The sequence below is a fragment of the Cucumis melo genome, chromosome 10, assembly GCF_025177605.1.
Source record: "Cucumis melo cultivar AY chromosome 10, USDA_Cmelo_AY_1.0, whole genome shotgun sequence".
In the NCBI taxonomy this organism is placed as follows: Eukaryota; Viridiplantae; Streptophyta; class Magnoliopsida; order Cucurbitales; family Cucurbitaceae; genus Cucumis; species Cucumis melo.
This window is the reverse complement of record NC_066866.1, coordinates 25,464,551-25,605,091: the sequence shown is the minus strand read 5'-3', so window position 1 is coordinate 25,605,091 and position 140,541 is coordinate 25,464,551. Positions and strand designations below refer to the sequence as shown.

The window sequence follows — 140,541 nt, the reverse complement described above, 5'->3', positions numbered from 1 at the left end:
CCATATGGCCTTCACGCATCCTTCCTGCCTCTCGTCGGTCTGCCCCTCGCTGTACCCCTACCTGAAAAGTTAAAGAAGAGAAAGGGTGAGTATAAACATACCCAGTAAGGGACCCACTACTGGGCCCGTTAGGGGACAACAGTTAACTTCCTATTCGGGGGTACCCTACATAACAGTCTAGTGGTTCCGTAGAACGCACATATCAGTCTAGTGCTCCCGAAGGATGCACATATCAGTCTAGTGCTCCCGAAGGATGCACATATCAGTCTAGTGCTCCCGAAGGATGCACATATCAGTCTAGTGCTCCCGAAGGATGCACATATCAGTCTAGTGCTCCCGAAGGATGCACATATCAGTCTAGTGCTCCCGAAGGATACACATATCAGTCTAGTGCTCCCGAAGGACGCACATATCCGTAAGGCACACTACCCCATAGATGAAGCTAACCGTTACCCCTCAGTCCAAACTAAACTGTCTACATCCGTCACATCCCAACGGCATTCATATCACAGTCCCGCCATAGGCTTTGTCAGTCAGATAGTATAGGTTTAAACATCTACACCCTCAGTTGCTATATGCATTACCAACTCGCACACCATTAGGGAAAAACCCTAGATCCAATCGACTAACCAACCAAAAACCGGACTCACTGTCCTTCCCCGTCCAAACTCCATGAACCACATCCAGACCAGTGTTTTACTACATACTGAACCGTAACTTTAAGGTCCATCAACATAAAATCTCAATCCACAAATAGCAGTCACAGTATATTTACATCAGACAAAATATAATATCAGTACTTAACAGTCAACACGCATACAGTTATTCAGTACAGTCACTAACGTGTAATCCCCTGTGGATTACTACGTTTTCAGTCTGGATTCGGGGTCCAGTAGTAGGAAAACCCTTACCTGATACTCGGTTATGCCCCTCGATCAAATCCACGCTCAACAGATCAACCTGAACGAAAACACAAGGATTTTAGTTGATGACTCTAGCAGAAGTCGCTTTAAAAGGTCCGAAACGACACCCGTTGGCTTACCCAAGGAAGAGAAGCTATCTCCAACCAAGCCTACCGCGAGACCCGAGAACCCAAGTGTCAACTCTGAACTACCTTCAAGGGAGAAAAGTAGGGCCATAACTTATTCCAATATTCAAACTCTAATCGGATGTAGCAACATTAGGGAATTCATCGAAAACAATCCTTACCGAAGACTCACCGTGACCCGGAGCGGAGGAAGGAAGGCTTAGGTGGCTTGGTGAAACAAGGAGCTCAGCTCGGCTTGAAGGCGCTCGGCTCGGCTCGGCTCGGCTCCACCTCGGCTCGGCTCGGCTCTACCTCGGCTCGGCTCGGCTCCACCTCGGCTCGGCTCGGCTTGGTCTCGGCTCGGCTCGGCTTGTGGCTCGGCTCGGCTCGGCTCGCGGCTCGGCTCACTCGGCTCGCGGCTCGGCTCGCGGCTCGGCTCACTCGGATTTGTGTGGCTCGGACCGGAAACGGGTTCGGGTCAGCTTGGAACCGGGTCGGGTTGGACGAAAAACGGCAGCACGGTTCTGAGGCTTCTTCCTTCCGGCGAACGACGGCGCTTCCCTCTGTGCTCTGTCGGCGTCGGAAACACGAGCTGATGACGGAGAGGAAGCCGGCGGTGGTAGAAACGAAGAGAGAGAGGTGGAGAAGCGTCGGCTGATGGAAGCGAAACGGAAATGGATGGAGGCCGCGGCGAACGTCCGGCGAGGCTACGCACACCAACGGAGATGGAGATAGGGCAGAGGACGGAGACGGAGATGATGGTGATGGTGGCGAGGCAGAGACGAGGAAGGAAGGGATGGAGGAAGAAGAGGAGATGGATGGGGCTCGGGGCGGTGGCGCGGCGTGAGGAAGGAGGAAACGGAAGAGAAGAAGAAAATTTGGATGGGGGGGGCGGCGCGAAATTAGGGTTTTAAAAAAATAATAATAATTTTTATTATATATATATATATATTAATAAAAATAATAATAATAATAAAGTAATAATAATAATATATTAATAATATTAATATTAAACAAATAATAAATTAATATTATGAAATAATAATGTTTATTGTTTTAAAATAATAATATTTCTATAATATTAATTAATAATAATAATTATAATATTAATATTATAACAAATAAAATAAATATTAATAATAATAATATAATTAATATTATATTATTATTATATCAACTTGCACTTTACATAAAACGAGAAAAATTTTACCTTAAATTTTCGGAGCGTTACATTCATTTTTAAACAAATTTTATGAAGAAACCTTGAGCAAATTTTGATGTTCATTGGGTGAATTTTGACAGAGAAAACAGGGCATATTGTTTTCACGTGAAATCACGAGATCTCTAGTTTTTTTTTTTAGTATTTTAGGGTGTACCGATAGAGTTAGGATCTCTATTTGGTATGGTTAGAAAGTCTATTCAATGTAATACAACTTTCATGAATAAATCGTGAACCAAAAATGACTGAAAATAAGTTAAATTGTAGAAACAAGTTAAAAGGATCATGGTGTATGCCATTGTTGGAGTGGTTCTATTTCGAGGGATGTCTGAGATTATACATAGGGAATCCGATTTACATGTCTTTGAGGTAAGTTATAGAGGACCTCAAAAGGAAGATTTTGAGATAAAGGACTCTCATTTTAGTTAAGTATTAGAAGAGTTATGATCATTTGCATTCCGTGTTGCGAATCTGGAAAATTTTGAGAAATGTGTGGAATATGGTTTATTTTTTAAAAAAGATACACTTCTTTAGCACTATCCTTAGTGAACCATGTCAAGCATAACATTTGAAGATCATAATATTTTGGTTTCTAATACTCGATCTGGTTGTTTGACAGACCAAGAGGAAATAGGTCGGATTTATACACGGGGGAAACTAGTTTAAGACTATGAGTGACAAAACCAGTGTTGAAAATATTTCTCCATAATTATTATTTATGATTGACTACTTTACACATTTGGTTACGAAGGTATGGAAATCATTTAAATTCCATAATTATTTTCAAGTATGAGTTTCGAAACTAGATTTCTTAATAAAAATTTATGCTAGCACGTGATTATCGAATGTCTGGAAAGTATTTGAACCACTGTGTTTCAAATAAAGCATGAGTTACCAAGTTTTGTTTTAAGAACTACAACTTTTCAAGAACAATCTAAGTAAGCTTAAGCTTTACGAAAGATAAAGATAGCATGCATGTTTTAATATTTTCGTATGATTTTCTGATGTTTCCATTAACTACATGACTGAGGTGTTTGAGCCTGAGGCTATATGGTACCGTGTGCACACAGGTTACATTTCGTTGTTGACGTTGAGTGTACTCCATAACAATGATGCTGTCGTGAGTGCTGGGTAAACCCCACTACGACAAAGACGATGGGAGTGTTGGACGGACCCCATTACATTGTAAAGCTTGGAAACTTTGGTGGTACTGGGTGTGCCCTACACCACATAAATTTGTCATATTAGTTAAAATATTTTGATATACTTGATATGCCTTACTAGATTTCAATGACGTACATACTGAGTATTTGAGAAAGCTATTCTTACTATTATACGTTAATATTTACTATTTGTATAAACAGATTCATATGTCTAGGCTTTCACGTGCTCTTACCTTTAAATTTATAGTTTTAAACTGAGTCACTCACTGAGCTTTATAGCTTATCCTTCCAAATTTTTTTACCCACTTTCCAAGTAGAGATCGAGTTCCCGATGCCTGATAGACTGCCTTAGTTTGCTGAAGCTCTGATATCGATTGCCAGTACATGGTTAGAGTTGTGCATAGTATCTATTGTGTTATGATGTATATATCTTTGTATGATATAGATACTCTACAGTTTGTGTAAGCTTTAGAAGCTGCAGTTGTGTAAACCTTTGTTGGTTATGTTTTGGTTAAGGTGTCTCCAGGTTCTTGCAAAATTAGTTATTTCCGAGATACACTTCATGTATGTATATGATTAGTCTAGGTTTCGTTGTGTTGTGTTGCATGTATAATAGTTTATATACTAGATTAGCAAGTTTATCACGTTAAAGAATTCAACAAAGTTGTCAATCGGCTTCATGTCGTCTTTCGGTCTAAGCTAGCAGGTAATTCGGAAGGGGGTGTGACAATCGCTAAGAGTGACGATTCGATTTTAGATAAAACAAGGTAATGGTCAAGCTGATGAACAACCCTCCCAGTACTTCGAGGCACTCTCAACTACTTTAGTAGATGAACTAGGTTTATCTATAATGCTTTTGGAAATCCTAATACTAATTTACTATATGGTTTGATAATTCATGATGAGGTTTTCCTCTAAACATGTGGTATTTGTCGAAAAAAATTCCTTATTTTCTTCAGGATTGAAGAGCAAAGCTTATCATAAAACGAACCATGTCCAACAAGGCTTAGTTTCTTCTTTCTGATACACCATTCTGCTTAAGCATATTAGATGCAGAGAGTTGTCATTGGATTCCATGCTCTATTAAATAGTCTTGCTTAAATTTACACACTCTCCACCTCGATCTGATCGAAGTGTCTATATAGTTTTACCTTATTGATTCTCAACTTCAGCCTTATATTCTCTAAACTTTTCAAGAGAATCAGACTTTTGATGCAATAGGTAAACATGACAAATCATAAAAAAAAATTGATGAATTAATCATACTCTCTTTGAATTTTGACATTCATTGGTCCAAAGAGGTCCGAATTTACAAGCTCTAATCATATTTTGGTTCTGAGACTTTTTCCAGTGAAAGATCTTTTGGTCATTATTCCTTTTAAGATAACACTCACATGAAGGTAAAGAGTTATCTTCTAACTAATTTAGAAGTCTACTCTTAATCAATCTCCAAATTGCATTGAGATTTACGTGATCGAATCTTAAGTACGACATATAGGTGTTAGAGGAAACCTTTTCGTCTTTTATGCAAAATATTTCAGTATTAAAGACAAATTCTGCTCCGATTGGTCTTAACTTATATAAGTTGTTTATAGGTATAACAAAACAAATTTGAATACACTTAAAAAAAATTAACACTTCATTTCATAATATATTTTGTACATTTATTTTGAAATACAAAAAATAGGTATTAAATTCCTCAACTTTTGAGAAGCATACAAAAAAAATTTAACTATGAAATATTTATCTAAACAACTTCAAATTTCCCATTTACTTCAGCGATATTGAAGTGCATCATCATGTCTAGGAGATGTTCTCTAACAGAAATCCCTTCCTTCATTTGCTTAGTGTAAATGTGCTTAATAGCTTCATGTCTGAGAGATCATGAAGCCTGACCAAACATTTCCCTCAACGAATCCATAATCTCTTTAGTCATTACTAAGGATTCATGCTTCTTTGCCATAACATCAGACATGCTAGCAAGAATATAAACATAGGCCTTTTCGTTGGCCTTAACCCATCGATCATATACTTCTCGAACATTTCAGTTAGCATTTAAGGTCGGGGCTTAAGGACGTTCCTCAGTTAAGACAAATCTTAAATCATCTACTACTAGTATTGTATTTTAGGTTTGATTTCCATGTCGCATAATTATAGTCGTTAATTTTCTCAGAAGCTAAGTGTTGTACTATTAAGCTATTCATGCTGAAAAATAAAACATATTCTATTTAGTGAAAAAAATACAATCCTTTAAGAACCAATCAATTTAGCAAATATTAATAATGTACCCATCATTATTATGTTCTGAAACGATATTTCAAAGGTTTACAATAACCTCTATGGAAGGGTGGTCAATTACTCCTCCGTTGAACCAAGACAATCTTGGCAAAATGCTAACTCTTGAATATCTCATATTCATTTAGCACTTATTTACGGCTACTTCGGTCAAGAATATACTAACAACTTAGTAATTCTTGTAAGTGTAACCCTTAATTTTCAGATCTTAGAGATAAGAATCATTATGCCCCCGAAAGTGGAAAGACAATATGAAAACTGATCTAAGAGACCTTATCCATGCATGGAATTTGTCGTGTTCTGAATCCTATAATACAACCCTCCGAAGGGAACGTTGCTCTAGAGCAGATGTCACACCCCGTTCTAAGTTTTCTCCTCTAACCTATATTTTGATGTAAATCTACTCTTTAAAACATTCATTTTCAAATGTAAGATTGATAGAATACTTTTCTAAATTTTCAACAAAAATTTTGGCAACACTTCCCCTAAAATATGGATTAGCCAAACCTATAAAGGGGAGAAATTTTGCACTTCTATATATGTATATAAGCAACTTCAAACTCAACATCACATCGAGTGTGTCTCACCACACACTCATCCAGACTACTCTAGAGTTTCTAGCAGAAATCATCATCTAGGCTTCAGACTCAAAATGATTTTAGTCTAATGAAGGATCTCTTCAAACACAAGTCCCTAGCGTCACTCTCGCTACATCTAACCACTCCATGATGCAATACAAAAGTTCACTATATATATACAAAAAGGAGGATGTACAAATGATGACAAGAGTTCAACCAAAGCATAGTCTTTGATCGCTACCTGGGGGGTGGGGGGGAAGAAACATTGAAAACCTAAGTTGAAAACTCGGTGAGTGGCAAGTTTCTTAAAAGAAAAACTCATAAAACATGCTCAATTAGAAAATCTGTAAATGTGCATTAGAAATGAAATATTAGTTAAAACATGATTATCTCGTAGCCACTAATCAACCAGCAAACCTATAGTCAATCCAACCATGGCAAGGCATCTAATATACGGTCAAAGATAGCTCGCACATGACCAAAGAGTCATGCGGCCAAAACTAACTCATGCATATTTAGTACCCGCCATGATAGAAACCTCCATCCAATCCAACCACGATAGCATACTAAATACACGACCTGGAATAGCTCACACGTGATCCATATCTATAAGGAAACATGCGGCTAAACGGAGCTTACACATAATGAGCATCTACCGCAGTAACAACATCCATCCAATCCCACAATGATAGTATACTAAATACACGATCCAAAATAGCTCACATGTGATCCACATCCATAAGGAAACACGGGGTCAAACAGAGCTCACGCATACTTAGCACTTACCATAGTAACAACATCCATACGGATCCTATGTGCACATAGAGCTATCCACCATGGGTTAAGCTAGACTTGAAGCCATATCACAATCCTCTATACATGTCCTCACCTAGACTCGGGTTCTTGGATCTCTGGTCACGATTACTTTCAGCGCCCCAGAACCCCTTGACAACTATAGGTGGCGCTACGGAAACACATTCATGTAGCCTTAGGAAAATCACCTTCTCGTTTACCATAAACATCAGTTAAACATATCTCAAAACCAAGTATAATAAAAAACTTTAAACACAATTTTATAGAGTTCAAGTCATACACATTCTTAAAATCATGATGAATAAACACATCTTTTAAGTATAAATGGAAGCAAGAACTTGAAACCTACTTTTATAAAATCCAAGTCATAAATATTCTTAAAATCATGATGCATAAACAAATTGTTTAAACATAAACAAAAACGTGGTCATAAAAAGTTTAAATCATGGTAGTTTCGAAGCAATATCATGAGATAACATGTATAAATATAAAGAAAGCTTGAAAATAGACCACTCACAGTTAATAACTCGATCCCCCAGAGTTATACACTTTCCACACTTCAAGTTGGCCTGAAACAAAGATCAATGTCCCTTAGTTATCTTCACTTATCAAGATATCATAACTATCTCTCAAACACTTCATCATGACAACTCAAGCTATTTATGGTTTAATGGGTCAAATTCCTACTTTTCTTATTAACTTTGTATCATTCACCACATCCTTTAATTTAGACTAAAATTTCACTTTTGGACCCTAAAACTTCAACTTAAACTCTTAACGCCACAAGCACCCAAACTTAAGTCATCTTTTAAAATCGTAAGCTCTTATATCAAATATTCATACCTTAGAGGTTTAGATCCACTAACAAACTCAATATCAATCTAATGAGTCAAAACTTAGGAACTTACCTAAACTTGTCTAGAACGACCTTAAACGTGTTGATCAATGTTTCTACGTCCTCCAAATCTTCAGTCACTTATACAAAACAATATGGGTAATATCAATTTCATGCTAAAACTAAGTGGGTATTCGCAAAACTCCAAGAAAACCTACTAAAATTTCCCAAAATCTTTCCAAAGGCTTACAATAACCTCAACTTCAATAGACAATACTGTAATGGCTTTCTAAACTCGATTCTAGCATCCAAAATTATAGGTAAATTGATTTTGTTCCAAACACTTAATAGTTATCACCATGTGAAGCAAAAAAAATCAACGTATGTTCAAGAATTCGATGGAAAATCAACTATCAATGAAATTTTACAAAACACTTATCAAAGTAGACTTTTTTCTAAAGTAGCCTTATTTCTAAACACTTATCTAGTTATCAACACCATGGGTTATTCAATATTATCACTAAATTAAGATGGGTACTCGAGATCGACTCCATAAAGCTTAGAATCTTACTAAAGTTGTGTGAAAACGCCAAAATTTGAGCTTCCTAAAGGTTGGACAGTAGCTAAATCCTTCCAAGAACTCAAATCTAGCATCAAAACGTAATGGGTATTGTGAAAATTGAGTTAAAACTTAATGGGTATTCAAAAATCTCCCACAAACCCAACTAAGCTACACTAAAATAAGAAAAACCTTACCCAACTCCAAGATTCAACTATCGGCGGGAACGAGAATCGTTATCGATATGATAAGGAAAAGGTGTGACTCAAATTAATTGCAAGAATCAGACAACGCACGTTTATGGTCTGCAACGTTGCGACAAAGCCTGTTTTTCAACAATTGGCTAGAGTGACAGTGAAGATGGGTCGACGATGCCACATTCATAGGGTGGATCTTCAGAGGAGGGTACAACATCGGTTAGTTATGTCATTGTCGACATGCCTTGTGGTCGACGTACGAAGAGGGAGATGGCTAGCGTTGAGAGATATCGAGAGAGAGAGAGGGAGAGAAGGAGTCACCCAACATTCACGAGAAGAAGAAGAAATTTATTTTCTCTCTTTCTTTGTTAAAAGAAAAGACCCACTAAAAGGAAAGAAGAAGATAATATTGATAATAATAATGAGAATGGCCATAATGCCCCCAACTTAACATTAAACTTCCACTTTAGTCATTTTGTTAGATTTTCCATCATTTCAACACTTAATTTCCAAGTCTTGTTCTGAACTAAAATTGTTTCAATTCCTTATCCCAATGATTCATCCTTAAAGAATTGGAAATTTCATTTAAACTCGTTTTTCAAACTTAGAAAATATTAAGTAAATAAAAGGAGAATGGAATGAGAACTTACATTAGACAAGCTGGCATATTATAGGAATCTCAGGTGCGACCCAATGGAAGAGACTGTGGGATGTGTTGTCACAAATCCCTCACCCACTTACTGTGAACTACTTCCCCTATTCACGTTGATATTGATCCAAGCAAACACTCTTCGAAGAAAGTTCGCTCCTATGCACGACCCAAAGCCCTCCATCCTCACGGTGTGAACTTCAAGGACGTTGGAGCTAAAAGTACGTTACTTTTCCAGATAGCAGGTGTTCCGTAAATCGTCAACTTAAGAACCTCCAACCTTAGTCATCTTATCTAATTTGTTGGCAAGATCGAATCAACCTCTTGTAACCAGTTTTACAAGATATCGATATAATTCTATGAAAATTTTGGTTGATATATTTTTAACCTAGGTGAGCATGCAACTTATCTTGGTTATAGACTTTAAATGTCTAATTTATTTTATAACACTTATAAAAACTTTAAACAATAACATTCATCTAACAATATATAACCATTATATAAACCAATTAATTAATATGGATTTTATTTATTTATTTAACATTTAATTAAATCAATCAATAATTAATTATTAATGGAAAACTTTCATAAATATAAAAAATTACTAAAATATTTACGGCCCGTGTAACAAATCCCATGATGTTAGCCATTTTTTAAATATTCCAAGTTTGCCCTTCCATATTTTTCTCCTCTCTGTGAATTTTTTTATTGTCTTCCTCCTTTACTCTTCTTTTTTAGTTGCGATTTCTTCCATCTTTCTTTTTTTTTTTTTTACGTCGTTTAGATTTGGGTAACCAAATTTAATTTCTTTCTATCGTCTTTCTTGTTTTTTCTCTTTTTTTTTTTTCGCTGTGTACATGCCTTTCTTCTTTTTTCCTTTTTTTTTCGTTCACTGTGTGCATCGTCTTTCTTCTTTTCTTTTTTTACGTTTTTTACATTAGGGTAACCAAAGCTAAAAGGTTGTGTATAAGGAATCGTAAAAAATTCGTTTAGCCAAATCTAAACGATCGTGTACCAAAATTTGAAAAAAAATCGTTTAGATTTGAGGTAGCCAAATCTAAACGATCGTGAAGTCAAATCTAAACGATCGTGTAGTCGAATCTAAATGATTGTGTAGCCAAATATAAACGATTGTATACCAAATTTTGAAAAAAAAAGCGTTTACATTTGGGGGTAGCCAAATCTAAACGATCGTGTAACCAAATTAAATGATAGAATTGAAAAAATAAATCTCAAGATCGTGTATCAAACAATAGCCAAATCTAAATGATCATGTACCAAATATATTACGCGCATTAGCAAATATATTAAGCGCATTGTTGACGAGGCATTTTTGGTATTTTCCATGGCAGGCCTGTGGGTTTTTTCCGTTTTTAGAATTGTTCTATACAGTGTAAATATTTTACCGCTTTGTTATATTTTTGAAAAGACCCCTTAATTAATTAATTAATTTCATTAAATTATATTTAACTAAATTAACTTAATTAATTAAACAATTAATTCATCGTATTAATTAATTAATGTAACGACCCAACTTTTCCGGACTAAGCTGAGGTCACTACCAAATACCAAAACTCGACCATTCAAAATAAAATTTAAAACAGACCAGATACGATTCAGTAAAACATTATAAACCTTACAAAAGACAGTTTCGGGCCCTATTTTTAATAACTCAAAAAGTCACAAAATAAAATGTCAAGTCACCAGTCCAAAAATCACAATCAAAATATTCTGACAAAATACATAGCGGAAGCGAAAGAAAAACGGACGCGTCCATATGGCCTTCACGCATCCTTCCTGCCTCTCGTCGGTCTGCCCCTCGCTGTACCCCTACCTGAAAAGTTAAAGAAAGGAAAGGGTGAGTATAAACATACCCAGTAAGGGACCCACTACTGGGCCCGTTAGGGAACATCAGTTAACTTCCTATTCGGGGGTACCCTACATAACAGTCTAGTGGTTCCGTAGAACGCACATATCAGTCTAGTGCTCCCGAAGGATGCACATATCAGTCTAGTGCTCCCGAAGGATGCACATATCAGTCTAGTGCTCCCGAAGGATGCACATATCAATCTAGTGCTCCCGAAGGATGCACACATCAGTCTAGTGCTCCCGAAGGATGCACATATCAGTCTAGTGCTCCCGAAGGATGCACATATCAGTCTAGTGCTCCCGAAGGATGCACATATCAGTCTAGTGCTCCCGAAGGATGCACACATCAGTAAGGTACACTACCCCATAGATGAAGCTAACCGTTACCCCTCAGCCCTTACCAAACTATCTACATCAGTCACATCACAACGGCATTCATATTACAGTCCCGCCATAGGCTTTGTCAGTCAGATAGTATAGGCTTAAACATTTACACCCTCAGTTGCTATATGCATTACCGATTCGTACCCCAATAGGGAAACCCTAGGCCCAAACGACTAACCAACCAAAACAGGACTCACTGTCTTCCCCATCCAAACTCCATGAACCACATCCAGACCAGAGTTTAATACATACTAACCGTAACTTTAAGGTCCATCAACATATAATTTCAATCCACAACAGCAGTCACAGTATAATTTCATCAGACCGAAAATAATATCAGCACTTAACAGTCAACACGCATACAGATATTCAGTACAGTCACTAACGTGTAATCCCCTGTGGATTACTACGGTTTTAGCCTGGACTCGGGGTCCAGTAGTAGGAAAACCCTTACCTGAAACTCGGTGATGCCCCTCGATTGAAAACTACGCTCAACAGATCCACCTAAACGAAACACGAAGGTTTTAGTGGGTGGCCCTAGTAGCAGTTGATTTAAAAGGTCATCCGTTGACTTACCCAAGGAAAGGAAGCTATCTCCAACCAGGTCTGTCGCGGAACCCGAGAACTTAAGCGTCAACTTTGCACTACCTTCAAGGGAGAAAAGTAGGGCCAAAACTTAATTCAACATTCAGACTCAAATCGGACGAGGAACATTAGGGAATTCATCAGAACAAACCTTACCGAAAACTCACCGTGAACCGAAAAGAAGGAAGGAAGGCTTAGGTGGCTCGGCTCGGCTTGGACTCGGCTCGGCTCGGCTCGGCTCGGCTCGGCTCGGCTCGGCGGCTCGCGGCTCGGCTCGCGGCTCGCTCGGCTTGGGGCTCGGCTCGCGGCTCGGCTCGCGGCTCGCTCGGCTTGGGGGCTCGGCTCGGCGGCTCGCGGCTCGGCTCGGCGGCTCGCGGCTCGGCTCGCGGCTCGCTCGGCTTGGGGCTCGGCTCGCGGCTCGGCTCGCGGCTCGCTCGGCTTGGGGCTCGGCTCGCGGCTTGGATGGCGGCTCGGGTACGGCTCGCGGCTCGGCTTGTCCAACACGGCTCACCCGGATCTGTGTGGCTCGGATCGGAAACGGCTCGGGTCAGCTGGAACCGGGTCGGGTCTGGACGAAAGAGAATGGGCAGCACGGTGATCGGTTTTTTCCCGGCGAGCGACGGCGGCGACGATTCGCGGACAACACACGAGGGATGCGGGTGGCTGCTTCGTGGAGCAGCGACGAGCGGCGGTGGCGTGATTCGCGGACAACACACGAGGGATGCGGCTTGCGGATGGTGGCTGCGGCGAACGTCCGGCAAGGCTACGGCCGACGACGAAGATGGAGATAGGGCAGAGGACGGAGACGGAGATGAAAGACAGACGGAGACGGAAGAGAAGGAGAAGAACGGAGGTGGACGAGAAGCGTGGGGCGCGGCGTCGGGGAGGAAGAAGAAATGGATGCGGCGGCTGCGGGAGAGAAAAGAATTTTCGAGGGGGGGGGGGGGGCGTGCGGCGCGTATTAGGGTTTTTGTTTTTAAAAAATTTTATTATATATATATATATATATATAAATCTTAAATAATATATAATATTAATAAATTAAATTAAATAATAATATATATATATATATTAAATAATAATAATAATAATAATAATAATGAAGTAATAAATATAATATATTAATAATATTAATATTAAAGAAATAATAATTTATTTTGTTATTTTAGAAATAACAATATTTCTATAATATTAATTTATAATAATATTTATAATATTAATATTATAACCAATAAAATAAACATTAATAATAATAATATAATTAATATTATATTATTATTATATCGATTTGCATTTTAAATAAAACGAGAACAAAATTTTACCTTAAAAAATTTCGGAGCGTTACATTCTTCCCTCCTTAGGGAACTTTCGTCCTCGAAAGTTTTTATTCCTCGAACAGTTCGGGATAACGGGATCTCGTGTCGTCTTCACGCTCCCATGTAGCCTCTTCTACCCGGTGATTCCGCCACAAGACTTTAACCAGGGGAATTTCTTTATTTCTCAACGTCCTCACCTCTCTAGCAAGCACCTCAACAGGTTGTTCAACATAGCTCAAGTTTTCATCAATCTCTAGTGGCTCGTAATCCACTACGTGGGATGGGTCTGGCACGTACTTCCTCAACATAGAAACGTGAAACACATCATGGACTGCCGAGAGTGATGGAGGCAACGCCAAGCGATAAGCTACAGGGCCAATCCGTTCCAGAATCTCAAATGGCCCAACAAAACGGGGACTCAACTTTCCTCTCCTTTCAAAACGCAAGACACCTTTCATAGGTGCTACCTTTAAGAACACCTTATCCCCTATCTCGAACTCAAGGTCCTTCCGCCTCACATCTGCATAACTCTTCTGTCTACTCTGAGCGGTATGCATGCGTGATCTAATCTTCTGTATAGCTTCGTTAGTAGACTGGACTAACTCAGGACCCATCAATCTCTGCTCACCCACCTCACCCCAGCAAACCGGGGATCTACAACATCTGCCGTACAGGGCCTCAAACGGTGCCATGCCAATAGTAGCCTGATAACTGTTATTATAAGCAAATTCCATCAAATGTAAGTGGGAGTCCCAGCTACCTGGAAATTCCAATGCACACGCCCGCAACATATCCTCTAAAACCTGGTTCAGACGCTCAGTCTGACCGTCAGTCTGTGGATGGAAAGCCGTACTAAAGTCCAACCTCGTGCCCATAGCAGTCTGCAAACCCTTCCAAAATTTGGAAGTGAAACGGGCATCTCTATCAGAAACAATCGACACTGGCACTCCATGTAATCTCACTATCTCAGACATGTACAACTGTGCCCACTTACTAGCAGTATAGGTGGATTTACCCGGAACGAAGTGCGCTGATTTAGTAAGTCTGTCCACCACAACCCAAATCACTGTAAAACCCCTCAGAGTTCTCGGTAGCCCTGTAATGAAATCCATGGATACGTTCTCCCACTTCCATTCCGGTATGCTCAAGGGTTGTAATAAACCAGCTGGTTTCTGCCTTGGTGCCTTAACCTGCTGGCACACCAAGCATTTACTAACAAATTCTGCTACTTCCCTCTTCATGTTACGCCACCAATAAACTCGCTTCAGGTCCTGATACACCTTCGTACTACCTGGGTGCATGGAAAATGGGGAACTGTGCGCCTCAGATAATAATTCTGTCTTAACCGCACAATCTGACGGAACACAGAGGCGTCTCTCAAACAACAGTCCACCATCAGAGGATAACGAGAACTCAGCCGTTTGCCCTGCCTCTGCTAGGCCACGTTTCTCAACCAAATAAGGATCGTTACTCTGAGCATCAATGATCCTCTGCCTCAAAGTCGGCTGTACCGTCAACTGGGCTAACTGCATAGTAACTGCCCCCACTGACACTGCAATCTCAGCCCGCTCGAGATCCCGATGCAATGGGGCCTGCCGGGTAATAAGTGCTGCCGAATGTGACACTTTCCTACTAAGAGCATCAGCTACCACATTTGCCTTGCCTGGATGATACAGTATCTCACAATCGTAGTCCTTCACTAACTCAAGCCACCTTCGCTGTCTCATATTCAATTCTTTCTGAGTAAAGAAGTATTTCAAGCTCTTATGATCTGTGAATATCTGTATCTTTTCACCATATAAATAATGCCTCCAAATCTTCAAAGCAAAAACCACTGCTGCCAACTCTAGATCATGTGTAGGGTAGTTCTGCTCATGACTCTTCAACTGACGAGACGCATAAGCGACCACCTTACCCTGCTGCATCAAAACACAACCCAGACCCTTCTTGGAAGCATCACTATAAATCACGAAACTGCCAGATCCATCGGGTACAGTAAGAACCGGTGCGGTAACTAGCTTCTGTTTAAGGGTCTGAAAACTGTCCTCACATGCCTTGCTCCAAACAAAAGGAGCTCCCTTTCTGGTCAACTGAGTAAGAGGAGTAGCTATACGAGAAAAGTTCTCCACAAATCGTCGGTAGTAGCCCGCTAAACCCAGAAAACTGCGAACCTCACTGACTGTGGAAGGTCGGGTCCAACCAGTGACTGCCTCTATCTTAGCTGGATCTACAGAGACTCCAGCCTTAGAAACCACGTGGCCCAGAAAGGACACCTGCTTCAGCCAAAACTCGCACTTCGAGAACTTTGCGTATAATTTATTATCCCGAAGTGTTTGCAAAACCATACGTAAATGCTCCTCGTGTTCGGCCTCCGTCTTAGAGTATATCAAGATATCGTCGATAAACACAATCACGAAAGTATCTAGGAACTCCCTAAACACTCTGTTCATCAAGTCCATAAACACTGCCGGAGCATTCGTCAAACCAAAAGACATCACAATAAACTCGTAGTGTCCATATCTGGATCGAAATGCTGTCTTCGGTATATCTTCATCCTTAATCCTCAGCTGATGGTATCCCGACCGAAGATCAATCTTAGAGAACACTGTGGCTCCCTGTAACTGGTCAAATAGATCGTCAATCCTGGGCAAGGGATATCTGTTCTTTACCGTTACTTTGTTCAACTCCCTATAGTCAATGCATAGACGCATCGACCCATCCTTCTTCTTAACGAATAAGACTGGCGCACCCCAAGGTGACACGCTCGGTCGAATGAATCCCTTATCAAGCAATTCCTGTAACTGTACCTTCAGTTCTTTCAATTCTGCGGGGGCCATTCTGTAAGGGGCTCTGGATATAGGAACCGTGCCTGGCTCCAACTCTATGGCAAACTCAACCTCCCTGTGCGGAGGTAACCCTGGAAGTTCCTCAGGAAAAACGTCCGGATAGTCCCTCACTACTGGTTCTGACGACAGGGATACATCCGCCTCTCTAGTATCCACTACACTCGCTAAGATACCCCAAGTACCCTGACTGAGCAGTTTACTGGCCCTGATGGCTGAGATTACCTGAGGCAACGACTTTGACCCTCCTCCCTTAAATTTAAAACTGGCCATCGAGGGAGGGTTAAACGTTACCTCCTTACGTGAACAATCTATGCTGGCGTGGTTAGCGGCCAACCAATCCATACCCAGGATTACATCAAAGTCCAGCATATCCAGAACTATCAGCGTTACCTCAATCACATGGCCTGCTAACTCAATCTGACATGCCTTCACCTTTTCCTTCGACAACATACATTCCCCGGAAGGAGTAGATACTGACAGAACATGGTGTAAGGGCTCAACCTCTAAGCGGGCATGCGACACAAATGCGGAAGAGATAAAAGAATGTGACGAACCCGAATCAAACAAAACTAAGGCGTAATGCCCCAACACTGGGAGCGTACCTGTCACTACTGTGCCTGCCTTCTCAGCCTCAGTCCTGTTGGTAGCAAAGACTCTACCCTGTTGTGGAGCACCAGCCCCCTGATTCTGCGCAATCCCCGTGACTCTCAACGGGCATCTATCAGCTGTATGACCCTCTTGCCTGCACTTAAAGCAGGTCCTGGTCCCGAATAAGCAACGGCCCAGATGGTGCTTCCCACAAGTGGTACACAACGGCTTCCCTCTGGCAGGCTCCCCTGCCTCAAAAGGTTTCTGCTGGAAGCTGCGAAACTCACCACCTGGTCTGAAATTCCGCTGTGGCACTGGAACAGGCTGCTGCTCAGCCTTCCTCTTCTGTCCCGACGTCGAACCTCTACCTGCGGTCTTAGACGAGTTGGCCCTCTCCTGTAAACTGAGATCCACTGCCAGGCGCAGTGCATCGGCATGAGTAGCGGGTCTGAAAGCTCGGACCAAACCCTGAATGTCCAGTCTGAGGCCTCTAACAAACTTGTCAGCTCTGGCTGCCTCAGTCGCTATCATCTCGGGAGCGAAGCGGGATAACATGTCAAATTCCGCATCATACTGCTCCACTGTCATGTCACCCTGCTCTAGGTTCAGAAACTCCTGCCGCTTGGCATCTCTCAAACTGGCAGAGAAGAATTTCGCATAGAAACTCTCCTTGAACTGCTGCCACGTGATCTGACTCACATCACCACCTAGCATCCTCTCTGTAGTCTCCCACCATGCAGTACCTCTGTCAGTCAACATAAAAACAGCACACTGAACCTTCTGATCCTCAGGGCATTTCATGTAACGGAATATGGTCTCCAAGGACGATAGCCACATCTGAGCTCTGGTGGGGTCCTCCAAAGACCCATCAAACGTCGTGGGATTATACTTCCTGAAATCCCTCAGGTGCTTAGCCTCTGCCGACAACTGATCCGGCACAAACTGGGGTGCAACTGGTACCGGAGCCGGAGCTGGAGCAGGAATTGGTGCTGGAGCTGGCGCTGGAGCTGGCGCCGGCGTTGGCGAGGCAGGCTTCTGCTGCTCCCGCATCTGCATAATCATATCCCTAAACCTCTGCTCCATGGCGGCTAGGTCCGCATGAGTAACTGGCGCAGCCGGGTCAGGGGCTTGGCCTACAGGCTGCACCTCAGGCTGAACGCGTCCTGCTCCCCTTCCTCGGCCTCCTCGGCCACCCCTACGTGCACCTCTCCGTGGTGGCATTTCCCTAACAACCACCAACGATTCCTTTAGTCACAAATGGTAATTGAATTTGCAGTTTAACTTAGGTAAGGTAATGCATGTAGAGTTATACATATACTTTCATGAGAGCGTACCTGACGAGCGGCAAGGATCGTTTCAGCCATAAGGACACAAAACACAGACTCACATTATAAGTCAGTCTACAGAACCTAAAACTTAGGCTCTGATACCAACTGTAACGACCCAACTTTTCCGGACTAAGCTGAGGTCACTACCAAATACCAAAACTCGACCATTCAAAATAAAATTTAAAACAGACCAGATACGATTCAGTAAAACATTATAAACCTTACAAAAGACAGTTTCGGGCCCTATTTTTAATAACTCAAAAAGTCACAAAATAAAATGTCAAGTCACCAGTCCAAAAATCACAATCAAAATATTCTGACAAAATACATAGCGGAAGCGAAAGAAAAACGGACGCGTCCATATGGCCTTCACGCATCCTTCCTGCCTCTCGTCGGTCTGCCCCTCGCTGTACCCCTACCTGAAAAGTTAAAGAAAGGAAAGGGTGAGTATAAACATACCCAGTAAGGGACCCACTACTGGGCCCGTTAGGGAACATCAGTTAACTTCCTATTCGGGGGTACCCTACATAACAGTCTAGTGGTTCCGTAGAACGCACATATCAGTCTAGTGCTCCCGAAGGATGCACATATCAGTCTAGTGCTCCCGAAGGATGCACATATCAGTCTAGTGCTCCCGAAGGATGCACATATCAATCTAGTGCTCCCGAAGGATGCACACATCAGTCTAGTGCTCCCGAAGGATGCACATATCAGTCTAGTGCTCCCGAAGGATGCACATATCAGTCTAGTGCTCCCGAAGGATGCACATATCAGTCTAGTGCTCCCGAAGGATGCACACATCAGTAAGGTACACTACCCCATAGATGAAGCTAACCGTTACCCCTCAGCCCTTACCAAACTATCTACATCAGTCACATCACAACGGCATTCATATTACAGTCCCGCCATAGGCTTTGTCAGTCAGATAGTATAGGCTTAAACATTTACACCCTCAGTTGCTATATGCATTACCGATTCGTACCCCAATAGGGAAACCCTAGGCCCAAACGACTAACCAACCAAAACAGGACTCACTGTCTTCCCCATCCAAACTCCATGAACCACATCCAGACCAGAGTTTAATACATACTAACCGTAACTTTAAGGTCCATCAACATATAATTTCAATCCACAACAGCAGTCACAGTATAATTTCATCAGACCGAAAATAATATCAGCACTTAACAGTCAACACGCATACAGATATTCAGTACAGTCACTAACGTGTAATCCCCTGTGGATTACTACGGTTTTAGCCTGGACTCGGGGTCCAGTAGTAGGAAAACCCTTACCTGAAACTCGGTGATGCCCCTCGATTGAAAACTACGCTCAACAGATCCACCTAAACGAAACACGAAGGTTTTAGTGGGTGGCCCTAGTAGCAGTTGATTTAAAAGGTCATCCGTTGACTTACCCAAGGAAAGGAAGCTATCTCCAACCAGGTCTGTCGCGGAACCCGAGAACTTAAGCGTCAACTTTGCACTACCTTCAAGGGAGAAAAGTAGGGCCAAAACTTAATTCAACATTCAGACTCAAATCGGACGAGGAACATTAGGGAATTCATCAGAACAAACCTTACCGAAAACTCACCGTGAACCGAAAAGAAGGAAGGAAGGCTTAGGTGGCTCGGCTCGGCTTGGACTCGGCTCGGCTCGGCTCGGCTCGGCTCGGCTCGGCTCGGCGGCTCGCGGCTCGGCTCGCGGCTCGCTCGGCTTGGGGCTCGGCTCGCGGCTCGGCTCGCGGCTCGCTCGGCTTGGGGGCTCGGCTCGCGGCTCGCTCGGCTTGGGGCTCGGCTCGCGGCTCGGCTCGCGGCTCGCTCGGCTTGGGGCTCGGCTCGCGGCTTGGATGGCGGCTCGGGTACGGCTCGCGGCTCGGCTTGTCCAACACGGCTCACCCGGATCTGTGTGGCTCGGATCGGAAACGGCTCGGGTCAGCTGGAACCGGGTCGGGTCTGGACGAAAGAGAATGGGCAGCACGGTGATCGGTTTTTTCCCGGCGAGCGACGGCGGCGACGATTCGCGGACAACACACGAGGGATGCGGGTGGCTGCTTCGTGGAGCAGCGACGAGCGGCGGTGGCGTGATTCGCGGACAACACACGAGGGATGCGGCTTGCGGATGGTGGCTGCGGCGAACGTCCGGCAAGGCTACGGCCGACGACGAAGATGGAGATAGGGCAGAGGACGGAGACGGAGATGAAAGACAGACGGAGACGGAAGAGAAGGAGAAGAACGGAGGTGGACGAGAAGCGTGGGGCGCGGCGTCGGGGAGGAAGAAGAAATGGATGCGGCGGCTGCGGGAGAGAAAAGAATTTTCGAGGGGGGGGGGGGGCGTGCGGCGCGTATTAGGGTTTTTGTTTTTAAAAAATTTTATTATATATATATATATATATATAAATCTTAAATAATATATAATATTAATAAATTAAATTAAATAATAATATATATATATATATTAAATAATAATAATAATAATAATAATAATGAAGTAATAAATATAATATATTAATAATATTAATATTAAAGAAATAATAATTTATTTTGTTATTTTAGAAATAACAATATTTCTATAATATTAATTTATAATAATATTTATAATATTAATATTATAACCAATAAAATAAACATTAATAATAATAATATAATTAATATTATATTATTATTATATCGATTTGCATTTTAAATAAAACGAGAACAAAATTTTACCTTAAAAAATTTCGGAGCGTTACAATTAACATGCATACTATACATTATAACCATTATAACATACTTTAAATGCATGAACATGTTAACTGATGGTGAGATTTTAAATCTATATGACATACTATATGCACATACAATTTAAAATTTAATTAAAACATACATAACATACATAATTAATTAAAACACCCTAAAATGGACTGGTTTTGACTCCTAAATTAAGCTAAAATCTAAAAAATTTATATTAATAATTTGGTGGAGTACATAAACTGCTCCTAAAAAACTTAAACCGATTGAAAACAACTGAAACAACATTGAATAGGCCTATAAACCCTTGAATCGGCCCAAGACCCAACATTTGGGATTGAACCAATACAAACCATCAGGTCAGACCATTTGACGCACGGGTTAGGTGAACCGGGTCAAACCCAGGTCAGGGCGAGCTGGCAGACGCGTGTAACTCTATGCAAAAAATGGGTCAGACGCAAGATGGGCCTCCAATCGAGATAGGCCACGAGCGTTTGGATGAGGGAAGGAAGATGCAGGTAAGAGTTTGGTCGGAGTAGGCCTTGTTGCACCAATACTATACATGAGAAGAAGGTTGACGAGAGAAGACACGTGGCGTGCGAATAGGAACCAGGTTTCGATCGGTTTCGAGTTAGGTCGTCGGATCTGGAAGTGTCTTCTCGAGTCTGTCTTTTTCTTTCTTTAAATTTTTAGTTTTTCTCTCTTCTGATTGATGCAAGTATAATATAAATTTCAACTCTAATGACTCTAAGAAAATTACAGACCCTTTGCAATAATAAACTAAGGCACAAATTTAGTTTCCCAAAACCATAATATATCCATTTTAGTTTATCACACAATTAATCTAAATGGATCAAAATTTTACTCTAAATGCAACTAAACTATTTAGTGATTAACATGCTTATTACCCTAATTTAAACAAATTAAGGTTAAAGGAGTACTTACCTTTGAAGCCTCCCGATCTTCGATATCTCCTCACAAACATGAATCGAGACCACCACTAGTGTTGACCCGTTATTCTCTAGACTTAGAATCAGGTTGTGGAACCAGATTAGGTGAAGAAAATAAGAGAGAGATGAAAATTAGAGGTGAAAATTTTGGGTTGAGACTAGAAAGAGAAAAACAGTTTTAGGTTTACTTTTGTAATTCAAAAAATTACAAAAATAGAAAAAAAATAACTTTCTTCAAATTGAAAAATACCTTTTAAATAGACTAATAACTTTCTTCAAATTGAAAAATACCTTTTAAATAGACTAACTACATGCAAATTGCATGTAATTTAGTTTCTTAAATCTCAACATCTAATAATCCACTAACCATTAGTGGAACATAGTGGGCTAGATGTTTACATCTCATGTAGCCACTTATCCCACTAAATGTTAATGGAATTATCCAACAAAATGTTAGATTTTCCCACTAACTTTAGTCCAAGGGTAATATGATCATTTAACCATTCAAGTCAAAGTAAAACTTTAACTTTTTCAAGTCAAACGTCAACATTTTGACCTTTTACTATTTAATCCTTCTTGACTAATTCCAACCTCCCGAGCATGAATCTACGCTCTCTTTATCAAAATTCAAATCACATTTGAATATAAAGCTGGTCAAAGTTTGACTTTTCAAAGTCAAAAGTCAACATTTTGACTTTTTAGAACTTTGACCATTTCCATCAATTCCGAGCTTTTGAATATGGATATGTATTCATATTTATAATTCTAAATCACATTTAAACATAAAGCTTCGTCTATTTCTCTCTGTTTACCTAATTCGAACAATTAGAATTATTCCAACAAATTGTTATAAGTTTATTCTATATGATCATGGGCTCCAACGATACGAGATTAATGGCTAAACCCTTTTTGACCAACCTAATCAACATTCATTAACTAATGGGTCATTCCACTAAACTGTCGTAGTTGCACTTCCTTCACTATAGATATATTTCTATCCATCTGATATAACCATGATCAGTAAGTTAATCCTTCATGGTTGTTCGTAACTTAGGCTAGGTCAAAAAATCGATTTACCCCAAGATTACATCTTACTCCTTAAGTCCCACTGATCCACCATTGAACAATTGGTTTAAGGTCCAACCTATAAACTGACTCCCTCTCAAGCCAATGAGTGGGTGAGGTGTCACACCCCCTCCCGGACTACCTGCTACCTTAGACCGAAAGATGGCGTGAAGCCGACGAACAACGCTTTTCTGTACCTGTATCCGTCGACTCTGCTTAAAACTTTCATGTGATGAACTTGCCAATCTAGTATATAAACTATTGTACATGCCACAAAACACAGCGGATCCTAGGCTAGTCAAACACAGCTAGTCAAACACATACATGAAGTGTACCTCAAAATTTACCGATTTCACGAGTAAACCTAAAGACACCTTAATCAAAATATAACCAACAAAATTTACACAACTACAGCTCCTAAAGCTTATACAAACTGTGTAACGCCCCAAAAATTAAGATAATTTATTGGGCGTTATTTTGAATTCATTTAATGAGAATTATTTGATTTATGTGGAAATTAAAATTAATTAAATATTTGTTGGATGAATATTTAATTAATTGGAGGTTTTGGCATGTGGTGTTTGTTGAGTTTTTGATTAAATAGTAAGTTAAGAGAATTAAGTAAAGTTGTGGATTTTTAGTGTTGTTGAAGTTGAATTTAATTAAATAATTATGGATGTTATTTAATTAAATTGTGGGGTGGAAAGTTTGTTGGAGATTTAATAATTATATGTATATGTGGAAATATATATATAATTATTATGTTAAAGGAAAAGATAATTATATTTGTTGAAATATAATTATTTAAGGAAAAGATAATTGTATTTTGGAGAAAGATAAATAATAATTGATTATTGTAGAAGATAATTAATTATCGAAAGTTAAATCTTGATTATGAAGTGGAGTTGCTATGGTTGGGTTAAGATAATTCATGTTGGAAATTATAAGTGATTTATTGGAAAAGATTTGATTGATTAAATTAATTGAGAATTTAAGTTAATTTGAGATTTTGGAGGGAAAAGTTAGTTTTGGTGGACTTGGATTTAATTGAGTATATATATATGGATATATATATTTAATTAATAATTTGGAAAAGTGAAGTTAATTATATTATGGAATATAATTATATTTGTTTGGAAAAGAAGATAATCCATGAGGAAAGAGATGGTTGATTTGATTGGACGAAAAAGATATATATTTGTTTACAAGAGAGAATGATGGTTTAAATAAATATATATGTTTATTGTAGATTTTGGTGAGAGAAAAATAATAATAATAAAGAAGTATTATTATTATTATTAATGGTTATAAATGCCTAAGATTTTGTGCATTTAAGGCATTTATTTAGGAAAGATAATAGGAATAAAGATATATGTATATTTTTGGTATTATATATATATCCTAAAAGGAAAAGGAAAAGAAAATAATAATAATAAATATTATTGTTATTATAATATATATATATCCTAAAAGGAAAAGGAAAAGGAAATAATAATAATAATTATTATTGTTATTATTTGGGTCTATAAATAGATTGGAATGCTTAAGTTGGAAAGTAAAGGAAAAAGAAAAAGGTTCTTCATCTTCTTCTCTAAGATAACCCTCTGCTGTCGCTGCCTCATCAGTTGGAGTTAAGATTGGTCTCTTTGGAAGCTTGAGGATTTAAAGTGATGTATTTTTTTTTCCATCAAGGATAAGAGGATTTTTCAACCTCCATTTGAGTAACCTTGGTAAGCCAATGAAATTAAATTAATATTTTATTAATTTAATTTTAGATCTATTTGGGGGTTTCTTTAAAGGTTCAATTGGCTAATTTTTAAGATTTAAATCTTGGATTTTCCCAATAAAGGTTGAATTGGTTTCAACCTTTTTTTTTTTTTAAAAAGTTAATTAATTTGGGAAAATTTTGGATGTTAGCCAGTTGCTAATTTCATTAATTGAGATACTGAATTTTCCTTTTATGATTAGAATCAAGTTGATTGGAGAATTTTTACTGTCAGATAGGGAGTACTTTGTTTGGCTAAAATCTCCAGGTAAGAGATTCTCCTACTAGACCTTCGAACTGAATTTAAGAGACCGCATGTAATTATGATTATGCATTGATGGTAGCTAAGATGCATAATGTGATGCTATAGATGATGATTGATATTGTGTTTATGATGATTGATATTGAAATTGATGATGATGACTGATACTATGATTGACGATGATGACTGGTATGTTTATGATGTTTATGATACATGATATATTAATCACATGAATAAGGACGTTATGATTAATATTCATGTCATGTTATGATGTTTATAATGATGTTACATGCTTTGGGTTATGGTGTGTCTGTTAACTTTGTATGTTAAGCTTTTTACCCCACCTGTATTGTGGTCCTATCTATGGGGTCACTCGCACGACTAGGAGTGTTCCAACGGGATCACTCGCACGATTTAGGGGTGTACCTACGGATCACATGCACGGTTAGGGGACAATTATATTGTGTATACGAGGTCACTCGCACGACTAGGGGTGTTCCGACGGGATCACTCGCACGATTAGGGGTGTACATACGTATTACATATATGTTTATGGAGTGTGTACCTGCGATCATTCGCACGACTAGGGGTGTTCCTTCGGGATCACTCGCACGATTTAGGGGTGTTCGTAAGGTCTCACTCACTCAGGTGTGCTCCATTGGACACACAACGTTATGATTATGTTTCTAACGGAAAGTTAACAGATCACCTAGCGGGACTAGTAGTGGGTCCCTTACTGAGTATATTTATATACTCACTCTTTCCTATGTTTAATATTTCAGATTAAGGTAAAGAACTTAAGAAGCTGGCGAGCGATAGCGAGGGATCCGTGGCATGCTATATGGGGACACAGTTCAGCTTCCGCACTCATATATATGTCTTTCAGTATTTTTAAATTTTAACCATTTTACTTAAAGATTTTATTCTATTTATTTCTTTTTAGTTCTTTAAAATTGTTAGAACCCGCGGGTCACGTTTTCAAATTATTTTTGTTAATTTTGAAAATCTTATGTTTTTCGTGAACGTTTTGATATTAATTTTATAAAGATTTTACTTATCCTCTTTTAAAAAAGTGTCTTTTGATGTTTACCTTTTTAGTAATGACCTTAACTTAGTTTAAAAAGTTCGGGTCGTTACAAACTGTGGAGTATCTATAACATACAAGGGTGTGAATACATCACAACACAACAGACTTTATGCCCAACTCAAAACACGTACTGGCAATCGATAATGAAGCTTCCGCAGACTAAGGCAGTCTATCAGGCACCGGGAAGTCGATCTCTACCTGGAAAATGGGTAAAACATTTTGGAAAGGGTGAGCTATGAAGCTCAGTGAGTGACTCAGTTTAAAACTATGAATTTAAAGATAAGAGCACGTGAAAACTTTACACATATAAATCTGTTTATACAAGTCGTAAATGTAAATGTGTAATAGTAAGAATAGCTTCCTTAAATACTCAGCATGTTCATCATTGAAATCTAGCAAGGCATATCAAGTATATCGAAGCATTTTAACTAACATGACGAATCTACGTTGTGTAGGGTACACCTAGTACAACAACGTTTACAAGCACTACGATGTAGTGGGGCCCGCCCAGCACTCCCATCGTCTTTGTCGTAGTGGGGCCCGCCCAGCACTCACGACAGCATCGTTGTTACGGAGTACACTCAACGTCAACAACGAAATCTAACCAGTGTGCACACGGTAATCTCTAGCCTCAGGCTCAAGATCTCAGTCATGTAGTTAATGAAAATTTCATAAATCATCATAAAATATTAAAACATGCCTGCTTATAAATTTTACACAAAGCTCGAACTTTACTCAGCTCTTTCGTGGAAAATTGTAGTTCTTAAAACAAAACTTCATACTAATTCATGCTTTGCTTAAAATATTGTGGTTTAAATACTTTCCAAACATTTAATATCTACGTGCTAGCATAAATTTCTTTAAGAAATCTAGTCTCCAAATGTATACTTGAAAATAGTCATGAAATTCAAATACCTTTCATGGCTTCGTAAATAAACATTTATCGCATTCAATCATAATAACAGTTATGGAAAATATTTCAAAGTTGGTTTTGTCACTCACAGTCTTGGGCTAGATCCTTGGTTTATAAGCTCGGTTTAATTCTTCTCGGCCTGCCAACAACCCAACCGAGTATTAAAACCCTAAACATTCTGGTTTCCTAAAGATATACATAACATGTCGCACCAAAGATGACGCTCACGAAAACAAAGCTTAAGAAATAAAATCCTATTTCAACAATTCTCTAAAATTTCCAGATTTCTAACATAAACTTAAAAGGACTATAACTTTCTCAATACTTAACCAAAATGAGTGTTCTTTATATCAAACTCTTCATTTTGAGATCCTCTAAAACTTACCTGAAGACATATAAATCTGATTCCCCGTGCATAAACACATATAACCCTCAAAACAGAACCACTTCCAGAATCGCGCGCACACGATCTCTTTAACTTGTTCCTACAATTTAACCAATTTTTAGTCGTTTTTGGTTTACAATTTCTGCATGAAAGTTGTAGTAAATTGAATAAGCTTTCCAACCATACCAAATAGAGATTCTAACTTCACCAATACACTCTGAAATACAAGAAAAACCAGAGACCTCCTGATTTCGAGTGAAAACCAACTGCCCTGTTTTCTTCATCAAAAAAGCACCAAATGAATATCCGAATTTGCTCCAACGTTCTTCATAAAGTTTGTTTAAAAATGAGTTAACTTTCAGTAAATGTAAATCTCACCTCTTAATTCCTTTTGAAGAGTTCAAACCGAATTAAAAACCAGTGATGTGCAGAATGAACTAAAATTCAGCCATTGATACACTTTGCTTGAGTTCTCCTCCTCTTCTTCAACCTAAAAATTCTAGTAAAATTTCTCTTCTTCTTCCAAACTCTCTCTTAGAAGTTCTCTGCAAATTGAAGAAGGAAAAAGAAAAAAAAAATAAAGGGAACTTGGATGTCTTCAAGATCTTGGCGGTGAAGGGAAGAGAAGAAGAAGAAGAAAAGAGAAAATGAAATTTTCTTCTCCATTTCTTCTTTTTGTCCTTTCTTTTCTTTCTTTTCTTTAATTAATTTAATAAAACTATTTAATATATAAATATATATATTTATATTTACACTTAATTTCCATTTTCTTTTTCTTTTTTTTTTCCACATTTAAAGAAATTAAACCAAGAAAATATTGGGTTTACATGAGGTCACTTGTTAAGGACTTGAATTCAGTCTTTAAGGAATAAATTATCTAATAACCCTAAAATGGGTAAGAGTTAATTTCATCTTGCACCCTATGTCCTTAGCCATCCACCCGGTCTTAACTCTGAAATGGGAGGCTTACTGGGCCAGCATCGTTGAGCTGCGCTCACCTATGCGATCTAAGGATAATATCGTTTAAGCAGAAGTTCTTAGTTAGCTTAGAATCACTACAAGAAATCGGGGCTCTACCGACGCCGAGGAAGACGTTGGCAAAACAATCGTTGGGAATAGCTCGTTCTTTCGATGCCTCGCGTTAGACGTTAGGCGAAAGGACCTTTTCCGATGCCTCGAAGAGTGCATCAGGAAAGGCATCAGAAATAAGGACCATTTTCGACGCCGTCATGGTACGTCAGGAAAGGCTAGTCGTAATTTACAACGAATTAATTATGGCGCACATGAATCCCCGATGAGTTGCCTGATGCATCAGGGATGGCGTCAGACATAAGAACTTTTTTCTGACACCATCATAGTGCATCAGGAAAGGCTAGTTGTAATTTACAATGAATTAATTACGGCGGGCATGTATCTTCGATGATTTTCCTAATGCATTGGGGACGGCATCGGGCATAAGATCTTTTTTTGATGCCATCATGGTGCATTGGGAAAGGCTCGTCGTATTTACAATGAATTAATTATGATAGACATGTATCCCCGACGCTTTGCCTTATGCATTAGATACGACGTTGGGAACGGTTCTTAATTCTCGATGCCATAAGTGGGATCTCCCAACGTTTTCGTGATGCGTCGGGAGATCCCCTTTAAATTCATTTCAGTTTTGTAAATCACATAACCGAAAGAACGAAGGAGAAAAGAAGAGAGGGAGAGAGGACTGTCGTGTGCCCTGTCGTCGAGCCCAGTCACCGTTGCTGCCGCCACCGTCCGTCCTTGCCGTCATCTACTGCCATGTATTAAGGTAAGTTTAAAATGTAAAATTTTTAGGTTTTGGGTTGATAGTTTAGGATTTGTTTTTAAAAAATTGTTTTATTTATTTTTCTATTTTTGTATTGAATGTGTGTTGTATTTTTGTATTGAATGTGCGTTGAATTTGTTGAATTGAAATTTCAATTGAATTGAAATTTGTTTTAGAGTTGTTTAGGTTTTTGTTTGAATTGAAATTTAAAGGGGGGTTATGTTTGAATTGAAATTTGAAGGGGAGGGAGGATTATGTTTGAATTTAAATTTGAAAGGGGGGGAGGTTATGTTTGAAATGAAATTTGACGGGGAGGAGGGGTTATGTTTAAATTTAAATTTGAAGGGGGGGTGTTATGTTTGAATTGAAATTTGAAATGGAGGGGGTGTTATGTTTGAATTGAAATTTGAAGGGGAGGGGGTGTTATATGTTTGAATTGAAATTTGAAAGGGATGGGGGTTAGTTTGAATTGAAATTTGAAGGGGATTGGGGGTTATGTTTGAATTCAAAATTGAAAGGGGGGGGTGTTATGTTTGAATTTAAATTTGAAGGGGGGAGGGTGTTATGTTTGAATTCAAATTTGAAGGGGATTGGGGGTTATGTTTGAATTGAAATTTGAAACGGGGGGTTTGAATTGAAAATGTAATATGTGTTAATATTTGTTTTGTCTATTCTGTAGTTATGGTAGCCTGTTTGTGTTGAATAACTTTGTTGTTGATTTGGGATGGCTATCTTGCAGTAATGGTAGCCTTTTTTGTTTTGAATTTGTTTATGTTTGGAATGGTTTCAAGGGGTATGGTAGTAGGATAGCTTGTTAAGGCATAGCGTTGTTGGAAGGGGTGGGTAGGAATTGAACATACAATATTTTATTTATTAATAATTACGTTGTGTTGTCTATTCTACAGTTATGGTAGCCTCTGTAGTTTGAAGTTAGTTTTAGTGAAAATTTTGAGAGATTGTATATTACTGAAAAATAGTGAAAATTCAGGAGAGTAAGTTATGGATGTGATAGACGGAGAGAGATATGTTTCTAATCAAACCTATTTATGTTTTAGGGACTTAAACAATGGACAAGGGTTGGATGAAAATTAGAAATAAGTTCTCCCTTGAGTATAGACAGGGAGTGACCCAATTTTTAGAATTTGCCAAGTTTCACGTTGATGCTTACGGACGATTAAGGTGTCCATGAAAGAGATGTTTGAATTTAAATTGGAGCTCATTAGAGGGTGTGGAACGACATCTATTGACTATTGGAATACTACACATAATGGGTGTATCATGGAGAGTCATTAAGCTTTAGCGGTACACAAAACTTTGAGGAAGGAACTAGTAGTAATAATCTTTTTAATGAAGGAACTAGTAGTAGTAGGCAATTTAATGAAGAAGATGATATGTTTGGTATGCTAAATGATTTACAAGCCCTAATTGAATAAAAAGAGGAGTTAGAGGAATGTCGTTTGGAAGATAAAATTCCTCTAAATGAATTAGAGGAATGATATAAATGAAGATAGAACAAACATATTTCAGGACTTATTGAATGAAGCACGCAATGAGTTGTACCCCGGTTGTTTTGCAAGCTCCTGAAATCAGTTAAGTTTCCCAATGGATTTGCTTCCAATATATCGAGATGTGTGCATGAAAGAAAGAGGAAAATATTAGGACTCAAAACGCACGATTGTCATGTTTTATTACATTGACTGCTATCCATTGGTATTCGAGCATTCTTACCAAAAAAACGTGTACACTGCTATTACCAAATTATGTAAACTTTTTTCCTGACTTGTGCGCCTGAACGATAAGAGTAAGTGATTTGGATAGATTGCAAGCAGATATCATAATCATACTTTGTAAGTTGGAAAGAATATTTTCACCTACCTTCTTTAGCATTATGGTACACTTAGCCGTTCACTTACCATATGAAACAAAGTTTACTGGTCCGGTTTGTTACAGTTGGATGTATCCGATTGAAAGAAGTCTACGCACGTTAAAACAATATGTTAGAAATAAAGCACGTCCTGAGGGGTCAATTGCAGAAGCGTAGGTCATGAATGAATCAAGCACCTTTTATTCACGTTACCTAAGTGGTATAGAAACTTGATTCACAAGAGATGAGCGAAATGATGATACTATTGTAGAGGACGAGGTAATTGGTGACTTTGAAATTTTAAAGCAGAAAGTACGACCCTTAGGTGTGTCAAGTATTCGTGCTATATCACAAGAAGAGAAACGAATCTTCCATTGGTACATACTGAACAATGTAGACGAAATATCGGAGTATCGCAAGTAAGCATGCCTCATCTTTGTAAACATTAAATATTTGTTATACATTGCTCTTACAGAAATTAAATGCACCCTCGTCCCCGTTAGGAAACATTTGAGGGTAATACATCGACATGCTCAAAATGCTATGGATTTATATAAAAGACATGAATGGACATTCCCTGAATGGTTTCGAGCACAAGTATATAGCAAGTTTTAGTGTGACATATAAGCATTAATGTATTTAACCACATGAGATGTCTATAATCGTTGTGACATTCATTTCAGGTGTTAGAATTGCGTGAGTCTTCAAATATATCTGACAATTTCTTCTCACTTGCAATGGGACCATCATTTGACGTTTGTTGTTACAATGGATGCATTATGGGTGGTCTAAGATTTTCCACGTCTGAGCTTGATTCCTGACGTACTACTCAAAACAGTGGAGTAATGGTCATTGATGAAAGCGATGCAAGTGGAAGTGGCGATAATAATCTCTATGGTGTTCTGGACAAAGTGTTACACATACAATATCCTTTGGGAAGAAATATATGGCTATTTAAGTGTCGGTAGTATGACATCGACCTAAACAAAAGTCAAAGAACACATGTTGAACTATGTAATTTTTAACAAAAGTACAAATCTGTCAACACGTCCCGTTTTTGGTATGCGAAGGAACCTGTAATTTTTACGACTCAAGCACATCAAGTTTTTTATGTAGATGACCCAAAAAATGGTAGCAATTAGAAAGTTGTGCAAGTCGTCCAAAATAAGCGTATATAGGACGTGCCAGAAGTAGAGGATGTTGAGAATGACCACATTAATGTAATAGAAATCGTTATAAGCCACCGAGTGGATGACCACATCGAGGATGAAACTCTGTGCAGGACTGACGTTGATCCCATAATCGTTGAAAGGCAGGCTATACGTCATATCACTAACGACTTCATCGACGATGTGGATGAACACTTGTCACATGCAAGTGATGACGACAAATTATAGTGACAACCCACGTACCCACATATTTATATATTTTATATATTTGATTGTAGATATGTGTTCGTATTTGCTTAATGAATGTTTGTTTTCTGTGTTCACAGTCATTATGTCATACGGACGTAATAATTTTCTGGAGACGGATGCTATGTTCCTCTAGTTTGAAGACAATTTAGATAACTAACCTTGCGAGAGGGTCGTCGTTTGCCAGTGACAATGCGGGTGAGTCTAAGAATTTCCCTCATTTTAACTTAGGATTATTTCATATTTTTTGGTCTAACATTATATGTTATTATAATTTATTAAGTAGGGTCATTTTCTCAATCACCTGCAACTTCGACTCCTAGGAGATGTGCGCAATCTCAACTCTTAGAGTTGGAGCGCCATGGTGTGTCAATGGGCGCATTCCGACGACGATCGCCTCCGGAGCAGAGAAGCCTATTTTCCCATCCGCCGTTCATTTTAGCTAGGCGATAGGCGTCTGCATGCGAAAGACATTTCCTATCCATAACCTTAAGTGAATGGACGTTGGTAGAGAATATATTGAGGCCGTCAAGGGCCACCTCCAGGTAATTAAGTCCACTACATATTTATGATTTCAATTGAAATATATCTAAGTTAACCAATTTAATGTGTAGCGGTTTTTTATGCTTAATTTCAATGATCAAGGAATGAATAGGTTTGTTGAACATCAGATGCTCACCACCTTTAAGAAGTTTTGAGGTGACTGTCACAAACACTTCAAAAAGTACAGCGACCCCGAGGAGGCTCGTGCCAACCCGCTAAACGTATTAGTTGGACGTCATAAGAATTGACACTTCTTCTGCGACTACTACATGAGCCTTGCATTCCAGGTATTTAATTTTTCATGCTTAATTATGATTTAAACTTTTAATATGTATAAGAAATAAATAATATTATTGCTTTCATGCAGGAGCAATCACGGACGAACAGGGCTGCTAGACAGAAGCAGCCTTACAATCATAGCAGCTGGTCAAAGTCGTTTCTACAATTACAGCACAAGCTTGCTGGGGGAGGCTCGACCATGTGGAGTTGTTTCGAGAAACAGATGTTTGATCCGGAACGTTCGTATCGCAGGCTGCAGAGGATGCCCATATAAGTTATCGAACGAACTCTTATGCCCTTTTAATTATCCTCTTTCATTATATATTTTTGTGTTACTTAACTTAGTTTTTAAATTTGTTGCAGAATCAAATGCTGAAACTCCAGTTCCAGCCTACCCCAGAGGGTAGTCAGCCACTCTATGGGGATGAGATATGCGATCAGGTGTTGGGTAGACGATCAAGCTACTCAAAAGGTCTTGGTTGGGGACCTAAGCCGAAGGTCTGCAAGATGACGAGTGATAGCAGTTCCACGACGTCATGTTCTCAGTCGACAACAAAAAGAGAGATTCAAATACAAGCTAAACTTGATCAAGCTTTGGAACGAATTGAATTGCAAGATAGAAATTTCTAAGGGTTAGCTTCATAAATGGAACAACTGCGAAAGCTGATACAGGACATGACTCAGGCACAGCAAGGACCACCACATGATCCTTAGCTTTGCGGTAAGTATGTATGTTCTCATTATTCTTAAGTTTTTGCAATGATAGTATGTAAGTTATGATATGGATATATATACTAAACTTAGTCACTTTTGTATCATTGTAGGACATGCGATGTAAAATGACGTGTACTACCCTCGTTAAAAGACGTATGACTGTTTGCGCTTTTTTGTATTATGAATACTACATTTTTTTTTATTATTATGCTATTATGTTTTCTGAATTATGAATATTTCGTAATTTATTAATTTATATTGAATTTGCTTTAATTTAATCCAAAATGAGTGTCTTTATTTCATACAAATAGAGAACTTGTTTAAGCAAAAATATTTTAGAAAAAAATTTAAATTATATATTAAAAAAACATATATAAAAGGTATCTCGACACAACACAACGTCGGGAATATGATGAGACACGTCGGGAAAGTTCTATTGGTATTCTCGATGCCTTCTATTGTCGACGTTGATATTGCGTCGCCTTAACAGTATTCCCGACGTGGTATGTTGCTGTCAATAGAAAGTGAATCTCGACGCGGTATATTGCGTCAGCATGAGCGAAGTTGGGAGAGGTATCCCCGACGCCGTGTTAGTCATGCGTTGGGACTATGTCTCCTAACACGTTTCTTCCGACGTGCATCCCGACACAATGAAGGACGTCGAGAATAGGGATTCCGACGTTGTTTTAGCTTCTTTCGACGTAGTGCTACATCGAGAATCCCACGCTCTCTTGTAGTAAATTAAGATTAAGTTACCTAGGACATTATAATCGAAACAGTCAGGTTACATAGTCAACGGTGTTATAACTTAAAAGTGACTATTTCATGGTTCCAGTCTTATGTAAACTCTTTACATAGGATGCCCTCACTCCCATGTTTCTACATGAACAATTTAGAATCACATCGTTTGTACTAACTACAGAGTGAACCGCATCCATAGTGTTCCGAAAATAAGGTACCCAACTTATTCATACACTATAGACCGTTTGGGCTATATACTCGAACTTGATCCACATTTATGTATGTACACAAAGTTCATGTCTACACTAGATAGCCTTGAGACTTTAGTTTAATTGGATTCAAGATTATATTATTTTATTTTCACTAATAAGTCCTCAATAACCCCTTTATTGAATATAATATAATTTTAACTACAAACTATGAGTATGAGGACATAAATTCCAATAGAAACACGAGACCATGGACACTGCATGTCAGATCATGGATTCCCTCCAAGAGTTGTTAAAGGGATAGAAAGAAGGAGAGGTAAATGTTGCCTATTCTATGAGGTTTCAGAAGGGTTCATCCTCTTGAACCAATTCTGCCCCTTCATCCTCTAGGTATAAGATAATCTAGAGAAAAGGAGGGAAGGTGAAGCATCATGCTGTTAAGGGCGATGGAAAGGCTAAAGTAGCCGCTAAGGAGAAATATTTTCTCTACAATGGGAATGAACATTATAAGAGAAACTACCCTAAGTACCTTGTTGAGAAGAAGAATGAAAAAGAACGTAAATATGATTTACTTGTCTTAGAAACTTGTTTAATGAAAAATGACAAAAACCATGTTTATTCTTCTTTACAAGAAACTAGTTCCTTCCAGCAGCTCAAGGAGTGTGAGATGACATGCAAAGTTGGAATGGGAGACGTCATTTCAGAGAGAGCAGTGTGAGCAACCTAGTTTTTTTCTTTCCGAAAATAGATTCGTTTTTTCCCAAAAGCTTGTACATAGTTCCTCAAATTAAGAGGACTTAATTTCTGTTTCTTGTCTTATTGAACATATGTGTACTCAATTAATTTTTCTATGAATGGAGCGTTCATTTTTAAGAATGGTGTACATATCTGTTCAGCCAAGCTTGATAACAAATTGTATGAATTCAGACGTAATGAAGTGAAATTGATTTTATATCATGAGATGTTTAAAACTGTTAACACTAAAACTAAAAGGCAAAGAATTTCTCCAAATAACAATACTTATCTTTGACATTTAAGATTATGTCACATTTATTTCGACCAGTTCAAGAGATTGGTAAAGAATGGACTTCTAAATGAGTTAGAAGATGATTCATTACCTTAATAAATGATAAAGAATTTTGTCTTGAAGGAAAAATGACTAAAAGACCTTTTACTGGAAAAGGTTAAGAGCCAAAGAGCCCATAGAACTTATATATTTGGACTTCTGTGGTCCGATGAATGTAAAAGCTAACGGAGGTTTTTAATATTTCATCTCTTTTATAGATGATTATTCAAGGTATGGTTATCTATAGTTAATGGTGCATAAGTCTGAAGCTCTTGAAAAGTTAAATGAGTATAAGGCTGAAGTTGAAAATCTATTAAGTAAAAAAACTAAAATACTTCGATTTGATCGAGGTGGAGAGTACATGGATTTGAGATTCTAGGACTATATGATAGAACATGAATTCCAGTCCTAACTCTCAGCACTTGGTACACCTTAACAAAATGGTGTATCAGAAAGGAGAAATAGAACCTTGTTAGACATCACTCGTTCAATGATGAGTTATATGCTCAATTGACTAGCTTGTTTTAGGGGTATGTAGTAGAGACTGCAGTTCATATCTTGAATAATGTTTCTTTGAAGTGTGTTTCTGAAACACCTTTCGAGTTATGGAGAGGATGGAACCTAGTTTAAGTCACTTCAGAATTTGGAGTTGTCCAACACACGTGTTAGTGACAAATCCCAAAAAGTGGAAACCTCGGTTAAGGTTATGCCCCAATTTGTTAGTTACCTTAAAGAAACGAGAGGTGGTCTATTCTTCGATCAACAAGAAAACAGAGTGTTTGTATCAACAAATGATACTTTCTTAGAAGAAGACCACATGAGAGATCATAAACCACGAAACAAATTAGTATTAGATGAAGCTACTGATGAATCAACAAAAGTTGTTGATGAAGTTGATCCCTCATCAAGAGTTGATGAAACTGATAGGTCAGGTCAATCTCATCCTTCGTAATCGTTGAGAATGCCTCGATGCAGTGGGAGAATTGTATCACAACCTCACCATTACTTGGGTTTAACTGAAACTCAGGTTGTCATACCAGATGATGGCATTCAGGATCCATTGTCCTATAAAAAAGCAATGAATGATGTAGACAAGGACCAATGGGTCAAAGCCATGGATCTTGAAATGGAGTCTATGTACTTAACTTCAGCGTGAGAGCATGTAAATCTACTTGAAGGAGTGAAACCTATAAGGTGCAAATGGATGTATAAGAGAAAGAGAGATTCAACCAAGAAGGTATAGACCTTCAAAGCTATGCTTGTAGCAAAATTGTATACCCAAAGGGAATTGGTGGCTGTGAGGAAACTTTTTCCCTTGTTGATATGTTGTCTATAAGGATTTTTTTGTCCATAGCCACATTTTATGATTATGAAATATGGAAAATGGATGTCAAGACTACTTTTCTGAATGGTAATCTTGAATATAGTATCTTTATGTCTCAGCACGAAAAGTCCATAAGCTAAGGTCAGGAGCAAAAAGTTTACAAGGTGAATCAATCCATTTATGAGTTGAAACAAACATCTAGATCTTGGAACATTAGATTTGATACTGTGATCTAATCTTATGATTTTGGCCAAAATGTTGATGAACCTTGTGCATACAAGAAAATCAACAAAGGTAAAGTAGCTTTCTTAGTTCCTTATATGAACGATATCCTTCTAGGATATCTAATTAATGTTAAAACTTGGCTAGCAGCTCAATTCTAAATGAAAGATTTGGGATAGGCACACTATATTTGTCACACCCCCTCTCAGACTACCTACTAGCTTAGACCGAAAGACGGTGTGAAGCCGACCAACAACGATTTTCATTACCTGATCTATCGACTCTGCTTAAAACTTTAATGTGATGAACTTGCCAGTCTAGTATATAAACTATTATACATGTACACAACGCAGCGAATCCTAGACTAATCATATATATCATAAAATGTATCTTAAAAATAACTAATTTCACAAGTAAACCTAGAGACACGTTAACCAAAACATAACCAACAAAAATTTACACAACTGCAGCTCCTAAAGCTTATACAATTTGTGGAGTATCTATAATATACAAGGGTGTATATACATCATAACACAACAGACTCTATGCCCAACTCGAAACACATACTGGCAACCGATAACGGAGCTTCAGCAGACTAAGGCAGTCTATCAGGCACCAGGAACTCGATCTCTACCTGAAAAATGGGTAAAACATTTTGGAAAGGGTGAGCTATAAAGCTCAGTGAGTGACTCAGTTTAAACTATAAATTTAAAGATAAGAGCACATGAAAACTTTACACATATAAATCTGTTTATACAAGTCGTAGATGTAAACGTATTGTAGTAACAATAGCTTTCTCAAATACTCAGCATGTACGTCATTGAAATCTAGAAAGGCATATCAAGTATATCGAAACATTTTAACTAACATGACAAATCTACGTTGTGTAAGGCACGCCCAGTACAACCAACGTATACAAGCTCTACGATGTAGTGGGGCCCACCTAGCACTCCCATCTCCTTGATCGTAGTGGGGCCCGCCCAACACTTACGACAGCATTGTTGTCACGGAGTTCACTCAATGTCAACAACGGAATCTAACCAGTGTGCACACGGTAATCTCTAGTCTCAGGCTCAAGATCTCAGTCATGTAGTTAATGAAAATTTCATAAATCATCTAAAAATATTAAAACATGTCTGCTTATAAATATTTACACAAAGCTCAAACTTTACTCAGCTCTTTCGTGGAAAACTCTAATGCTTAAAACAAAACTTCTTACTAATTCATGCTTTGCTTAAAACATTGTGGTTTAAATACTTTTCAAACATTTAATATCCACGTGCTAGCATAAATTTCATTAAGAAATCTAGTCTCCAAACGTATACTTTGAAAATAGTCATGAAATTCAAATACCTTCCATGGCTTCCTAAATAAACATTTATCGCATTCAATCATAAATAACAGTTACGAAAAATATTTCAAAATTGGTTTTGTCACTCACAGTCTTGGGCTAGATCCTTGGTCTGTAAGCTCGGTTTAATTCTTCTCGGCCTGCCAACAACCCAACCGAGTATTAGAACTCTAAACATTCTAGTTTTCTAAAGATATAGATAACATGTTGCACTAAAGATAACTCTTTGAAATAAAATCCTAAGAAATAAAATCTTAAGAAATAAAATCCTATTTCACCAACTCTCTGAAATTTCCAGATTTCTAACATAAACTTCAAATGCCTATAACTCCCTCAATACTTAACCAAAGTGAGTGTTATTTATGTCAAAATCTTCATTTTAATGTTCTCTATAATTTACTTTTGAAGGAAATAAAATATGATTCCCAACAGATTGCTACAGAAATGGCCCGAAATAGAGAGAGTTTCAAAAATGGAGTCTTCTGCTATCCCCTGAATTGTTTCTGAAATTAAGCTTACTTCCAATCATATTTAGCTACAATTTCTTTATAAAAGTTGTAGTAAATTGAATAAACTTTCTAACCATATCAAATAGAGATCCTAAATTCACCGGTACTCTCAGCAATACAAGAAAAACCAGAGACCTCCTAAATTCACGTGTAAACCAGCTACCCTATTTTCTTCATAAAAAATCACCCAATGAACATCTGAACTTGCTCAAACTTTCTTCTTAAAATTTGCTTGAAAATGAAGTAGCTTTCAGCAAATTTAAAGCTCACTTCTTAAGTTTTTTTGTGTAGCTCAAACCGTTCAGAACACTAGAGATGGTCTGTGCTTACCATACTTCTGCCATAGATGTCACTTTTCCAAGGTTCTCTTCTTCCTCTTCAGCTTCAATTTCACAAAACCTTCCTTCTTCTTTCTTGCTTAGCTTCTGGTGGATGAGTTTTGCTTTTCCTTGAGAGGAGACGGTGGAAATGGAAAAAGAAATGATGAAGATGGAGAAATGAATAACGAAGACAAACCCTTCTCTTTTATTTCTTTCTCTTTCCCACTTTCCTCTTTCTTTCCTTTTATCTTTTCTTTTCATTTCTTTTTTATTTAATTAAAACCTTTAATTATATATATATATATATATATATATATATATATATATATATATATATATATATATATATATATATATATACACTTAATTTCCATTTTTCTTTTATTCATTTCATATAAAAAATCCAAAGAGAATTTCGGTTTTACAATATTCTTGGGATCCAAACCATAAAGCATAGTAAGAACAAAATGCTAGACTGTCTCAGGCAACCTATGTCAAAAAAATGATTGTTTCATATTTGATGCAGAACTCTAAGAAGGATTTATTACCTTTTAGGCACGGGGTTCACTTGCCTAAGGAACAATATCCTAAGGCACCTCATGAAGTTGAGGATTTGAGAAGTATTCCTTATGCCTCAGTTGTGGGCAGCTTAATGAATGCTATCCTCTACACTAGGCCAGACATTTGTTATACATTGGAAATAGTCAGTAGGTATCAGTCCAACTCAGGGTTAGACCACTGGATGATGATTAAAATAATTCTCAAGTATCATAAGAGAACAAGAGACTTACATGCTTGTGTATGGAGCTAAGGATTTGATCCTTACGGGATATACTGATTTGATTTCCAAACCGATAGGGATTCTAGGAAATCTAAATCAAGATGAATGTTCACCCTGAACAAGGGAGCTGTGGTATAGCGTATGTAAACCCGATATTTTCTTGGTTTAATTTCTTTAAATGTGGAAAAAAATAAAAGAAAATGGAAATATATATATATATATATATATATATATATATATATATATATATATATATATATATATATATTTATATATTAAATGGTTTTATTAAATAAATTAAATAAAAGAAAGAAAAGAAAGGACAAAAAGAAAAAAAAAAGAGAAGAAAATTTCATTTTTTCTTTTCTTCTTCTTCTTCTCTTCCCTTCACCGCCAAGCATTTTGAAGACAAATTCTCATCTAACTTCCATTATTTTCCTTCTTCAATTTGCAGAGAACATTTAAGAGAGAGTTTGGAAGAAGAAGAGGAATTTTACTAGAATTTTGAGGTTGAAGAAGTGGAGGATAACTCAAGCAAAGTGTATCCATGGCTGAATTTTGGTTCATTCTGCACATCACTGGTTTTTAATTCGGTTTGAACTCTTCAAAAGGAATTAAAAGGTGAGATTTACATTGACTGAAAGTTAACTCATTTTCAAACAAACTTTATGGATAAAGTTGGAGCAAATTCAGATATTCATTGGGTGCTTTTTGATGAAGAAAACAGGGCAGTTGGTTTTCACTCGAAATCAGGACGTCTCTGGTTTTTCTTATATTTCAGAGTGTACTAGTAGAGTTAGGATCTCTATTTGGTATCGTTAGAAAGCTTATGCAATTTAATACAACTTTCATGAAGAAATCGTGTACCAAAAACGACTAACAATCAGTTAAAATGTAGGGACAAGTTAAAGAGGTCGTGTGCGCGCGATTCTGAAAGTGGTTCTGTTTCGAGGGTTATCTGAGTTTATTCATAGGGAATAAGATTTACATGTCTTCAGGTAAGTTTTTAAGGATCTAAAAATGAAGATTTTGATATAAAGAACACTTATTTTGGTTAAGTATTGAAAAAGTTATAGTCATTTAAAGTTTATGTTAGAAATTTGGAAATTTCAAAGAGTTGTTGAAATAATATTTTATTTCTTAAGCTTTGTTTTCGTGAGCGTCATCTTTGGTGCGACATGCTATGTATATCTTTAGAAAACCAGAATGTTTAGAGTTCTAATACTCGGTTGGATTGTTGGCAGGCCGAGAAGAATTAAACCGAGCTTATAGACCAAGGATTTAGTCCAAGACGGTGAGTGACAAAACCAACTTTGAAATATTTTCCATAACTATTATTATGATTGAATGCGATAAATGTTTATTTACGAAGCCATGAAAGGTATTTGAATTTCATGACTATTTTCAAGTATACATTTGGAGACTAGATTTCTTAAAGAAATTTATACTAGCACGTAGATATTAAATGTTTGGAAAGTATTTAAACCGCAATGTCTTAAGCAAAGCATGAATTAGTAAGAATTTTTGTTTTAAGAACTACAGTTTTCCACGAAAGAGCTGAGTAAAGTTCGAGCTTTGTGTAAAATTTATAAGCAGACATTTTTTTTAATATTTTTAAATGATTTATGAAATTTTCATTAACTACATGACTGAGATCTTGAGCCTGAGGCTAGAGATTACCGTGTGCACACTGGTTAGATTCTGTTGTTGACGTTGTGTGTACTCCGTAACAACGATGCTGTCGTGAGTGCTGGACGGGTCCCACTACATCGTAAAGCTTGTAAACGTTGTTGTACTGGGTGTACCCTACACAACGTAGATTTATCATGTTAGTTAAAATTCTTCGATATACTTGATATGCCTTGCTAGATTTCAATGACGAACATGCTGAGTATTTAAGGAAGCCATTCTTACTACTACATGTTTACATTTACGACTTGTATAAACAGATTTATATGTGTAAAGTTTTCACGTGCTCTTATCTTTAAATTCATAGTTTTAAACTGAGTCATTCACTGAGCTTCATAGCTCACCCTTTCCAAAATGTTTTACCCATTTTCCAGGAAGAGATCGAGTTCCCGGTGCCTGATAGACTACCTTAGTCTGCTGAAGCTCCGCTATCGATTGCCAGTACGTGTTTTGAGTTGGGCATAGAGTCTGTTGTGTTATGATGTACATACACCCTTGTATGTTATAGATACTTCACAGTTTGTATAAGCTTTAGGAGCTGTAGTTGTGTAAATTTTTGTTGGTTATATTTTGATTAAGGTGTCTTTAGGTTTACTCGTGAAATCGGTAAATTTTGAGGTACACTTCATGTATGTGTTTGACTAGCCTAGGATCCGCTTTGTTTTGTTGCATGTATAATAGTTTATATACTAGATTGGCAAGTTCATCACATGAAAGTTTTAAGCAGAGTGGACAGATACAGGTACAGAAAAGCGTTGTTCGTCGGCTTCACACCATCTTTCTGTCTAAGGTAGCAGGTAGTTCGAGAGGGGGTGTGACAGCGTAGCATCAATTAAGGATGCATTATAGACTCCACCATGGAGGGTGAATACGTCGGTGCTTATGAAGAAGCAAAAGAAGTAGTTTGGTTTATAATGTTCTTGCATGATTTGGAAGTTGTTCCAAACATGAACTTACCCACCACTCTATATTGTGATAACAGTGGGGAAGTATCACCTAATAAGAGTAGTTGTGCAACGAGGGGGTGTGACGTCACCAAGATCACTTTGAAGGACAATATTGTTGATCAGTTTACGTAGACTCTCACGACTGAAGTTTTAAGGGTGAACTAGAAAGTCTAGATCTACAAGATATGTAAATTATGTAATCTAGGGCAAGTGGTGTAATGGGTATGAGGATGCCTAGTTTATTGTATTTGTATATATATGCTTAATAACCTAAATCCAAATAACTAACATCCTAAGCTGTATGATGAGTCTTGAACAGTACGTAGTGACATACAAGGATCGATCTTCGAGATCACCTTAAAGAGTCTGGCTAGGTACCTTATCCTTGTAACACTGTGGATACAACTCACTTTGTATTTGATATAAATGCAATGATCCAAGCATTCTTGTAGGTGATATACGAGTGAGAGTATCTTATGCAATGAGTTTTCATAAGACCGAACCACGAAATAGTAACTACTAGATGTAATTCTGTTAACTAGTTAGGTTTCTATTTCATTAGTATGACCTAGGTAACTTAGTCTTAATCCTGAGTGTATTATGAACTCCTGTTTGCGAGGGTTTGTCCTTTGATTTATACTTGTGAGAGTGACCAGATTTTTGACATAATATGCTTATAATTTTGAGGACAAGATTGAATGGAGAGTTAGAAACATAATCACACAAGATGTAATTCAATCCTTCTCAACTTTAGGGTAAGTAGATAAGTGTTCCCTTAAATGGTGTCTTTGAGACTTAAACAAAGGTCCCTACCCTTTATATGGCAGAAGAGGGATTTCTATTTAGCGGTTGGGCCATAAACAGGTTGTTCATTAGAGGATCACTGTTATTTCAAACCTAGAAGTAACCTCGGGGTAAAATGGTAATTTAACCCTACTGGTGTTACGAACACTGGTGAAGAACTAACTTATTATTGATCTATATCCGAGAACACAAAAATATATATATATAGTGAGAAGAGTTCAGCTATGAGTCTTTAGTGGCGTACACACAGCTAACGAATATTGATTAATGTGGTTAATGAGTTTAGAAAATTAATCCCATATCGTTGTAGCTTCTGATCTATAGGTCCATTAGGTCTCTTTCCTAGCTCGTAAAGGGTAATGAGATTTATTTATATTGGTTGTAACCTGAAATGTTCAAATTTACTTTGGGAAATAATATAATGTATGGTGATACAACATAATATAACGTTTATATTTTAATTAAACTTTTTAATATAAATATAATTTTAGATATGATTCAAAAATTAATTTATGAGAGATAAAATATTTGAATGAGTTCAAATATTAATTTAATGTGAATTAGATTCATATTAAAACTATATGTTAAAATTTAATATGTAGATGTTACGCATTACAACTATAGGTTAAAGGAGAATATATATTTGAATATGATTCAAATTTGGATTTAATTAAATATAAGATATTTGATTTAGCAATTAATTAATTGGAGAATTAATTAATAGTTTAGTTTTATTTTATTTTTTTAAATTTGGGGGTCTTTTAAAAAATATAACAAAGCAGTAAAATATTTACACCATATATAACAATTCTAAAAACGAAAAAAGCCCACAGGCCCAAAATGGAAAATACAAAAAATGTCTCGTTAACCACGCCGTCACAACGTGCGTAATATATTTGGTACGCGATCGTTTAGATTTAGCTATTATTTGGTACACGATCGTTTAAATTTGGTCATTTAGATTTTGCTATCCAAATCTAAACGATTTATTTTTTTCAATTCTATAGTTTAATTTGGTTACACGTTCATTTAATTGGGTTACACGATCGTTTAGATTTGGTTATCGATCATTTGAATTTGGTCGTTTAGATTTGGCTACCTCAAATCTGAACAATTTTATTTTTAAAATTTGATACACAATCGTCTAGATTTGGCTAAGCGAATTTTTTCAAGATTCTTTTGGTACACGATCGTTTATTTTTTCAAGATTCTTTAGTATACGATCGTTTAGATTTTGCTAAACAATTTTTTGAAAATCTTTTGGTACACGATCGTTTATTTTTTTTACACGATCGTTTATCTTTTCAAGATTATTTGGTACACGATTGTTTAGATTGGGCTAAATTATTTTTTTTTAATTCTTTTGGTACACAATCATTTATTTTTTTATACGTATAAACTACTTCAATCTAAACGATTTTTTTCAAGATTCTTTATCCACGATCTTCTAGATTTGGTTACCCTAATTCTTTCTTCTTCTTCATTTCTGCATCATCGTCGGCTCCTCCGTCTCCAGCTCGGTCGTTCTTCACCATCTGCACGTCCCCGTCTTCCGCCCGCGAATGGCCAGCCGCCAACGAGTCCTCCAAATCGGTCATCCGACCGTTTGCAAGTGTAAACCCAATATTTTCTTGGTTTAATTTCTTTAAATATGAAAAAAAAAGAAAAAGAAAATGGAGATTAAGTGTATATATATATATATATATATATTTATATATTAAATAGTTTTATTAAATAAATTAAAGAAAAGAAAGAAAAGAAAGGATAAAAAGAAGAAAAAGATAAGAAAATTTCATTTTTTTCTTTTCTTCTTCTTCTTCTCTTCCCTTCACCACCAAGAATTTTGAAGACATCCAACTTCCATTTTTTTTCCTTCTTCAATTTGTAGAGAACTTCTAAGAGAGAGTTTGGAAGAAAACAGGAATTTTACTAGAATTTTGAGGTTGAAGAAGAGGAGGAGAACTCAAGCAAAGTGTATCCATGGCTGAATTTTAGTTCATTCTGCACATCACTGGTTTTTAATTCGGTTTGAACTCTTCTAAAGGACCTAAGAGGTAAGATTTACATTTACTGAAAGTTAACTCATTTTCAAACAAACTTTATGAAGAAAGTTGGAGCAAATTCGGATATTCATTTGGTGCTTTTTGATGAAGAAAAAAGGGCAGTAGGATTTAACTCGAAATTAGAAGGTCTCTGGTTTTTCTTATATTTCAGAGTCTACCGATGGAGTTAGAATCTCTATTTGGTATAGTTGGAAAGATTATTCAATTTAATACAACTTTCATGAAGAAATCATGAACCAAAAACGACTAAAAATTAGTTAAATTGTAGGGAAAAGTTAAAGAGGTCGTGTGCGCGCGATTCTGAAAGCGGTTCTGTTTTGAGGGTTTTTGAGTTTATGCACGGGGAATCAGATTTACATGTCTTCGGGTAAGTTTTAGAGGATCTCAAAATGAAGATTTTGATATAAAGAACACTCATTTTGGTTAAGTATTCAGAAAGTTATAGGAAACCAGAATGTTTAGAGTTTTAATACTCGGTTGGGTTGTTGGCAGGCCGAGAAGAACTAAACCGAGCTTATAGACCAAGGATCTAGCCCAAGACTGTGAGTGACAAAACAAACTTTGAAATATTTTCCATAACTGTTATTATGATTGAATGCGATAAATGTTTATTTACGAAGCCATGAAAGATATTTGAACTCATGACTATTTTCAAGTATACATTTGGAGACTAGATTTCTTAAAGAAATTTATGCTAGCACGTAGATATTAAATGCTTTGAAAGTATTTAAACCGCAATGTCTTAAGCAAAGCATGAATTAGTAAGAATTTTTGTTTTAAGAACTACAGTTTTCCACGAAAGAGCTGAGTAAAGTTCGAGCTTTGTGTAAAATTTATAAGCAGGCACTTTTTTTAATATTTTTAAATGATTTATGAAATTTTCATTAACTACATGACTGAGATCTTGAGCCTGAGGCTAGAGATTACCGTGTGCACATTGGTTAGATTCTGTTGTTGACGTTGAGTGTACTCCGTAACAACGATGCTGTCGTGAGTGCTGGGCGAGCCCCACTACGACAAAGACGATGGGAGTGCTGGGCGGGCCCCACTACATCGTAGAGCTTGTAAACGTTGTTGTATTGGGTGTACCCTGCACAACGTAGATTTGTCATGTTAGTTAAAATTCTTCGATATACGTGATATTCCTTGCTAGATTTCAATGATGAACATGCTGAGTATTTAAGGAAGCTATTCTTACTACTACACGTTTACATTTACGACTTGTATACACAGATTTATATGTGTAAAGTTTTCACGTGCTCTTATCTTTAAATTCATAGTTTTAAACTGAGTCACTCACTGAGCTTCATAGCTCACCCTTTCCAAAATGTTTTACCCATTTTCCAGGTAGAGATCGAGTTCCCGGTGCCTGATAGACTGCCTTAGTCTGCTGAAGCTCCATTATCGATTGCCAGTACGTGTTTTGAGTTGGGCATAGAGTCTGTTGTGTTGTGACACCCTTGTATGTTATAGATACTCCACAGTTTGTATAAGCTTTAGGAGCTGTAGTTGTGTAAGTTTTGTTGGTTATATTTTGATTAAGGTGTCTATAGGTTTACTCGTGAAATCGGTAAATATTGAGGTACACTTCATGTACGTGTTTGACTAGCCTAGGATCCGCTGTGTTTTGTTGCATGTATAATAGTTTATATACTAGATTGGCAAGTTCATCACATGAAAGTTTTAAGCAGAGTGGATAGATACAGGTACAGAAAAGCGTTGTTCGTCGGCTTCACGCCATCTTTTGGTCTAAGGTAGCAGGTAGTCCGGGAGGGGGTGTGACAATAAACCCACCATCTCTGACGCTCTCTCTCTCACTCTCATGTACCTGGGTGGCCGCAAGCCGCTTTTGCCCTTAGTTGAGCGGGCCGCCCCTCCTTTTTTCATCGTGGTGCCGTTGTCGATCGTCCGCAAAACGCCATCGTCACGCCTATAGTTTTTGCGTCGCGTACAGACCCGAGCCGACCAAGCCAACCCGAGTCAAAACCAAGCTGCGAACCGTTGAGTCGAGCCGAGCCACGAGCCAAGTCGAGTCGAGCCGACCTGAGCCAAGTCGTCTTTCCAAGCCAATCTCCTTGTTCACCAAACTACGTAAGTCGTTTCTATCCATGCTGGGTCCCGGTGAGTTTTGGTAAGGACAAAGTAAGGAATTCCTAACGTTTTCATAAGTCAATGCGAGTTTAAATGTCTGATTAAAATGTTGAACTTATTGGTTGAGTAAATTGTTGATCCCCTGAAGGTGTTAGCGAGGTGACGCTCAGGTTTTGAGGTGTTACGGTAAGTGTAGTTGGAGCTAACTCTCCTCTATTTGGGTAAGCCGGTAGATGTGGCTTTGGAACGTTTTGAAATGTGGATTTTTTTGGTGATGTCATTGTTAAATCCTAATGTTTGTGTTTAGATGGATTCTTGTGGCGTCGAATTGAACAAGGATTTTAGCAACATTTCAGGTAAGGGATTTCTTACTACTGGACTTCTGACCGAAACTGGAAATGTAGTAACCCACATGGGAATTATACGATAGCATGTTTACCTAGGAAACATCACTTATATGCACTATTGACTGATTAAAGGTGATGTGATCGTTAGTTGTAGCCTATGTACTTATTTATGTTAATGAGTTTTTCTACTGATGCCCTGATGTTCTACGTATTGTGGTTATGTTGAGGGGCTATGCTGTTAACTTGAATAGTAATGTCGATGGATTATGAAAATCTTAATGTTATGTAAAGTTGAAGTCAGTTATCGGTATACTGGTTATGGAGTTATGTCGTGGAGGGACTAAGAGTTTGAAAACCTCATGTATAGATTGTGTATACATCGTTGAACTGTGTTGTAAACTGAATACAACTGTTATGCATAAAATGGACGTTATGCATAACATAGATTTCCTGTAGATGTGCTAGGGTTTCAACTGAGACGAAGTGCCGTCAGGTGAATTTACAAAGTGGTTATTTGACTAGTTGACTGGATTTAAGGAGATGTCACGATGACGTGTGAATTAGATATACATATAGCCACTGAGGAGACTGTTGATTAAACCTAAACTGTCACTCCTCCTTCTGGACTACCTGCTAGCTTAGACCGAAAGATGGCGTCAAGCCGACGAACAACACTTTTCTTTACCTGAATCTGTCGACTCTGCTTAAAACTTTAATGTGATGAACTTGTAAATCTAGTATATAAACTATTATACATGCAACAAAACATAACGGATCCTAGGCTAGTCAAACACATACACGAAGTGTACCTCGGAATTAACTGATTTGACGAGTAAACCTAAAGACACCATAATCAAAATATAACCAACAAAAAATTTACACAACTGCAGCTTCTAAAGCTTATACAAACTGTGGCGTATCTATAACATACAAGGATGTATATACATCATAATACAACAGACTCTATGCCCAACTCAAAACACGTACTGGCAATCGATAACGGAGCTTCAGCAAACTAAGGCAGTCTATCAAGCACCGGGAACTCGATCTCTACCTGGAAAATGGGTATAGCATTTTGAAAACTGTGAGCTAATAAGATCAGTGAGTGACTCAGTTTAAAACTATAAATTTAAAGATAAGAGCACGTGAAAACTTTACACATATAAATCTGTTTATGAAGTCATAAATGTAAACGTGTAGTAGTAAGAATAGCTTTCTCAAATACTCAGCATGTTCGTCATTGAAAATCTAGCAAGGCATATCAAGTATATCGAAACATTTTAACTAACATGACAAATCTACATTGTGTAGAGCACACCCAGTATAACTACATTTACAAGCTCTACGATGTAGTGGGGCCTGCCCAGCACTCCCATCGTCCTTATCGTAGTAGGGCCCACCCAGCACTCACGACAGCATCGTTGTTACGGGGTATACTCAACATCAACAACGGAATCTAACCAGTGTGCACACGATAATCTCTAGCCTTAGGCTTAAGATCTCCTTCATGTAGTTAATTAAAATTTCATAAATCATCTAAAAAAATATTAAAACATATCTGCTTATAAATCCTATACAGAGCTCAAACTTTACTTGGCGCTTTCATGGAAAACTGTAGTTCTTAAAACAAAACTTCTTACTAATTCATGCTTTGCTTAAAACATGGTGGTTTAAATACTTTTCAAACATTTAATATCCACGTGCTAGAATAAATTTCATTAAGAAATCTAGTTTCCAAACGTATACTTGAAAATAGTCATGAAATTCAAATACCTTTCATGGCTTTGGAAATAAACATTCATCGCATTCAATCATAAATAACAGTTATGGAAAATATTTCAAAATTGGTTTTGTCACTCACAGTCTTGGGCTAGATCCTTGGTCTATAAGCTCAGTTTAATTCTTCTCGACCTGCCAACAAACCAACCGAGTATTAGAACTCTAAACATTCTGGTTTTCTAAAGATATACCTAACATGTCGCACCAAAGATGGCGCTCACGAAAACAAAGCTTAAGAAATAAAATCCTATTTCAACAACTCTCTGAAATTTCGATATTTCTAACATAAACTTCAAATGACTATAACTTTCTTAATACTTAACCTAAATGAGTGTTATTTATATCAAAATCTTCATTTTGAGGTCCCCTAAAACTTAACTGAAGACATGTAAATTTGATTCCCTGTAAATAAACTCAGATAACCCTCGAAACAGAACAACTTCCAAAATCACGCGCACACAACCCCTTTAACGTATCCCTACAATTTAACTTATTTTTAGTCATTTTTGGTTCACGATTTCTTCGTGAAAGTTGTAGTAAATTGAATAAACTTTCCAACCATACCAAATAGAGATCCTAACTTTACCGATACACTCTGAAATACAAGAAAAACCAGAGACCTTCTGAATTTGCGTGAAAACCAATTGCCCTGTTTTCTTCATCAGTAAGCACCGAATGAATATCAGAATTTGCTCCAACTTTCTTCATAAATTTTTTTAAAAAATGAGTTAACTTTCAGTAAATGTAAATCTCACCTCTTAATTCCTTTTGAAGAGTTCAAACCGAATTAAAAACCAGTAATGTGCAGAATGAACCAAGATTCAGCCATGGATACACTTTGCTTGAGTTCTCCTTCCCTTCTTCAACCTCAAAATTCTAGTAAAATTCCTCTTCTTCTTCCAAACTCTCTCTTAAATGTTCTCTGCAAATTGAAGAAGGAAAAGAATGGAAGATGGATGAGAACTTTTCTTTAAAAAAATGTTTGGCGGTGAAGGGAAAAGAAGAAGAAAAGAAAAAGTGAAATTTTCTTCTTATTTTTATTTTTTTTTTTCCTTTTATCCTTTAATTTCTTTATTTTACTTAACAAACCATTAAATATATATATATATATATATATATATATATATATATATATATATATATACTTAATTTCCATTTTCTTTTCTTTTTTCCACATTTAAAGAAATTAAACCAAGAAAATATCGGGTTTACATAAACTGTCTGACTGGCTAAGCTTATAATTGAACCGTTAACTTGAACGTTTTTGTGATGTGACTATTGTAGTCGGTTTAGCATGGACTGAGGGATAACGGTTAGCTTTATCTATGGGGTAAGCATACCTTACAAGCACAGTGTCCTTTGGGATCACTAGACTGATATGTGCATCCTTCGGGATCACTAGACTGATATGTGCATCCTTCGGGATCACTAGACTGATATATGCATCCTTCGGGATCACTCGACTGATATGTGTATCCTTCGAGATCACGAGACTGATATGTATATCCTTCGAGATCAAGAGACTGATATGTGTATCATTCGGGATCACAAGACATATATGTATATCCTTTGGGATCACTAGACTGATATGTGCATCATTCGAGATCACGAGACTGATATGTGCATCCTTCGGGATCAGTAGACTGATATGTGCATCCGACGAGATCACTAGACTGATTGATGTGTGCGTTCTACGGAACCACTAGACTGTTATGTAGGGTACCCCCCCCCCCTTAATAGAAAGCTAATTGTTATTAGCCTAATGGGCCCAGTAGTGGATCCCTTACTGGGTATGCCTTATACTCACCCTTTTTCTATTTAAACTTTTCAGGTAATGGTATGGCGAGGGGCAAGAAGGGTGCGTGAAGGCCATATGGATGCGTCTAGTTTCTTAATGCTTCCGCTGACGCATTTGTTAATTTCTATCTCCTTTGAGAATTAAATGAAGTCATGGTTAGGACATTTGATTGGTTATTTTGTTTTGATGACGTTGTGAACTATATTTTGGAACTTTTGGGAACATGATTTAAAATAGGGCCCGAAACTATTTTTATGATATTCCGAATGTTTTTAACGAATCGTAATAGGTCTTTTATGAGTTGTTTGTTTTACTGTAGAGTCGTAGCAGTATGTAGTGACTTTAGCTTGGTCCAAAAAGTTGGGTCGTTACATCTCCCTTAAGGACAAGGCTTTGTTATATCTTTTGAACACTAATAATAGCCAAGATTGAACACCATCATTTCTAATATTGAACAACCAGATTGCAAACCATATTTCAACTTTGACACAAAGCTTCACTAACAATGGAATCTTTGAGAATTAAACCTTAAATGCCTATGGGTATAAAACTTATAATTACTACGAAGCAAAGAAGAAAAAAGTTGCAAGAACTTAGAATTAAACCTTAAGACTTGCAAGAAGTTGGTGAAACAAGAAAAAAGTTGAGTTAATAAAAAAAATTAAAGGAAATTCTTTAGAAAGTTGGTTGTTATCTAAGTCACATGGTTGGGGTGTCATAGTAGCTAAAGTTATAAAATATAGTACAAAATATAGCTAAGTATAAGGCTAGGCGGCCTAATAGTTGTAAGAAAACCTCTCAAGGCATGTCTAGGCGCTAAACAAGAAGAAGTGTAAGTGACGGTGAGAGAACCTCTAAGAAGTTGTCATTGTCACAACCCTTCCAAGATCACCTACACTAGACCTGAATATCTTATGACAGAGTATAACTGTCATTATTTATTTTCGATGACAATTAATAACTATCATTGTTTATATTTTATGACATCGGATAATTGTCATTGTTAATATTGTATGACAAATATTAAATGTCATTATTTATCTTTTATGAAACTTATTAACTGTCATCATTTCACTTTCCATGACATTAATTAACTATCAATAAAACTTTTTCGACGACAGTTTTTTGTTTACATTTAAATGTCATAATTTTGTTTTTAGTCATTGTTTTTCTTGCACTATTTTTTATTGAATCCTGTTTTTCACGTTGCCCTGCCATTACACATACCATTACACAGACCAATACAATCACATATGGAAAGAAAAGGTGGGCGCTTTAATATAAAGAAACATACACGCTTTATGTGATGGTACATATATGGTTTGTTACGAACAATTTAAAAAACTACATTTAAACCAGAAATTTTCCTACCAAACCCACAAAAATTCCTATACATCAATGAATTGTCGCAAATATGACTTCACTGCTCCAATGGATTCCGGCAAAACCTAGTAAGAAAATAAAAGGAAACAAAATTGATTCAACAATACAACACATTCACTTCAACAATACAGCACATACACGCTTCAACAATAGTAACTTCTAAGCTTGGCAGTAAATTATTCTTTTCTATAACTTCTAAACTTGGCATTGGTAATTTAGAGGGTATTCAAATGGAAAGCGTTACATATACGGGTCACAAAATTATGCTATTGTTTAAGTACACAATGCACAATTTTCACAAAAGTATTATGCAACAGAGACTCGAGTTTTCTAATCATCAAGAGTAAACCTAAAAATAAACTAAGAATAGCAATAAATTTAAAAAATCAAAACAAAAGTGTCATTCATTCCTTGCTAGCCACTTCAAGTTGAAACTATAACACAAATAGTTTTAATTTTATAGCTTCTTCAAACTCTTCTTTCTCAACAACCTTTACATTATGGGGCAATAAAACTAAACTACATTATGAGGCAATAAAACTATATCACAGTGAGAGATACGTACATTTGCAAAGGATTTAAAAGCTCATTGATGTGTACTAAAAAGTTTTATGCCCAACACACCTTGATACATATAATGAAGTATGAGGAAGAATTACTCGGTATACTTTACAAGCACTAACTTTTGGAAGAACTCTCCAAAAACATTTACAAGGTCTCTGCAATGAGAAATACCCAAATTAGATCACAATTCCTTGATCAAAATTTCCTTATTATAAATCCACTAAAAATAAACCAAATTATCACTATATAATATTATATATAATTCCACAATGAAGTTTCCTACCAAAGATAGGACTCCATGTTTAGTTGATAGCATCCAAACGAACCGAGCCTGACCTACAATACATAAACATTTATATAATTCTCAACAATCCATCCCATAAGAAGATAAGGCCTTATCCATATTAAGAAATAATGTAATAGGTGTTGAAATTTAGCAACTCATATTTTATTTAACATCATTTCTTATTGCAAGAATAATTATGAGCACTAGTAAAGAAAATCATAAACAATGATCAAGTATCTCAAACAATAAAGTTCCAATCCTACTAATCCACTACCTATCCATCTCCATATCTGCAAAAAAAGATAGATGACATATATTTCAACTCGATATTCCACCTAATTCATGATAACACACTCCTTTACTGTAACAACTTAAGCATCAGTCACAGGTAGCAATTCAAGTAATGTTTTCACACAAAGGCGTAACAGAGCAAAATTCCAAACCATAAGCAAGTAATTGGGTTCCAAGTTATGAATAGAAAACAAAGCAAGTTGAATTTAGGAGAAGAAACTTAGAACCAAACAAACAATAGATCTATATCGCTAATTAACCAGGTTAAACAACAAATACAACCAGGTTAAAATACCAAAAAACTGCAACAAGAAGTAGAAGATTATTTAGAGAAGATTTCATCTCATTTTCTATCATCCCTAAACATTCAAATCATTTTACTGAAAATCTATCATAAAGATAGGAGTGAGGTGTAAGTTCATTCATATATAATAAAAGGTGAAATTCAAGGCTTTCTTCATAATGTGAAGTTGGTGTCCAATATATAGATAGAATGTATAAATAAACCAATTATAACCCAACAGCAAAGAAGAAGGGGGAGGGGTTGCCAAGATACATTAAATGAGAAAAGTTTGTTTGATCATCAACATGATTTTTGCTAAAAAAGGAAAGTTAAAAGGCTGGAAACACAATTCAACAAAAAGATCTATCAAATTACACAAGCACTCTTTGCATTCTTAAGATGATGCTAGGAGTTTGGTTGCAGCACTCTATATCTCTTGTAATGAGCAAATTGGATCTAGCCAGAAGAGGTGCAACTCGGATCACAAACAAAATGTATAAGTAATGACATTTAATCAGCCCAGTCTGCAATAATGGATAACATTCCTAAAAACTCAAGAGAATGATCAAAGAACAACATCATTTAAAAAATAGCAACAAACCTTAAGAGAAAGAAGAAAAGAAGTGAACGTCTTCTGTCTTTTAGGTTACCTATCCTTTGATCTCATTTTGTCAAACTCATCAATGCAAACAACACCTCCATCAGCCAAAACCATTGCACCTCCTTCAAGATAAAACTCTCGCTGGATTGCAAAAACAAGAGAAAATAATAAGGCAACTTTTGGAATGGAATAAAAACATCCACATTTATTGAAAAAATTTATAGAAAACAATGCAAAACAAAACTTCAAACCAATATAAGCAGAAAGAAAAATAAAATTGAGCACTCACAGAACTACTGGTCATCTAATGCAGTTTAATTAAATCCTCAAATTAAAGTTACCTTGTGCAGAAACGGTTTCATCTTCATGTTCTTCAATTGATTTTTCTCTTCTCCTATATTTCATCCTCATATCTTTCTATATTAGGTTCTATTGTAGATATTTCAACCATCTTCGGAAGTAGTTATTTGTTATATAATTATGTATTAATATACACAGATATACTTTATTTGAAAATGCTTGTTCCAATGTAAAAATTGTAGCACTGATAGAGATATTTCCATGGGAGATGCCAAATGGAGACAATCGACAAGAAATTCAAGTACAAAACTAACTCTCATGGAGACACTAATTCAAAACCAAAACATGCCAGTATTACAAGCGAATACAATTGGACTTCACTAAAAGATAGTTTTCTTTGATGTCATTGGGGAATTAATACAAACATAACACAGTTCAAACTTTATATTTGGGTTCAGTAAAACCTCAAAAGAAATGGGAAGATGATGGAATTGAAACTTAGACTCAATATCTTGTCGATTATAGTTTGAAAAACTTGCAGTTGTAACTCCAAAGTGATAACGAGGTCCTTGCTTGCCCATATCTTTCTCTTCCTTTTAAAAACTTCTCCTCAAGTAGATAAAGCAAATTACAAAACAAAAAAACTGGGCAAAAAACTAATTTATTCACAAAAATGATACAAAAATGCGAATATATATATATGATTGGTTTCTTTTCTTCAAGCTATTAGGCATAAAACCCTTTTCTGAAAGAAACCCAGAAAAGGAAAATGGCATAAAAAAGCAATAGCTCAAAGACCCAAAAGGGATTTGCCTCAAAAAGTCTAAAAAAACCCAATAAATAAATAAATAAGAGAGAAATGAAAACATAAGAATAAAAAGAAAAAGGGAAAACCAAGCTATTGTGAAAATGCTTGTTGAAATAGGATTTCATGATTGGTTTAACATTCCAGGTTTTCCCATCTCACTTTCTTGTGATAGGTTAGCATTTTGTAGATTCTAAGCTCCTAATTTCAAACTATCGGTTATTTTTTCAATGATTTTTGTTAAGAAAAGTCATGCTCAATGAAAGAATAAGAGAACTACAAAGTAACACAAAAAAGAATAATAATATTGCTTCACATCCAAACTTATGAGATTCAAGTAAAAATCAATTAAAAATCAACCAAATGCTTCATTGAGGCATTTCATCAAACACATTGTAAGCTACCAAAATGGTTCATCACATAGCCAACAATATATTTCACAAAACCATCGATATACCTTTAAAGAATCACAAAATAGTTAAAATATGTTTTTGAGTTACGGCACCTTTAAAAAATCAAACACATTGTAAGCCACGTATCTTGATGAACATATGTGATAGATTTTCTATATATAGAAATACATGTGATAGATTTTCTACTCAATTTTTCAACCTCTTTGTCTCTCTTTTCCAACATAAACTAAACCCTAAGAATTTTATCCAGAACATCAATAAATTTGATAATAATAATGATGATAATAGTAACAATAAGAACAATGGAGTCAAGAATTTGAGTATGCCTAGGAGGAGAAAGCCACTAGTTGAAATTTTGGAGGAATGATTAAGATCATGAAATCAAATTGATGCATAGAGAAAGGGAGAGGCAAAAAAGACAAGAAATCGATGCTCTTTATATGTCTTTAAGAACCCTACTTTCTCTTGAATTTATCAAGGTAATTTGTGGAACTGTGCACAGGGGAAGAGATAAACGAAGGGAGAAGAAATGAAAAATGAAAGATCAAGAACCCATCGGCAACGATATGGGTCTCCTCGCTGTGGGTCTCCGTCGCCGAGAAGAAAGGATGTGGAGATGAGAAGAATGGGGTTAAGGTTGGGGTTTTCGTCGTGCGTCGTTCGTTGTTAGTGAGGGAAGGGATTTGGAAGAGGTAAATGGAGCGTGCGGGAAGAAGGAAAGATAGGGATTTTGAAGAAGGAAAGTGAGGGATTTTGAAGAAGGTAAGTGAGAAATTTTTCCTTTTGTTTATTTTCTTTATTTTAATAAAAAAATATTTAATTAATTTTTTTAATGCCCTTACATATTATGACAACAAATAACTGTCATGTATTTGGGCATTGCGAAATTAACGTCTTTTCCTGCCAAAAATCTACTTTTTGACAATTGATGACAGTTATTTGTTCCATTCTTTCAATTTGGGATGGAATCAACTGTCATAATAGGGGGTTTTACTTGTAATGCAGATAACAGTGATTCAGACTCTGAGGACATAATATCCGCTGGAAAGTGGGAGAACATTTTGAAGAGTGTGAGCTAAACGTTCCTAGTGAGTGATAGCTTTTCTGAAAAAAAGTTTCACAAACAATAATTCATAAATCCTTTGAAATTGTAAACGATGAACAATAACGTGAATAATAAATATTTAAGAAACAATATTTTTTTCAGCTCGAATCCCAAGTATCTACTCCTACAAGATGATAGGTTACTCAATACTGGCTCTAAATTTTGATCTGAGCATCCCCAATCCTTTTAGGTAGGCATTCTGATAACTTGTAAAAATACAAGTTATTGCATCCTTTTAGGTAGAGTAAAATCACCAAATTGTATAAGAAATGTGTCAAAATGCGTAGCTTATTTTGTAAGTTCATAAATATTGGGAAATACACTTTACAAAAGTTTTCATGCCTGTTTCACTCTATTTTTAATGTCTAAATGCAAGATTATGAACAAAAGAAGAAGCTGGCAAATTGTAGAGGAGATCGTGAGAAGATTAGGTGAGAAGTCCATATTAGTTGCCAAGAAGAGGATCACTAAAAGATAAAGGTGGTAGATGTGACTTAGCATAAAGGCAGCTTTCAGCGCTGACATTCTCAGAAAATTAGATTTTCTGCCTAAATCTGCATATATTAAGGACCCCATCACCATAAAAAAAAAGTGTTGGTGTAAACCCGATATTTTCTTGGTTTAATTTCTTTAAATGTGAAAACAAAATGGAAATTAAGTGTAAATATATATATTTATATATTTAATGGTTTTATTAAGTAAAATAAAGAAAAGAAAGGATAAAAGGAAAAAAAAAGAAGAAAATTTTATTTTTTCTTTTCTTCTTCTTCTCTTCCCTTGACCGCCAAACTTTTTGAAGAAAAAGTTCTCATCAATCTTCCATTTTTCCTTCTTCAATTTACAGAGAACATTTAAGATAGAGTTCTGAAGGAAGAAGAAAAGGAATTTTATTAGAATTTTGTGGTTGAAGAAGAGAAGGATAACTCAAGCAAAGTGTATCCTTGGTTGAATCTTGGTTCATTCTGCACATCACTGGTTTTTAATTCAGTTTGAACTCTTCAAAAGGAATTAAGAGGTGACGTTTACATTTACTGAAAGTTAACTCATTTTTAAACAAATTTTATGAAGAAAGTTGGAGCAAATTCTGATATTCATTGCATGCTTTTTGATGAAGAAAACAGGGTAGTTGGTTTTCACGCGAAATCAGGAGGTCTCTGGTTTTTCTTGTATTTCAGAGTGTACCGATGGAGTTAGAATCTTTCTTTGGTATGGTTGGAAAGCTTATTCAATTTACTACAACTTTCATGAAGAAATTGTGAACCAAAAACGACTAAAAATAAGTTAAATTGTAGGGATAAGTTAAAGAGGTAGTGTGCGCGTGATTCTTGAAGTTGTTCTGTTTTGAGGGTTATCTGAGTTTATTCACAAGGAATCAGATTTACATGTCTTCAGATAAGTTTTAGAGTACCTCAAAATGAAGATTTTGATATAAAGAACACTCATTTTGGTTAAGTATTGAGGACGTTATAGTCATTTGAAGTTTATGTTAGAAATCTGAAAATTTCAGAGAGTTGTTGAAATAGGATTTTATTTCTTAAGTTTTGTTTTCGTGAGCGTCATCTTTAGTGCGACATGTTATGTATATCTTTAGAAAACCAGAATGTTTAGAGTTCTAATACTCGGTTGGGTTATTGGCAGGCCGAGAAGAATTAAACCGAGCTTATAGACCAAGAATCTAGCCCAAGACTGTGAGTGACAAAACCAATTTTGAAATATTTTCCATAACTGTTATTTATGATTGAATGCGTTAAATGTTTATTTACGAAGCCATGAAAGGTATTTGAATTTCATGACTATTTTCAAGTATACATTTGGAGACTAGATTTCTTAATGAAATTTATGCTAGCACGTGGATATTAAATGTTTGGAAAGTATTTAAACCATAATGCTTTAAGCAAAGCATGAATTAGTAAGAAGTTTTGTTTTAAGAACTATAGTTTTCCATGAAAGAGCGGAGTAAAGTTTGAGCTTTGTGTAAGATTTATAAGCAGGCATGTTTTAATGTTTTTAGATGATTTATGAAATTTTCATTAACTACATGACTGAGATCTTAAGCCTGAGGCTAGAGATTACCGTGTGCACACTGATTAGATTCCGTCGTTGACGTTGAGTGTACTTAGTAACAACGATGCTGTCGTGAGTGCTGGGCAGGCCCCACTACATCGTAGAGCTTGTAAACGTTGGTTTACTGGGTGTACCCTACACAACATTGATTTGTCATGTTAGTTAAAATGCTTCGATATACTTGATATGCCTTGCTAGATTTCAATGACGAACATGCTAAGTATTTGAGAAAGCTATTCTTACTACTACACGTTTACATTTACGACTTGTATAAACAGATTTATATGTGTAAAGTTTTCACGTGCTCTTATCTTTAAATTAATAGTTTTAAACTGAGTCACTCACTGAGCTTTATAGCTCACCCGTTTCAAAATGCTTTACCCATTTTCCAGGTAGGGATCGAGTTCCCGGTGCCTGATAGACTGCCTTAGTCTGCTGAAGCTCCGTTATCGATTGCTAGTACGTGTTTCGAGTTGGGCATAGAGTCTGTTGTGTTATGATGTATATACACCTTTGTATGTTATAGATACTCGCAAGTTTGCATAAGCTTTAGAAGTTGCAGTTGTGTAAATTTTTGTTGGTTATATTTTGATTAAGGTGTCTTTAGGTTTACTCGTGAAATTAGTTAATTCCAAGGTACACTTCATGTATGTGTTTGACTAGCTTAGGATCCGCTGTGTTTTGTTGCATGTATAATAGTTTATATACTAGATTGGCAAGTTTATTACATTAAAGTTTTAAGCAGAGTCGACAGATACAGGTAAAGAAAAGAGTTGTCTGTCGGCTTCATGCCATCTTTCGATTTAAGCTAGCACGTAGTCCGGGAGGGGGTGACAGTTGGTGCAAACAATGGCCCAACCCTAGAGAGTGGTGGGAAGGAGTAGTCGTTCCACCATTTATAAAGTCTTCTTTTCTCTTTTTCGGTCAGTCTATGACGGAGAGCTTGAGCCTGAGTGAAGAAGATCTCATCCACATTTTTCCCCAACTTGTAATGGCATTTCTATTCTTTCCATTTTTGTATTTCTTTACACTGTATTTGTTTATATTGCACAGCGGTCGAAGGCCTATATTCTTTAATACAATGTATATGTTTATCTCCTCAATCCATTCATCTTTCTATTGTTCATCTATCTTTGTGTTATTTGTAGTTTAAGTCTTATGATAGATTTTTTTTATAAGACAGTTAACTTATATTTCTTATCATGTTAGTTTAGTTATTTTCATCACTTAGCTAGTTCATATAGCTAACTACCCGAGAGGGCCAGTAGCAAGGATATAGGTAATGCATGCAAGGAGGAGTTTGCAAAAGTTTGAAAACAAACTCCACCTTAGCGAGATAACTTCCCTCATTTGTGTCCTGAAAAGAGAACAAGTGTGGGTACTAGACACTGAGAGGTTGTTACCCTTAAATGTGAAGCTCTATAAGTCTTATGAGTGAAACATTCTAGATATAACTTGTTTAACGTAGCCTGGCCATTTGGACCTCGAAAGGTGGCCACGTGTGGCGTTTAACAACTTTGAGAGGACCGCATCTAAAACACAAGCATGTTAATTAAGTTATAACATATCAAGGGTTTTTTTGTTGCTTATTCGCCTGTTAATGCATAGATTGCCTTCACCCCTTCTTTTAGTCAAGTTAGTTCTTTATTCCATCTTGCATCCATCTTAATCCCCTTTACAAATTCTCTAGCGTAGATAAGAAGATATAGTTTAAACATACACTCATTACATTGTGGGGTTTTATGTCCTAAAACTCGTAGATAGTAAATATAATCAATTAACCGTTATTAATAAAGTGTTTTATTATTACAATTTCAATAAGTGTTATTGATTATATTATTAGTTGTCTTAATAACCTAAATCCAATAAACTAGCATCCTAAGTTGTTTGATGAGTCTTGAACAGTATGTAGAGACATACAGGGATCAAAGTTCAAGATCAGCTTAAAGGGTCTATAGTATAGGGTTAAGGTTAGGTACCTTATCCTGTTAACATTATGGATACAAATCACTTTGTATTTGATACAAACACATTGATCCAATTCGTTCATGTATACGACGTGCGAGTGAGAGTATCTTATGCAATGAGTTTGCATAAGACTGGACCACGAAATAATAATTTCTAGATGTAACTCCGTTAACTAAGTTGGTTTCTATTTTATTAGGACGACCTAGGTAACTTAGTATTAATCCTGAGCGTATTATGAACTCCTGTTTGCGAGGAATTGTCATTTGATTTGTACGGGTGAGAGTGGCCAGATTACCGACTCAATATGCTTATCATTTTTGGGACAAGACTGAGTGGGGAGCTGGGAACATAATCACACAAGATAGAATTCACTCCTTCTCACCTCTAGGGTAAGTAGATAAGTGTTCCCTTAAATGGTGTCTCTAGGACTTGAACAAAGGACCATACCCTCTCTATGGCACGAGAGGGGTTTCTGTTTAGTGGTTGGACCATAAATAGGTTGTTCATTAGAGGAACACTAGTATTTAAGGACTAGAAGTAACCTAGGGGTAAAACGATAATTTGACCCAGTTGGTATTATGAACACTTGTGAAGGACTAACTTACTGGTATTGGTCTATAACGATGGACACAGAAATATATCTACAGTGAGTCTTTAGTGCAGTGTACACACAGTTAACGAATATTGATTAATGTGGTTAATGAGTTTAGCGAATTAATCTCATATCGTTGTAGCTTCTGATCGTAGGTCCATTAGGTCCCCTTCCTAGGTCGTAAAGAGTTATGAGATTTATTTATATTAGTTGTAATTTGAAATCTTCAAATTTACTTTGGGAATTAATATAATGTATGTTGATACATTATAATATAAAGTTTATATTTTAATTAGACTTTATTATATAAATTTAATTTTGGATATGATTCAAAATTATATTATGAGAGAATAAAATATTTGAATGAGTTCAAATATTAATTTAATGTGAATTAGATTCATATTAAAACTATAGGTTAAAATTTAATTTGTATGTGATACATATTAAAACTATAGGTAATGAAAGAAATTTATATTTGAATATGATTCAAATTTTGGATTAAATTAAATGTAAGATATTTAATTTTGAAATTAATTAGTTGGAGAATTAATTAATAGTTTAGTTTAATTTGATTTAATTAAATTAATTAAATTAAAACTATAGGTTATGCGAGAGATATTCATTAAAATATGATTTAAATGAAAATATTAATTAAATATGATTTAATTAATTATTAAGTTAATATAGGGAACGTGAGTGGTTTTTCCACGTTTCCATTTATTCTCTCTAACTTCCCACTTCTTCCGTCTGAAGAAAAGGGAATTCTTTGCGTAACAAAACAGGAGTAGTTCTGTGATTTTTGTGAGATCCTCCCATTCTCTCTAAAAAATTTGTTCTTTCTAAAAAAAATCCCTTAATCCAATTTTAGTTCCCACAAACCATCTCATCAGAGAATAGGAAGGTTTCCAAGTGGTGGTGCCCAAATTGGTGATTGATAGATTCAGAGTCGTCAACGAGCGTAAGTTCTTCTTCTCTGTATTTTCTCCAAAACATGTTTAACCATAGAAATTATTTTTATAATTTTGCCAATGTATTGGTATCTTTTAAGGTTCCAATTAAAATTGGGTTTTTGTAATTCTACCGCTGTAAAGGGTTTTCATCCCTTTAATTAGTATCATAGTCATCTCAATTTTAATTGAGAATTTTTAAAAAATTTGCATTGGTTAGGTGGGATCTCTGCATTACGAATGTGGGTTTTGCAATTGAATATTTATGTAATTTTGGCCATAGATTTACTGTTTTGATAAGATCAAAATTGAAAGGCCCCTGCGTTTTTTGACATTTTAATTTGTAAATCTGTAGTTTAGAGTTCATTTTTTGGATTCGAGGTGTTTTTCATAGTTTTGCGACACCAAATTTGTCCAAAACAGACAACTGGAAGGCCATGAACGGGGATTTTTCGATTCTATACGAAAATCGAAGCAGGAAAAAATTTCGCGTATGGAGGTAGAAGAATGGATGACGTCAGCATGACGTTAGTGTGACATCATCTTGACATCAGCAGCAGCAGAGATAGGCTAGGGCGGCTTGGCGGCTCAGCGGCTCGGCTCGGTGGCTTGGCTCGGCTCGGTTCAGTGGCGGTCGGCTCGGTTTGGCTCGGTCGGCGCCGATTCTTCATCTGGCGCCGGTTCAGGCAATTTTTGAGCTGGTTCTTCATATTTTGGGTCAGTTCAAGCAATTTTTGGTCGATTTGGAGTTTTTTTTTACTGATTTAAGGTTTTTGGGCCGGTTTGAAACTTTTTGAAGGTTTTGAGGTCGGTTTTGAAGCTTTGAAAGCACTTTTAGGATATTTTTAAGGGTTTATTATTGTAATTATTGCTTTATTTTATCATAGGGGCAAATTTTACAGGTTTAATTGTTATTTAAATGCTTTATAGATGTCATTTAGATAAATCCCACCTTAGGTTAAGCATGTTCATGCATTTTTTATATATTATAAATGTTATAATGTATGATTTTAATGCATGATTATGAATTTCATGAGTAATTTAAAATATGTTGATATTTTAAATATATGAAATTGGATAAGCATGGTGCATGACATTACTTAGTTAAATATAATTTGTTATATTTAAATTAATGTCTTGTGTATGCTTGATTGATTTTCATATTTTATTTAATATAATTGTTATATTAATAAAAATGAAAATTAATTTGCATTGTGCATATTACATCCATAGTTTAATATAATTGTTATATTATTGTAATGTATGCATGTAATATGGTTTTATTTAATTATAATTATTTAAACCATAGTATGCATGATTATAAGGCTAATTAACTAATTTTATAATAGTTATAAAATTTAATAATTAGAAACAGTCAACCTATGATAAAGAGTTGCATGCAAACATAGGATCTTAGGATTAATTTGGTTTAATTTTAAATTGTTTAAAATTAAATAAACCTAAGATCACGTTAATTCTAATAGGATTAGAATTAAGTCTTATTTTTAGTTTAATAACTAAATAGGACAAATAGGATTTAAGGTTATAAGGGAACTCCACTGGTAAAGTTCTGTCTAAGGCTGGGGGTACTTAAGTTGACGGTTTACGGAACACCTCCTACCTGGGAACTGACTCGGAACCAGTGTTGAATTAACCTTATTCCTATTAGAATAAAATGTCACTAGGTAAATTAAATGGTTTAATACACCTAGAAACTTTAGTGTAAAGTTTTATTATAAGTGTTATAATAAGCATAGACTTAGTTAGATTCATTTAGCCGGGAATATAACTAAGTACAGCTAAACCCTAAATTAATAGAACATTTTAGTGGGAGAAAAATGGTATATATGATATATCAATTTTTTGCTCTCACGTCCCTAAGAGTTCACACGTGAGATCCATACTCGGCTTCATGTCGCCCTGGGCGCGGCCTCCCTTCGAAAAGTGTTTGTATGGGTCAATATAACAAGGTGAATAGAGGAAATGTTCATAGTAAGTGGGAGAAGGACGCGTGTCAATGTATCCTACGGTCTCCTCTATTAGGTTGCACCATGAGATTTCTATGATTCGCCTGTGTGTCGTCCTGGAGCAACCATCCCTTCGGAGGGCTTAATCATTTAAGTCGAAACATCACAAACTCCAGAAATGGATAGGATTTCTTAGGTTAATCTTCAATAGTTGTCTTTCCTAACGATAGCCTGTTGAAGCGTACCTCTGGGATCTGAAAATGGCAGGGTTACACTTAAGGGATGAATTAAGTTAGTTAATGAATCCTTGACTGAACAACGATAGCTAAGAACTATAGGAATATAAGTTATTCTGGTATTAGTAATTAGCTGAGATTTTCTTAATTCAGAAGAGGAGTAATTGATCACCCTTCGGTGATTGTTGCTCTAAACTTCTAAAGTATCGTTGCAAAAACTAAATCATTAGTTTTATTAGGGTTCTTTGATTGTTTGTTTTTACTGAAGTGATTGGATTATTTTATGTAATGGGTTAAGACAAAGATAACTAATATGGTCAACTGTTTGCTATTTCAACATGTCTTCCTCAATTATTGCATTGCTTAAAAAAGATCAATTAACCGGTAAAAATTATGTGACATGGAAATCGAAACTAAATATGATTCTAGTTATCGCTGATCTACGCGTCATCTTAATGGAGGATTGTCCCCCCTTCCCCTCTCAAAATGCATCCCAAAGTGTTAAGGATGCATATGACTGCTGGACAAAAACCAATGACAAGGCCCGCCTCTACATCTTGGTTAGTATGTTTGACATACTGAGCAAGAAACATGAGATCATGGTCACTGCACGTCAGATCATGGACTCTATTAGAGAGATGTTTGGGCAACCATCCATTCAGATCAAACAAGAGGCTATTAAATACGTTTATAATGTATGTATGAAAGAGGACCAATCTGTTAGAGAACATGTTCTCGACATGATAGTCAACTTCAACATAGCAGAAATGAACAGAGTGGTCTTTGATGAGAAGAGTCAAGTGTCCTATATCTTGAAATCTCTTTCGAAGAGTTTTCTTCAATTTCGCAGCAATATGGAAATGAACAAGATATAGTACAACATGACTACCCTTCTAAAGAGTTACAAATTTTTCAGTCTCTTAAGGGACAGAAAGAAGGAGAGGCAAATGTTGTCCATTCCAGGAGGTTTGCACCTTCATCTTCTGGATCTAAGAAAATTCAGAAGAGGAAAGGGAAAAGGTCCTACTATTGCTGCTGAGGGCACAGGGAAGGCTAAGGTAGCCATCAAGGGAAAATGTTTCCACTGCAATGTTGATGGACATTGGAAAAGAAACTGCCCCAAGTACCTTGCTAAGAAGAAAGAAAAGGAAGGTAAATATGATTTACTTGAACTAGAAACATGCTTAGTGGAAAATGACCAAAATTCTTGGATACTTGATTCAAGGGCCACTAACCATGTTTGTTCTTCTTTACAGAAAACTAGGTCCTTCAAGCATCTTGAGGAAGGTGAGATGACACTTAAGGTTGGAATAGGAGATGTCATTTCAGCTCGCGCAGTGGGAGATGCTAAGTTGTTTTTCGGAAATAGATTCATGCTTTTGGAAAACTTGTACATAGTTCCTAAAATTAAAAGGAACTTAGTTTCTGTTTCTTGTCTTATTGAACATATGTACTCAATTAATTTTTCTATGAATGAAGCGTTCATTTCTAAGAATGGTGTACATATTTTTTTTGGCTAAGCTCGAAAACAACTTGTATATATTAAGACCTAATGAAGCAAAAGAATCATAAGATGTTTAGAACTGCTAACACTCAAAATAAAAGGCAAAGAATTTCTCCAAATAACAATACCTATCTTTGGCATTTAAGATTAGGTCACATAAATCTCGATCGGATCGGGAGATTGGTAAAGAATGGACTTCTAAACGAGTTAGAAGATCATTCATTACCTCCATGTGAATCTTGTCTTGAAGGAAAAATGATAAAGAGGCCTTTTACTGGAAAAAGGTTATAGAGCCAAAGAGCCTTTAGAACTTATACATTCAGACCTCTGTGGTCCGATGAATGTAAAATTAAGCTAGAGGGGGTTTTGAATACTTCATCTCTTTTATAGATGATTATTCAAGGTATGGTTATTTATACTTAATGGAGCATAAGTCTGAAGCTCTTGAAAAGTTCAAGGAGTATAAGGCTGAAGTTGAAAATCTATTAAGTAAAAAGATTAAAATACTTCGATCTGATCGAGGTGGAGAGTACATGGATTTGAGATTCCAAGACTATATTATAGAACATGGAATCCAATCCCAACCCTCAGCACCTGGTACACCTCAACAAAATGGTGTATCAGAAAGGAGAAATAGAACCTTGTTAGACATGGTTCGTTCAATAATGAGTTACGCTCAATTGCCTAGCTCATGTTAGGGGTATGCAGTAGAGACTACAAGTCATATCCTGAACAATGTTCCCTCTGTAAACCCGAGATTTTCCTAGGATCACTTTCTCTTGTCATCATAGTTGGGATTACTAAGTTAAAAGAAGAAAAAAAAAAGAGAAAAGAAAGGAAGTGGAATTGGACAGCAAGCCCACCACTGCAAGCCTATTTGTTTTTTCAGCCCAATTTCATTTCTTTCCTCCATCATTTTCCATCCAAACTTTTAGATCACTTTGAGGAGAGAGTGAAGGAAGAAGAAGAAGAAGAATTTCGTGGTTTGGAGGTTGAAGAAGATAGGAAAAAGTTCATGCAAAGCCAGCCATTGTACAATCTGGGTGCAACTGTCAACCTCTGGTTGTTTTGTTGGATTTGAGTTATCTAGAAGGAACTAAGAGGTGAGGTTTGATTTTCTTGAAATTTAGTTCACTTTCTAATAAATTTCATGAAGGAAGCTTGAGCTGAATAGTATCAGAAGTTAATGGTTTTTGAAATGGAAAACAGAGCACAGGATTTTCGAGCAAACCAGGAGGATTTCTGGTGTTCTCTGATGCTTTGAGTATTCAGGAAGTGCACAAGTCGAATCAGAAGCTCTATTTGGTATAGTTAGAAAACTTATTCAATATCCTACAACTTTCATGAAGATTTTGTGAGCCAAAAATGACTTTAAGTGGGGTTAATTGCAGGAGATAGATAAGGAGTGGTAGAGAACCTCGAATTCTGTATTGTCTTTGTTCGGGGCAATTCTGGACGAATTGGTTGAGAATCTCGTTTTCATTTCTTCAGGTAAGTTGTAGAGTGTTCGAAAATGAAAATTTTTATGTGTATTTCATTAATGTTGGTTAAGTTTTGAGGAATTTATGGGTGTTGGAAGTTAGGATATCGAATCTGGAAAATCTGGAAATGTGGGTTGTATTGTGATTCTTAATCTAATTGTTTAGAAATTCATGAGCATGGAAGGACAAAACCTATCTATGATTCTAATGCTCGGTTTTGGTTGTTGACAGGCCAAGAGGAAATAGGCCGGGTCTACAAACCGGTGAACTAGATAAGATTGTGAGTGACAAAACAATTTCTAAAATGTTATTAAACAGTTGTTCATAATTACATGTTTTACATGTTTTCTTATGAATGATACATGTTTTTGTGAACGGTTTCAAACATGAGTTTTGAGCTTAGATTTTCTAATGAGGGTTATATTCTAGCACGTGGCTAATGGCTTAATGAAAAGTAGTTGAAACGATATCTTTTAAAGCAAAGCATGTGTTAGTAAGTACTATATGGTACCGTGTGCACACAGGTTATATTTCCGTTGTCGACGTTGAGTGTACTCCGTGACAACGATGCTGTCGTGAGTGCTGGGCGGGCCCCACTATGACAAAGAAGATGAAAGTGTCGGGCGGGCCTCACTACATCGTAGGACTAGTAAACGTTGTTTGTATTGGGCGTGTCCTACACCACGTAGATCGGTCATGTTAGTTAAGACGTTTAATGTACTTGTTATGCTTTGTTAGATTTTTTTTTATGATGAACTTGGAAAATATTTTAGAAAGCCTTATTTATTACACGTTTATGTTAAATGCTTTGTTTGAACATATTTATACGTCTAAAAGTTTATCACATGTTTCGACGTTCGTATTTAGAGTTTTAAATTTAGTCACTCATTGGGCCTCGTAGCTCATTCATTTCAAAATGTTTCCCACTTTTCAGGTAGAGATTGAGCTCCCGTTGCCTGATACACTGCCAACGTCTGCTGAAAGTTCTGGATCAAACTCCAGTACGTGGTTGGAGTTGTATTTTGAGTCTGTTCATGTTGAAATGTTTTGTAAGGTTTAAATAATATCGTCCTGGAGGTCGTGGTCATAAAACTCTAGTTGTATAGGTTTTGATCGTGATGTTTATATCAGGTTATTTTACAAACCAAGTGATGCCAGGGCTGCATCTTATGTATGTTGGGAAGGTTTTCGTGGTTTCCTCTGTGTGGTGTTTCATGTTGAATATTCTATATCTAAGATTGGTATATTTATCGGGCTTAATGTTCAGTAGGGTCAGCAGGGATCGTTAGAGGAGACGATGTTTGTTGGCTTCACGCCATCTTTCGAGCTAAGACAGCAGGTGGTCCGGGAGGGGGTGTGACACCCTCGAAGAGTGTTTCTGAAACACCTTTTGAGTTATGGAGAGGACGTAAACCTAGTTCAAGTCACTTCAAAATTTGGGGTTGTCCAGCAGACGTGTTAGTGACAAATCCCAAGAAGTTGGAACCTCCTTCAAGGTTATGCCAATTTTTTGGTTAACCTAAAGAGATGAGAGGTGGTCTATTCTTCAATCCACAAGAAAATAGAGTGTTTGTATCGATAAATGCTACTTTCTTGGAAGAAGACCACATGAGAGATCATAAACCACGAAGCAAATTAGTATTAAATGAAGCTACTGATGGATCAATAAGGGTTGTTGATGAAGTTGGTCCCTCATCAAGAGTTGATGAAACCACCACATCAGTCAGTCTCATCCTTCTCAATCGTTGAAAATGCCTCGATGCAGTGGGAGGGTTGTATCGCAACCTAACCGTTACTTGGGTTTAACTGAAACTCAGGTTGTCATACCAGATGATGGTGTTGAGGATCCATTGTCCTATAAACAGGCAATGAATGATGTAGATAAGGACCAATGGGTCAAAGCCATGGACTTTATAGATCCACTTATACCCTATATGTACTTCAATTCAGTGTGGGAGCTTGTAGATCTGCCTGAAGGGGTAAAACCTATAGGGTATAAGTGGATCTATAAGAGAAAGAGAGATTCAGCTGGGAAGGTATAGACCTTCAAAGCTAGACTTGTAGCAAAAGGGTATACCCAAAGGGAATGGGTTGACTATGAGGAAACTTTTTCCCCTGTTGCTATGTTAAAGTCTATAAGGATTCTCTTGTCCCTCGCCACATTTTATGATTATGAAATATGGCAAATGGATGTCAAGACTGCTTTTTTGAATGGCAATCTTGAAGAGAGTATCTTTATGTCTCAGCCCGAGGGATTCATAACCCAAGGTTAAGAGCAAAAAGTTTGCAAGCTGAATCGATCCATTTATGTTTGATACTGCGATCAAATCCTACGATTTTGACCAAAACATTGATAAACCTTGTGTATATAAGAGAGTCAACAAAGGTAAAGTAGTTTTTTTTGTACTTTATGTGGACGATATCCTCCTCATTGGGAATGATGTGGGATACCTTACTGACGTTAAAACTTGGCTAACAGCCCATTTCCAAATGAAAGATTTAGGAGAGGCACAATATGTTCTTGGATCCAAATCATAAGGGATCGTAAGAACAAAATGCTAGCACTGTCTCAAGTAACCTATATCGACAAAATGTTGGTTCGATATTCGATGCAGAACTCTAAGAAGGGTTTATTACCTTTTAGGCACGGGGTTCACTTGTCTAAGGAATAGTGTCCTAAGACACCTCAAGAAGTTGAGGATATGAGACGTATTCCCTATGCCTCAAATGTAGGCAGCTTAATGTATGTTATGCTCTGCACTAGGTCAGACATTTGTTATGCAGTGGGAATAGTCAGTAGAACGAGAGACTGGCGGTGGACGGTGGTTAAAATTATTCTTAAGTATCTTAAGAGAACGAGAGACTACATGCTTGTGTATGGAGCTAAGGATTTGATCCTTACAGAATACACTGACTCTGATTTCCAAACCTATAAGGATTCTAGAAAATATACGTTGGGATCAGTGATCACTCTGAATGAGGGAGCTGTAGTATGGCGTAGCATCAAGCAAGGATGCATTGCAGACTCTACAATGGAGGCTGAATACGTCGCTGCTTGTGAAGCAGCAAAAGAAGCAGTTTGGCTTAAAAAGTTCCTACATGATTTGGAAGTTGTTCCAAACATGAACTTGTCCATCACTCTATATTGTGATAACAGTGGGGTAGTAGCCAATTCTAAAGAACCTCGCAGCCACAAACGAGGAAAACACATAGAGAGGAAGTATCACCGATACGGGAGATTGTTCAACGAGGGGATGTGATTGTCACCAAGATCGCTTCGGAGCACAACATTTCTGATCCATTTACGAAGACTTTCACGGCTAAAGTGTTCGAGCGTCATCTAGAAGTCTAGGTCTACGAGATATGTACATTAGGTAACCTAGGGCAAGTGGGAGATGTGTAATGGGTATGATGATGCCCTAGTTTATTGTATTTGTATATATACATTTTATGTAATATACTTGTACATTTTACCATTTTCAATATTTGAGGATTACCTTATTATGTACATCCCATAAGGATTAGAGTTCTAGTCCAAGTGGGAGTTTATTGGGTTTTATGTCCTAAAACTCATAGATAGTAAATATAATCAACTGATCGTTATTAATAAAGTGTTTTATTATTATAATTTCAATAAGTTTTATTGATTATATTATTAGTTGTCTTAATGACCTAAATCCAATAAACTAACATCCTAAGCTGTTTGATGAGTCTTGAACAGTATGTAGAGACATACGTGGATCAAAGTTCAAGATCAGCTTAAAGGGTCTATAGTATAGGGTTAAGGTTGGGTACTTTATCCTGTTAACATTATGGATACGACTCACTTTGTATTTGATACAAACATATTGATCCAATGCATTCATGTATGCGACATGCGAGTGAGGGTATCCTATGCAATGAGTTTGCATAAGATCGGACCACAAAATAGTAATATCTAGATTTAACTTCGTTAACTAGTTGGGTTTCTATTTCATTAGAATGACCTAGGTAAATTAGTCTTAATCCTGAGTGTATTATGAACTCCTGTTTGCGAGGGATTTTCCTTTGATTTGTACGGGTGAGAGTGGCCAGATTGCCGACTCAATATGCTTATTATTTTGGGGACAAGATCGAGTGGGGAGCTGGAAACATAATCACACAAGATGGAATTCACTCCTTCCCACCTTTAGGATAAGTAGATAAGTGTTCCCTTAAATGGTGTCTCCGAGACTTGAACAAAAGACCCTACCCTCTTTATGGCATGAGAGGGGTTTCTATTTAGTGGTTGGACCATAAACAAGTTGTTCCTTAGAGGAGCACTCGTATTTAAGGACTAGAAGTAACCTAGGGGTAAAACGGTAATTTGATCCAGCTTGTTTTATGAACACTTGTGAAGGACTAACTTACTGCTATTGGTCTATATCTGTGGACACAGAAATATATCTACAGTGAAAAGAGTTCAGTTGTGAGTCTTTAGTGGAGTGTACACACAATTAACGAATATTGGTTAATGTGGTCAATAAGTGTAGCTAATTAATCTCATATCGTTGTAGCTTCTGATCTGTACGTCCATTAGGTCCCCTTCCTAGCTCGTAAAGAGTAATGAGATTTATTTATATTGGTTGTAATTTGAAATCTTCAAATTTACTTTGAGAATTAATATAATGTATGTTGAAACATTATAATATAAAGTTTATATTTTAATTAGACTTTATTATATAAATTTAATTTTGGATATGATTCAAAATTATATTATGAGAGAATAAAATATTTGAATGAGTTCTAATATTAATTTAATGTGAATTAGATTCATATTAAAAAACTATAGGTTAAAATTTAATTTGTATGTGATACATATTAAAACTATAGGTTATGAGATAAATTTATATTTGAATATGATTCAAATTTTGGATTAAATTAAATATAATATATTTAATTTAGAAATTAATTAACTGGAGAATTCATTAATAGTTTTGTTTAATTTGATTTAATTAAATTAAAACTAGGTTATGCGAGAGATATTCATTTAAATATGATTTAAATGAAAATATTAATTAAATATGATTTAATTAATTATTAAATTAATTAATTAGTTTAGTATATATTAATTTAATAGTTATTAAGTTAATATTGGGAACGTAGGTGGTTTTCCCACGTTCCCATTTATTCTTTCTAAGTTTCCACTTCTTCCGTCTAAAGGAGAGAGAATTCTTTGCTTAACAAAACAGGAGGAGTTTTGTGATTTTTGTGAGATCCTCCCATCAGAGAATAGGAAGGTTTCCAAGTGGTGGCGACCAAATTGGTGATTGATAGATTCAGAGTCGCCAATGAGTGTATGTTCTTCTTGTCTGTATTTTCTTCAAAGCATGTTTAACCATTGAAATTATTTTTATAATTTTGCCAATGTATTGGTATTTTTTAAGGTTTCAATTAAAATTGGGTTTCTGTAATTCTTCCGCTATAAAGGGTTTTCATCCCTTTAAGAATTACGCTTTGACATCAATTCCCTGTGTTTGACTCTTGATTACCCAAATAAACCTATTTTTCACTTACACTTAGGTAAGCAATATGAAAACTGTAAACCCTGAACCCTAAGGAATTTTGACTTTCCAAAGAGTTTGAGAAGATGATTCTAAGTGAAGTAAAGATGGGAAAGTAGACTTGAGTAGTGTCTAAGTGTGTCATGGTAGGTAGAAAGAATGAGAGTGAAGAAGGAATGGTTTAAAAAGTTAAAGGGAAGTTAGTGAAAAAGAGGAAAAATTGGCCAAGTCCATAGCCTAAGCGTTTTGGGCATGGTGAATAGCGAAAGGGTGAATAGCCAAAGGTTACTTGGGCAAGGCCCATTGTGAGGTTAGTGCATAGCAGGCCTGCCCAGGCCATGCACTCGCGTCCTAGCCCTGCCACCCACCCTCTGTGCACTAGCCATGCCAAATAGGTGTTTTTGGGCTATTTTTTATATTTTGGGAAATTTTAAGCGAAGTTTCGATATTTTCATAATTAAAGGGAATTAAATGGAATTATTTTCCGTTATTTCAGGTCAAGAAGAGGTCAAGTAGATTTACAGACCGAGGGTCTAAGCCATCGTTTGTGAATGATAAAATGATTTCTAAATAAGTTTAAAGTGGATTTCTAAATACAATTTATTATCAAATATTTTAAACATGTTTTGAGGTATTAATATTTGAGTATATTGATTTATAAAGTATTTCCAAAGCACAAGTTTAGAAATATTTAACAAGTATGTATTTCCTGATGAATTTACTAATGAGATTTACAAGCAAGTATGTTTATGCATTTAAATTAAAGAATGATCTTAAAATGTTTTAGACTATACCGTCGGATATATCTATAGCAACCCTTCGGAGAATATTGCCTGTGCACAAAGGTTCCTTTGTTGAAGGTATTTAGTAGATACCTAGTTTTCTATCACTGGGACAAATTCATGATCTACAGATATGATATCTAGTTTTTGTCATCTCTTGAGATGAAGATCTGTAGGTTACCCACCTCATTATAGCTAGTACGAGATAGGACACTACTGAGGCCTAGATTTCATCTTATAAATATCATATCACAAAATGAGGGCCCACTAGAGTGTCCATGAGTCCATCCTTGTGATTCATGTGGTATAGCAATTGAAAGATAGAATGAGTTTGTCAAGAAAGAGGTTTTAAAGATTTTATGATTCGATGTTATGTTTTATGATTTATTTAAGCAAAGGACAAAGTTTAGAGTTAAATTGTTTTAAAAGCATGTTTATTAAAAATGTCACTCATTGAGTTTTTTAGCTCACCATTTTCAAATGTTTTTCCCACTTTCCAAGTAGAAATCGTGATCCGAAAGCCTGATCGTTGTCTCCATGTCTGTTGTGCTAAGTTATACATAGTTTTGCTGCTGTTAGTTAGTACTTAGGTTTTCCTTGGTGTTGTACATAATTAGGGTTAGTTTTAGTTGTTTAAGTTCATGTTTGATCTAAAAGAAAAGTATGTAATCAACAACATCTAGCCTTGACTTCTTTTGAGTTGTGTAATAAAGTTTGTTAATGTAAGTTTATCGTCTTATTTCACAGCGTAAGAATTTAATCGAGTTATTTAGCATTGCAAAAGGGATTAAACTGGTGTTGTTTAAAATGGGAACAATGTGGGTTGACTTCACGCCACATCCCGGGCTAAACAAGTAGGTGCTCGGGGTGGGTGTGACAAAAACTTGCACACGAAAAGGACTTAGGAGTATGTAATGAAAAGATTCAAAAGGATCATTTTTCATGCAATAATCTTGAATCAATGACACATTATGAAGAGAAAAGTATAGCATTTACACTCAATTAAGTCCGAAACACGATTCCAAACAAGAAAACTTTCGATGTTGTTACTGGGGAATTGATTTTCCAAATGCAAGTGTAGGGTTTTACTTTGATTTTGGGCAAAACACTTGACTTTGGTGAATCACACGTTCACCTGAAGTACAAGTGAAAAGGTTTAAGGTACCAAAGTTATTTGTGCTTGCTTGAACGATCCCCTAAGTTAAATGTATATTTCGGATAGTGAGATACTCAGCAGACAAAAAAGTCAAAATAAATGAAATTCATGCATATTGTTGAATCCTCAAATGCTTTAGATCTTAAACGTTAAATTTGAAAATCCAAAGGAAGGCATTAAAGAAAGTGTCCACGCGGTTAGATTAATAAGATTTGTGTTTTTACTAACCATGCCATAAGGACCAAGAAATATCATTTGAACATTGCAATGATTGATTGGGAGTAGAGGCTTATCGCAATGAACAATCAAAACGCAAAGAGCTATGTAGAAAATGATTAAAGGAAGCTCAAGAGAGGGTAATGCAGCAAGGAAAGCTATAGGGAGAAAAACACAATGAGACACAACTCTTTCTTGCCAAAAGATCCTAAGCACAAGGATACAACTATAATTAATAACTCTTCATCTTTTTACTTGACATTTGGATCCTAAAAATTTTGTATTCTTTCTTGTGTATATTATAATTGTGGTTCTTCTTTATACTTGTAAATTATTTTAGTTTTCTATTATTCTCAAGTTAGGGAGAGCAAGTGATCTCGTGCAATCATTAGGTTGTTAGGAAAATTCAAGTCAAAATGCATTAGGCACTCTGGTCCTCTTACGAGATGATAGAGCTTAGGGTTTCGTTTGAAATAATTAGGGTTTTGTGGGGAATTCCAACCGTCTCATCGCCTTTAAAATTTAGAATTTAAAAGTAATGGTTATGTCGGCTTTAAGAGTAGAGTCGTTTGTGTCAGGCTGTCATTTCACATTTATTGATGCGTGACGCTAATTATGCGGTAACCCAAATCCTAACCGTGGTTAAGGAAACCTATTTAAACCCACTTAAAACCCTCATCTCAAAATTTTTAGCCCAACGCTTTCTTCACTCAAACTTCAAGCAAATCTTCACTCAGTACAAGCGTCCTTCTTTGATCATCATCGTTTTAAGTTGTATTTTCCTTTTCTCCTCCCATTTCAAACCTTAAGATCATATATTATTTATATCTTCCTAATCATGTCTATAGAACAATCCCTTACCAAATCTCTAGAAAGATACCAAGCCTCTATTGAAAAAGCAACTCGTCCAATGCAGTTGAGCATTCTCCATCTAACGACCCTATGTTGAAGTAAGGAAAAGGAGAAACACAACTTAGAACAGTTTTGATCAATGGAGTTAAAGTTCGACTACCAGAGGATAAATTAGGAGAACTACTTGTCATCGTCTTTGGGAGACTTCAAGAAAAGAAGAGAAGTGAAAAGAGCAAGACGAGCAAGAGAAATTGGAAAACAAAAAAGCCAAAAAAAGAGAGGGCTGAGAAAGAATAGAAAGAAAAAGAAGAAAGGGAAAAGAAAGTAAGAGAGGAAAAAACTGAAAGCGAAAGAGTGGAAAAGGAGAAGGAAAGAACAGAAGAAGGAATAGGATGAGAAGTAGAAGAAAGAAGCTAGGAAGAAGAAAAGAAGAAAAAGGAGGAGGATGAGAAGAAAAAGAAAGAAGTAGAGGCAAGAAAGGATGAGGTGGTAAGAGAGACATAAGATGCCACAGAAAGCATCTCCTTGCCTATCGTTAAAATCGAGTTTGAGAGGTTAGCGAAAAAGACACAGGAGAAAACATAGAAGGTGAAGTCTGGGCTTTTAAAAATAAAAGTAAAAGCAAAAGATGTTAAGGCCTTAGTGGAAGAAAAGGGAGAAGCAAAGAAAAAGGGACGAGAAGAGCTCCTGAGCGAGGTAGAGATGGTGGCCCAGTATATAGAAAAGGACAAGGGCAAGGAAAAGGCACATGAAGGGCACTGTGAGGGGTTTAAGAAAGAAGTAGAAAACCTGATTCCCTTGGAGGATGAAGCGCCAAGACCAAAGAAAAAGAGAAAGGTCACAATGAAAAAGAAGACGTTGAAGGCACAATTTGAAAAGAGGCAAGCTGAGAAGGCGAAAAGAAAGCCTTAAAATAATTAAGGGACAGAGGGCAAGGAAAGTGACTCAGAAGGACCACTCTCCTCTGTCAAAGTTAGTAAATAATTCATGATAGAGAAGGGGATTTCTTTATATCAAGGAGCCATGCCAGGGTTCCTCGCAGCACCCACTCGAGAATTCATATGGAAGAGATTTTTCCAAGGGGTGACGACAATAAGACTTGAAGTAGTGAAGATGTTCTACAAGGGATACATCAATGAAGAAGAGCACTATGCCATGGTAAAAGGGCAGAAAGTTAATTTTGGGCCAAACGCGATTAATGAACCTTTGGACTAGAGCCAAATGAGATAGGACATGTCATTTTCAAAGACCCAAAAGAACGAGCTTTAAAAGATGTGTTGAAAGAGTAGCATGGCTCAGGACATGATGGAACATAAAGCCAATAGGGAAGTATCAACTATCTTCCCACATAATCTCAATACAAAAGCTAGCATCTAGTTGGTTTTTGTCAAGAAGAAAATGTTGCCTACTCGACATGATAGCACCATCTCCATGGAGCAAATTATGTTGGTTTATTTCATAACGGAGCATCTTCCGGTGAACATAAGAGAGATAATAAGTGAACACATAATAGCTTGAGTCAAGCATCCTTGTGAAGCAAGACCCTTCCTGCACTTAATTGAAAGATTATGCTTGAAGGCATGTTCGGCGTTACAACATGTTCCTCAAGTAGAGGTAAAGGATGGGGTTTGGGCAGCAACCCTTCATCGCATAATTACCGTAGACAAGAACAAGGCAATTTTGAAATGCCTCAAAACCAAACAAGATGGTAAATTCTGAGGTTGAGAAAATGAACGAGGAAGCTGGAGATAAGAAAAAAGAAAAATAAGCCCCACTAAAATGCAAATGGCAAGACGAGGAGGAGGCCTCAAGATCGAAGAGAGCAAAATCCTCTAAGGCCAAGGACTCTAAGGATACCTTACTGCCTGTGTCCCCCAAGAGTCCCAAGAAAAATAAATCCACAAAATCCCCCTCACCCCATAAATCCAAATTCCCAAAGGCCATCAGCTCTTAAACTCCCACAAAGTCCAAAATGCCACTGTCCTCCCGAAAAATCCAAATCACCAACCTCATCCCAACAAATCCAAATTATATTTCCCTCATTTGGGCAAGAGTTGAATGAAAACCTTATTCTTGTTGTACAGAATAAAGAAGGAACCTTAACCCCACGACAATAGGAAGCTCCTATACCTCTTGTCGCCAACCAAACTAGTCAAAATAAAATCCCAAGCCCAGAAGACTCCAACCAGGATTCCAATCAGGAAGTTTTCCAAGATTCTATTGCAGACCCATATGTTTTTATTGGTGACTCGTTCAACGAGAAGGAAGAAGATAGCGTAGGAAGTCCAATTTTATCCTCTACAAGAAAAAGAGTTGTAGATGAGGAAGTTAATGACCCACTCCAAAGGGAACAAGAAATAAATCTTGAGGTAGATAGTGAGACATGCCTTCTTTCTCTTCCAAAGTCAACTCCTGAAGCCTCCATGTGAGTAAAGCAAAAGAAGGATGCAATAAGAGGATGAGAAGCGAAGTCGATGAGGATTATATCTTCAAGTTCATGGACAATTTCATATGCAAGCCTTTGGAGAATGGAATTGTAGATATAATCCAGTGCCAAAGCAACTAGTAAAAGATGTATTAGCGAAGACAAAGAAAGTTAAGAGATTTAGAGTTGAAGATGGACAACACAAATGTAAGCAACCGACTGAGACGATGGGGGAGTAGACTGAAATGTCAACTTGTTTGGTAAAGAAACTTCTGGTGACGAGGGAGCAAAATGAGGTGATGAGAGAGTAGATTGAAATGCTAATTGGTTTTGTAAAGCAGCTGACTGAGAGGTGCGATATGCAATTCAGCACATTATTACAATATCCGCACCTTTAGTTTTGTAGTACCATTTTAGTGCCTCAGGTTTCACATAACATAGTTAGACCCCTAACGCATTTTGATCCGACGGTTGGAGCTAAGGGGAATCAACAACCTCCTTCACCACCAGATGAACCACATCAACCACCTCTACCGCCAGAACTTTAAAAATGAGATGTTCTATAATTTTTGTTATTTCTTCTTTTTTGCCCATTCTCAACTTTGACTTATATAAATTACATTTCTTTGTACTTGAGATATTTACAATACCAATACATACTTTGACGCGATTACTATGTGTTTAGTTTTACTTGTCACAAGCTTGTCTTAGCACCTTTTAGCACTTTAATTTTTCTTTGCCTATCAATGATAACTTTAGTGAAAAAAAAATATGCAAAATAAAGTTTCATTTGTTATCTAGGCGTTTAATTTGTTAAGGAAATTTACTTAGAAAACATTTCTAGAGTTTATTAGGTGAGCAAGCTTTTCCTTAAACCTCTTTTGTAATATTTTTCTATGAATAATCTTACTGTTCATTTTTTAGCAATGAGGACATCGCTAATCTCTAAATTTGGAGTTTGCGAGGTTCGTACTAAAGCTTTTGAAACTTTCTAAAAATCTCACAAAAACATTTTAACAAAAGTTAAAACAATGCCAAAAAGTGAAAAATTTTAAAATTTTTGTATTCTTTTATTCAATTGAAATAAAAATTTGTATGTTGCCTCCTCTTGAAAAAATAAAGAAGCAAAGCTTCTAAAGAATAAAAAGTAGAGAGTTGAGTATTAAGAGGAGATAAGAGTTATAGTTGAGGAGAGAAATTTACTCATAGAGTGCCTGTGATTTTTCACTCAATGTCAAACCTCCTATAAATGTAATAAAAAGCATTTTTTTCCTAATAAAAGGATTCAAAACTCTTTAAAAATTTTAGCCATTTCTGATTCTGAAAATAAGATTCTTGTAAGGAATGAACAAGGATATTTTGAGTAATAAGCTTACCACGTTTTGAACTTAGAAATGTCAAAGCATAATATGGAAAGATACTTGAGGACAATATTTGGGAGTGTGATAACTTGTAAAAAGACAAGTTATTACAGCCTTTTAGGTAGAATAATGTGACAAAAGAATAAGAAATGTTCGACCATATCGTTCCTATTTCAGTGTCTAAATGCAAGATTATGAACAAAAGAAGAAGTTGGCAAATTACAGAGGAGCTCGTGAAAAGATTGAGCAAGAAGTCCATATTAGTAGGTGAGAAGAGGTTTGCTAAAAGACAAAGGTGGCAGATGGAGATGATGTGACTTTCATAAATGTAGGTTTTGACGTTGACATGCTTAGAAGATTAGATTTTCTGCCTAAATCTACCTATGTGAAGGACCCTACCACCATCAAGAAAAGTGTTTGTGCCTACAATGACCCAACCCTAAAGAGTGGTGGGAAGGATTAGTCGTTCCATCGTCTGTAAAGTCTTCCTTTCTCTTTTTCAGTCAGTCTACAACCTAGAGTTAGAGGTTGAGTGAAGAAGATCTCATCCCCATTTTTCCCTAACTTGTAATGGCATCCTTATTCTGTCCATTTTTGTATTCCTTTACATTGTATTTGTTTATATTGTATAGTGGCCGAAGGCCTATATTCTTTAATACAATGTATATGTTTACCTCCTCAATCTATTGATCTCTTTACTGTTGACCTATCTTTATGTTATTTGTAGTTAAGTCTTATGATAAGTTCTTGAGAAGAAAGTTAGCTTATATTTCTTATTGTGTTAACTGAGTTATTTTAATCACTTGGCCAGTTCATATTGCTAACAATTTGAGAGGGCAAGTAGCAAGGATATAGCTAACACATGCAAGAAGGAGCTGGAAAGAGTTTGAAAACAAACTCCACCTTAGTGAGATAACCTCCATCATTTGTATGCTCAAAGGAGAAGAAGTGTGGGTACTAAGTGCGGAGAGGTTGCTACTCTTAAACAAGAAACTCTATAAGTCTTATGAGTGCAATATTTTAGATATAAGTTGTTTAACACGGCTTGGTCATTTGGACCGTGAAAGATGGCCATGTATGGCGTTTAATGACTCCGAGAGGAGTGCATCTTAATCGCAAGCATGTTAGTTAAGTTATATCACATCAAGAGTTGTTTATTGTTTATTTGCCTGGTAATGCATAGATTTCCTTCACCCCTTCCTTTAGGCAAGTTAGTTCATTATTCCATCATACATCCATCTCAACCACCTTTACAGATTTTTTAGTGTACATAAGTAGATATAGTTTAAACATACACTCATTACACTGTGTAACTATTCTTTTATATTGCCTAAATGCCTAGTGAACCCTAGAACTACGCTTTGACATCAATTCCTTGTGTTCGACTTTAGATCACCCAGATAAACCTATTATTTCACTTACACACTTGGGTAAGAAAAAGGAAAACTTACACACGATAAGGGCTTAGAAGTATGTAATGAAGATATTCAAAGGTGCATTTTGCATGCAATGATCTTGAACCAATGACACATTATGAAGAGAAAAGTATAGAGTTTACACCCAGCCAAGTCTGAAACACGATTCTAAACAAGCACATCCCTAACTCGTTCCTATAGATAAGTGTCCTTACCTATCCTTGGTGCCCCTCGTCCTACCTCATTAAGGGCTATTTGAGACATCTTAGTTCCAAGAAAACATTTATAAAACCATAAACTTTAAACTTCCTTAAAGAATTCTTTTTTGCATAAAAAGCCTTTAAATCTCATAATACCTTAATAGATTCATTTTCTAATATGCCAGAAATATTTCTCAGTAAACAATATTCTTAAATAAATACCTTGATGAAATCACATGCTTTAGAAACTATTCATTAAACATCTTAAACATTTATTCAAATCATTCATAAACAATAACTTAAGAACATGCTTGAAATCACTTAAAAAAAATCATTTTTCAGTCACAGAACTTAATTTCTTGGCCTATAGTTATGCCTGATCTCTTCTTCACTTGAAATAATGGTAAAATAATCCATTTAATTCGCTTTGACCAAGAAAATATCAAAATTTGACTTAAAACTTCCAAAAATCACCAAAACGGCCTTAAAACACCTCTTGACACATGCTGGCACATAGAGATAGGCGACAGGGCCCTGGCTGCACGTGCTCGACTGCCCGCATGCTAACCTCACGCATAAGCATGTCATGTGCTTACCTTGCCACATGCTTGACATCTTGCATAACCCTCTTTGCTCATAAGGCTTGCCGCGCGCCTTGCATGTTCCTTGCCTTGAGCACAGGCTGTGCGTCCAACGCAGACCCTAATGTGTCACTAATCTCTCTTAACTTAACACACACATACCCATCTCACCTAGCATAGCTTGTCACTGAGCCAACCTCCACCTTTCTTCATAAACTGATTTTTCTCCTAGAAACATAACCTCACTTTTAAAATTCACAACTGTTCCACAACTCTTTTAAGGAAACTTTCTTCTACAAAGTTGCTTCAAAATTTCTTAACTTGCTTACCCCAAAATTTCAGCACCTAATGTTAAAGGATGTGCTCTATAGCCTTCTAGAAAATTGACCCTTCTCTCTTTTTAATGTTAAAACGCCTAGCTAACCTCTAGAGATGGCCGCAAACACCTATCTTACTCACGTGCAAGGCTCCTCCTCCAACACCATGCTGCCTTAGCCATCTTGCCTGGGCTCTTAATGCCCAATAACCTCTAATTGAGAAGCTTTCTTGCCAAGCCAAGCACACACACTCAAGTTTGGCCGCCCATGACACTCAATTAGAGGTTCTTCTACCCTAGTGTCTTCTACCAAGTCATGGTCACTTAGCCAAGCCTAAATGCCTAATTATCTCTTTAAATGTTATTTTCTTTCCTTTTTGCCACCTACACACCACTAAATAACCTCAAAACGCCTAGTCTTTAAACCCTTTATGCTTAGCCAAATTTTTCGTTCTTTTCCATAAACCATGACACAACTTTAAATGTTTTTTCTAAGGTTTGCAGTTTACAGTTTCTTTCTATCTGAAGGAATTTCATCCTCGAAATTTCATAAGCCTTACCTTAACATCTGTTTCCTTGGTCTTGATAAGTCAAAACTCATAACCCAAACACTCTAACATAAAGGTTTAGAAATTCTTACCAGTAACTATCTTTAGTGCGTCGTCTTCTTCTTGATGCATCATTGTAAAAACTTTACCTTGTTGCCGAGGTCGTCCTACACCTTTTTGCCTACTTTCACTTGGGCCCTTTCTTCAAGCTGTTGTAGTTTTTTGTTGATTAATTGATTAAGATCCATCTTTCTAATTGTCCTGTAAGTTGCCTTTAATAATGGACATTCCCTCTTGAAATGCTCTGGTTTTTTACATGTTGAAATTTATGTCCTAAAACCCGTAGTTTGTAATTACATTCTAAGTGGTTATTGAGGACTTATTAGTAAAATAACCCATTTAGTTTCTCTTGACCATGAAAATATAAAAAGTCTACTTAAAACTTCCAAAAATCACTAAAATGGCCTAAAAACACCTCTTACACAAGCTGGTGCAAAGGGATGGACGGAAGGGCCTTGGTCGTGCACGTTGGGCTACCTGCATGCAAATCTCACACACAGGCACATCGTATGCCTCACTTAGCCGCATGCTTGATGTCTCGCATGGCCCTTTGCAAGTAGGGCTTGTCGCGCGCCGCCCTAGCCATGCACGCTTGCACATTCCTTCCTTGCAATGCACAGCCTCAATGCATCACTAACCTCTCTTAAATTCAACGTATAAGCTAATCTCGCCTACTAAACCTTGTCACTTGGCAAGCCTTTAATTTTTCCAGAAACTCATTCTTCGTCTAGAAACATAACCCCAATTTGAAAAATTATAACTAAAAAGCCACAATTCTTTTGAGGAAACTTTCTTCTACAAAGTTTCTTAGAAATGTCTTAACTTGCTAACCTAGAATATTTAGCTTCTAATTCTAAGGGATGAACTCTATAACCTTATGGAAGTTCACCTTGTTTAGATTACTTTGAAAACTGACCTTTCTCTTTTTCTTTAACACAAACTCAACCCTCCTATGCTTAAATTGGTCCCACAGCCCTAGTCTAGGAACTAGACTTAATTTGTGAACTTTTGAGAGTAATTTAAGCCAAAACGCATGAGTAAGTTGGGAGAAATGTCATGTCGAAATTACCTATTTATACTAACCCTGCATGGACCTTTATTGACACCACTTACTTACCGAAATTTAACTTAAGCATGCAGAGGACTCCTGTAAAGTACTTTATTGACTCCACCTCTTCATCGCCTCACCTAACCAAAATGCCTAAGTGTCCAACAACAAGCCAAACGCCTAGCTGGCCTCCAAGTATAGCTGCAAACAACCCATCTTCCTCACGTGCAAGGTTGCTTACCCAACACCATGCTGTCTACCCTTCTCGCCTTGCCTCTTAATGCCCAAATAATCTCTAATTGACTAGCTTCCTTGCTTAGCCAAGCACAACCCTATGTTTGACCACCCATGACACTCATTTGGAGGTTTTTCCTTCATAGTTTCCTTCAACAAGTTATTGCCCGCCTAGCCATGCCCAAATGCCTAATAACCCTCTTTAGAGGTTATTTTCTTTCCTTTGGCAGCCCAATACATAAGCAAATAACCTCTAATTGCCTAGCCTTTGAACCTTTGAAAGTTAACCAAATTTTACTCTTTTTCCAACAACGATGACACACCTTTAATGACAGTTTGAGTTCCTTTTATCCTTAACCCCATTCAACTCTTTTCCTTTCCAGCCTCTTTAAAAGAATAAAGTTTTTCTGAAGATTCAGGGTTTACACATGACACTAAGTTAGAAGTTCTTCTCCCCCAGTGTCCTTCCAACATGTCTTGGCCACTTAGCCAAGCCTAAACACCTAATAACCTCTTTAGAGGTTATTTCCTTTCCTTTTGGCTGCCTACACACCACCAAATAACACCCAAACCCCTAGTCTTTGAACCCTTGACACTTTAGCCAAATATTTCCTTCTTTTCCATCAACCATGACACACTTTTAATGAAAGTTTTGAGTTCCTTTTTAACCTTAACCCTATTCAACGTTTTTTCTTCCAAGCTCTTCAAAAGACTTATGTTTTACCTAAGGTCCAGGGATTATAGTCGTGCACGACCATTTGAGCTTAGGCAAGATGGGGCAAGATATGGAGGGGTTATTAAGGCTAAATGTTAATGAAGAAAAAGCCTAGGCGTTGAGCTATGCTGCCATTGTTCACAAGAAAGAGCCTTACGACCAAGTAAAAGAGGTTAGCTTGGAATGTTTGTTTGAAGCCTCTTGACGCGTGAGTAAACACACACTTAATTAATTTTGTATCTTTTGTTAATACTTGTGTTAATAACTAGAGGATCAACTCAAGAGACACACAAAAAGCACAGATAGAGTACTAGATATTGGTAATGATGGAATATGAAACATGCGCAGCAGAAACAAAGATCGAACTTTATTTTATATGTAACTAAACACTTTAGTGATAACATGCTAAAAAAGACCTAATTCAAACTAAATTAGGGTTAAGGAAAATACTTACCTTTGAAGCTCCCTGATCCTTTAAATCTCCTTACGATCATGAACTTGGGACAACCACTAGTGTTGATCCGCTATTCTCCAGACTTAGAATCGGGTTGTGAGACCCGTTAAGTGAAGGAAAAATTAGAGAGAGATGGAATTTTAAGGTGGAAAAATAGGTTGAGATTGAGAGAGGAAAAATAGATTTATTTTGTAATTCAAAATTACAAAAAATGGCCAAACTTTTTCTTCAATTTGAAAACTACCCTTTAAATAGACTAATTATATGCAAAAGTGCATGTAATTACTTTCTTAAACCTCAATACCTAATAATCCACTAACAATTAGTGGAACTTAGTGGGCTAAGTGCTTACATCTCATGTAGGCACCTATCACAATAAGTGCTAGTCAAATTATCCAACAAAATATTCAAGGGCAATATTGTCTTTTTGACCATTCAAGTCAAAGTCAACCTTTTGACTTTTTACCATTTTGTCCGTCTTGCCCAATTTTGACATCCTGAGCATGAATTTGCATTCCTTTTTCTGAAATTCAAATCACATTTGAATATAAAGCCGATCAAAGTTTGACTTTTCACAACTTTGACCATTTGCATCAATTCCGAGCTTCTGAATATGAATTTGTATTCATATTTTAATATTTAAATTACATATAAAATAAAGCTCTATATCAAACTGATAACATATACCTATATCTTATATATTTGTCAGTTTCTCTCTCGTTACCTAATTCGAACAAGTTGAATTATTCCAACATATTATTCTACACTACTACAAAAACACACTCTCTTGACAGTTTTAAACTATCAAGAATTATTATTCTTGACTGTTTTAAAATCATTGTTGAAGCCAGCGTCAAGAAAGTCAAAGTTATTGATGGGTGGTAAAAACGTCAAGAATAGTGACCGTTGATAGTTTATAACCGTCAAGTATACAAATTTTTACGACAGTTTAAAATCGTCAAGAGTATAAATGTTCATGCCAGTTTAAAACCGTCAAGAATATGAGTATCCATGATAAAACCGTCAAGAATGCAATTGTTTATGACATTTTAAAACTGTCAAGCATTTTTCTATTTTTTTTAACTGAAATTCAATTATATTTTTGTTACTATATTATGCTTCCATTGGTTCTGTATAGTGATCCAGCAATTGTTCCATAAATACATATAAACGACAATATTCATCAAATATAAAACCTTTCACCATATCATTTCCAAAACTTTGCAAATATTCATATCATTTACAAAACCAATATAAACAATTCCATCAGATTTCCAAGAATTCAACTCAACATCCTCTAATTAACTAACTTAGCCAAAAATATATCATTTCTATACAAAAAGTTTCAGAATGGAAACCACAACAAAGTTTTAGAATGGCTACCATAACAAAGTTTCAGTTTCAGTTTCATTGACAACAGTTGGCTGGATGATCTCTTAGGCTGGGAAAACTCCCCATGTTACAACATTCACATCCTTTTAAGTGACGTTGGATACCCAAATGCCTTCCTTATTCACCGCCATGTAGGTGAGAGATGGAAGAGCCCATCATTTGTTAATAATAGCATCCAACTTTTCCTTGGGATAGAAAAACTCAATGTACGTCTTTTGATAAAGGTAACCTCCTAACCTACCCATCCTATAAATCATTATCAATTGTCCGAACATAGGTCAATTTGTTTTTTTATGGACCTTTGATTTCTCTCCATAAAACCTGAGTAACTCCATGAAAGCTCAATTTCTTATCCAAGAAAAATAACATTCATAACATAACATAAAGAGTCCTTACCTTGGTTGAGTCGACGATTCCAGCAGCCATCAAGTTTTCATAATTCCTAGTTGCAGCATTGTATCCATATCGATAGTTGCCACTAGATAACACCTAATAAAGAAACAAAATCTTCATCACTTCTATACATTCACAATGAGGAATAAAAAAAGTTTGAACGAACAGGTGTATTGTAATTGTGTATACCTTCTCACACTTGACGCTACCGTTAACACCAGCATTCTTTGCAATCAGCTTGAGGGGATAGCTTAATGCTCTCTTAACAATGTCTGCTCCAACTTGTCATCAAACCAATAGAACTTTTAGAAAAAAAACTAACAGTAGATGTTAAAGAACAATAAAAAGGAAGCAACGACAAGATGAATAAACCACAAAACAAATACTCAACCCTACTAAAGATTAACATCTATTCAATTGACAAATAAAAAATTTACTAGGCAGATTACTAATAGACCTCCAATATTATTCCAGTACAGTAGAAGAAATAAGAGAGGATTAGTGAGAATGGCAGTTTTGTGATAAATATAAATAGAAAGTTTGTTTGAAGTTGTTATGTTGGTGAAAAGTCTGTGGAAGGGGATATAAATAGATGTTTTAGGCAGGAAAGGAGTAGCTTTTGAGTGAGTTAGGTATCTTGTTTTTCTTGAGCGGAGAAGACAAGGAGTTCATTGTAATTGAATTGAGATATAATAAGTTCAATTTTCCTACTGTATATGATCTTACTATCAATAAAGTAAAGAAAATTCATTCAAGAAATGGGTACCTATCATATTGGTATCAGAGCGCGACGATCCGTAAGGGAAAACAACGATCGTATAGAGGAGGAATGAAGAAAGAATGGAATCGCTTGAGCAAGAGATTGCCAGAATTAAAAAGGAGATGATAAAGATGCCGGTAATTGAAACGGCATTGATCAAACTATCAAAGAATATGGAAATGATGCAATTGCTAACTAAAAAGCAACAACAAGCCATTTTGTCGTATATGGAAGCAAACGTGAAGGAATGGTCATCGATTAGTGAGCGAATGACCGAGTCAAATATGCAGGAAATCTTAGCGATGAAGTCGAAGGAGAACGAACCGACTTCAAGTCGCAATATCAGAGAAACCAGGGCAGAACAAAAAACCAAAATGGACAAAATTTTGGGGGATAGAAACAAGTTTAACAAAGTAGAAATGTCGGTTTTCACCGACGACGACCCCGATTCTTGGCTATTTCGGGCGGTCAAATTCACAAATTATCTGAATATGAGAAAATGTTAGTTTCTACAATGCGTTTTAATGGTCATGCGCTTAATTGGTATCGTTCACAAGAGGAGAGGGAAAAATTTGGGAGCTGGTCTAATTTGAACGAGAGGCTGCTGGTACGATTTCGATCGATTAGAGAAGGGACGATTTGCTGTCCTTTTTTGGGAATTCAACAAGAGACTACAGTGGAAAAGTATCAAAATTTATTCAATAAGTTAGTCGTTCCTTTATCTGATTTACAAGAGAGAGTTGTAGAAGAAACATTCATGACTGGATTGTTTCTGTGGATTAGAGCAGAAGTTACTTTCTGTAGACCGAAGGGGTTAGCCGAAATGATGTTGTTATCACAGTTGGTGGAAAACAGAGAGATTCTGAGAAGTGAAACAAATTTAAACAGCTAGCTGGCGGGAAATATCCTCCACAACCCGCGACAAATACGAAAGCCTCCAATCATCAGTATTACAATGATAATGAAAGAAATACCTCGTTTCCGATAAGAACCATCACTCAAAAGAGTCCTAATGTGGGAGAAGTTCGAAAAGAGGGAACTTCCAAGAGACAACCTGATGTAGAGCTTCAATTAAGAAGAGAGAAAGGACTCTGTTTCAAGTGCAACGAGAAATATTCAAATGACCACAAATGCAAAATGAAGGAGAAGAGAGAACTCAAGATGTTTGTGGTGAATAGTAATAATGAAGAACTTGAAATTATAGAAGAAGCTGAAGTTGAAAGCACTGAGTCGAGGGCAGTAGAAGTGCAAAAAAATACTACAGCCTGTGTAGATTTGTCGATCAATTCTGTGGTTGGTTTGAACGATCCGAGGACAATGAAGGTTAGAAGGACACAGCATGACCAAGAAGTAGTGATTCTGATTGACTGTGGTGCTACGGATAATTTTGTATCTGAGAAATTGGTAAGTTCTTTCCAATTACCAATTAAAGAGACTACTCATTACGGGGTGATTCTTTGATCAGACGCAACCATACAAGGAAAATAAGTATGTGAGTCACTGGAAGTTAAAGTGAGTGAGTGGACAGTTAAGGAGGGTTTCCTGCCATTGGAGCTCGGAGGAGTAGACATCATCCTCGGTATGCAGTGGTTGTATTCGTTAAGGGTGACTGTATGTGACTGGAAGAATTTGACAATAACTTTTCATGATAATGGAAAACAAATTTGTATTAAAGGAGACTCGAGCCTTACTAAGGCAAGAGTAAGTCCGAAGAATTTGATGAAGACTTGGGAGGATCATGATTGTGGCCATCTAATTCAATGTAGATCAATTGAAGTAATCGACTTGAATGAATTAGTGGTTGAAAAGGGGATAGAGGTTGAAGATATGGGTGAGAGCCTAATGCACGTATTGAATCAATTTAGCGATGTCTTCGATTGGCTAGAAAAGTTACCACCTAGAAGGAGTATAGAACATCAAATACACCTTAAGGATGGTACGAATCCAGTCAATGTTCGACCATATCGTTACGCTTATCACCAGAAAGAAGAAATGGAAAAGTTGGTTGGAGAGATGTTAGCCTCGGGTGTCATCAAACCGAGTGTAAGTCCTTATTCAAGTCTGGTGTTACTAGTTAAAAAAAATGGAAGTTAGAGATTTTATGTAGATTATCGAGCTTTGAATAATGTCACAGTGCTGGATAAATTTACCATTCCGATAGTAGAACTATTTGATGAATTAGAAGGCACATTACTATTTACTAAGATTGATTTGAAGGCTGGATATCATTAGATCATAATGGCAGATGAAGATGTGGAAAAAACTGCCTTTTGGACACATGAAAGACATTATGAGTTTTTAGTAATGCCTTTTGGGCTAACTCATGCTCTAGCTTCCTTCCAATCATTGATGAACTCAGTTTTCAAGCCCTATTTAAGGAGGTTGATCGTGGTATTCTTTGATGATATATTGATATATAGTAGGAACATTGAAGATCATTTGAAACACATAGAGATAGCCTTTACGGTTTTGAGAAAACATGAGTTGTTTGCAAATCGGAAGAAGTGAAATTTTGGCAAGGCTAGAGTTGAGTATCTAGGGCACTTAATATCAGAGAAAGGAGTAGAAGTGGATCCAGATAAAATCAGGTCCATAGTTGAATGGCCCAAACCAGCAAATGTACGTAAAGTTCATGGTTTTCTAGGGTTGACTGGGTATTACCGAAAATTTGTGAACCAATATGGAGCTATTGCAGCTCCATTGACCTGATTGCTCAAGAAAGGAGGATTTAGCTGGAGAAGGGAAGCAGAGGAAGCCTTTGAAAAATTAAAGGGAGCAATGATGTCTCTTCCGGTATTGGCTTTGCCCAAATTTGATAAACCATTTTTAAATTGAAACTGATGCTTCTGGTTATGGAGTGGGGGCTATACTAGTACAAGAAAAACGTCCTATTACTTTTTACAGACACACATTAGCTGAAAGGGATAGGGGCATACTAGTGTACGAGTGGTTGTTAATGGTCGTAGTCTTAGTTATGCAACGATGGAGACCATATATGTCGGGCACCCGATTTATTGTGAGGACTTATCAAAAGTCCTTAAAATTCTTACTTCAGCAGCGTGTAATACAACCCTAGTACCAAAGATGGCTTGTCAAATTATTGGGATATACTTTTGAAGTGGAATATAAACCAGGAATTGAGAATAAAGCTGCTGATGCTTTGTCAAGCATTCCTCCTACTACCCAACTGTGCAATATGATAGCCCCAGTTTTCCTTGATTTGAAAGTTATTAAAGAAGAGGTGGAGAAGGATGAAAAGTTGCAGAAGATTATTGCTGAGTTAAGTGGAGATTGGGCACATCAAGATGGCAAATTTATGATATGTAGTGGTATGTTAAGATACAAAGACAGGCTGGTATTGTCACAATCGTCCAAATTGATTCCACTTATCTTGCAAAGTTATCATGATTCAGTTGTGGGAGGCCATTTTGGTTCCCTTCGCACTTATAAAAGGATAGTCGGGGAGTTGTATTGGCAAGGAATGCAATCCACCATTAAAAGATATTATGTTGATTGCTTAGTTTGTCAACGTAATAAAACTTTGAGCCTATCTCTAGCTGGTTTACTGCTACCATTGGAAATTCCTACTCAAGTTTGGAACCACATTTTTATGGATTTTGTGGATGGGTTACCTAAGGCAGCCGATTTTGAAGTTATTTTTGTCGTAGTCAACCGATTGTGTAAGTATAGTCATTTTTCTACCACTCAAACATCCATATTCGACGAAGTCAATAGCTGACTTGTTTGTTAGAGAGGTGGTTCGGCTTCATGGTTTTTCTACATCCATTGTGTCAGATAGAGACAAGGTGTTTCTTAGCAATTTTTTGAGGAAAATGTTTCGTTTGGCTGGAACAAAACTGAATAGAAGTTTGGCGTATCACCCCCAATCCGACGGCCAAACTGAAGTGGTAAATAGAGGGGTTGAGGTGTATTTGAGATGCTTTTGTAATAAGAAGCCTAAGAAATGAATTAATTGGTTATCATGGGTCGAGTATTGGTATAATACCACTTTCCAGAGGGCTTTAGGTATGACACCTTTTCAGGTGGTCTATGGGCGAAGACCTACACCTTTACTATATTATGGTGATCGAGCAACTTCAAATGTTACTTTGGATGAGCAGTTGAAGGAACAAAATATGATATTATCATCTCTAAGGGAGCATTTAAGGCTAGCACAAGATCAAATGAAGAAATATGCTAATCAAAAGAGGTGACATGTTGAGTTTGATGTTGGCAATCTTGTCTTTTTAAAGATACGACCATATCGCCAGCTATCCTTAAGAAGAAAGAGGAATAAAAAGTTTCTCTTCAAAGTATTTCAGCCGTTATAAAATTATTGAGCGGATCGATCCAGTGGCGTATAAGCTTGAGTTACCCATGGATTCTTTAATTCACCTTGTTTTTCATGTTTCCCAATTAAAAACATTGGTGGGAGAGCATACTCTGATGTCCAGCCTACTTTATAGCAGCTGGATGAAAATTTTGTGTGGGAAACATGTCCTATTGAAGCTGTCAATTACCGCAAGTCCAAGGCAGGCGAATGGGAAGTTATGATGAGTTGGGAGGGGTCACCAATTCATGAGGCAACCTAAGAATTGTATGAGGATGTGCGGCGCAGATTTCCTAATCTTCACCTTGAGAACAAGGTGAATTTGGAAGGGAGGAGTAATGATAGACCTCCAATATTATTCCAGTACAGTAGGAGAAATAAGAGAAAGGATTAGTGGGAATGGCAGTTTTGTGATAAATGACTATAAATAGAAAGTTTGTTAGAAGTTGTTATGTTGGTGAAAAGTCGGTGGAAGGGGATATAAATAGTTGTTTTAGGCAGGAAAGGAGTAGCTTTTGAGTGAGTTAGGTATCTTATTCTTCTTAAGCGGAGAAGATAAGGAATTCATTGTAATTGAATTGAAAAATAATCAATTCAATTTTCCTACTGTTATGATCTTACAATCAATAAACTACAGAAAATTCATTCAAGAAATTGGTACCTATCCATTACCTTCTCCTCGTCATTTCCACTAGCAGACTGATACCTTCTACTAAAACTTCACAATTACGTAACACCTCATTAACAAGTAAAACTCACCAACTGGAGTGTATATAGCTAACCCCTCAGATAAAGGCTCTAGCATCCTATTCAACTTAGTCAGAAATATACTAGAAACAAAGGAATGCGTAGCACCTGGATCAAATAAAACATCTGCAGGTACATTACAAATAAAAATCGTACCAGTAATAACGTCTGGTGCGTCCTCCGCTTCTTGTTGAGTCATAGCATAGACTTCTCCCTGTTGCCTCGGTCTTCCAACAACTCCCTTTTGCTTTGCACCACTGGTGCCCTCTGTTGGAACCACTGAAACTCTCGATTGCTCAACTGTCTGGGACCCAACTCCCTGATCTCTCTGAACTGTCATGTTCACCTGCGAACAATCTTTCTTGAAATGTCCTGGCTGTCCGCACTGGTAACATACACCAGCACCTACCAAACACTGACCCCGATAGTTCCTGCCAAAACTCGTGCATGGTGTTCGCCTGACGGTACTAGCACTGGACTCCTGACCTAGTTGCGATCTTACTGTTTATCTAATGGGTTGACTAGGTATTCTCTGGCTCTGTCTCTGAAAAACACTACCATAACTCACGTTCCTCGATGCTTGGCCTCCAGAGCGATTCTTAAAGTCTTGATGGCTTGAAATATTTATCCCAGGCGTGAACCTCCGCTGCTCACGGCCTCTAAATCCACTAGCTGTTGAAGTCCCACGACTAAGCTCCACTGCTGATTTCTCTTCTGTTATACTCTGCTCCACACGAAGGGCAGTCTCCACTAACTGAGAGAAATTCGTCCATTAGCAATGGTTGTAACTGGGGTACGTATTTCAAAACGCAACCCTCTTTCAAACCTTCGGCACTTGTCACTCTCAGAAGCTACAATAACGTCAGCATACCGTGAAAGCTCGGTATACTTCCTCTCATACTCAGCCAGTGAAAGTGATCCTTGTTTCAACCCCAGAAATTCATCCCTCTTGGCTTCGCAGTATGTGTTGTGATAATACTTATCTTCGAATATGCCTCTAAAAGTCTGCCAGTCTAAAGCACGTGCATCACTGCTCCTTGCTAATATAGATTTCTACCATCCTTCAGCCTCTTTTTGCAACAAAAATGTGGCCAATCTAACCTTTCGCTCCTCAGGACAATTCATCACATCAAAACATTTTTCAAGCATATTCAACCAGTTCTCTGCATCAGCTGGATCTGTGGAACCCTCAAACACTGTCGCCTCTAACTTCTTCAGTCGTTCAACCTTTTCTTGATCACTAGGCTCTACTCTATCTGGCCTTCCTATTTCCTGTGTAGTTCTCGCAAACTGCTCTTTTCCTGCCCCACCTCGAACTCTTAGGGTACTAGATTCCCCTACAGATGGATCTTGGGTAGGACCTTGCATCCCGTCCTGATTCTGCCGGCATCGTCTGCCAGTACGTGGTGGCATGACTCCTATAATATGTCAACACATTAGACATACTATAAATACTTAACTCAAATGCATGATACTAAATGTCTACTCACATATTAATAATAATTGGACTCACTTCTACCCTTACCTAGACCATACTCCACTAGTTCCCTTTAAGCTAACTTGACTTTCAATTATTTACTTTCCAGTTTCTTCTTAGAGCTAACCGCTCTACCTTAATTCCCATGGAGCAAACTGCTCTGATACCAAGTTGTCACACCCCCTCCCGGACTACCTGCTACCTTAGACCGAAAGATGGTGTGAAGCCGACGAACAACGCTTTTCAGTAATTGTATCTGTCGACTCTGCTTAAAACTTTCATGTGATGAACTTGCCAATCTAGTATATAAACTATTATACATGCAACAAAACACAGCGGATCCTAGGCTAGTCAAACACATACATGAAGTGTACCTCAAAATTTACCGATTTCACGAGTAAACCTAAAGACACCTTAATCAAAATATAACCAACAAAATTTACACAACTACAGCTCCTAAAGCTTATACAAACTGTGGAGTATCTATAACATACAAGGGTGTATATACATCACAACACAACAGACTCTATGCCCAACTCAAAACACGTACTGGCAATCGATAATGGAGCTTCAGCAGACTAAGGATGTCTATCAGGCACCGGGAACTCGATCTCTACCTGGAAAATGGGTAAAACTTTTTGGAAAGGGTGAGCTATGAAGCTCAGTGAGTAACTCAGTTTAAAACTATGAATTTAAAGATAAGAGCACGTGAAAACTTTACACATATAAATCTGTTTATACAAGTCGTAAATGTAAACGTGTAGTAGTAAGAATAGCTTCCTTAAATACTCAGCATGTTCATCATTGAAATCTAGCAAGGCATATCAAGTATATCGAAGAATTTTAACTAACATGACAAATCTACGTTGTGTAGGGTACACCCAGTACAACAACGTTTACAAGCTCTACGATGTAGTGGGGCCCGCCCATCACTCCCATCGTCTTTGTTGTAGTGGGGCCCACCCAGCACTCACGACATCATCGTTGTTACGGAGTACACTCAACGTCAACAACAGAATCTAACCAATGTGCACACGGTAATCTCTAGCCTCAGGCTCAAGATCTCAGTCATGTAGTTAATGAAAATTTCATAAATCATCTAAAAATATTAAAACATGCCTGCTTATAAATTTTACACAAAGCTCGAACCTTACTCAGCTCTTTCGTGGAAAAATGTAGTTCTTAAAACAAAACTTCTTACTAATTCATGCTTTGCTTAAGACATTGTGGTTTAAATACTTTCCAAACATTTAATATCTACGTGCTAGCATAAATTTCTTTAAGAAATCTAGTCTCCAAATGTATACTTGAAAATAGTCATGAATTCAAATACCTTTCATGGCTTCGTAAATAAACATTTATCGCATTCAATCATAATAACAATTATGGAAAATATTTCAAAGTTGGTTTTGTCACTCATCGTCTTGGGCTAGATCCTTGGTCTATAAGCTCGGTTTAATTCTTCTCAGCCTGCCAACAACCCAACCGAGCATTAAAACTCTAAACATTCTGGTTTCCTAAAGATATACATAACATGTCGCACCAAAGATGACGCTCACAAAAACAAAGCTTAAGAAATAAAATCTTATTTCAACAATTCTCTGAAATTTCCAGATTTCTAACATAAAATTCAAAGGACTATAACTTTCTCAATACTTAACCAAAATGAGTGTTCTTTATATAAAAATCTTCATTTTGAGATCCTCTAAAACTTACCTGAAGATATATAAATCTGATTCCCCGTGCATAAACTCAGATAACCCTCGAAATAGAACCACTTCTAGAATCGTGTGCACACAACCTCTTTAAGTTGTCCCTACAATTTAACTGCTTTTTAGTCGTTTTTGGTTACAATTTCTTCATGAATGTTGTAATAAATTGAATAAGCTTTCTAACCATACCAAATAGAGATTCTAACTCTACCGGTACACTCTGAAATACAAGAAAAACAAGAGACGTCTTGATTTCGAGTGAAAACCAACTGCCCTGTTTTCTTCATCAAAAAGCACCAAATGAATATCCGAATTTGCTCCAACTTTCTTCATAAAGTTTGTTTGAAAATGAGTTAACTTTCAGTAAATGTAAGTTTCACCTCTTAATTCCTTTTGAAGAGTTTAAACCGAATTAAAAACCAGTGATGTGCAGAATGAACTAAAATTCAGCCATGGATACACTTTGCTTGAGTTCTCCTCCTCTTCTTCAACCTCAAAATTCTAGTAAAATTTCTCTTCTTCTTCCAAAATCTCTCTTAGAAGTTCTCTGCAAATTGAAGAAGGAAAAAAAATGGAAGTTAGATGTCTTCAAAATTCTTGGCGGTGAAGGGAAGAGAAGAAGAAGAAAAAAAAAATGAAATTTTCTTCTCTTTTCTTCTTTTTATCCTTTCTTTTCTTTCTTTTCTTTAATTTATTTAATAAAACTATTTAATATATAAATATATATATATATATATACACTTAATTTTCATTTTCTTTTTCTTTTTTTTCCACATTTAAAGAAATTAAACCAAGAAAATATCGGGTTTATAATTTGAACGAGCTGAAGTCGGAGTGTGGGATTTCTTCAGTTAAGGGCTAACTTGCTGCAACCTCGAACTTGGGTAAGTAGTTTCGACTGAATTCTTGGGTTCCTAGTCGTTTAATGGTTAGGTTATTTAAATTGGTTTCTTTCTAATTATTAGGATCTTGTCACTTGGAAAGCGTGGTTTTGTTGTAGTTTCGACTGAACTAATCTCCAGGTAAGAGATTCTCCTACTAGACTTTCGAATTAAATTAAAGAGACCGCATGTATGAATATATGGTTACGCACGATTGATAGCTAAGTATATAACTCGAGGTTATTGAGACAGAGACTGATATTGAAATTATGCCTACTGGTTGACTCTATGGTTGGCGTGAATAGCACGTCGACGCTATCGCCTTCATCCTAATGACATAGTTTTGTGGTTGAGAATGACATGATATGATATGTCATGGTTTGATATGTTATGGCATGATTTGACGTAATTATGACATGTATGATAGGTTATTATGTGATTGATGAGATGTTGTGTACATGCTATGGGTAGGGTGTATGTTAGCTTCTTATTAGAGTCGTACCACATGGGTGTCCTTCGAGATCACCACTCTTTTGACACAGACATGATGGAGAGATCCGATGGGATCGCTCACGCTTATGACTGCGTATTCCGATGGGATTACTAGTCTAACATTGACATTGACATAGACATGATGTGAGTGATCTGACGAGACCACTCACAGCCCGATCGTCTTAGGTGTTCCCTTGGGTTCACCAAAGACCAGCTTGTTCCTAGGGGATCACAGATTGCACGTGTTCGAGGACGTGCCAGTTCAAAGGTACCACTCTTCAGGACTCTAATAGAAAGTTAACAAGCATCTAATGGGACTAGTAGTGGGTCCCTTACTGAGTATTTTATACTCACTCTTTCCATTTCCATTTTTTAGGCAGAGGTAGAGGTAAGGGCAAGGGGAAGCTAGCGAGCGACCAAAAGTGACAGTGGCGAGCCATAGGGATCTTATGCTTCCGCTTCACGTCATAGTTCCGACCTTAACGTTTGCATTTTAGTTTATTCTTTATTTTGTTATTTTATCTCTTTAAAATTTAGATAGAGCCCGAGTTAGGATTTTATTTTTATACTTATCTCTAATCACATTTGTCTATGCTTTTAAATGAAAAATTTTAAGGTTTTGTTTTATTTTATTTTTCCAAACTTTATAAATTTATTTATCTTTTAAATTAGTAATGGCTTCAACTTAGTATAAGGAGTTGGGCCGTTACAGATCCTATAATAATATTTTTGAATTTCCTGAGCACTTTAGAGAACTGCTTTGTCAGTAAAGCTATTGACTCATCCATGTTGGCTTTGTTATCAGATTGATTCACTGTCGTCTCTTCTTCATATATGGATTTAAAAGTGATTCCCTTGCCTTTCTTGTTCTCTCTATCAAATATACCCATTTCAAGCGTAAGCAGAGACCCAAATAACTCATCAAGTTTTAATGTTCTAATATTGTGTGCTTCCTCTATGACAGTGACCTTCATGTCAAATTTCCTAGGTAGAGACTGAAACACTTTCCGCACAATCTTAGAATCAAGAATTTTTTCACCAAGCAACAGTGATTCATTAGAAATCTCCTGAACTCTCTCATTGTACTCTAACACTTCTAAATCCCTACTAGAACACTTGTTTCTATAATCCATTTGATCTGCAAGTGAAAAGATTTCTTTTCTTTAGCAAATTATAAAAACTGAACTTTTACTTACATAGCTTTTGTCAAGATCGTGCTCTGGTCGCTGCTTACATACTTTGTTTGCCAATCCATAATCCAATTTTGGACTCTAAATTATAAGGTTTGCAACATAAAATGACAAAAATTGTAGAGGACTTAACAGTTTTGATCAAATAAAAAAAATTAAATCTATGGCCAAAATTACAGAATACATCCAATTGCAAAACCACATTCACAAGCAGATACCCCACGAAACCAATGCAATTTTTAAAATGCCCAATTAAAATTTAACATAGCTATGATACCAATTGAAAGGATGAAAGCCATATGCAAGGGAAAATATAACAAAGACTTTAACTCAATTTAATTACGAATTAAAAAATATCACTACATTGGAAAAGCAATATTACAGAAACTAATTTTCTTATGGCTAAGCATGCCTTAAAAATAAAGAGAATTACATAGAAGAGGCACTTCCTCATGTTGACAACTCTGGATCTGTCAATCACCAAACTAGGGGCACTACCAATTGGGAACTTTCCTATTCTCTAAGCTAGAGATCGGTTTGTGGGAACTAAAAAATTGGAAGGCAATTTTTACCGAAGAGAAAGATTTGAAAGAATTCTCAGACTACGCCAAAATCCCAAAACCCTTACGTATTTTTTCCATACGTATAACTCCCTCTTCTGGAAGTTGGAGAGAATATGGGAATGTGGGAAAACCACCCACGTTCTCTATTAATTTAGTAAATTAAATTAATGTTAAAATTAAAATAATCAATTAATTAATTAAAGGGGTCTTTTCAAAAATATAACAAAGCGGCAAAATAATTACATTGTATAGAACAATTTCGAAAACAGAAAAGCCTACAGGCCTACAATAGAAAATACTAAAAATGTCATGTCAACCACGCGCATTGTCACACCCCCTCCCGAACTACCTGCTAGCTTAGACCAAAAGATGGCGTGAAGTTGACAGACGACATTTTTTTTACCTGTATCTGTCGACTCTACTTAAAACTTTAATATGATGAACTTGCCAACCTCGTATATAAACTATTATACATGCACACAACGTAGCGAATCTTAGACTAATCATATACATGCATGAAATGTATGTCAGAAAAAACTAATTTCACAAGTAAACCTAGAGATACCTTAACCAAAATATAACCAACAAATGTTTATACAACCATAGCTCCTAAAGCTTACACAAACTGTGGAGTATCTATATCATACAAAGATATATACATTATAATACAACAGACTCTATGCACAACTCTAACCACCTATTGTCAATCGATATCAGCAGACTAAGGCAGTCTGTTAGGCACCAGGAACTCCATCTTTACCTGGAAAGTGTGTAAAACTTTTTGGAAGGGTAAGCTATAAAACTCAGTGAGTGACTCAGTTTAAAACTAGAAATTTAAAAGTAAGAGCACGTGAAAGCTTTCACTTATAAATCTGTTTATACAAGTTGTAAACATAGACGTATAATCTTAAGAATAGCTTCCTTAAATACTCAATATATACGTCATTGAAATCTAGCAAGGCCTATCAAGTATATCAAAATATTTTAAATAACATGACAAATCTACGTTGTGTAGGGTACACCCAGTACAACAACGTTTACAAGCTCTACGATGTAGTGGGGTTCGCCTAGCACTCCCATCATCTTTATCGTAGTGGGGCCCGTTCAGCACTCATGACAGCATCGTTGTTACGGAGTACACTTGACTTCAACAATGGAATCTAACCTGTGTGCACACAGTACCATATAGCCTCGAGCTCAACACCTCAATCATGTAGTTAATAGAAACATCAGAAAAATCGTATGAAAACATTAAAACATGTCTGCTATTCTTTTCTTTCGTAAAGCTTAAACTTACTTAGATTATTCGTGAAAAGCTGTAGTTCTTAAAATAAAACTTGGTAACTCATACTTTGTTTGAAACACAGTGGTTCAAATAATTTCCAGATATTCAATAATCACATGCTAGCATAAATATTCAGTAAGAATTCTAGTCTCAAAACTCATACTTGAAAATAATCATGGACTTCAAATTATTTTCAATGCTTTGTAAATAAATGTGTAGATCAGTCAACCATAGTAAATATTTAGGAGAAAGAAAATATTTTTAAAAACTGGTTTTGGTCACTCACAATCTTGGATTAGTTTTCCGATGTGTAAATTCGACCTATTTCCTCTTGGCCTGTCAAACAACTAGAATCAAGTATTAGGAACCTAAATATTACGATCTTCAACTTTTATGTTTAACATGGCTCACTAAGGATAATGCTAAAGAAGTCCATCTTAAAAACAATAAACCATACTCAACACACTTCTCGAAATTTTCCACATTCGCAGCACCAAATTCAAATGATCATAACTCTTCCAATACTTAACCAAAATGAGATTCATTTATATCGAAATCTTCATTTTGAGGTACTCTAAAACTTACCTCAAGACATGTAAATCTGATTCCCTGTGAATAAAATCAGATAACCCTCGAAACAGAACAACTTCAATAATTGCGCACACGACCTCTTTAAGTTGTTCCTACAATTTAACTTATTTTTGTTCGTTTTTTGTTCATTATTTCTTCATGAAAGTTGTAGTAAATTGAATAAGATTTCCAACCATACCAAATAGAGATCCTAACGACACCGGTACTCTTGGCAAAACAAGAAAAACCAGAGACCTCCTGAAATCGCGTGAAAACAAGCTGCCCTGTTTTCTACATCAAAAATCACCCAATGAACATCCGAATTTGAACATCCGAATTTGCTCAAACTTTCTTCATAAAATTTTTTTGAAAATAAATTAGCTTTCAGTAAATGTAAACCTCACCTCTTAATTCTTTTTTTGTAGCTCGAAATCAACAGAACATTGGAGGTGTGCTGTGTGAATCAATTTCTGCCAAGGATGAAGTTTTGCTTGCAATTCCCTTGTCTTTTTTTCAACAAAACTTCTTGAACTTCTTCTTCTCCTTTCTCAGTCTTCTTCCCTTTGAAATTCCTTTGAAAGTTGGTGAGGAAATGGTGAAGAAAGTGGTGGAAAAGGATGGAGAAAACCTTGGCAGTGGAGGGAAGAGAAGAAGAGAAAAGTAAAATGAAAATTTTCTTTCTTCTTTTTCCTTCCTTTTGTCCTTTCTTTTCTTTCCTCTTTATTTTACTTAATAAAAACATTAAATATATATATAATATGTATGTGTGTGTATATATATTCTTAATTTCCATTTTTCTTTTATTCATTTCACATAAAAAATAAAATAAAATAAAATAGACAAAGAAAATATCGGGTTTACACGCATAGTATATTTGGTACACGATCGTTTAGATTTGGCTATTGTGTGGTACACGGTCGTTTAGATTTAGATAGTCAAATCTAAAAAAAAATTCACTTCTCTGTACACAATCAATTAATTTGGTTACATGATCATTTAATTTGGTTACATAATCCTTTAGATTTGGCTAAACGATTTCTTTCAAGATTCTTTTGGTACACGATCGGTTATTTTTTCAAGATTCTTTGGTACACGATCGTTTAGATTTGACTAAACGATTTTGTTTAAGATTCTTTTGTACATGATTGTTTAGATTTGGCTACCCCAATCTAAACGTTCTTTCTAGGATTCTTTGTACACAATCGTATAGATTTGCACGATCATTTAGATTTCGCTACTCAAATCTAAACGACATTTTTTTTTCAAGTCTTTTATATTTAGTATATGATCTTGAACAACCAAATAAAAGTTGGAAAAAAATAAATCTTTTATATTTGATACACGATCTTGAACAAGAAAAAAAAGAGTAAAAGAAGAAAGACTGAAAAAACAATGTGAGATAATCAATTAAACCTTCAATTAATACTAAAGCTAATGACTGTTGTCATAGCTAGAGGGACAGCAGAAGAAAGGCACAAAAAACTTTGGTAACCTAGTTCGGTCAATGTTGCCTACGTCTGGGGAGCTGCGCACAGCCCTGATGAGTAATTTTATATATTAAGATTCACTTTAGTTAATATACATTGATACAACATATAAACTCTGTTCAACTATATGACTAAATCACATGCTTATTAGCTTCAGACTCCAGACTCCCCTTAAATGCATGAGTAACCCTCCTCAATGATGTCTGATTTCAAACTCCCTCTGAATGCATGAGTGAATGTCTTCGACGATATTTTTATATACTTCTAAAGATTACTGTGACCACACAGACCACTGTATCGTCCTTTTCATTACTTATCAACAATATCAACTTAGATCAACATGCTGATCTTATAGACATAAGATCATACTACCTTTTCGTTCCTATAGCTTCTACAATCAGTTCTTCATTAACCTTCAGTCGTGAATAATCTTTTTAATATTTTTCCGCACACATGCCCTATCTTCACAAGCCCTATTTATACATATGCATAAATCTTATTTCTTCAAAGATAATTAGCAAGATTCTAAAAATAAAGGAGAATCTTTTTATCCTTTAATTATCTTATCTCTTAAAAGAATAATCTCATAATATCTTTTAGACAAAATCTTCAACAAAGACGATGGAAAGAAAAAAAAATATATCGCAGACGAATAGGAGATGAAAGACGATAAAAGGGAAGGGTGAACATGGAATATTTAAAAAATGACTAACTTCATGAGATTTGTTACACGGGCCGTAGATATTTTATTGGTTTGTTATATTTATGAAATTTTCTCTTAATTAAATCATATTTAATTAATATTTTATTTAGGGATCTATTCAAAAATATAAAAAACCGGCAAAATATTTACACTTTATAGAACGATTCTAAAAACAGAAAAAGCCCACAGGTCCACCATGGAAAATATCAAAAAATTTCCGTCAACAACACGCGTAATCTACTTGGTACACGATCGTTTAGATTTGACTATTGTTTGATACACGATCGTTTAGATTTGACTATTGTTTGGTACACGATCATTTAGATGTTTGGTACACGATCATTTAGATTTTGCTATTATTGGTACACGATTGTTTAGATTTTGTCCTTTATGATTTTTTTTCAAGATTTCGTACACGATCATTTAGATTTGGCTACCCCAATCTAAACAATTTTTTTTTAGGATTTTTTGAACACGATTGTTTAGATTTGGCTACTCTTTATACACGATTGTTTAGATTTAACTACCTAAATCTAAAAGACATTTTTTTCCAGTCTTTTATATTCAGTACACGATCTTGAACAACCGAATAAAAGTTTGAAAAAAAAATATATCTTTTATATTTGATACATGATCTTGAACAAAAAAAAAGAATGAAAGACAAAAAGAATGAAAGATGACGGAACAGAAGAAAATTGGAATAAAGAAAAAAAAAAGAAAAGAAGAAAGACAACGGAACAAATGAATGAGGAATAAGGACGAAAAAGCAAACCTGAAATATTTAAAAAATGGCTAACTTTATGGGTTTGTTACACGGGCCGTAAATAGTTTGGTGTTTTGTTACATTTATGAAAGTTTCCCTTTTATTTAATTTAATTAATTTTATTAAATCAAATTTAATTAAAGCAAATTAAACTAAACTATATATTAATTCTCAAATTAATTAATTTCTAAATGAAATATTTTATATTTAATTTCTTCAAAATTTGAATCATGTTCAAAAATAAATTTATGTCATAACCTATATTTTTAATGTCTATCATATACACATTAAATTTTAACATATAGTTTTAATATGAATCTAAGTCACATTAAATTAATATTTGAACTCATTCAAATATTTTATTCTAATATGAATCTAATTCACATTAAACTAATATTCGAACTCATTCATATATTTTATTCTCTCGTAATTTAATTTTGAATCATATCTAAAATTAAATTTATATTATAAAGTTTAATTAAGATATAAACTTTATATTATAATGTATCACCATACGTTATATTAATTTCCAAAGTAAATTTGAACATTTCAAATTACAAACAATACAATTAAATCTTATTACCCTTTACGAGCTCGAAAGGAGACCTAATGGACCTACAGATCAGAAGCTACAACAATATTAGATTAATTGGTTAAACTCATTAACCGCATTAATCAATATTCGTTAATTGTTTCTACACTCCACTAAAGACTCACAACTGAACTCTTTTCACTGTAGATATATTTATGTGTCAAGAGATATAGACTAATAATAGTAAGTTAGTCCTTCACAAGTGTTCATAAAACCAACTGGGTCAATTTATTATTTTACCCCTAGGTTACTTATAGTCCTTAAATACTAGTGCTTCTCTAATGAACAACATGTTTATGGTCAAACGAATAAAGAGAAACCCCTCTAGTGCCATAGAAAGAGTATGATCCTTTGTTCAAGTTCTAGAGACATCATTCAAGGAAACACTTATCTACTTACCCTAATGTCGAGAAGGAGTGAATTTCATCTTGTGTGATTATGTTTCCAGCTCCCTACTCGGTTTTGTCCCCAAAATGATAAGAATATTGAGTTGTCAATCTGGTCACCGTTACCCATACAAACCAAAGGACAATCCCTCACGAACATGAATTAATAGTACACTCGGGATCAAGACTAAGTTACTTAGGTCATCCTAATGAAATAGAAGTCTAACTAGTTAATGGAGTTACATCTAGTGGTTACTATTTCGTGGTCCAGTCTTATGCAAACTCATTGCATAGGATACCCTCACTCGCATGTCACCAACACGAACGTGATGGATCATTGTGTTTGTATCAAATACAAAGTTTAAATAAATAGTTTCAAGGCTTGCCTTAGGTACCAATAGTTTGAAGCATGATTATCAGAATAACCTAGGAATTTTGATTGAACAAACTAAGAAGTTGTGTAAACATTCCAATAAAACTGAAGAGTCAATTGATGAATTTAGATCTAAAATCGAAGCATCTATCTCAGATTTAGGAAACAAAATTAGCCAATTTATCACTTCAAATAGAATAGAAAGAAAAGACAAATTGTCGGTTCAACTCGACATTGTAAATGTTAGTGCAATTTCACTTCGTAGTGGTAAGGTTTTGGATAATAATGTTTAATATCTTTATCTAATGATGAGTATGAACCTATCAAGGTTGACTCTAAGGCAAAAGAAGATACCAAGGTACCCACTAACCCTTTAACCTCTTGTGACTCTTCTTCCTCTTCTTTGAACAATGAAAATTTAGCACCTAATCTTCCTTTTTCCTGTATGCTTATGTAACGCTCCGAAAAATTAAGGTAAAATTTTTCTCGTTTTATGTAAAGTGCAAGTTGATATAATAATAATATAATATTAATTATATTATTATTATTAATATTTATTTTATTTGTTATAATATTAATATTATAATAATTATTATTATTAATTAATATTATAGAAATATTGTTATTTCTAAAACAATAAAATAAATTATTATTTATTTAATATTAATATTATTAATATATTATTATTATTACTTTATTATTATCATTATTATTTATATTTAATATATATATTATTATTTAATTTAAATTATTAATATTATAAATTTATTAAGAATTATATATATATATATATATAATAAATTTTTTTTTTAAACCAAAACCCTACCGCGCGCCGCCTACCCCTTCCCCCCTCCGTTTTCGTTTTCTCTCCACCGCGCGCCGCCATCCATTTCTTCTTCTTCCTCCGTTCTTCGCCTGACAGCCCGTCTGCCTTCACGAAGCCGACGCCGCCACCATCTCTTTTCCTCTCCGTCTTCATCCGTGGGGTAGCCACCAGCCGCCGACGTTCGCCGCGGCCTCCATCCCTCCGTTTTCGTTTTCTCTCCACCGCGCGCCGCCATCCATTTCTTCCTCTTTCTCCGTTTCTGCCACCACCGTCAACCTCTCCGTCATCAGCTCGTGTTTCCGAAGCCGACACGCCGTCGTTCGCCGGAAGGAAGAAGCCCCAGAACCGTGCTGCCATTTTTTTTCGTCCAACCCGACCCGGTTCCAAGCCGTACCCGAGCCGCCATCCTTGTCCGAGCCGAGCCCCAAGCCGAGCGAGCCGCGAGCCGAGTGAGCCGAGCCGCGAGCCGAGCCGCGAGCCGACCAAGCCGAGCCGAGCCGAGCCGAGCCGAGCCGAGCCGAGAACCAAGCCGAGTGAAGCCGAGTTAAGCCGAGCCGAGCCGAGCCGAGCCGAGTCCAAGCCGAGCCGAGCCGAGCCACTAAGCCTTCCTTCCTCTACTTCGGTTCACGGTGAGTCTTCGGTAAGGTTGTTTTGATGAATTCCCTAATGTTACCTCGTCCGATTCGAGTTTGAATGTTGAATTAAGATATGGCCCTACTTTTCTCCCTTGAAGGTAGTACAGAGTTGACGCTTAAGTTCTCGGGTTCCGCGGCAGACCTGGTTGGAGATAGTTTCCTTTCCTTGGGTAAGTCAACGGATGTCGCTTCCGACCTTTTTAAACGACTCCTACTAAAGTCATCAACTAAAACTTTCGTGTTTCGTTAGGTGGATCTGTCGAGCGTAGATTTCGATCGAGGGGCATAACCGAGTATCAGGTAAGGGTTTTTCCTACTACTGGACCCCGAGTCCAGGCTAAAACCGTAGTAATCCACAGGGGATTACACGTTAGTGACTGTACTGAATATCTGTATGCGTGTTGACTGTTAAGTACTGATATTATATTTTGTCTGATGTAAATATACTGTGACTGTTATTTGTGGATCGAGATTTTATGTTGATGGACCCTAAAGTTACGGTTCAGTATGTAGTAAAACACTGGTCTGGATGTGGTTCATGGAGTTTGGACGGGGAAGGACAGTGAGTCCGGTTTTTGGTTGGTTAGTCGATTGGATCTAGGGTTTTCCCTAATGGTGTGCGAGTTGGTAATACATATAGCAACTGAGAGTGTAGATGTCTAAACCTATACTATCTGACTGACAAAGCATATGGCGGGACTGTGATATGAATGCCGTTGGGATGTGACTGATGTAGACAGTTTAGTTTGGACTGAGGGGTAACGGTTAGCTTCATCTATGGGGTAGTGTGCCTTACGGATATGTGCGTCCTTCGGGAGCACTAGACTGATATGTGCATCCTTCGGGAGCACTAGACTGATATGTGCATCCTTCGGGAGCACTAGACTGATATGTGCATCCTTCGGGAGCACTAGACTGATATGTGCATCCTTCGGGAGCACTAGACTGATATGTGCATCCTTCGGGAGCACTAGACTGATATGTGCGTTCCACGGAACCACTAGACTGTTATGTAGGGTACCCCCGAATAGGAAGTTAACTGTTGTCCCCTAACGGGCCCAGTAGTGGGTCCCTTACTGGGTATGTTTATACTCACCCTTTCTCTTCTTTAACTTTTCAGGTAGGGGTACAGCGAGGGGCAGACCGACGAGAGGCAGGAAGGATGCGTGAAGGCCATATGGACGCGTCTGGTTTTCTTTTCGCTTCCGCTATGTATTTTGTCAGAATATTTTGACTGTGATTTTGGACTGGTGACTTGACATTTTATTTTGTGACTTTTTTTTTGAATTATTTAAAAATAGGGCCCGAAACTGTCTTTTGTAAGGTTTATAATGTTTTAATGAATCGTATCTGGTCCGTTTTAAATTTTATGTTGAATGGTCGAGTTTTGGTATTTGGTAGTGACCTCAGCTTAGTCCGGAAAAGTTGGGTCGTTACAGCTTAGACCACCCAAGAAGGAAACATACGTCAATGATGAGATCCTTGATGTATTCAAGAAGGTCGAGGGAACTTCCCTCTCTTGACTATCATCAAAAGCATTCAAGGTATGCAAAGTGTTTTAAGGAGTTGTGCACTAACAAACGAAGAAGTAGGAAGCCCGAAAAAGTAAAGATTAGTGGTAATGTATCTGCACTTATTAAAAAGAATTTGCCTAGGAAGTGCACCGGCCCAGGTATGTTCACCCTCCTATGTACAATAGGTAATAAGGAAATTCCAAAAGCCATGTTAGACTTAGGAGCGTCCATCAATGTTATGCCCCTTAAAGTTTACAAGAAATTAAATTGCATGAGTAATTCTAGCATTTGTGTGCAACTAGTCGACCCATCTCTTATTCAACCCATAGGAATGATAGAAGACTTATTGATTAAGTTAGGAGACTTAGTTTTCTCTGCTAATTTTTACATTCTAGAAACGACAAATGAGCATGTTAAGAAGACACTCACAATTCTATTAGGAAGCCTTTTTCTTGAAAACGGTTAGCTAAAATTGATGTAGATAACGGCTCTCTTAGAGTAGAATTTGGCAAAAATGTAGTGACATTCAAAATTTTTTATTCATTACAGTCTTCTACCGAGATTAAGTCCTTGAGTGCTATTAATATTTTTATATTGGCGTTGCTCCTCAAAAAGGTCCTGAACTTTCTAGCATGTGCATGAAAATGAATAGCCATGATCAAACTCGTTTGCATAGTGAAGTTACTTTAGTTGTTGAGGAAGAACGTCGTGTAGGAAGCATTGATCAATGAGATATGCCTATTGTTGAGCTTGATTGTAATGATTGCTTTTTTCACCATGATTTCACATGTGCATTGAACGAAAATATTGATCTCTTCCATGATTTCAAATTAGAAGAAAGTAATATCATGAATGACTTTCTAGATGATTTGAATGAACCATTTCTACCTCATGAAGAAGGGATCATTTGGAAATAGAATTTTTTGAACCAAATTTAGAAACTACAAAGAGAAAAAAAATTACTTTTGTTGAAGTCTCTATATCTACTAAAACACCAAATTGGACACCAACATTTGGAAACCTCCCATTATCTGAGAATGAAATTTTGGTTTGTGAGAAAAAAAATTGGAAAGGGAATTTCGAGAGAGAATTATATTTTTTTTCTTCTTAGAGAAAAGGTAGAGTGCCCAAAGTTCCAAGAAGCACTTTTATTGTATCAATACCTTCCTCTTCGGAGTTAGAGAGATTTTGGGATACGTGAAAGAACCACCCACGTTTTCTATTAATTTAACTGAACTTAAATTAAATTAAATTAAATTAAATTAATTAAATTAATAACTAATTAAATTAATAATTAATTAAAGGTTAAGCCGGAACAATATTTTCATAAATTCTAGATTTGCTCTTGAATATTGCAGATGATTCATCACTTCTCTTTCTTCTTCTTCTTTGCAATTTATTCATTTTCTCTTCCACATTTTTTATCTCCTCTTCCAGATTTTCTTTCTTCTATTTTTAAACGATTCATTCTTCTGTTTAAATATCCTATTCATCTTCATCGTTTTTGACAAGATTCTTTGAAGCTACTTCATCTTCTTCATATTCGAGAATATCAAGATAGTCTAATTATCATTTTAACATGATTTAAACGATCGTTTACTTTTGTCAAACACGATTGTTTAAATTTGAAGCCTTTTTCCCATCGTTTAAAATGATATAAACAATTGTGTTGACATGATCGAAACGACTGCTTACCATAGTTAACACGATTGTTTAGCATGGTGAACATGATTGTTTAAATTTGCAGCCTTTTTCCCATCGTTTAAAATGATCTAAACAATCATATTGACATGATCTAAGTGATCGCTTACCATAATTGACACAATAGTTTAGCATGGTCAACACGATCGTTAAATTTGAACTTTTTAACAATCATTTACATTAGGCTACAAGATTGCTTATCATAATCAACATGATCGTTTTTCATGATCAACATGATCATTTAGCATGGTCAATACAATCATTTAAAGTTCAAGTCTTTTTTCTCATTATTAAAAAAGAACACAGGATCGTGTATTATGAGCTAAATGATAGTAGATTATTCGTTTAGACCATAGTACATGATCATTTAGAAGAAAACTAAGCATCTTGACTAGGGCATTTTGGTATTTACCATTGTGGGCCTGTAGATTTTTTTCATTTTTAGAATTATTCTATACAGCGTAAATATTTTATCGGTTTGTTATATTTTTTACAAACCCCTTAATTTAAATCATATTTCATTTAAATCATAATTAAATTAATATCTCTCACATAACATATAGTTTTAATTTAGGGGTCTTTTCAAAAATATAACAAAGTGTCAAAACATTTACACGGTATAGAACAATTCCAAAAATGGAAAAAGCCCACAGGCCCACAATGAAAAATACCAAAATTGCCCCGTCAACAACGCGCGTAATATATTTGGTACACGATCATTTAGATTTGGATATTGTTTCATACACGATCATTTAAATTTGGATAGTCAAATCTAAACAGCTTATTTTATTCAATTTTTTTGTACACAATCGTTTACTTTGGTTACACGATCTTTTAAATTTAGTTACACGATCATTTAGATTTGACTAAACGGGTTTTTTCAATATTGTTGGTACACGATTGTTTATTTTTTCAAGATTATTTGGTATATGATCATTTAGATTTGGCTAAATGATTTTTTTAAAGATTCTTTTGGTATACGATCATTTAGATTTGTTTACACGATCGTTTATTTTTTTGTACACAATCGTTTAGATTTGGTTACCTCAATCTAAACGTTTTTTTTTTTTTTTTTTTGAATTCTTTGTACACAATCGTTTAGATTTGACTATTTTTTGTACACGATCGTTTACTTTTTGCTATCCAAATCTAAATGACGTTCTTTTATATTAGTACACAATCTTAAACAACCAAATAAAAGTTTGAAAAAAAATAAATCTTTTATATTTGATACACGATCTTGAACTAAATAACAATTTGGAAAAGAATAAATGAAAAGAACAAAGGCGACGGAAAGAAAGAAAAAAAATTTTAGACTAAGAGGAGAAGAAAGACGATAAAAGAAAATGGCAAACCTGGAATATTTTTAAAATGGCTAATTTCATGGACTTTGTTATACGGGCCGTAAATATTTTAACGGTTTGTTATATGAAAATTTCCCTTTAATTTACCTAATTTAATTAAATCAAATTAAACTAAACTATTAACTAATTCTCCAATTAATTAATTGCTAAATTGGATATCTTATTTTTAATTTAATCCAAATTTAAATCATATTCAAATATAAATATTTCCACATATAATCTATAGTCTTAATGTATATCATATACACATTAAATTTTAACCTATAGTTTTAATATGAATCTAATTCACAATAAATTGAACTCATTCAAATATTTTATTCCATCATAAATTAATTTTGAATCATATCCAAAATTAAATTTTTATAATAAAGTTTAATTAAAATATAAACTTTATATTATCATGTATCACCATATATTATATTAATTCACAAAGTAAATTTGAACATTTCAAATTACAAGCAATATATATAAATCTCATTACCCTTTACAAGCTAGAAAAGGAACCTAATGAACCTAGCAATCACAAGCTACAACAAAATGAGATATATCTGCTAAACTCATTAACCAGATTAATCAATATTCTTTATCTATGTGTACATTCCACTAAAGACTCATAGTTGAACTCTTCTCACTATAGATATCTTTATGTATCCATGGATATAGATCAATAACAATAAGTTAGTCCTTCACAAGTGTTCTTAACACCAGCTTGGTCAAATTACTGTTTTCCCCTGGGTTACTTTTAATCCTTAAATATCAGTGTTTCTCTAATGAACAACCTGTTTATGGTCCAACCAAAAAACAGAAACCTCTCTCGTACCATAGAGATGGTAAGACCCTTTGTTCAAGTCCTAGAGACACCATTTAAGGGAACACTCATTTACTTACCCTAAAATAATGGAAGGAGTGAATTCCATCTTGTATGATTATGTTCTCAACTCTCCACTCGGTTTTGTCCCTAAAATGATAAGCATATTGAGTCGCAATCTGGCCACTCTCATCCATACAAGTCAAAGGACAATCTTTTGCGATCATGAGTTCATAATACACTCAGGATTAAGACTAAATTACCTAAACATATTAATGAAATAGAAACCTAAATAGTTAACGGAGTTGCATCTACTCGTTACTATTTCATAGTCTGGTCTTATGCAAACTCATTGTATAGGATACCCTCACTAGCATGTCACCTATACGAACACGTTGGATCATTGCATTTCTATCAAATATAAAATGAGTCGTATCCATCACTTTGTTGTTCATTATTGTTCATCATCTTGTTTAATAAGTTTCGAGGAAGTGAGGAGCATTTTGTTTTGGGTTACCATTTCCATCAAATTATTAGAACTTGGGTGGCTGATATCCATTAGACACTCTCAGATTGTCAATCCTCTTCATATATGGCTTGGAATACAAAGGGAAAGTTTGAACAGATCCACTATATTGACTTTTGATGGAGTATGCTCTCGTCTCCTACAACTGCTGAACAGACGCGATGTAATTGAGATCAAATTTTGTGAATCACTTTCTTTTAAAACTGTCTTCCTTGTCATTATTCTTGATGGTATGTGTATGATTAAATTCAACAACGTCACGACTCTCTATGTGATTCTTGAGAGATGAAATCTCATAATCCCTTTCTTCAATTGTCTTCATGAGCATGTTAACCTTTTTTCCAAGCTCTGTGCAACGCCCCAAATTTCGAGGTAAGTTTTAGCATTTTATGTTAATTTTCAGGAATTTAAAATTTTAGGTGTTAACTTTTGTTTGGCTTAGAAGAGAAAAGAAAAATAAAATGAAGGGTATAAATTTTAATAATATGATATAATATAATAATAATAATAATAATAATATATATAATATAATATAATATAATATAATATAATATATTATTATTATTATTATTATTATTATTATTATTATTATTATTATTATTATTATTATTATTGTTATTATCATTATTATTATTATATATTTTGTTAAAAAAAAAACTCTAACAACCCTTAACCGCGCGTCGCCCCCTCGTATTTTTTCTTCTTCTTCTTCCTTCGCCCGATCGTGCAGCCTCCTTCCTCGTCTTCAACCGAGCAACGCCATCCTTAGCTGCCTGTCGTCCCTTATGATCTTCGTTCCTCTTCCGTTCAGCGTACCGCTGCTTTCACGTCTCCTTGTCTTCATTTCCATCGAGCCGCACCTCACGTCAAAACGTCACCTACAACTGACGTCTTCGGTCGACCGTTGCCGTCAAGTCCTCGCGACAGTTGAACCTCTTTGTCATCCCTCAGCTACACGTTCAACTTCCATTTGCTGCCGCTTCGTCTGTCATCCGCGAAATGCCCACCGCCGTTGTACACTCGAAAACCAGTCGTTCGTGGTTGCCCCGACTTCAAGCGGTTCGAATCGAGCCAACCAAGCCGACCCGAGCTGGACCAAACTGCGAGCCGCGAGTCGCAAGCCGAACCGCAAGCTGAACCAAACCTAGCCGCAAACCAGGTTGAGTCGAGCCGAGCCGAGCCATTTTTTCCAAGCCAATCTCCCAGTTCACCGAGCCGTGTAAGCCGTTCTATCCGTGCTGAGTCTCGCTGAGTTTTGGTAAGGACAATGTGAGGAATTTCTAACGTTTTCAATAGTAATTGCGAGTTTAAATGTCAGATTAAAATGTTAAACTTATTGGTTGGGTTAACTGTTGATCCCCTGAAGGTGTTAGTGAGGTGACGCTCAGGTTCTGGGGTGTTACGGCAAGTGTAGTTGGAGCCAACTCTCCACTATTTGGGTAAACCGGTAGATGTTGCTTTGGAACGTTTTGTAATGTGGATTTTTGGTGATGTCATTGTTAAACTCTTATGTTTGTGTTTAGGTGGATTCGTTTGAACGTCGAATTGAACAAGGATTTTAGCTACAGTTCAGGTAAGGGATTTCTTACTACTGGACCTCAGACTGAAACTGGAAACGTAGTAACCCACATGTGAACTATACGATAGCAATTGTACTAAATTGATTGATGCATGTTTGCCTAGAAAACATCACTAATATGCACTCTTTACTGATTAAAGGTGACGTGATCGTTAGTTGTAGCTTATGTACTTATATACGTTAATGAGTTGTTTTGCTGATAAGCACAGATGCCTAGATGTTCTGTGTATTGTAATTATGTTGATGGGTTGTGCTGTTAATTGGAATATATAGTAATGTCGATGAATTATGAAAATCTTAATGTTATGTAAAGTTGAAGTTTGTTGTTGGGATACCGGTTATGGAGTTATGTCGTGGAGGGACTAAGAGTTCAGAAACCTCTTGTGTAGATTGTGTATACGCTGTTGAACTGTGCTGTAAACTGAATACGATTGTTATGCATAATATGGACGTTATGCATAACATAGATTACCTGTAGATGTGCTAGGGTTTGAACTGAAACGAGGTACCGTCAGGTGGATTTACAAAGTGATGATTTGACTAGTTGACTGGATTTAGGAAATGTCACGATGACGTGTGAATTGGATATACGTATAGCAACTGAGGAGACTTTTAATTATACCTAAACTGTCTGACTAGCTAAGCTTATAAACTGAACCGTTAGCTTGAACGTTATTGTGATGTGACTGTTGTAGACGGTTTAGTATGGACTAAGGGGTAACGGTTAGCTTTATCTATGGGATAGCGTACCTTACAGGCACAGTGTCCTTCGAGATCACTAGACTGATATGTATTCTTCGAGATCACGAGACTGATATGTGCATCCTTCGGGATCACTACACTGATATGTGTATCCTTCGGGATCACGAGACTGATATGTGCATCCTTCGGGATCAGTAGACTGATATGTGCATCCGACAGGATCACTAGACTGATTGATGTGTGCGTTCTACAGAACCACTAGACTATTTATGTAGGGTACTCCCTTAATAGGAAGCTAATTGTTATTACCCTAATGGGCCAGTAGTGGGTCCCTTACTGGGTATATTTTATACTTACCCTTTTTCTCTTTAAACTTTTCAGGTAATGGTATGGGGAGGGGCAGACCGGCGAGGGGGAAGAAGGGTGCGTGAAAGCCATATGGACGCGTCTAGTTTCTTTATGCTTCCGCTGACGTATTCGTTACTTTCTATTTCTTTTGAGTATTAAAGAGAGTCATGGTTATAACATTTGATTTGTTGTTTTGTTTTGATAACGTTGTGAACTATATTTTGGAACTTTTGGGAATGTGATCCAAAATAGGGCCCAAAACTGTTTTTATGATATTTCGAATGATTTTAATGAATCGTATCAGGTCTTTCATGAGTTTGTGTGTTTTATGATCGAGTCTTAGCAATATGTAGTGACCTCAGCTTAGTCCGGAAAGTTGGGTCGTTACACTCTGTCATTCTTTCTTCATATGTATCCATGTCAACCACCATAACTGACATTATATTTAAGTGAGGCGTCTCTTCACTTAACGCGTATGTCTAACATCAGCCCCATGAATATTGCCGGTATGTTTTAGTTCATGTCGTTTTTATCGGGTCAGGATTTCCACATTTTCAAGGAAGAACTACGAGCGGAGTTCTTTCTTCAAAGTGTCCTATGAGTCTATTGCGCAACACCCCTCTTGTATGTCAACATATTGGGACCTCTTCCACAATTTGGCATCTTCTGACAAATGCATTGTTGCCAATGTCACTTTGTCTTCCTCAATGACTGTAATTATGGCCTTGAAGTACTGCTCGAGATCAAATATGAAGTTCTCTAAGGCCTTTGCATCCCTTGCCCCACAGAAGGGCTTCGGTTCCGAAATCTTTACTTTACTAACAAAAATTCTCCCTCCTGCCGGAGCTTAGTTTGCCATTACTCGTATTATGAAATTCAATCTCGTGTTTACATCAGTGATTCATTCCTAACAACATTGAGGGTAGCTCAAAAATCTTTCGACATGCCATTTATCATCTCTAAAAGCATCTTCTGACAGTTATCTAGCTCATTGACACGTTCCTGTATATGGCAACAAAGCTCGGTGAACTGTCCCCATGCTCGTAGTTACCAGTTCTTCCCACATTTACTTCTAGAGTGTCGACTCTTGCTAACAACTCTTGTATCGATAATCCATCGAGACGGCTAGCCACCACATAGATCGTATCATCTTTCTCAAAATTTTCTTCAAGATGGGACTTCAAGAAGTGGATGGAGTCAGTAACTTCCACTTGGTAGAGCATCTGCTCTTCCAGCTCTACTAGTTGGTCTTTCCAGACCTTACCCGATTGATTCGTCGTCGACTTGTTTGTCTTACTGTCAATTAGTCAATTTGGCTCTGATACCACTTGTCACAAGCGTAGCCCTTCAAACACGATTGTGCAGCACTTGTTCTGCTCCGCCAACAAGTCGGCCGTATAAAATCCGAAAGTCGCGGATAAACTCACGATATAATGCAGCCTCCCTTCACATTCTTGAGAAAATTGTTTTATAAAACTCGAGAGAGAAAGGAAGTCATTGAAAACATCATAAATGAAAGCATTGAAGATTGTGAATTGCAAGAAAAGTTTAGCTTACAAAGAGTGCAACAAGGTTTGCTCAGGGATTCAACTATTGTGCCCCTCTATAGTACATTTTGAACAGTTTTAGCCTTGGCAGGCTTGCATATGAAAATGTCAAAACGTCACACCCTAGCTCAAAGACACAAAAAGGAAGGTAATAGGCTAAACTACGTACAAGACATAAAGACAAAGTGATTTGGAGGTATTTGGGCATGTAGCTATAGGCAAACAACGCCTTGGACAAGCATGCTCGTGGTACCCAGCACCTTGCATGTCCTTCCTCGAGTGCAAGGCTAGTCACAAGGCTAATTCCAAATGCAACACTAACCTCTTTCTTTGCCAATATATACTCCCATCTCACCTAGCAACCCTTGACACTCAGCAAGCCACCACTTTACCTAGGAGCTCAATTTTTCGGCCAGAAACTTAACTTCACTTTAAACAATCATAACTAACATTCCATAATTCCTTTGGGAAACCTTCCTTCTACAAAGTTGCTGGAAAATTTCTTAACTTTCTTACCTCAAAATTTCAGCCAAGAGCACCACGATATTCATTCAGTAGCCTCCTTGAAGTCACGTCTGCTCAGACTCCTTCCAAAACTGACCTTTCACCATTCTCTCAATTCAAACTCAACTTTTATCTTCTCAAATTTAACTCGCAACCACAACTTAGAACATAGACTCAATTTTTTAAACTTTTAGAAGTAATTTCATCCAAAAAACACGAGTAAATTGAGAGAAATTCCATTCTAAAAATGACCTATTTATACTGAGCCTTGCATGAAAAATTCTTGACACCTCTTGCTTGCCGAAATTTAACCTAGCCATGCAAACAACACGAGGAATCCTCTTAGCCGACTTACCATCTTGCCAACTTCACTCAAAACGCCCAACCAAAATGTCTTGCTAACCTCCTTAGTGTTGGTTGCAAGCCTCATCTCGCGTACCTATGCCACCACGCCTACTATTCCATGCCTCTCTAAACTCTAATCAAGCTTCCTCATGTAGCCAAGAACAAGACTTGAAGATTAAGTGTTATTATGCAATTAAGATGTTTCGTGAGATGAAAGATTAGGCGTAAAAAAAGTAAGGAAACTTTCCAGAAATTTTCTAAGTTTTGTAATGGGCCATGTGTAGAGATTAAGTTAAGCATGCTTAAATTAAACCTTAAGACTACACGTGCAGCACTAAAAGTAGGAGCTGGCAAGATGTCAAGAGTTTAAGCATGACTAAGCTTGTTTAAAGAGTAGTATAAATAGAGGATGAGATCAGAATGTTAAGGGTTATTATTCTGAAATTTTGAATAGAAAAAGATTAACTGTTGAAGTGTTGCCAAAGTGTCTACGAGAGAAGAAGAAGAAGAGAAGCAGTTCAAGATTGAGTAACGAAGTAGTGTGAGTGTTTTCTTCAAAACGTTTTTATGTTAAAAGCTTTCTTGTAAAGTCTTTATAGATTTAAAACAATGATATCTCTATAAATGTTTCTAAAGGAATGTATAAGAAAAGCTTATGCTATGTTTCAAAGTATTTTTTTATGTGTTCCAATGTTTATGAAATGGTGTTCAAACCATTGGTCTATTTCCTATCAATGACCTAACTTTTATGTGCACATAAGGAGTAAAGGCAGCCCATGTAGAAAAGGACTATATGGTGAAGTGAAACTGGCCAATGTAGAAAAAAACTGAATTGTGTTTAGCAGCCTGAACAATAAGATCAAATCAAAATATTCCTGAATGTTGTTGCTACAGTAGTCTAAATGTGAAGTAATGAGACTTAGCATGAAAAATGATTCAGGATTCTTGGCAAAAGGAATGATCGTTGACTAATGAGTGTTTATGCAAAATGTTGAACGTGTATGATTTGTTATGCGAAATGATGTATTTATATGAAAAGGTGAATTTATGTGATTTGATGTTTGATGAAATGATGTTTACAAAAGATATTTTGCGAAAAGGATTTTTTAACAACCTCACTAAGTCTGTTGACTTATGTTATGAAGTTTTATGTTCCAAGAATCGGGCGTTTAGGCCAAGTAAGGAAAGGGTGAGCAACGGACTTGGGAGAGAAGGCTGCTAGGCGTTTTGATTTTAAGTTTAAGTGTTGTTCTTGTATTTTTATCTAAGTGTTGTAAAGTATTGTAATCGCATGATTTAAGTAATAAAGACTAAGTTTGACTTACTTCTTGTGTTAGGTGTTTATATCGCTTCAAGAGTAATATTTATGTTAACTATAAGATATTAGGCGTTTAAGCAAGGCTTAAGAACTTCAAGATTGAGTGTCTTTGGCATTTAGCAAGTCAAGAATACTCAAGTTATACCACGTTACTTGGCAAGAAAGGGTGTGTTGGGCGGGCTGTGACATTGACGGCCACGCTCGCAACTCAAGCTTGTCGTTGACCCTTATCTACATCCTCTTTGGCCACCCACCAAGCCCAAAACGCCTAGTGTGTTGACTTAGCCAAATTCCTACTTTCCCACCTTAACTTTACTTAAAACTAACCTTTCAAACCCTTTGAAAAATTCAAGTTTCTTGGGCTTTGGAGTTTACAGATGTGACATCTGAGGTGCGTGAGGCAAGCACACGGTGAAGCATTTTGATGGCTCATATTTATAGAAACTATTTATTACTCGTGATTTATTCAACATGTTTAGAATTTAAAACCAATCACTCATGGAACTTTAGCTCATGTTTTACAAAAATGTTCTTTTACTTTCCAGATAGAGTTCATTGACACAGCGCCTGACTTCGACTGCCTATCTACTAATGTCATTTTGAGTTCATAGAGAATATGTATTGTCCAATAGTATCTTTCTGTCTGTACATGAGTTTGTGTTAATAAGTACTAGATGTGGGTTGTTTGGAGGCTGTAATAGTGTTGTATAACTTTGGAGTTCAGTACTATGTGTTCATGTCTATATCAAACTCATAGTTGTGTTTTCGGTTGTCACTATAAGTATTTATATATATTTGTGATAATTTGTTGATGTTTTAGTTTCACTTGTCTGATGTGTTAGTACAATTTTAGTCCTAGTAAGCAAGTATCATTGAGTAGGAGGGTGATATATGCTGACATCACGTCGTCTCTTAAGCTGAAAATAGGTGGTCTGGGAGTGAGTATGATAAATAGGTTTTAAGTTGTATGCTTGGGTGCTTAACCATTTTAGGGCAATTACTATGTTCACATACAAAAATTGCTGTTATTGATGTTGAGTTACTCCACAACAAACCCTCTATGCTAAGGTTTTTTGTAGTACCTTTACAAGCATGTTTTAATTATTTAAAATTAGTCGATCATAGTGCTTCCTACTCATCGTTTCAAAAAGTAGTTTTTAGGTAGTGATCATGATCTTTTTCTAACATACTGTAGCAAGTTTGCTTCCCTATCTTTTGTCGCTTGTACAAATAACCATGCATTTTGAGTTCGCATTTACTTGAACGGGAATTGGTTTGTATGTCCCATAGAGGGTTTGATGCATGTTTGTCAATGTCATAACAATAGGACGATACTTGTTGGCTTCACACTTTCTTGGAATCCAAAGAAGAGAGTTTGAGAAGAGTGTGACAACTATGGCAACCAATTGACTGCTTATAGAATGTCAAATTATTCGGTGGCAAAATGTATAAAAATAAACGTAACTAACTCTATTCAGTAACTATTTTTTCTTTCCTAAATACAATTATTACATTCTCAACCAAACTCTGAAAACAAAAATAATTTTTTTGAAAGTTGCTGTTCTCTAAGTTTTAAATTTTAACTATTTTTCAAAACTTCGGTAACATTTAGATAAAAGAGGAAATTTAAAGTGATAGTAGTATATAGACTAGATTTTCAAAAACAAAATGATTACCAAATAGTCCTCCGTAATTTATTTGCTAACTTATTACTCTTTAATAACACACCCCATGAAAGGGCACCGGTCACCAACCTAATTAAAAAGTACAAATAGATAAATAAATAAAACAGATTCAAAATATTAGAAATCTGTAAATGCAGGATTTAAATGTCTAGGTGCCCTACGTTCAAAAACACTGGAAAAGTTAATGAGCACCAAAAACAAAGTTTTATTGGTGAGTTCCGAAATACTATTTATGGTAAAATTTGTGCAATTCCAGTAACTGCATTTGTTTATTAGGATTTGAATTTCGTTGAAATTAATAAGTTCAGAAGCTGTTTGTTTACATTGTTTCATGAAAATGTAGGGTTTTGCCCTTAACAGTATTGATGATTTGAGGGGAAAAACTACTGAAAAGCAATACAAACTCAAACTTACCCATGAGAATTTGTAAGGATCGAGTTCCCCTTGAAAAATCACCCTCTGTATTGTTTAAAAAGAAAAATCGATTAACCTAAATAAATTTGGTAGTTACGGCCTTTGTTTGCCTCGGAAATAAATTTTATTAATGAAAAGCTGCAACTTCTTCCTTGAAGTGGTTGAGCAAGCTCTCAACACTCATCACTGAATGATCAGCCTTATCTCTCACTCGAACACTCACCTGCCAAGAACTCAAATACTTAGATACCGTTTAAAAAGATAATTACAAAAATAATATAATAAATTCAACCGATCTAAAAACTTCTTTAAAAAAATTTCAATTTAAAAAAGGAAAATGTGATGAGGGACGGAGCAATAGAAGAAAAAATAAGTAGGAACAATAAATAGGCTAATATCTTGTTTTCTACAAAGACAACAAATTTTACTCAAATTTAAAGATTTGATGGAAAAACCTGTCCAGTGTTGGCCTCCTCCTCACCAACAACCAGTATGTAGTTATATTGTGCCAACTGTGCTTCTCGTACCTGCAAGAAATTACATATAGCGATTACAAAATACACAAACTTAAACACAAAATCATGAAAGAATTATAAGGGCAAAAGTAGGTTGGACTCACTTTCTTCTGGATCTTTCTGTCTGTCACATCCACATCAACAAAATAACCTGCATGATGAATTAGATCACGCACCTACAAAACAGCAATGGTCTGTAAACACGTACTATAACATTATAGGAAACAAGACACGTGGCATACTCAATTCTTATGGAAATGAATTTCTTACTAAGTAGTTCCTTGGCGCATCATTGCCGAAAATTTTTAATACTAACATTGACTTAGAAAAGCAGATGGAAATGTGAAAAAATCAATCCAATAGATTAAATACTTCATAACATGCGCTACCTTCATTGCATAGGACTGGGATTTCTCTGATACAGGGCAAACAATTGCTTGACGTGGACTGAGCCAAAAAGGCCACTTCCCCTTGTAGTGCTCCAACAAAATAGCAAACATCCGCTCGACAGAACCTAAGATAGCTCTGTGAATCATAACTGGGCGTTCCCTCTTAGCCTCGTCCTCTGCAGAGTAATACAATTCAAAACGTGTCGGAAGTTGGAAGTCCAGCTGCAAATTAATATTCAAAATTTGTATTATATTTCTGCTGTTGCATTAAGCACAAGTAACCAACAAGGGAACAGATTAGGAATATAAGCACAATACCTGGAGGGTTGCACACTGAAATTTCCTTTTCAATGCATCAGATACACTAATATCTATCTTTGGTCCATAAAATGCACCATCACCTTCATCGATCTGTATCATATGCATTACAAGTAGGCAGGTGTAAGACTTCAAAAAAAAAACCATGCAAGATGTAAAGAGCTAAAAAAAGTAAACAGATTATATACATATAAAATATAAATCTATAAAATATATAAATATCGTGTGTCGCTGCTTCTGTTCAGGTTAGTTATTATTCATTAATATCAATTCAATTGTAAAAATATTATTAAATAGCATGAGAAGTCGATTCAATTGACGTTCTAATAAAAGCTAAACTAATCTAATTTTTATTTGTTATTATAAAATAAATTATTGCGAGAAATGATATTAATCCCGAATAATAAAGAAAAAAGATAAGTTCATTTATTTTATAAACTATTGCTTTTTAATTAAAAACTATAGGGTTCTTTAAATTGAAGAACTTTAAGTAGGTTCAACCATATTAGAAGTACCTGCCAGGGTTTCCCAAATTCATTCAGTGCTTCTGTAAGTGCAGCTTCAGCCTTCTCCCACGTTTCCAAATCACCAAGGTATTTCTCAGGCCTCTGCAGCATAATAATAAATATTTATAACAAAATGGAGAGATAATATTCGAAGCAAACACTCTTACAAGTAAAGAATAAAAAAGCACATGGATTGAGAGTTGAGCAAAGAGCAACGATGTCTCTCTGATTCCGCAAACTCTAATTTCTTTCTGTGTCAAAACTGCACGCAAGAGTCTTGATTTAAATCTCAAACGAAAAAGTTTACAACATCGTGTCAGTTCTTAATCTTTGGAGATTGATGGTTCATGATCGGAGTTGAGAGGATGGGGTGACCAAAGATAAACCGGAAGTTGAGATCATTGAGTTTAGAGAGAGAGAGCCATTCTTTTTTTACTAATCACCTTTGTCGACAAAGATTTCATGTTTTCATTTTAAGATTTAGCATATACAACAAAGATCAGATGATAGTGCATGAAAATGTCACTCAAGTGCAGAAATGATGGGTTATAATCATCAAGCCTAAAGGTTTCATGTTTTCAATACCCACAAAGTTAGGCATTATAGACAGTATTATTTCGAACAAGAAAGAAAAGAAGTCAACGTTTCTAATATATTTTCACTCCTGAGTTACAAGAAAACAACAATAAGTTCTAACAAGACACAAATTTAATAAATAGGTGAATGATCGAGGAAAAGTGGAAGGCATCCTAACTAACCAAAAAAATACTGCTGGAATTCAAGTCAAATGAGAGTAAAAATGAACGAATGTAATTAAAATTCTTTTAATTATTAAATATATGTCTTGTCACCAATTCCCCATAGAAATAGAATTTTTTAATTAAAAAAAAACAATTTCATTGATATATAAAATTGCAAATGGGGAGGGGGACGGAAGCCCCAAGCAAAAGAAGTTGGAAAAGATATCTCCAATTGGTCAAAAGGGAATCAATACTATATGAATTGAAGAATTTAAACAACTTACACTCAGAGATAACGATGAAAGTAATATGCTCAAATATTGAACTACATACCGTAGATAGCTTCAGCTCAAATGTGAACCCAAAAATGTTATAAGCATATTTGATGAATTCTAAGACGGCCCTTACTTCATCTTTTATCTATAAAATGAACACAAGACAACAACAGAGAAGCAAATCTTAATAGTTTCACAAGCAATATTGTCAGTATATCAATTAAATAATACTAACCTGGGACTCCCTGCAAAAAATGTGAGCGTCATCCTGCAAAAAAGTTGGACCTTGATAAGTAGATGTACACATGCAAATCCTGAAACAATTCACATACCTTAAGGACCAAGGTAGAGAGACAGCACAAAACTAGACTATGAGATACTGAAAATATTATATTCTAGCACAGTTCTATGTAAACACCAGGATCTAGAAATACCTGTTGAAACCTTCTCACACGAGTCAATCCAGTCAATGCCCCACTAGCCTCATTGCGATGCAGAACCCCAAAATCAGCCAATCGAAGAGGAAGTTCTGCAGATCAAAAGGCATCAAAAGGATGAAATGACCGATTGAGAGGATCCCGGAATAAATAAATTTTTAAAAAAATAAAATAAAAATAAAAAAAACAGCTAAAAATGTGGGTGCTAATTCAATGAACATAACTAAAATGCGAAGATTTGAAGTGGGTGCTAATTCAACTGCCGTTGCACACTGACTAGGAGAGTTTCAAAAAAGAAAAATAACAGCTTTACATAATTGCAAGAATGCACGTGAACTTACCCCTATATGAACGAACTCTATGCTGGAACATCAAACAGTGACCAGGACAATTCATTGGTTTCAATCCAAATTCCTGCTTCTCTATCTGTCCAATAATTTAAAAATGAGCTCAAACCAAGCATTCCATGGCCATATATGGGACGATTAATTCACTCTGCCAAAATATGTGAAGAAATTCATACTGAAGAATATCACACATGCTCACACAGTTTGCAGAACCCATGGATTGCAATTTAAAAATGAAAAAGTAACCATGTAACCAGTAGTTCTTGTTTCTTCAACAAAAGCTAATACCAGAAGGATAGATAAGATTTGAGTTAAAAGGAATAGAGTACAACAAATGGACAAGATAGTGTTAGATTTTTTATTCATAGAAAAAATATTCATGGAAAACTGAGCATAATTACAAGAAAATAATAAAACAAAATATTGTGGTTTTTCTCTCCGTTCTTGAGTTTCCACGTAAACCGATGTGTGTCCTTTGTCTCTACTTTCAATATGGTCTCAGAGTGGGACATTAAGTACACCCTAGAAACCAAAGAAAACACAACCAATGATGGAAATCAAACAGAGGAGATAGCCGACAATTTTAGTGTCGCCGTTGCCACCGCCGTCGATGCTTTGATGAGTGCTGCCATGGATGAATGGTTCTGCAGCCTTAAAAAAACGCCGGAAAATTAATTCCCATTAAACCTATCGTCATCCGCACTGCGGAAAACCCCTCACGCACCGTCGCTGGACCACCACACGCCTATATTCCTCCCCACGCCCCGATTTGTGTACTGCCACCTAATTCCGACCGGCAACTACCGGTTCTGCCGTTAAATTTGAATACCCTATCACCCACTGACCTAAGCTATCATCTCGATGTTAAGAATACTCAAATTCACTCAACATTTAAGGTTGGTAAACCTTCGGCACGTTCAAACCCTAACGTGCAAGCTTCATCGAGAATAGCTCAACAGCAATTGGAAGGGCTTCGACAACAAATTACAACACTTAGGGCTAACTTAGGGACAACATCCAATACTTCTGCACTAATGTATTTTGAGAATCCAGTAACCTCGTTCCTTACTTTATCCTCTCCTTATGTGACTAATTTTTCAGGGGACAAGTTGAATGGCAATAACTATTTTTCATGGTCTCAGTCAATGAAGATGGTCCTTGAAGGACGACATAAATTTGGTTTTCTGACAGAAGAAATACCTCGCCTCCACCAGGCGGCCCACAAGAACGATACTGGAAGACAAAGAACTCTATTCTTCGATCCATATTGATCAACAATATGGAAACCCAGATTGGCAAGCCGTTACTATTTGCTACAACAGTCAAAGACATTTGGGACACGACTCAGACACTTTACTCCAAACGTCAGAATGTCTCTCGCTTATATACGCTAAGGAAGCATATTCATGAATGCAAGCAAGGAGTCATGGATGTCACATCCTTTTCTAATAAGCTTTCTCTTATCTGGCAGGAAATGAACCTATGCAGAGAACTAATCTGGAGAGATCCCAGTGATGGTTTGCAATACAATAGAATAGAAGAGATTGACAGGATTTATGACTTTCTTGTTGGTCTTAATCCTGAGTTTGATGTAGTTCGAGGGCGTATACTAGGCCAGAGACTGATTCCCTCTCTGATGGAAGTCTATTCTGAAATCCACCTCAAGGAAGATTGCACAAGTGCAATGAATACTTATGCAACTCCTACTCTATTGACTCTACTATTTTTAGTGTGAAGTCCTCTACCAGTGGCAATGACAAGCACAATGGAAAACCAATTCCTATCTGTGAGCATTGCAAAAAACAATGAAATACCAAAGAACAATGTTGGAAGTTACATGGTCGTCCCCCAAGAGGTAAGAAACGGCATCCCAGCAACAAATAGAACTCAGGGCAGGTGTATGTGAGTGAGTCTATTGGACCTTCTCAACCACCTGATTCACACAAAAACCAGATTGATCACAATCCCGCTACTTTAGGTGCCATTGTCCAAACTAGTATACCTCGATCCTTCTGTCTTATTAGTGTTGATGGAAAGAACCCCTAGATTCTGGATTCTGGTGCCATAGATCATTTAACCGGGTCCTCTGAACATTTTGTGTCTTATATTCCTAGTATTGGCAATGAAACAATTAGAATAGCGGATGGCTTCTTGGCCTCATTGTTGGAAAGGGGAAGATTTCTCCACGTGCAGGGCTCTTCTTAAATAATGTTTTGCATGTGTCCAGACTGGCTTATAATTTGCTTTCTATAAGCAAGATTACTCATGAGCTAAACCGCAAAGCAATATTCTTACCTAATTCTGTCTCTTTTTAGGACTTTAGCTAGGGGAAGATGATTAGTACTGCCCGACATAGTAGGGGACTCTACCTCCTTGATGATGATACCTCTTCTAGTAGCATTTCTAGGACTAGTTTTTTATCTTCTTATTTTACTACCTCTGAGCAAGAATGTATGTTGTCGCATTTTCAGTTAGGCCACCCTAATTTATAATATTATGAAACATTTATTTCCTCATCTCTTCTCTAAAATTGATGTGTTTACCTTATCTTGTGATGTATGAATTCGGGCAGAACATCGGGTTTATTTGCCATCACAACCATACAAACCAACACATCCTTTCACTCTTGTTCATAGTGATGTTTTAGGACCATCCAAGATAACAACCTCATCTGGAAAACGGTAGTTCATCACCTTTATTGATGATCATACCCGTCTTACCTAGGTCTTTATTATCTCTGACAAATCTGAGGTCACCTCTGTCTTTCAAGACTTCTATAACACCGTAGAAACGCAGTTCAATACAAAGATTGCTATTTTGAGGAGTGACAATGGTCGAAAGTTCCAAAATCACACCTCAATGAATTTTTGTCTTCCAAAGGCATTGTCCACCAAAGTTCTTGCGCCTACACCTCCAACAAAATGGAGTAGCCAAGTGCAAAAACCGTTACCTTTTGGAAGTCGCCCGTTCCCTTATGTTGTCTACATCCCTTCCTTCCTATGTCTGAGGTGATGCTATTCTAACTGCAGCCCATCTTATCAACCGAATGTCTTCTCGTGTCCTTCATCTCTAGACACCCTTAGAGTGTCTTAAAGAGTCATATCCCTCTACCCGCCTCATCTTTGATGTTCCTATTTGGGTTTTCAAGTGCACAGCCTATGTTCATAACCATGGCCCTAACCCGTCTAAGTTTACTCTCCGACTTAGGCATGTGTTTTTATTGGTTACCCTCTACATCAACGAGGCTATAAATGCATTCATCCATCTTCCCGTAAATACTGTCTCCATGGATGTTACCTTTCTCGAAGATCGTCCTTTCTTTGTCGTTAGCCATCTTCGGGGGAGAGTGAACTGTAAACAATTTTGTGATCATATTTGTAAGCAAACCTTGAGGACAAGGTGATTTGAAGGGTCGGGCAATGATAGATACCTAGATTAGTATAGGGCAGGGGTATAAGAGTAATTAGATATTTAGGTAGTTACATGGGAGTATGGTTATAAATAAGAAGTTGATGAGGGAAGAAGGGGGAGGGGATTTTTGTTGTTGAGTGAAGTCTGCAACATTCCTCGAAAGAAAGGGAAGGTAGAGAGATGGGGTTCCTTTTAATTGTTCTTGATTTTCTGCAATTTTATTACAGTTCGTTGTTCAAGCATTGAATCATCAGTCCTTTCTCTATAATTTTCATACTATATCAATATACAATTGGTGTTCTATCAAATTGGTATCAAAGCATCGAACCTGGGAAAACAGAGGGAAATGGCTAAGAAGTTCGAAGAAACTTTGAGGTTCTTGGCAAAGGAGATTGATCAGAGGGAGATTCAAATTGAGGAAAACCAACAGCAGTTGTTAAAGTTGGTTGAAATGATGGAAAAGGAAGAAGCGAAAAGGAGAGAAATCGAAGAAGATTCTCTAATGAAATATATTGAAGGCATGATTCATGAGAAATATACGACGGGAGAAAAAGAAGATTCATCCAGTCGAATAAAGATGAATGAGAATAAGGTAGAGCAAGGTGAAGCATCCATACTTGAAATAATTGAGGGATCGAAGACGAGCAAGAAGATTACTAAGAAGTTAGAGGATCAAGCTGAGAAACAAAAATAAATATCGATGACGAAGAGCACAGTCCACGGAGAAAGGACATCGACAAAAAGAACCAAGAACGAAGTACAAACAAAGAAAATAGAAATTGAAGAGAAGGTGAGTGATTGAAACAAGTTCAGAATAAAAATTGAAGAGAGAGAACGATCGAAACAAGTTCAAGTTGTCAATGTTTAGTGTAAGTAGTTCTGTTGGGAGCACTTTAGATGGTTATCAATCACCGGAGGAATACGATGCATTCAAGGATGGGTTGGAATTGCGACAGAGGTTATTGCATTTCAAATCAGTGAGGGAAGTAGATGTCGGTGGACGATCCTTGTCAATAAAACAGGAAACGATTAGGAAAGGTTGGCAAGAATTACTGATGAGATCCAAAACGAAGACTAACGAAGAAAAAGTTGTTGCTTAAGAAACAGAAAATGGTTGGTTGCGATGGAGAATGAAGAGGTCCGAAGTTGTCCGATGGAAAAAGAAGACGTCGACAATCGTCAGGATGCGAAGGAGAAAGAAAACGTCGGCAAGTGATGATCTACGATTGTCCAAGAAACTGATTTGGAATTAGGGTGAATCGCATGGAGAAGTTGCCCACATGATGCTACCGACGATGTGGCAAAAAGTGATGGGAAAAAAGGTTAGGGCAAGAGAAATAAACCCTAAAATCTTGGGTCTTACTATAAGTAGGCTTCAACTTATTCTAAATAAACCATCATGTTGTAGATGAAATGAGTGGTGAGTTCCAAAAAATGGGAGAGAAGAAAAATGTGCCTAAAGGAGGGTTCCAAAAATGAGACGGGCGGCAATATGATTTTGGTCTTTATTATGGGGCTTAATTGATTATAGGCCTAACCCATGGGAGAAGAGTTTGAAAATTAAATACTTGGTGATGATATGCATATGGTTAAGTAGGATAAAGTGTTTGGAAAAAAAAAAAAAAAGAAGAAGATTCAAGAACATTGAGTTGATATATGGGCTGAAGGAAAATTATTTTGAGTTATGAGCCGAAGGAAAATTATTCTGAGCCATGAGCTAAAGTCAATAGACCTTATTGGTGCCAAGAATCTTTTTTTTTCTTTTTTTGAAGCTAAGGGGAAAATTTCTTTCTACCACTGGGTATGGTTGGTGATTAAAAAAAAAAGTCAATTTTGTGATCATATTTGTAAGCTCACCTTGAGGACAAGGTGTTTTGAAGGGTCGGGTAATGTTAGATACCTAGATTAGTATAGGGCAGGGGTATAAGAGTAATTAGATATTTAGGTAGTTACATGGGAGTATGGTCACAAATAAAAAGTTGATGAGGGAAGATGGGGGAGGGGATTTTTTGGTTGAGGAAGTCTACAACATTCCTTGAAAGAAAAGAAGGGCAGAGAGATAGGGTTCCTTTTAATTGTTCTTGATTTTCTGCAATTTTATTACAGTTCGTTGTTCAAGGATTGAATCATCAGTCCTTTCTTTGCAATTTTCATACTATATCAATATACAGTTGGTGTTCTATCAAGAGTCTAACTCTAACTGGATGATATCCTAAGAGTCTATCAGTCCTACTCTCATTACCATACCAAGCCCAGATCCTCATTACACAATCCTACCTACGAATCATGTTGCTTGAAAAACCTACTATAGGAGGAATCTTAGAAAGGAAGTCGGGTCTCCTGCTAAGTCGCCGGCTCCAGTCCAAGACTCCGAACCTCCTCGAGATCAAGGTATGGAAAATCCTACTGAATCTTGTACTAATAATTCGATAAGTGAGAATGACAGAACTGATGTTCTTCTTAAAAATGTGGAAGAAAAGAATAGTGGTGATGAGACTGAGGTCAGAACAGAAACCAGTAACAATAAAGCAGATTAAGGTCATATAGGAAAACTTAATGAATATGATTCCTCTCTTGACATTCCCATTGCTCTGAGAAAAGGTACCAGGTCATGTATTAAGCATCCCATTTGCAACTATGTTTCCTATGATAATCTCTCTCCATAGTTCAGTGCCCTTACTTTCCTGACTCTACCATAATACCGAAAAATATCTACACTGTTTTAAAGTGTCTTGAATGGAAGAGATGAAATCTCTTTGTGCTCTACCCAAGGGACACAAACTGTGGATGCAAATGGGTGTTCTCTCTCAAATACAAAGCAAATAGTACTCTTGATAGACACAAGGTAAAGGGATTTACTCAAACCTATGGTATTAACTATTCAAAAACTTTTTCTCCAGTTGCTAAGTTGAATACTGTTAAAGTCCTGCTATCTATTGCTGTGAACAAAGATTGACCTCTATACTAGCTGGATGTTAAGAATGTCTTTCTGAATGTCATCCCGAGCAAACACAAACGAAATTGCAACAAATCAAGGATCCATCTTCCATTGCTCCAATTCGCAATGACACTCTCCTGTTTGGTAAGTATGATGAGAAGATGCTACTAAAGCTTAAGGATGTCATTAGGCTATTCAAATGGTGTTCAGGGCAGAAAGTAAATTGGGAGAAATCAACCCTTAGCAGTGCCAATGTGGTTGAGGATGACTTGGTTCAAACAACAAATCTTTTAGGTTACAAGGCGAAAAAGCTACCGTTTTTATATTTAGGTTTCCCCTTGTGAGGCTACCCTTGGCAAAAGGAGTTTTGGCAACAAGTTATAGATCAAATCGACAAGAAATTAGATAGATGGAAAAGATATAACATCTCTAGAGGTGGTAGACATACCTCGTGCAATTCAATTCTGGCTAGTCTTCCCACCTACTATCTATCCTTGTTTTCAATCCCTGAAAATGTGGCTGCCACTTTGGAGAAAATCATGAGGAACTTCTTTCAAGAAGGTTATACTGGTAGCACTGACGGATTTATGTAAGGGCCAGCAGAGGCACGTGCCCTCCTCACATTATCGGATTTTGTATTTTAATATTAATTTTGAAGTGTTAGATTACAATATATATTAAATAATGCTTAATTTGAAATAAAAAATGGTTGTAGTGTAGTGGTTGTGCCCCCACAGTTGTGGCTTCGAGTCCTACCTTTCCAAGTTTCAATATTTGAACTTTTTTAGTGTGTTTATTATATAGTACCCCTTATATCAAATTTCTGCATCCACCACTGGCTAGTAGCAAAATTAACCACCTTGTAAATTTGAACAAGGTCTCATCACCTTTAAAAGATGGGGGTCTCGGCTTAGGTGAAATTGAAGTTCATAACACTACTTTACTCGCTAAGTAGGGATGGAGATTCTCAATGGAAAAATTAGCTCTTTAGAGGCAAATAATTAGAAGCATCCATGGTAAAGAGACTTTTGACTGGTTTACAAAAGGAAAGTCCGATAACAGTCTAAGGAGTCCTTGGGTAAGCATTACTAGAGTTTGGAGGTCAGTGGACTCATTAGCCTTATTTAAACTCAGCAACGATCGTAGAATCGATTTTTGAACAAATCTTTGGGTTGGTACCTCCCCTTTTAAAGAACAATTAGAATCACTCTTTTGCCCAACGATTCGTGTAAAAAATTTATAGAAACATTTCAGACTTGTAAGATTTAGGTAAAGGAAAGACTGAATGCAATTTAGGTAAGGATCTCGGACAGTCTTGAGGAATCCTAAGCAAGACTGAAGACAGAAGGTTCATCTCGTGACAATCTCTATCTCGGTGCTTGCTTGGGCCGAGACGAAGGACAAAATGCTTAAGAGGTGTGATCTTAGGGAAAATCTCAATGCTTGTCTGGCCGAAATTTGAAGAAAGGAGAGAAATGTAGAGTCTCGAGCAATCTCGGGCCAAGTCCGACTGAGATTGGAAGAAAAGAAGCAAGTCTGAGAAGATCTTAGGCCATCTTGGGCATGAGTCCAGTCGAGATTAAAGGCAGAGAAGGAAATTTAAAGGATCTCGAGGCAATCTCGGGTTGTGTTTGGCCGAGACTAGAGACAAGAAAGGGTCTAGTTAGTGATCTCGAGTTGATCTGGGGCCACTTCTGGCCGAGATCATTAAGAGTTAAGTGTTTGATGGAATTGGAATCCAAATGTTTAGACATACAAAGACTTAGAATTTCAGCAGCTAGCAGCTTAAGGAGGAACTTAAGAAATGACTAATCCAACTTAGGATTAGTATATATAAGATTTCATACAAACCATTCATACGTTTACTCAAATTACTTTCAAGAGATTAGAATTTAAGTCTGATTGTTGCGAAGTGCTGCCGAAGAAAAAAGTCAAGAAAGGTCTTCAAAACTTTGAGGAAAAGAAGTGGAGATCAAAATCAACGAGTGACGTAATGATTTTAAGTTAATTTTCTAAACATGATTTGTTATCAAATGTTTAAAGCATGATTTGATGATTGAATGCTTGAATATATTGATTTATTAAGCTGGTTTTCCAAAGTGTATGTTAGCTAAGCAAGCATATGCTTCAAGCTAAATATCACGCCCACATAGCCAAGTAAGCCTTTGAGAGGTTAGTGCACCAAGCACTATGAATGAATTTGGCAGTGGAAGAAAGTAAGTGCAATAAAGCACTTAGAATTCGTGAAAGGTTAGGCAAGTGAGTGAGAGAGAATTTGGATAATGAGAGAGCTTGAGTGTATAAAAGCCTTGATTCATTCCGAGGCCCATTACAAGTATTTATAGACAAGTATTTATAGGCATTCAAAACCGATCTAGGGCTTTAGAAGGTCGGCATGGGACATTCTAGATGATACAAGGCATTTACCCTTATACAAATGACTCTAGAACATTCTTGACATACCATGCCACTTCCAACCGTCATTGAAGCTCTCTAGATTGTCATGGAAGCTTGTGGACGGGTCTGGATGGTACAAGGCATTTATTATCCCTCCTCTTGTTTGGAAAAATGAATAGTTTCGATGATTATAGATGTTGGTCCATTGATCACCTTGGCCGGTTCACTATTAAGTCTCTTCGGCTCACTTAAAAACTGTCTCCCCGATGAATAAACGTCTTTTTATAGCTATATAAAAATCAAGCAACCCACGGAGAATTAACATCCTGATTTGTATTGTGGTTTTCGGGTCCCTTAACAATTCAGAAATCTTGCAAAAGAAATCCCCTAACAGATGCCCCCTTCCTTCGATTTGTCCTCTATGTATGAAGGCTAATGAGGATCTTCCTCATCTTTTCATCCTACTGCTAGGGTAGGATATTTTCCTTGTTCAACTTTGATTGGGTTTTTGATCGATCCCTAAGCGCTAATGTGTTTCAACTTCTGACGGGCCCGTCTTTATCCAAGAAATCATGTTTAGTATGAAAAAATTTGTCAAAAGCTCTCCTCGCCGAATTACGGTTTGAGCGTAATCAACGAATTTCCCACGATAAAATAAGACCACGCAGGAATTGTTCATTCAGTAGATCGTAATGCAGCAGTTTGTTGCTCCTTAAATAAGGAGTTTGAAATTATTCCATTCAAGACATTTGCCTCAACTGAACTGCGTTTCTCTCAACCTGCATGTTAGTTGCTGATTCAGTTTACAGTTTGCAGATTACTCAGTCTGAAGTTTCTTCACAGCAAACCTCCTTTAGTGTTCTGAAGCCTTGGTGGATTGCTCCATTTTTGCCTTATAATTCTGTGTTTTATGTTAAGTTTTTTTTTTCTTTTGGGCCTTCCTGGTTGTTGATTTTCCTTCTGGTTCTTTATTATCTTCTAGCCCCCCCTTGTATTAAGCTGGACACTATTTAATTTTTGCAAGTTTTGGTTTTGTATGCTCAGGACATGGTGTTTGGTGCTAAGGAGGTGTCAACCTGGTTGAGATGCCCGGGTGCACCTTCTGATCCCCGAGGTTTCCCTATTTTAGACTTCTTTGTTGCTCTCTTTGTATAACTCTCTTGTACTCTGAATTCTTATTAATAAAACGATTTTTGTCTCCGTTTCAAAAATTATTGTGTTAGATACCTAACAATAAGTTGAAAGGAAAGATTTGAATCTCCTTGCAAAATGGGTATGCCCCTTCATGAATGAGGAGATACATTGTGATTCCGTAGAATTGTTGTCACCAGTAAGTACAGTTTTACTAATGGGGATAAGCAGGCAATTTCTTTATAAAGAGGAAGACCTTAGGATGGGAATGATGAGTGAATTACTTTGGTTCATTTAGCTGGAAAAATGTAACAATCCACAAAACTAAACTCACCTTGGGACTTCGATAAGAGTTTTTTTTTTCCTTTTTTGGAGAATTTACACTCTCTAGGAACTTCCATAATTATTATTCTTTTAATATTCAAGTCAATGAAGAGTCTTATATCTTCTCAGGCTATATGGTTCTTTTTTCAAAACAAGTATGCCTCCAATTATTAGATATCATTTCAGGGCCAAACCTCAAATACAAACATATTCTCCTTGTAATTTGAAGCATGCCCAGAAGTTTCCCATAGTTGCATATTGTACATATTTGGTGACAAAACCTGCAGAAAAAACTAAAAAGTGTTACTAAGATACATGGAAATTATTTAACAAGGACCAAGACATTGGGTTTTGACCTCTTCATAACCGCGATCCTTATATTGAGCTCGCATGAAGTCCATCAATTTATTGTAGATTCGAGCCCCATGAGGGAGGAAGAACCAGCTTCCTGGGCTAAAATTGATAAGTGAATTACAAGAACAGTTATATGACATGGGGATGAACGTTGTGTCTTCAAGCACGTACCTGAGTGGATGACAAAAGAAAAGCTCCTGTTTTGTACCCAATAACCTGTGATCATACTTCTTTGCCTCTTCAAGAAAATGAAGGTATTCCTACACAAAGAGATCGATTTCAAAAGAAGGTAACGCCATTTATTTGCAAGGAACAAAAACAACACATATTTGAAACTTAACTTGCCAATTAAAAACTTAACCTTATCAAGTAATACTTGACCTCCCCACTTGTAATCAGATCATCATTTTAAATTTTCATTCATAACCCAATTGCTCAACAAATCCTCATAGAATTAGCAAAATTTACAAGGGCTAATGACACAAAAAACTACCAAAAACACCTTTAAACGCTTTTGATCGGGATATGATATCCCATAAACTCTTTGTAAGCTTTCACGATCTTTATTTCCCCGCCAGTAGGCTGATGATGCCTAAAATTTCAAACTGTCAAGTCTTACAGCATCATAATATATAGACATAAATAAGAAACACTCAACATTCCATTATCGAAAACAAGGAATATATATATAAAGCGATAAGATAAGAACACCTGAGCACTCAAAAATAGGTCTATAATAATACCACACACCCCACTTTCATAGTACTAAAAGAAAAAATGGAGAAGTTCTTACGTAATTTGCACTACAAGGGGCAGTGTGTTGTACAACCGCTCAAAAGCTACAAAATATGTTCTCGTCTCTTTAGAAGTTATATTGTCTTCTTTTATCCAATTCAACTCAAAGATAACTCTAGTAGCACTCTTTCAACGTAATTATGGGTTGCTGTTCAGTCAACTATGATACTAGGACCAATAGGTCAATAAATGGGTTTATGATGCGTGTTGTTAGCATTTCCTTTAAGCCATGAACCGAAGGAAAACTCCGAAAATGCCCCATTAAAATCTCCATGTATACACGAAGATATACCGGACATGTTTCATAATCATTTCTTTATAAACATGTTGTATAATCATGATCACTATAATCTCTTCATGTATGCGCGTATACATGTGTTTTTAAGAACATAGGTAAAATTTTCATTCAACTGTAAATCTCGGTCTAAACATTACCTTAAGACAAGCAAATGCTTTGACAAATGATGTATTTGGTATGTGGGGACCACGACATAAGTCAACCAAGGGCCCACATCTATAAACGGTGATAGTCTTATCTTCTGGCAAGTCATTGATGATTTCAACCTGATAAACATCGTTCAAAAATAGGAACATAAGAACTCCAGTTCTCAATTGTCATATGAAATATAAATTTTTATGACGATATTCAATTGCCTTGAATTTGTTGTCTGAAAACATTTCAAGAGCCTGTTGCCTTGTAACTTCAACGCGCTCAAAAGGTTGTTTCTCCTGAGAATTAAAAAGAAACAGATTAAACCAGTCTCTCCAGTGACATCCAAAAACAAACAGATGGAAGTATTCCGATAGACCCCCAATTAGATTTGTTTACAGCAGAATGAAGAATTAGTTACAGCAGTTAAAATTAGTTATATTAGTTGTAGTAGCACATCACATACTTTTCACATGTGAGTTAGTTAGAGGCCAGCACGATTAGTATAAATACCAAGGGAATTGAGTTGAGAAGGCAGAGAATTTTAGTGAAGAAGTTTTACTGTAATTCCTTGAGAGAGAGGAAGTCAGTAGAGAAAAAAAGGAATTGGGAGTACTCAATTCCCCATTGTAATGTCTTGAATCAATAAAGAAGAGGAAATTCAATATCAAGAAGGATAGAGTTTCATCAAATTGGTATCAGAGCCGACGATCCGAAGCATCAAAATGGTGCAGACACGCATTGAAGAACGTCTGGAGATGATCGATCAAGAAATCGCTGAGATGAAAAGAGAACTAAGCAAAGTGCCTGTGATCGAAATTAGCCTGAGCGAAATATCGAAGAATCTCGAGCTAATGCGACTGCAATCGGAAAAGCAACAGCAAATGTTGTTAACGATGATGGAAACAAATGCGTGGGAACGATCCGCGATGAAACAAAAAACGATAGAAACATCTGCGCGAAATGCCGAAAACGATAAACGAAAAGGGAATGAAGCTTCATCGAGCAAAACAGAGGAATCGAAGCAAAATTTCGGGGACGACCGAAATGAAAGAAAGAGCGAAACCGATGAAAACTACAGTGATCGAAACAAGTTCAAGAAGGTGGAAATGTCTGTGTTCACTAGCGAAGACCCGGATTCATGGCTATTCCGCGCCGAAAGGTACTTTCAAATCCATAAGCTAACCGAGTCTGAAAAAGTGCTCGTATCTACTGTTAGTTTCGACGGCCCAGCGTTAAATTGGTTTAGATCGCAAGAAGAAAGAGATAAATTCACAAGCAGGACGAACCTTAAAGAACGATTGTTAGTGCGATTTAGATTAAGTAAGGACGAAACCATCAGCGCACAATTCTTACGCATCAAACAGGAATCCTCTATAGAAGAATATAGAAACCTGTTCGATAAGCTCGTCGCACCATTATCCGATTTACCAGAACGGGTAGTGGAGGATACTTTTATGAATGGATTGCTACCTTGGATTAGAGCAGAAGTCGCCTTCTGTAGACCGAAGAGTTTAGCCGAAATGATGGAGGTAGCCCAGCTAGTGGAAAACAGAGAGAATTTCACAAGGGAAGCAAATTTAAATGGGTATTCCGACGGGAAAAATTTTGTTCAAACACTTGGAGGAAAGAAGACCACCAACAATACCACTGGAGAAACCAAAGGAAACACCGCATTTCCTATTATAACAATCACCTTGAGGAGCCCTGCCCAAGGTGAAAATCGAAGAGAAGGGACATATAAGCGACTATCGGATGCAGAATTTCAAATCCGAAAGAAAAAAGGTTTATGTTTCAGATACAATGAGAAGTATTCAGTCGATCATAAGTGTAAATGAAGGAGCATCATGAGTTAAGGATGTTTGTAGTAACAAATGATCAAGAAGAACTTGAGATTGTCGATGGAGAAGAAGTAAAAAAGGGAGAGTTGAATAAGATAGAAGTCAAAGGAGATACCACCACCTTTGTTAAACTCTCAATCAACTCAGTGGTAGGCTTGAATGACCCAGGCACTATGAAGGTGAGAGGTAAACTGCGGGACGAAGAAGTGATAATACTAATCAATTGCGGCGCGACCCATAACTTTGTGTCTGAAAAATTAGTCAAGAAATTGCTTATCCAAATTAAAGAGACAGCACACTACGGTGTTATTCTAGGCTCAGGACCTGCTGTCCAAGGTAAAGGAGTTTGTGAAGAGCTGGAAATATGTATGAAGAACTAAGAACTGGACAATTAAAGAAAATGTTTTACCCTTGGAGCTCGGTGGGGTTGATATCATACTAGGTATGCAGTGGCTCCACTCCTTAGGGGTAACTACGGTGGACTGGAAGAACCTATTGCTAACCTCTTCCGTTGAAGGAAAACCTATCAAAAATCAAGGAGATCCAAGCTTGACTAAAGCAAGGGTCAGCCTCAAGAATATGATCAAAGCTTGGGGAGTGGATGACGAAGGTTTCCTCGTTGAATGTCGAGCAGTAGAACTTGTGACACCAGTCAATGACGATTTCCATACGGCAGACATGGAGATTGAGACCGACAGCTCCTTGAGCACGGTGTTGAAACAATTTGAGGATGTGTTCGAATGGCCAGA

General features: G+C 36.4%; 1 protein-coding gene and 3 long non-coding RNA genes across 11 annotated transcripts in view; 1 reads left to right on the top strand and 3 right to left on the bottom strand.

Annotated features, from left to right (window-relative positions):
• Positions 1–26,085: 26,085 nt before the first annotated feature.
• On the bottom strand, positions 26,086–94,682 carry LOC127151274 (uncharacterized). 3 transcript variants are annotated; one of them, XR_007824131.1, is made up of 6 exons: positions 94,511–94,682; positions 51,015–51,181; positions 27,590–27,674; positions 27,404–27,503; positions 27,108–27,157; positions 26,086–26,303 (listed from the first exon to the last, which is right to left on the bottom strand). It is a non-coding gene; the product is annotated as an uncharacterized LOC127151274 (long non-coding RNA). The 3 variants fall into 3 exon arrangements; XR_007824130.1 differs by lacking the exons at positions 51,015–51,181; positions 94,511–94,682 and adding an exon at positions 27,782–28,024 and having other exon boundaries at positions 26,088–26,303; positions 27,590–27,681; XR_007824129.1 differs by lacking the exons at positions 51,015–51,181; positions 94,511–94,682 and adding an exon at positions 27,782–28,032 and having other exon boundaries at positions 26,090–26,303.
• LOC127151275 (uncharacterized) lies at positions 37,887–39,953 on the bottom strand. Its single transcript, XR_007824132.1, has 3 exons — positions 39,769–39,953; positions 39,020–39,069; positions 37,887–38,212 (listed from the first exon to the last, which is right to left on the bottom strand). It is a non-coding gene; the product is annotated as an uncharacterized LOC127151275 (long non-coding RNA).
• LOC127151273 (uncharacterized) lies at positions 40,920–43,475 on the top strand. Of its 4 annotated transcripts, none has more exons than XR_007824126.1 (4): positions 40,920–41,160; positions 41,438–41,537; positions 41,784–41,833; positions 42,603–43,475. It is a non-coding gene; the product is annotated as an uncharacterized LOC127151273 (long non-coding RNA). The 4 variants fall into 4 exon arrangements; XR_007824127.1 differs by having other exon boundaries at positions 41,267–41,537; XR_007824128.1 differs by having other exon boundaries at positions 40,920–41,351.
• A 27,798-nt stretch (positions 94,683–122,480) lies between the features above and the next one.
• LOC103499347 (threonine--tRNA ligase, mitochondrial 1) overlaps positions 122,481–140,541 on the bottom strand; it is a 23,118-nt gene continuing 5,057 nt past the window's right edge. Inside the window, exons 5-20 of one of the 3 annotated variants that reach the window (XM_008462335.3) lie at positions 138,176–138,250; positions 137,957–138,085; positions 137,229–137,318; positions 136,898–136,986; positions 136,729–136,825; positions 136,567–136,653; positions 126,166–126,250; positions 125,822–125,916; positions 125,623–125,655; positions 125,446–125,532; positions 124,382–124,474; positions 123,867–123,959; positions 123,549–123,770; positions 123,264–123,335; positions 123,100–123,171; positions 122,481–122,867 (exon numbers count right to left, since the gene is read on the bottom strand). In XM_008462335.3, coding sequence (XP_008460557.1) covers positions 122,772–122,867; positions 123,100–123,171; positions 123,264–123,335; positions 123,549–123,770; positions 123,867–123,959; positions 124,382–124,474; positions 125,446–125,532; positions 125,623–125,655; positions 125,822–125,916; positions 126,166–126,250; positions 136,567–136,653; positions 136,729–136,825; positions 136,898–136,986; positions 137,229–137,318; positions 137,957–138,085; positions 138,176–138,250 — 1,515 coding nt within the window. In that variant the 3' untranslated portion in view covers positions 122,481–122,771. Of the gene's footprint in view, positions 122,868–123,099; positions 123,172–123,263; positions 123,336–123,548; positions 123,771–123,866; positions 123,960–124,381; positions 124,475–125,445; positions 125,533–125,622; positions 125,656–125,821; positions 125,917–126,165; positions 126,251–136,566; positions 136,654–136,728; positions 136,826–136,897; positions 136,987–137,228; positions 137,319–137,956; positions 138,086–138,175; positions 138,251–140,541 lie in introns of those variants that run through there. The other 2 variants (XM_051090860.1, XM_051090861.1) reach the window with 2 other exon arrangements.